Genomic DNA, 128,963 nt, shown 5'->3' with positions numbered 1-128,963 from the left:
TGTTAAAGGAAGTGAGAGGTGCTTCACACAGCAGTTTGATAAACTGTGCAAAGGGCCTTCCCTGCTACTTTAAACCTTGCCACAGGCGTGTTCAATGGAGGGAGGAGGTACTCCATACAATGGCTTGATAAACCACTGGTGTGAAGCGCCTCCCCTCTCTCCCTTAAACCTCACTGCAAGCAAGTTTAATAGAGGAGGAGCTTCACAGCCTGCCTGCTGTTTCTCATGCTGCAGCTGGCATGGCCGCCAATAGGCAACCACACAAACTGCAGAGCATGACAACACTTCCAACATTTCCATGTGTATAGCAATATATGACTTGGATGGGGATTATTTTTCAAAATTAAAAGCAACTTAAACTTTTAATTAATTAGTAGATAAATCTAAAGAGAGGCTAACAGTAACTAGGAGTGTTGTGAGGAAAAACAGGATAAAATGGGGCAAGGGAGAAGAACCTTGAGTTTCTTGGAGGAAAGGCTAAATATAAGCACAGTAAGCAAACAAGGCATACAAAGTGTGAGAGCACGACTCTCTTTTCCTTTTCCTGTTGCACAGGAAAGGACGTATTTTACACATTTCATTACAAAAAGAAAGAGAGCAATTGCCTTGGGTTTTTTGTTATTCCATACACTGGATAAAAATTATTAGCCCTTTTTTGTGCATGAGCACTTAGAAGCTATAGCAGTACCCTTAGACTCCTGTTACCACATGGAGAAAAAGAGTTCTCCCACAAAGGCACTACTGATAATGAATTGATGTTTCAAAATTATTACTTTTTGTCCCATTGCACTAAAAGATGAAGACAGTGCCAACCCAAGACATTTGCTTCCTGAAGAGATTTCCAAATGGCACCTCTAGTCGTGGACTGCTGGATGCAGAGGAGAGGTGGGAAGCACAAGCTGATGATGATGAGTGGTCAGAGGGAGAAGAGGTTTAGTGAGCAGGAAGAGGAGGGGGCAAAGAGGCAGTTGAGATGGGCTGCTGAGGAGTCCAGGTAGTCTCTCCCTCCTGCTGCGACCAACTCCTTCCCCCCCCCCCCAGTCTCCTAGAACAAGCAAGAAAATTGAAAAGAGTAGAGACTGGTTGTGTGCAGATGCAGTTTGCAACTGCTTGGAAAAGACTCTGGAGAGGAGGAGCCTTAGAGAGTGGTAGGAAGGTGGGGAACTTCAGTCCTCACAACCACCTCATTGGAGCAAGACCTGCGCGGAAGAATTGCTGGGATCACTAGTCCTGTTTTGGTTTGGTTTGTTTGAATAAAAAAAGTTAACTGCACTGACAGAGTGTGTTTTTTATTGCTGACCTACGCTTGACTCTGACTCCCGACACCTCCCCTGATAGGGTCAACACTTTAAGAAGTCCTGATACACCAGTTTGCCTTCACATATTCTACCCCACCTCCACCATGGAACCCCATTAAGAAATTTATGTACCCTACTGGATGGCAGGGCAAACATGGACAAAGATACACCAGGGACCAAAATGAGTTTTTCCTCCTGACTCTCAAAATAATAAAAAGGACATAGTGTGTGGAAACCCAACTTGCACCAACAACAAGCAAGAGGTAGTGGCTCAAACAATGGTTAAGCCTTTTTAGAACAGTGCTATACCATACAAAAATAGTTCAAAACCAACACTTTCACAAATCCCTCAGCACTCTTGCCTGAGTTAGAAAGATCAAGAAATGCACCCATCTTGCTGTACATGAAAGATAAGCACCCACTGAATCTCTGCAGATTTGGCTAACTGAGACATACACTGCCTGCCAGACCAGCAACTATGCAAGCAACAAAATGCATTGCTGCTTATTTCTCTCCCTTAAAAAGGAAGTAAGAATCCATTGCTGAGCATGCGAGTGTACTGGAGGACAGAAGGGGAACAAGAAGCCTGCTTTAACATTGCTGAGAAAAGCTCTGCAAAGAGATGAGAGCTGGGTGCAGGAAGAGCAATCTATAAATAGGTACAGGATAACCCAGCTAAGCTGCAAGTCTCAAATACCGTTCAGTAATACAGGACTACTTTCCAGGCCATGTGCTCCAGGAAATCTGCTTCATCTAGTCAAAAGCATAATGCACAGAAATTCCAGGTTTGAGAGTTACACTGTCCAGAGGTTTTCCAAACTTTGTTATAACAAGCTACGAAGTGTGCAAAAGTGTTGGAGATGATTAAATAAAAAATAGAGTCTCACTGGAGGAATCTCACTCTTGTGTCCAAGAGCAAGAAACAGGGGTCAAAAGAACTGAGCTGGGAGAAATTGTGAGGTCTACTTTGACTCACAACATGGTTTTACAGGCCCCAGAGAGAGACTAGAGAAGAAAAAGTGGTGGTGGTGGGAGAAACCACTTGCCTGCAGCACTGATACTGAAACACTATGCTTTTCTGGATCACTGATTTCTTCCCACATTCATATCCTGACCTTTCCCCAAGGACCTCAGGGCGGCAAAACCACAGATTTGCCCCCACTGATCCTCACAACCACACTGCAAGGTTGGCTAGGCTGAGAGACAGGGCCAAGATTACACAGCAAGTTTAAAACTGAACAAGTAGCAGTATCTGAGCCCAGTTCAAAACCAAAAATTAACCCACTGTTTGCTCAATCAAAACATACACCCAAGGTCATTTCACACATTACGCTGGAGAAAACCAAGATTTGCCATGGAACGTGAAGTCACAGCTAACCTCATTTCCCTGAGAAGTGTAGTATAGGACATGTTTGCCGTATTCACACTTTACACTTTTAGGGATGTGTGTAGACACACAAAGACTCATATATTCACCAGGGAAGTAAACTTCACACTTTAAACTTTAAATATTGCTTGCCTAACCCAGGACTAGAGCAGAATATGCCAGCCTTAATAATGGTAATTTATTACTGGCTTTTACTTCTAACAAATGACTCATAAATCTTGTTCATTAAGATTGTCACACACCTTCCATACTTTCAAATACACCTATACAGTGGACCCTCTGGATACGAATTAAATTCGTTCTGGGGGTCTGTCCACAACCCAAAAAGTCTGTAGGCAGAGACACCGCTTCTGCGCACGCACATGGCACAATTGAGTATACATTTCCAGGTTTGCCGCGTTCATAACCCGAAAGTTACGTATCCAGAGCGGTACGTACCTAGAGGGTCCACTGCATTGAGATTGCCCATAACTGATTCAATTGGTTAAGGCAAACAACCCTATTTACAATGCTTAGCTAGCAAAAGAAGAGTGACTGAATGCACCATTTACTGCCTTTAACTAAAAATAGTCTGGGCAGAAGACCAGAACTACACTAAGTGAAAATTTGTGTGGCTCCTGTGTTGGGCTCAGGAAAAACCAGGTCAAGCTCAGTCACGGGCCCACAGAGGTGGCCTTTCACAAGTCACAGAGCTGGCGAAGACCCTCAGTCGGGCCTGCCCTTTACATGCTCCCTCTCATAGAAAAGATCTCACCAATCTTTACCATGGTTAAAGATTGGCAGCTTTATTACCAGCTTTATAATCAGTGCTAACTGATATTTACACTTAATCAAGATATAAAACCAGGTTTTGAAGCTGGTTAAAAATTCCAGTAACAGCAAACCACAATCAGTGCTGTTGTTGTTTTTCAATCGTTCAGTCGTGTCTGACTCTTCGTGACCCCATGGACAAGAGCACGCCAGGCACGCCTATCTTTCACTGCCTCCCGCAGTTTGGCCAAACTCACGCCAGTTGCTTCGAGAACACTGTCCAACCATCTCATCCCCTGTTGTCCCCTTCTCCTTGTGCCCTCCATCTTTCCCAACATTAGGGTCTTTTCTAGGGAGTCTTCTCTTCTCATGAGGTGGCCAAAGTACTGGAGCCTCAACTTCAGGATCTGTCCTTCCAGTGAGCACTCAGGGCTGATACTCAGTGCTAGGTATTACTAAAAACAAGTTTTCTGGAAATTTTAACCATTGTGAAGGTTGAGGGAGGAGGCAGGGAGAAAAGGGTACATGTAATCCCACAGCCCAAGACCTTAGCCTTGTATAAGGAAAAGCCACATCATGTCTACACACAAACTCATTCTTTCAGCTCCCATTCCTCATCAATAAATAGGAAACAAGTCAACTTTATATTGAATAGAATACACACATAGATAAGAACTATAAAGTTCTTTGCACACTAAAGCAGCAATAATAACTGGCTTCCCCCATTGTTTCTGAAGTATAAAGAACCTGTACCTGCTTGAAAACAAAAGCCCAAGGCTGTGTGTGCATCCTGGTGATGTTTTAATCGCAATCTACCCTCTGCCAAAAGAAAACCAACAGGTAAAGTAATATAGGTTCTAAGTAATTATATGCCTGTCTCACTGCAGTTTGTGTGTTGATTTATTGTTTGCACAGGGCTGTGAAGATGAAAAACACCTAGAACAGTGCTGAGCATTATTCAAAGTATTGGGTTCAGTGGCTTGCAAAATTCATGGGGACCAGAGGGGAGGCCACACAAAGAAATGAAGTGGCAGAAATAAGATTTGCTAAATATTTAACAAGCGATAATGGGAACTGCAGAAAACATAACACATACACACATCTAAAGAATATCTCTGCATTAGGGTGTGGGGAGGACCAACCCTCCCCATATAACTAAATAAATCACTGCTTGAGTTAATCTAATTTGGGAGACCCAATGCTACAACAACAATGGAAAAAGACAAATAGGGGATTTAACTAATAGAAACAAATAGTTATGCACCTATTTTGCTTCCTTTTGTGGGTTTAACGCATAATTACTACGTTTCAAGTGTTAAAGTTAATTATGCCTGCAAGAGCGTTTCTAGAACAAATAAACTGATCTATTATGAAGCAATTTACTCCTTCCTATTCTCTGAACCATTTCCTCCCTCCCTTCCTTCCCCCACACAAGCACTTACAACAGATTAGGAGAAAGGAGACAGATAGGGAAGCTCTCCAGTCCCATCCGTGCAAGGGGCTCTTCTTATTTCCTAGACCCAAAAGAGCATCCACAAGAGGAAAGAGCATCCACAAGAGGAACACACTTGATTGCTGCCACTGAAGTCCCCTCTTCAGACCAAGGCGGAAGCAGCAGCCAGCCCTTTGGTCTCCGTTACCACACACTCATCACTGATTACAAATCAAAGCGGTAACAAGCAGGCAGTACAGCAGGTCTTATTCTGCTCTTCTCTACACCGGTACTGATTAAGAGCACCTGTGAGGTAAACAGATCACAGAGTTTTCTTATCCTGTAGCCTCCAAGACAAGATGTTCCCAAGTAAAGAGAGACGAGTGTGCCTTTCACAATGCATGCCAAGGGGGTGGGGCATCCCACTGGTCTAAAGCAGCTGTGTCCAGCCCCTAAACCCAATCACCCAGCTTTGTGGGGCAGTTGTTAGCCAAAGCTGGGAGTCTGTATTTGCAGAGGCAAAACCAATAGGATGAGCCAAGTAAATACTTTTTCCAATCCCTTACTGTCCAAGGGTACCCATCTTTTCTACCTTAGGGACCAGGCACCACAAGGACTTGCCCTGAGTGCGCCAATCGAAAACATAAGAGAATAAGAAAAATGTTGCTGGATCAGATCAGTGGCCACCCCGAAGCCTATGGGAAGCCTGCAAGTAGGATCTGAGTAAAACAGCACTCTCCCCTCCTGCAATTTCCAGCATCTGGTACTCAGAAGCATACTTCCTCAACATTGGAGGTAGAACATAGCCTTATCCTCTTTTAAAGCCATCCAAGTTACTGGCCATGACTGCATCTTGTGGGAGCAAGTTCAACCTTTAATTAAGAAGTACTTTCTTTTGTCCATCCTGAATCTTCCAACATTCTTTTTCACTGGATGACCACAAATACTAGAGTCATGAGAGAGGGAGAAAAAATTCCCTCTATCCAAGTTCTCCATGTCATACACAATTCTATACAGCTTTATAATGTCATATTTTACTCACCTTATCTTTAAAATAAAAGGCCCCAAATGCTGTAACCTTTCCTCACAGGGGAGATGCTCTACCCCCTTGATCATTTTGGCTCCCATTCTCTGAATTTTTCCCAACTCTACAATATCCTTTACAATATATGCTACACACTGTTCCAAGTGCAGCCGCATTGCTGTTTCAATTCCTGGAACAAATGTTAACTTTCTGTTTGCATGTGCAGAATGCCTTTCCTTCATTACTGACTGAGCAACAGCAGTCTGCCTCCACATATTTCAGAGAATACAGAGAAGGACCAAATCTCAGTGGTAGAGCACCTGCTTTACATGCAGAAGGTCCCAAGTCCAATCTCCCAAGCATCCCTAGTTGGAAAAATCAGGTAGCAGATGCTTTCAGTGGAGAGTCATGTCCAATCAAATGCAGAATTAATCTAACAGTTCCCAATATTCCCAAGGAACATGATTCCCAGAGCCAGGGGCGTCGCAGGGGGGGCAGGGGGGCGGGGGGCCCCGGGGCAGCGCCCCTGTTGGGGTGACACATCGGGGGCCAGCCCCGCCCACTGGGTTTTTTTTTTAAAAAAAAATTATAAAAAATTTTGGGGAAAAATTTTTTAGGTTATTTTCGGCACTGCCGGGGGGGAGCCGCAGAGGCGGCCAGCGAGGAGGGGTGTCACCCCCCCTCGCTGGCCGCCCCTGCGGCTCCGCCCCAGCAGCGCCGAAAATAGCCCCCCTTCCAGCGGCGCAGCTCGGCATGGAGGCAAGGGGCGGGCCAGCGAGGTGGCCCGTCCCTCTCCCTGCCCCGACTTGCGCTCCGCCAAGGGAGCCCGGGCAGCAGATTTGGGAGTCTTTGAAGCCCGCAAAGACTCCCGAATCCGCCGCCCAGCACCCCTTCTTGCAGCGGCTGCTCCCGCAGGCACGAGCAGCCGCGGCAAGAAGGGGTGCTGCCGCCGGGCGTAGGCTTCTTCAGGAGTCTTTGCAGCCCGCCAAAACTCCTGAATCCGCCGCCGGCACCCCCGGGGGCGGGGCGTCGCATGCGTCATGACGTCATGACACACGCACGCCCCGCCCCCCAGGGGTGTCTCTTGGCTTCCCGCCCCCGGCAGCCAAGGGGCTAAGAACGCCCCTGCCCAGAGCAAATGGCCTAGTTTCTTGGGTTTAATTTCCAGAACACACCAACAAACATTTTCACTAAGGCAGTCCATGAAAAGGCCCACTGTAATAGTCAGGTTTCAAGAAGAGGTGATGGTTGTTCTGTTCAAGCAAGCAAGAAAAGTTTGCAACATTTACCAAGGGACAGAAGTACCCTGAACTCATATGGGCACAGTCATTCATGCTCTGATAACATCCAGGTTAGGTTACTGCAATGTCCTGTTTGAGGACATAATTCATAAATGCTGGTTCCAGTTTATAAATCCCAAAACTGAAGGCCCATCTGATCCTGGATAAGTCTGTTGTGGAAGCCTTTGTGAAATGCCCCACCTTCTGAAATTACCGTAGGTGGGTGCTTACCGTGGACAGAGCCTTTTTGGTGGTGTCACCTCATCAATGGAACTCCCTCCTGACATCCATTCAACTACTGCCGACTTAAAGGCTTTTATGAGCTAGGTGAAAACATTTGTGTTTGCCCAGACACCTAATGGCTTCCAACCTGATTTACTATTTTAGCTGCACTGCTGTTTTTAAGTCTGTTTGTATTTACTGTTAATAATGTTCAGTTTTTACATGATAGTTTTATTTGTAATATATTGCCGATTACAACATTATTAAAGCAATATAATAATCTTGTAATCCACACAGTGATCCATGGTGAATGGTAGGGAGCATATTTTTTAGAAGATAAAGTTAACTGCAATTGCAGTAAGAATTTTTAGGTGATAGCCTGAAAGACCAGAGGAAGCTGAACTGGAGGACTTCAAAGCGCACATACCCTTAGATGCCCTGCCAATTGCTAGTACTGTAGCACTTAAGGATTCTCTGAGGAACTGGATACTATATTCTCAAGGGAGGCGTGATTGTCAATACTGCATCAACAAGACTTACATTTCACAAACATTCTGGAGGAGTGGCAATCATCTTCAACACAGACAGAATAACAAAAGTGAAGTGTTTTGTATTCAAAAGCTGATCAGCACCAAGATCAGTTGAGTTTAAACTTTTGTTTCAAACATAAAAAACAGCAAGATCTCAAGCACAGAGGAGGTAAATAAAAGGCTCCTGAAACTTCTGCAAGCACAAACTCACCACCCACAAGTTAACTAGAACTGTTACAAGTGACTGCAAAGAGACACTGCAAAAATAATTCCAGGGCAGTGTCCAAATCAGATTGGATCATGGACCTACAGCACATATGAAAATAAGAAAATAAGAAAGCACTCTCAGTTTCCTTGCTTGGAATGAGAACCACATGAATGACTCATCCTGCCTTCTCTTTAGAAAGTAGAGCAGGAGGTCTTGGCTTATGAATCCTGTATCCTGTACTTTGAGCTAGTGCTGAGACCTTGTTCCGATTTCTTGAATAAAGCTTTCAGATTTCCTCAAGCTACAGTGAGGGGGGGAAAGTATTTGATCCCCTGCTAAATTTGCCCGTTTGCCCTCTGACGAAGAAATGACCAGTCCATAATTTTAATGGTAGGTTTATTGTAGCTGTGAGAGACATAATAACAACAGGAAAAACCCCAGAAACCCAGAAGACAAAAAGAGCCTTGAGTGCAGGAAATCCCAGGTTCAGTCCGTGGTGACTAAGGAGAGGGTTAGGAGAAACTCCAGCCTAAAAACCCTGCTGCCAGTCAGAGTAGGTAATACTGAGCTCGGTGGACCAATGGTCTGACTCGGTATACAGCTGCTTCCTATATTTCTATTCCTATCTGAACCAACTTGCAATAAAACAAAAAAGGAAATTCTTATTAACACCTATAGAAAAACACTTTTGCTACCAATTTAGAAGCTGGAAGTTCATTCTGAGAGCTAAGCAAGCCGCCAGTGATTAAACAGAACCCAATACATAATTTCAACAACAACAAAATAAATAAATACTGTAGAAGCCTGTGCTCTACGAAGCCAATTAACATTATTCCAATGAGGGGCATCAGGGCACCTCATATTTTCCAGTTTATTAGCAAACTTTGCAGGGATTTTCTTATTTTAGTGTGCTGTTAACGAAAGTGTGTGTGGGCTGGCATGGTTTGGCTCATTAGCTACCCAGCAACAATTTAAGCAGCTCCCACACATGAACACACACATGCACAAAGAGGAGGAGGAGGAAATAAAACCATCCATGGCCATGCTATTTAGCAGGGGTTCCCCACCTGCAGCTCAAGGGTTACATTCAGCCCTTGGCCTAATTTCATGCAGGTGGAAGAAGCCTGGAGGAGAGGAGCAAGGGAGTAAAATAGAGGGAAGAGTCAAAACAGACGGACTGATGGTGAGGAAGAAGCTCTCTGCAAGTGACCAAACCACTGGCAAGAAAGGGGGGAAATGGTAGGGAGGAAAAGCTCTCAGCAAGTGTTCAGTCCATATTTCTGACAAGAGTGAACTGTCCCTTAAAAGGAGAGGGAGAGAGAAAAGAAGGTGTTGGAAAGAAAAAGTGGCAGCTTGCACACTTTTAGCTCTGGTCTGACTACCTGCCAGAATGCAGCATGCATTAGAAAATTGGTTCCCTACCCTACACAGCCTCTACAAGCATTTCATAAGCTAGAAATCTCAACTTCTAGAGTTCTTTGCTCCTGTCCCTTATGACATACCTTCACTGTTTCACCTGGTCTGCAAAAGAAATAGCCATAAAATCAGCTCCATAGCCATAAATGTTTCTTAAGTTGTTGAAACCAGATGCATTATATGATTGAAAGCTTTAATTTATGCAGTGGCGGTGTGATATTAAATGCTACGAAGGCTTGACAGGAGAAGTCTTGTTAAGAGAAATCTTCACACAAAAGAAAGCAACTTGGCCCTGTGTACTATGTTATTTGCAGTCTTTAAGATCCATCTCAGACTGCAACCCTTTACATACCTGCAAAGGAGTTGGTCCCACTGAAATGAACAGACATATACAGGATGGCACCATCAGAGTCCTACTTTGACCATATAACTCACATAGGTTCATGAGTTCATCAAAACCATAAATTATCTGAAGCCTAATGTCCAGGTGGCTTCCACTTCCACTGAACCATGATTGAGCCTTGCATTCAAATGCAGCAACGATCTGTGATCAAGCCAGCAACCCTGAACCACAAACCATGTTTGAAATAGGCTAGCAAGCCAGTATTTATGTGAGGTTGGTTGAATGTATAGTTTTATACAGTATCTGGACAGAGAAAATAAAGTTATGGCAGCTACTCCACTTTGTTCGTTTCTTCATATTGTTGTCAAACCGATAACCCTTAAGACAGGCAAGCCTACTCGGTTCCTTGATGCAGTTCAGTCTTGGTGCACTTCTCCTGCAGTAACAGCACAGCTCTCATCTGCTACAACTGGGTGCTGATTGGGTAAGCTACAGACCTCCCCATCTGAGGCTGTGCCAGTCTGTTCAGAGCAGCATTGTTGCTATTGCACATTCGCAGCCAAGAGATAAACATGACTAAGAGCCAGGCACAGTCTCCCTACAATATCTGCTGCACTGGGTTGCCCATGATTCAGCATTCAGGAACTCTGCACACTGCCAAAAGCAGCCAGGGCAAAAACACAAGTAACAAGCCAACAAACAATGAAGTCAAGTATCAGTGAATCTAACTCCAGATTTCGCCTTGCAATGTTAAGGGATATCTATGACTACTACACCTTGTTTTTTTTAAAACACAAGATACTGCATTAGGAAACCAGTTTTCCTCACTGTAGATATTTTACTTCTTTTGTGTATTTTATTACTTTTTAGCACTTTTTTTATTCTGGACTGTAATATAATTTGTTTTTGTTTTTAATAAAATAAAAAGGGAATACAATACAAATGAAAGGCAAACCTTCACTTGCAGCAAATACGGCTTCTCTCTAAAGGAGGCAACTTAGAGTTTCCACTTGTCACTGAGGTAGTAACACTGTCTCTGGGCTATACTGTTTCAGATTGCACATCCTCTGTACATAGAAAGCTACTGGTAGCATGCTATGGAGAAAGATTTGGCAGAATCCTTCCCCATGGCATGCTGGCTTTCTATTTGCAGGAGTATTTATGAATGCTGGAGCAATCAGTCATGCGACAACACACACCCCGTCCAGTCTAAAGTGATCCAGCCCAGACACAAGGTTACTATCACAGTGAGAACTATGCCTCAAATACAGACTAGACTAGAGAGACAGACCAGGGTCTAAATTCCAACTAGACCATGAAACTAAGTAGCCTTGGGCTGGCATCTGTTCCTCAAGATAGCCTATCTCAAGCAGTTGTTTGTGAGGTTAAAATGAAACTTCTGCTGCTTGAAGAAAGGGTGGACCAAAATGTGATAAATCATAAAAAGTGATACTTTGGACCATGACCCCAAGCCAGGGACAGAAAGGCGTTATTTCCTAGGACAAAGTATTGTACAAAACTGAGGTAAATATTTCATAGCTGAGGAGCTACAGATGAAACAGACTTGCAGAAATTCAAATCTGTTGTTTTTTCCCTTTCTCACTTAAATTCACCCACAAGAGTAAAGGTAAATTAAATCTAACTTGCTAAATTCAGTAATGCTATACTTTTTCCAAGTCTCCAGAATCCAATATGATCTATAATCAGAAATGCAAAAAATAAAATAAAATTCTAAGTCAATACTGTATGTGTTCCTGGTTCATCTCAGGTGAACTCGTGATCAGCATTCATAGTGCTAAAGTTTAGAGGGCAACACAATCATACATTAATAAGGAAGATAAGGAAAGCCAACACAGCAGTAAAAGGTGTGTCTTGTTCTAAAGCAGCACAGTGTTGCCCAAAAGTCTGTTTATGAAGTTATGTATGAGGAAATAGCTTGGGGCACCAGCTATACAAACAGGGAGTCTGAAAAGAAATAAACAGGCTTCTCATTCGCAACACGAGCCAGTTTATGGAAGAGTAATACACCAAATTCTCGGGGGGGGGGGGTGAACAAGGAACAGATACTAGTCTAGATGTAAAGCAGCAGTGGCTGCATCAACACATGCAGCAGAATGAGGTGAGACATGGTCAGCACCAATTCTGACTGAAAGTTTCTTTAATGCTGGCCTGTGTTCGTTTTGTTAAAAATATTTGCAAGTAAGAAGCTAACGCAGCAGGGAGAAAGATTCTAACCACCCCTTTGCACACTTTACTTGTTTTCTAGGCACAGGGTGTTTGTAATGTAGGAAAACATTCAGACAAGTCATTCCTGTAATTGCAGTCTTAAGTGGCGCAGCTCATCCTTCCACTTTATCCTGCTGCATGTCTACATGGGAATTTGTCATCATCTCTTTACATTTCCAACAATCACACACACACACACACACACACACACACCGACTGCAATTTAAATATCACATGTGGATATTTATTACACATATGTGCTGCTCTTCTGACGTGGCACATAAAAAAGGTATTTCGTATCCCACAACCATGGAACACTCACTCTTTAGAAATTCATTGAGCCCAATTAGTTTCAGAACCTGCTCAAGATATATTTTGGGGGAAATGTAAATAAATGAAAGACATGGGAGGCAAATATAATTCCCCCCCCAAGGAATCCTTCACATTCCTAGGGTTAGGGTACACATACACACATATGATCACCCAGCCTTACAGAGCCAAAATCCATTAACACCCTCACACAGCAGGTGATCTCATAAGATCAGGCATTATTCTTCCCCAGAAATTGTCTTTGGAAATCTCAAAACTACAAAAATGACAGTAGTTTGTCTTGTCTATTTGCCAAGATTTATATAAGCCATGCTGCCCATCATAATTACAGTGGTACCTCGGGTTACATACGCTTCAGGTTACATACTCCGCTAACCCAGAAATAACGCTTCAGGTTAAGAACTTTGCTTCAGGATAAGAACAGAAATCGTGCTCTGGCGGCGCAGCGGCAGCGGGAGGTCCCAGTAGCTAAAGTGGTGCTTCAGGTTAAGAACAGTTTCAGGTTAAGAACGGACCTCCGGAACAAATTAAGTACGTAACCAGAGGTACCACTGTATTGCAAAACTGCTCTATATCCTTAAAAAAGCACAAATGCTTTACTTTTACCTCAACATACCGTATGTATGAAGTAGGTAATGAATACAGTATCCCAATTTTACATAAACAGTACTGAGACTGAGAATAACTAATCAGGAATTGAACCCACTTCTTTCAGGACTATTTACTGGACCACACTGGTTCACAGCTCTGTTTATGTCCATATGTTGTAATGTATACAAAGCTATACTCTGTCCTAGACAGACGGATGCCGCCAACAACAACTTGTTTTACAATACACTTTATAAGGTAGTTAATATCATAAAGAAACCACATTTCTGATCCCAGTGCTTCAATATTGCTGTCATCTCCTAACTCAAATCATTCACTGTTATAATTTCCTACTTGCTGTCCTAGATTTCAGACGGTTGATATGAGAGGGCCGGTCTCAAGCTGGCACAGAGGTAAGGTTAACATTAGACAGAGGAAGGTGACAATTTAATTAAGAACTACCATATGCATACAAAATGGAACAGAAGGCTCCACCTACCACAAGCACACCATCTCTCACAAAAGCAGGAGAAGGCTTTTCATATTGGTAATTTCTCTCACACACAGAGAGAGAAATCCTAAGTACTATGGACTGAATACAACATAGAGGATTGTTATTTCATTAAGACTCAAACAGTGTACTACAAAAATAAAGACAATAGGGCAAAAAATCCCAAATACATCTCCCAAAACAACCAAGTGCAACTGGTTGAAATTCCACTGGTATTCCTTTTATTACATGGAGCTCAGGGCAGCATGCATGTTTCCCCCCTTCACTTTATTCTCACAACAACACAGTGCCGTAGATTAGGCTGAGAGAGCAAAAGTGACTGGCTTAAGGTGAGCTTCATCTTTGAGTGGTAAATAGAACCCAGCTCTCTCCAATCCTTGACTGGTACTCTAAACCACACCTCCTTCCAGGATAAGGGTCATATTCAAAGCAGGATCATATAAGGGCTATAAGAAGCTAATTACAGCCCATAAGGGTCATAGATAGCCACAGGTTTTTCTTGGTAAAGCAAGTTACTTTCCAACAAGTCACAACATGAAAACAGGATTGATAGTACAGTATGTAGAAGCCCAATCAGTGATAACAACATCAGAGACTGGTTAGTGAGCAAACTGTTACCACCAACAACAAGGAGCAGTGCTAGGTGTGAGCAGTAGAGAAAGTGAACAAGTCAATGACCACAAATCCTCCTGTGAGAGGGAAGATCGTCACCAGGAGGGGAACCAGTCAGTTCCATGGGAATTCATTTAGCAGTAGCACAAAATGTAAACAGGCTTTGCAACCATGGACCCAGCAACCAACTTCTCTCTTTCTATACTATATTTTCACACATCTTCATCCAAGACTGGATGCCAAGTTCCTACAGAAAACCACTTCTCCACAGGCATCAAACAAATAAAACCAGTTAGTGCCCATCATACTTGATTAGTTCCTGGTTCACTTGTGAATCAGATTCAGAAAGCTCTGGAAGACTGCTTGCTTCTGTGACAGCCAAGATGAGCAGATTAGAGGTGGATGGTTGCAGGATGAAGGACAAAGATCCCTAGCTTCCAACTAATGACTGGTGGCATAAAAACTCACTGCAATGGAAGACAAAGCTCATCCTAGCAAAACAACACTTGCTACTCTGAGAAGCAAAGGAAGCAGAAAATCCAAATTGTCCAGAACAGTACAAGATCAAAGTGAATGAGGTCAACTTCATCTCTACATCTCAAGCCACTGGGTTTTGTTGGGGGATGAGGTGGGGCAAAGGGGTCAAACCATTATGCTGTGGAAGACCCAAATTTGACTCTGAGTGGCATATACCACATCAGTCTATATCCAATTAGTCCCTCCACTACTCTTCTTTGTATCAGACCGCCCCTAAGTATTCCTCCCACAAGCTGGCAGGTAAAGCAGCAAATGGAACCTCAGATTCTTCCCTTTTATGGCCAGCCACTTAAAACTTATCCAACTCAATGATGCTTGCTCAGCTGGTTGACCCAAGGCTCTTATATGCTCCCATAGCAACACTCTGGTTCAGACAGCAGCACAGACAACACAGCTAAGGTCACCTAACAGCAAATTGTGGTGAAAGGCAAGCAGAACACAGCACACATATACAGGAGGTAGATATTGGAGAAAGTGAGAAATAATTCCACAAAACCACCCATTCTTTGGACTCTCCTATGAGAAGTCCAAGTTAATATGCATGGGCTTTGAATTCTGGCTGACTTTGATATTCTTTGGGGCAAAATTTAGCCTTACCTCCACTGTATCAATGTATGCTGTGGGCTATGGATTGAAGTCTGGTCCTAACTAGAAAGTAGTAAAGGACATTCCAGTTATGTTTTGAAAAGTTTTGGCTATTGCTGCTTACAGCAGGCTTGCCTTTAGTCATCAGCATTGTCCAAACTTCTGTATCTACTATGCGGTTCCTCCCACTACATCATCTACATATTTTCAATTAACCCAAGCCAACTAAGCTTGTTTTATTATGCCATCATTTTAAAATGGTTCAATAAAATGCATCCTCTTATCTTTTTTGCATGTCTCACTCTAGGTACACTAACAACCACAACCAAATTAAAGATCTGCTGCTTGGAGATACCCTAAATATGAACTTTTTGTCTTCTTGGATCTCTTTTTCAAAAGTCATCGTGTATATAAAATATGGGTGCAGAGTTGTGTAACCAATGCAATTAATGGCAACATCAGATTATATGCCATGAGACTCAGAAAGGTTCATGCAAAACACACAGTTATGTCTAAACCTTGATCTAGATATTATTCATGGAGTCAAAAGAGAAGAAAAGTACTAGAAATTCAAGGTGATACAAAACAGGCCTTCCTCTCATCCCAAATTTATTATTCAGATTCATTTTAAAAAAAAATTGTGACCAACCCTTACCTAGAAGTTCTTAGTAGGTACAGCCATTTTACAAGGATCATGGTCTCAAAGTAGCCCCAAGCTAACACAACTCAGAACAATCATCCACATAGCCAAACATATGTTTCCCTACAAGCAACTGCTGATGTTTTTCAGAGAGGAAAAAAAATTCATTTGAAAAGTTCATTAGTAACAATGAATGGATGCCAACTGCAAAATGGAAAGTTTGACCATTTCAAAATCTTTAGTTTTGTTTATTAAATAAAACAAACATTTGCAAGCAATTTGGCCTAACAGATACATGTTTGCATAACATTTTCATGAATGTGTGCACTCTTACGTACACACTCACCTAATGTATGCAGTACTGTATCTAGTTGAGATACCTGTATTGCAGGGGGTTGAACTAGATGGCCCTCAGGGGTCCCTTCCAACTCTACAATTCTATGACTCTATGACCATGCTAAACTAGACCACTCTACAGGGTGTCACAAAAATGTTCAATGTAAATTGATTTTTTTTGGATGCAAATTACCCAAATTTGCATAGGGGTTTCCCCCCTAGAAAACCCACATCCCTGGCAGCTTCCTACAGAATGACAACGATGTGTGGGTGTGGGTGCATTTGTGAGAGAAAGTGCCAAGGCCAGCAGGAAGAACAGCTGGCTCCTTTATCAATGAGCCACAGGGCTGCTAGTTCTTAGAACAGCCACTATGGCAGAATGCCTCATTTCATCTGAGGCATGCCTTCTGTCCCTTCCCAAGAGTTCAGGAGAACAATATATAGCAGGTGTGGGTTCTCCTTGTCACCACCACATTGTTCAATTTTCAGAAATGTCTTCTCAAAGATTGCAAAAGAACAGAACTACAGTCCTAGAATCCAGCAACTCCCAGTAGTTGAAGAATTGATATCAAGTGAGTGAGTGAGTGAGTGAGTGAGTGGTGAATGTGTAAATCCATTTTAGAAGAAAACCACATTTGTGGCTTTTCGAAGAATAATAGAACTGTAGAGTCAGAAGGGGCTCTGAGGGTCATTTAGTCAAATTCCTTGCAATGCAGGAATATTCTGCCCAATGTGGGGCTTAAACCCATGACCCCGAGATTAAGCAAGCATGTCACATTTAGTCCTCAGTTTCTGATGCACTGTTATAAATAAATAAATAAGAAGGGGGGGACAATTTAGACTAGATACAAGAGTTTAATTTTAATTTCCCAAACACTCTGTGTACAAGGTAGCCAATGCCAGCCAATGCTACCTTGTTCTTCTGGTGTGTACTGCTGTTATGATACAGAACTTCATTCTGTATTTCTAATCTGTTTAAAAGTACTTCCCAGAGGAAAGCAGTAAGCATTTTAAAGTCCAGTCACATGCAGCTGTAACGAAGCTACCCCCCCCCCCAAAAATAGTAGAATTAGCTTGCTTCTGCTTGCCAGAAACAAGTGTTTCCTTTATGGAAAGACTGCTACCCCATCTCCACTGCTAACAGCACACTTCCCACTCTTGACTCAGCAAGCTGCATCTAGCTACAGGTCTGTACTTGCTATCTGCTAGTAGTAAAGTGTTTTTTCAACCTGTATTTGCAAGTTGCAAAAGACACAAATGGACAAGAACTCAAAAGCCAGATTCCTATCAATGTTTGTTCAACTATTGTTTTAAAGATGGGAATGCAGAGAAATATAAGAGTGCAAGGGAACAAGTTACTCTCCCTTCCCCATGCCCTCTCTTGTCTTCTTTCAAATGAATAATACTTAGCACACTTACATAGGGATTGATATCTTAAAAGTGCTGTACTTACAGATCAGCTAGTTAATGTGTCACTTGGCAGAGTATTTATAAAGATTTACCTTCCTTGTAAACCTTATTTAATGGGGGCGGACAGATTTTTCAGCAGCAAGAGAATAGGGTGGAGAAGCCTGTTATCTTTTGGAGAGATAAGGCCTGGGCTAGCCTGGTAATTAGATGGGAGACTACAATAAGTCTGAGGCTTTAGCTGGAATGCTGCTCTCTGGACAAGGTGAGCCCTCAGGAAATGTGTTGTCTGAAAATTTGTATGGTGTGCTCTATAAGTGTTTGAATTATTAGATTATAAATTCACATTTCAAACATCAGATCAGCCCCAGGCAGTAGTCCCAGGTAAGCCACAATCTTTAAAGCTTCAGTTCTCCTTCTGCAATACTCTATAAAGATAATGTCACAGGGTTGTTGTAAAGCTTATTAGACTAAGAATAATTTGAAATATCCTGCACACACACAAATGAAAATGCAGAAAGAAGAACACAAAACCCTGAAAATGCCTGGCTGCCCATTGGAAGGAACCCATTAAACAGTCTGAAGGCAAATGATACAGCTACTTGGTGAAACTAAGCAAGCCTGAGTCTGGTTTGTGACTGGAAAGCTCATGCTTTTTAACTTAATTATTTTATGTTTTTAGTACTGTAAAGTGTGTGTGTGTGTGTGTGTGTGTGTGTGTGTGAGAGAGAGAGAGAGAGAGAGAGAGATCAACATATAGATATTCAAACAAACAAACAAATATTCAATAAAATGGATATTCAAACAAAAGATATAAATGAACTGAATAAAACATTAATAAAGTTAGGTATCCAGGGTAATTTATTACATTTGCACTCCTTTCCCAAATAATATCAGACTACCAAACTCATTTATTTATTTATTTAAGATTTATATACTGTCCCTCATCAAAAGATCTGAGGGCAGTTCACAAGGGGGAAAAACACAAGAGAAAAGCACAAATAGATAGTCAAAACAGAAGCAACAAAACAGAAAAAACCCCAAAACCAACACATTTAAAAGGCTATAGAATATTAATCCACCAAAGGCATGGCTAAAGAGGAATATTTTTGCCTGGCGCCTAAAAATATATAATGAAAGTGCCAGATGAACCTCCCTGGGGAGAGCATTCCATAAACGGAGAGTCACTGCAGGTAAGGCCCATTCTTGTGTTGTCACCCTGAGGACCTCACGTGGAGGCGGCACATGAAGAAGGGCCTCAAATGATATTCACAATGTCCAGGTCGGTTCCTATCAGGAGAGGTGGTCCTTGAGGTATTGCGGTCCTGAGCCATTTAAGGCTTTATTGGTCAAAACCAGCATTTTTAATTGGGCCCTGAAACTAATTGGCAGTCAGTGCAGTTGGGCCAGGATTGATGTAATATGCTCAAACTGTCTTGCCCCAGGGAGCAACCTGACCGCCGAATTCTGCACCAGCTGAAGATTCCGAACCATCTTCAGAAGCAGTCCTACGCATAATGTGTTACAGTAATATAACCAAGAGGTTACCAGAACATAGATAATGAAAGTTAGGCTAACCCTGTCCAGAAAGGGGCGCAGCTGTGTCACCAGCTGAAGTTGATGAAAGGAACACCATGCTGCTGAGGCTACCTGAGCCTCAAGGAGTACGCCCAAGCTACGTACCTGCTCCTTCAGAGGTAGTGTAATCCAATCAAGAGCAGGCAACCTCCCATCTATCTGGTCTAGGGAACCACCCACTAATAGTGTCTCAGTCTTATCTGGATTGAACTTCAGTTTTTTGGCTCTCATCCAGTCCATTACCTAGATAAGACAACCACCTGGCACATTCATTCAGGTCCTGGCAGATGTTGTTTTAAAGATGGGTAACATCAGGTGTCTTCAGAATATTCCTGGAACCACAACAGTGCTTTGTTTAAATACAAACTTACTTTGAACCAAATGTGAATGAAAGAAACATTGCTTTTATTGTCAGCAGTTATTTCTGAATAACACTAAGCTATGGCCTCAGATGCAGAACTGAATGCAGAAGGCTGTAGGCTCAATTTCTCACATCTCCAGTTAAAGAAAAGAGCTTTGCTGCTTTATAAGTAGAGCTGGACTAGATGGATCACTGGTCCATTTTTGTACAAAGCAGTTCCAGGCAGGCAAACATCCAGAACTAGGCTAAACAGTTGCAAAAAGAACAAACAAAATTATTTCCTTGAAATGGCTTCATAGCCACTTGGATACAAAAAAGAGCAATGTAATCTGAGGGTAGAATTTTTCAGGTTTCTGTTTTCAAAAAAACATCAACTATGAACATCTTCCACACGCATACCCTGCAGCAGCTTCCCAGATATGGAAAAGCCTCCTAGGCTTAAAGCCAAATACTAGCACTAAGAACCAGTTAACTGGGAAAGCCACAATCTCCCTTCTGCCAAATCAGAACAGCTTCCCAATCACCGAAGTTATGTTAGCTAGATTTAAAGCAGAAAGCATACACTGCCCCTGAGCCAGACATCAACTTGCCTGCCTTTCTAATTACATCAATATAAATGCATTATCTTTGCTGTCAAAGTTTGGCTTTCACTAAAATAGCAGCAGACTTCTGCAATGTAAAACTCAAAGGCGGGGATTGAAATCTAGAAATCCTTTCTTTAGGCCAATTGCAATCTGGATCCTACTCTGTTCCCCATAAGCCTCTTCAGTCTCACACTGATTTAGGAAGAAAAGCTTTTGTGTGTCTAACAGAACAATAGCAATAAGAGCAGCAATAATAATGCACAGCTACTCCTTTCCATTCTTTTCCTGTGTCAGGAAAGAGCACTTCAGCATTTGTTATTTCCCTTCATTGAACCTTCAATGAATGGGAAACTGGAGAAAGCAAGTCTACATCCTCTCTCCTTTTGTCTCCTTAAAGGTAGCCTAACCATCAAGCAAATGATAGTGAATGCAGGTAAAAACAAATATTCCTCTTAGAAGGGATTAACTACCCAGGAACCAGCCCCACTGTGAGGCTAGCATTGTTGTTGTTCAGTCGTTCAGTCGTGTCCGACTCTTCGTGACCCCATGGACCAGAGCACGCCAGGCACGCCTATCCTTCACTGCCTCCCGCAGTTTGGCCAAACTCATGTTAGTAGCTTCGAGAATACTGTCCAACCATCTCATCCTTTGTCGTCCCCTTCTCCTTGTGCCCTCCATCTTTCCCAACATCAGGGTCTTTTCCAGGGAGTCTTCTCTTCTCATGAGGTGGCCAAAGTACTGGAGCCTCAACTTCAGGATCTGTCCTTCTAGTGAGCACTCAGGGCCGATTTCCTTGAGAATGGATAGGTTTGATCTTCTTGCAGTCCATGGGACTCTCAAGAGTCTCCTCCAGCACCATAATTCAAAAGCATCAATTCTTCGGCGATCAGCCTTCTTGATGGTCCAGCTCTCACTTCCGTACATTACTACTGGGAAAACCATAGCTTTAACTATACGGACCTTTGTTGGCAAGGTGATGTCTTTGCTTTTTAAGATGCTGTCTAGGTTTGTCATTGCTTTTCTCCCAAGAAGCAGGCGTCTTCTAATTTCGTGACTGCTGTCACCATCTGCAGTGATCATGGAAACCCAAGAAAGCTAGCATACCAAGATATATTAGATATCCTTTTAAGCTAACCTGAAAACAGCAAGTCACAGGTTAGGGCAACACAGGAAAAGCTTATTGGGATCTCAATGAAAAGGACTGTTTTAAGGGCAACCAGGAACCCCAGCCTTGCTAACTAACTACAAGCAGGTCAGGCCAATTCACAGAGAGTTTTTACTATTCATTTGTATTCCACACTTCAATGAGGTGAGGTGATCTCTCCCTTTGAGGAAGGCAACCCTTAGCACTAGTACTTTATGACAATCAGTTTTAGCTTATAGATTTTTAACTGCTGCCTCCTGCATTGTTTTTGCTGCATTAACAGAACCAAAGTGACCTATCCAGGGTGCAAGCCTGGGCAGTGTGTATGGACCCCTGCTCCTTGGCCTCACTGATGTGGTCCAAATGAAATAAAAGCAATACATTTGACACCAGCTTGGGTGCGGGTGGCGCTGTGGTCTAAACCACAGATCCTAGGGCTTGCCGATCAGAAGGTCGGTGGTTCGAATCCCCGTGACAGGGTGAGCTCCCATTGCTCAGTCCCTGCTCCTGCCAACCTAGCAGTTCAAAAGCACGTCAAAGTGCAAGTAGATAAATAGGTACCGCTCCGGCGGGAAGGTAAACAGCGTTTCTGTGCGCTGCTCTGGTTTCGCCAGAAGTGGCTTAGTCATGCTGGCCACATGACCCGGAAGCTGTCTGCGGAAAAACGCCGGCTCCCTCGGCCAGTAAAGCAAGATGAGCACCGCAACCCAGAGTCGTCCGCGACTAGACCTAACAGTCAGGGGTCCCTTTACCTTTACCTGGCCAGAAGGAAGCATACCCTGGTCAATAACGCCATGGTACACCTGCAGCAGCACAACCTTCATCTGCCCCAGAGCTGCAACATATTCTTCCTTTCAGTGCCAGAACAAGAGTTCAAGCACATTATGGCATTTCCATACATAGAATTGTAGAGTTGGAAGGGACCACGAGGGTCATCTAGTACAACCCCCTGCAATGGAGGAATCTTTTTGCTCAACATGTGAGTCTTTCTTGCATTATGTAAGAATCTGATAAATTGGGAGAGAACTCAAAAAGAAACAAAATATTCAGTGCATCCAAAGTACAAATCACATTTATATAAGGAACTAATTTAACCTTAGATGTGAAAATGCCCTTTGAAGTCCATTGCCCAGGCTCTGAATCTACCCAAATGGCACAGTTGCTTGTTGTTCAATGTAAGCCATCTAAAAAGGAAGCTGGATGGAGAAGCTGGAGCTCTTTCCATCTCTAAAAGGTCCCTGACCACTTCAAGCCCAGCTTGCTTGCCTTTTTGTAACAAGTCAGTATTTTAATTTACTTCCAAATAAGCAAGCTTAGGATCAAAGCTCCACCGTGTAAATGGGGCTTATTCTGAAATTAGGCTGCATATTAGGCTGCAAATTAGGCTGTTGTTGTTATTTTATTTGTACCCCGCCCATCTGGCTAGGTCCCCCAAGCCACTCTGGGCAGTTTCCAACAAATATTAAAATACATTAAAATGTCACAGATTAAAAACTTCCCTAAACAGGGCTGCCTTCAGGTATTTTCTGAATGTCAAGTAGTTGCTTATCTCTTTGACCTCTGATGGGAGGACGTTCCACAGGACAGGTGACACTATCGAGAAGGCCCTCTGCCTGGTTCCCTGTAGCTTTGCTTCTCGCAGTGAGGGAACCGCCAGAAGGCCCTCAGCGTTGGATCTCAGTGTCCGGGCTGAACGATGGGGGTGGAGACGCTACTTCAGGTATACAGGACCGAGGCCGTTTAGGGCTTTAAAGGTCAGCACCAACACTTTGAATTGTGCTCGGAAATGTACTGGGAGCCAATGTAGATCTCTCAGGACTGGGGTTATGTGGTCCCACCCCCAGTCACCAGTCTAGCTGCCGCATTCTGGATTAATTGCAGTTTCCGGGTCACCTTCAAAGGTAGCCCCACGTAGAGTGCATTGCAGTAGTCTAAGCGGGAGATAACCAGAGCATGCACCACTCTGGCGAGACAGTCTGCGGGCAGGTAGGGTCTCAGCCTGCATACCAGATGGAGCTGGTAGACAGCCGCCCTGGATACAGAATTAACCTGCGCCTCCATGGACAGCTGTGAGTCCAAAATGACTCCCAGGCTGCGCACCTGGTCCTTTAGGGGCACAGTTACCCCATTCAGGACCAGGGAGTCCTCCACACCTGCCCGCCTCCTGTCCCCCAAAAACAGTACTTCTGGCTTGTCAGGATTCAACCTCAATCTGTTAACCGCCATCTATCCTCCAACTAAGCTTAGTACAAATGACACTTAAAGCTCAAACACAGCTTAGGCGCTAGATATGTTTCATGGGTCTATGAAATGTTTTTTTGCCAGTTCAGGATATGGTTCAGGATTACACCTTCTGTACTCCATATTTAAAAGAAAATACCAGGGAGTGGGAGAATAATAATAAAGAATGAATGAATCACAATGAGAACATTCCTCCTATATAATTCAACAAGAAATCAGGCTATGCTGGCGATTAAACCACTAGCCCAGAATTGGAGAGAAACAGGGTGGACTTTGTCCAAAGACAAAACAAGACAAAAAGAGATGAAGACCCTCATGCTTGCTTCCAACTCTACAATTCTATAGAAAAATAACCAGGTGTACTATGAATAAAAGTGTCAGAAAAGGAACCAAGACAGAATCAACAGATTTCAAGTCATTTTTAAAAAACAAAACAAAATTCTCACAAAGCAAAACCCATTATACAGTACTGTATATGCTACAACCAGAGGCACAAACAACAAATGCTAAAGGGCCAGGTTTTAAATTTCCAAAGCAAGAGAAATGGAGTTCAAAGAGGAAGAATGGTATTCCACTATAATGCCCAAGATGCAGCATTCACTGCACCCATAACTATGCTGACACTATGTGAGCACCAACACAAATCAGGATGGCACAACAACAACATATGGGCACCGCCTCGCTGCTGCAGGGCTCTTGTAATGTTTGTTTTTATTTAGAAGAGAACAGACACGTCAGACTAAACACTAGGTTCCATGGTATAGGTACATTCATTCATCACATTTGTATCCTGCACTTCGTCGTAAGAGCTCAGGGCAATTCACATATATTTATCCCTTTTTGCCCTAACAACAATTCTGTGAAATAAGCAAAGCTCAGAAACAGTGATTATGCTTAAGGAGACACAGTTGAGCATCGTCAAAGAGCAGTGATATGAACTCAAGAATTCCCGGTCAGCAGTTGAATGCTGCCCACTATGTAACTTTGGCTCAAGTTCACTAGAACTCATCTTGAACTATGTAATCACTGGTGCTTTTGGATTTCCACCCCACTACACACCATGTGCCATTTATGGCTACCTGCATATTTTCTTCATGACACAGACATTCACTGTTCCTTTTCATTACTGGAAAGCCCCAAAAAATGCATTTTGAGAAAACACGCGACTGCACAAACACAGTGCCTTAGTTTATACAGCACACTAAAGCAGCTTTGTATGTAGGGGTGCATAAATATTCAGTGAAATATATTGAAGGTTTACACTGATCACAACCTTGATCCCCCCCCCCCACAAAAAGGCTACCCAACAAACTTCTCATAATGCACCATTTCCACATATCTGAACAATATTCTGCAATACTAGCTGTAGGAACAACCAAGGTAAACCAGAATTTGTTTAAATACAGATTGTTGTCAGTCTTAGAAAATAGCCAGGCGTGTTTTGTGACTGGCGCGGATCCAATTGCGACTACGTGGAGATCTCTAGATACCTGGGGAAAGCAAAATGTCACTTAGAGAACAATCTGAAAGATTTTCCTTGAAGCTTGATTTTGTTTTATTCTGGATTGTTTTGTTAGATGTTTTAACCACTTTGAGATTCGTTCTTTAAAATACAAAGTGGTATAGAAATGAAAATAACAACAACAACAAACCCCACTAGGGAACAAACGGCGCCTAGGCACGCCATTGTGGCGACCGTAACCTAGGCCCAAGGTGCAATTTGGTGATTAGATAGTTTATATATCTGAGTTTCTAACATTGATTGTTGTACTGAGGTAGCATGTGAGAATACTAAAACTGACATTAGACATCAGCATATCACCCAACCACTAAAATTCAGGCATAAAAGAAAACAGGGCAGGGATAACCAGAAATACCAAGGCATTTCCACTGACTGGATTCCAAACCAGAAACCTAAACTTCATTCATTCAACCAGAGACATTGTCTCTTGTCCAGCACAAGGACAGGGGACCAAGAATCTTATATTGCACTTCTCGCTCTGCCACTGAGTGACTGTTCGACCTTAGACCAAAACACTACTTCAATCCAGTGCATCTGTTTCCCTGTCTTATTGGCGCCAGCAACACTTCCTTGCCTCAAAGCAGGATTTCTTCTGTTTGAGAAATGCACAGTTCTTCAGAAGAAACTATGATTAACACTGTTGTGGTACAACTAATAAAATTCATTAAAGAGTAGAGCAAGGATTCAGTGCAACCCTCAAAAGTGCCTGCCTTCTAATTTATAAGATGTTTTGAATACAAATATATACAGTCATCAACTCCAAAAGTCTTTAAAGGATAGGCATAAAAAACCAGATCACTGAGAACACTTTAACAAAGACATTCACAGACATCCTAGACAACCAAGTACATATTTAGATATGTTTGCATCTTACTGCTTCCAAGTGCTTTTTATTCCAAGGTTTATTTGGGTGATTAAAACATTTTGATTTCCCAATGTTCTAGGGGAACTTCTTTTTTAAAAAAATTAAAGATTGACATTCATTCATATTTTCTTAGAAAACCACACTCTACTCGGCATTACTCACATATATAATGCATAAGAAATTCTACAGGAACCACTTCCCCCTCTGACTTTTTGTCCATCGATCTCATGTTTTGTGCCCCAGTAACAGTACAGGAACTCCAACAAGGATAAGCTCAATGGGGAGTAGGGGGGAGAGAATAAAACTCATTTTCATTATTGTGACGCCACACAGCATTTTTTTAAAAACCCACCTACTATGTTTCAAACTGTTATCCAGGGGTTAGTGTTTGAGTCAAAGAGGGCAGCAAAGGGGTGGGGATCTCTCCAAAATATGATTAGTTCAAACAGGTTTTTTTATTTATATAAAAAATACACTGCTTAATATAAAAGTCTCTAAATTGTTTACTTGAAGATTAATAATAATGCAAGAACATTCAATAACATTTCCTAAAAACTAGATACAAGGTGCAACTGTATATCACTAATAACACTGAGTAGCCAAAGCCCAGCGCTAGTTAGGGCCCCCCTCACCATGCACCTCATCAGCCTCACTTCCCATGGCTGTCTAGAAAGATGGGCAGGAGGGCGAGAATGTCTCGCACCATCTCAAAACTTCCCAGGCACTTCACAAGCAACATACAGAAGACCTGGGAAAGCACATCCCTCACTTGATGAGGAATACCCAGAAAGGTTGGAAGCAGTGGGAGATATGATGCACACTGCATTGTAACAAAGAAGAACTGAGAACTAGGTGCACATCAGAATGGGACTAGGAAGGGGAACAGTCCCTTGAGAAGTTAATGCTTGCCCTCCAAGGCTCTGGGACAGTCTCTCAGATCAAACCCAAAAATGCTTCCTCAGACACCCTCAAAACAGTTTAGGAAGTCTATTGAGAGGCCCTTGACTCCTGGCCACAACCATCATCTCAAAAGTACCAGTAGTCCCTAACTATGGAACAACCTCCCAAGAGAAATTCTTCTGACCCAACCCTCTTAATAAGTTTTAATTTGATCAGACGGTTTTTAAAGATGTAACTCCCAATGTTATGTTTTTCATCTGTTGATCCTGAAATAGTTTTTACAATGTTTGTCTGCGCTTGTTCTTGTGGTTTTCATGATGACGTTTTAACTGCTATTTGTTTGCTTTTTATTGTTAGCATTCCATTTTAAAAGAAAAAGAAAAAACTCTATGATACCTATTCTCCACCTCAAATTTGATTTATTATTATTATTAAGAGGCAGGATATAAATATTAAAACAAGCCAAGCAAACAGAGAAGAGGCAGCAGCCTCTGGGCCAAAAGGGGTGTGTGCTCACATTCAGTCACGACCTCAGTGGTGGTGGTGTGCCCTCTGCTGTGAGCTATTTATTTATTTTCTTCCATTTATATCCTGTCTTTCTTCCATCGTGAAACCCAAGGCGGCATACATGTGGCTTCCGAGGCAGTCTACAATGCAGGAACTAAACAGACCCAGAACATTAGTTACATTATTTTTGTTTTGTATTTGAAATTCATATAGTGTTCTGCAACGTTAGGGCTCGTTTAAGCACCTTCGGCTTCCAAACTGGTGTTTTAACTTTGGGGGTGTGACAGGCTTTATCTTTGCTGTTACACATGTTGCTTTTCATTTCAAGGTGCATGCCTCACATTTGTTTTTTTATAATTACTGCATGCCAATTATGACAAAACATGATACATGATGGGGTGGTCCAGAAATACTGTTCAGCCAACAGAAATACGACAAAGCAGTTAATATCATTATATAGACTATGACATGGGAGAACAGGGTTCAAAAGCCGCCGCCCCCACCTCTGTCATGAAGCTTGGTGCATGACCTTGAGCCAGTCACCACCTCTCTGCCTTAGCCTACCTCACAGGGTTGTTGTGAAGATAAAATTGAGGGGGTGGGTAGGATAGAAACAAGCAGCCCACCTTCAGCTCCTTGACAAAAAGGTGGGGATATCAATGTAATAATAAAAATGAACAAAACCAACAGATACAGCTTACAACAAAATAAATAAATGAACCAAGAACTGAAGTGGGGCTGAGGGGGGAAAGCGGATATCCCTCTTAGGGAGATTATTATGGAGAAGGAATGAGGAAGCTTTTATTTTTATTTGTGTGTGTGTGTGTTTGACTATCTCTCGCCTCATTTTAAAAAAAAGAAAATAGGGAAGGGGCGCCTCACCTAGCCCACCACCACACGCCCCCCCTCCAGTGCGCGCACACGCCTCCCCCTCGCCGGGGGCGCGCCTTCCCTTCCCCCACATTCTCTGCCCCCCCCCAACTCACTCTCTCTCGCGCGCTCTTTGGCGTTCGTTCTCTCCCTCCCCCCCCCCCCCGGCGAGGATCGCGCGCTCAGAACTGACCGTTGCTGAGGGACGCCCTGGCGGCGGCGGCGGCGGCGGCAGCGGCTTCAACGACTGTTGGTTGGCTGGGCGGCAGGCTGACCGGTTTCCTTTCTCTCCCGTTCTCCTCAGCCCCGTCTCCGCACTACTCACCGCCACTACTACCACCTACCCCGCCTTGGGCAGCCGAGTAACTTTGACCCCCACCCTCCCGCCTCCCACCCCGCCCGGCTCTCTCCCGCCTCCTCAGGAAACCGTTTCCTTTTTCTCTTTCCTTTTTTTTTTTAAACCCCCCTTAGCCCCAAAGCGGAGGCAGCCAGCTATAACAATCCCCCCCCCCACGCTCCTCCTCCCAGAGTCCAGAAGCCGGCCCCTTACGCCGCTTCCGTAGCGTAGCGACTCACCGAGAAGCGAAGAGCCCGCCCTGCGGAAACAGCGCCGAAAGCCGTCGTGAATACCAAGGTGAGGGACTACAAGCCCCAGAGGGCCTGGCGGGAGGCGGGAAAACGGATGTGGTAGCCCTCGGTGGTGAGGGAGGCTCGCTTCTGGAGTTGTGGTCCTGCAAAGGAGGGAGGTTTTTATTTTTACCTCAGTCCATCAGGAAGGGGTTGAGAAAGAGCGCGTAGATGCTGATTAAAGGCGAAAGGGAAGCGAGCTGTTTTTGCGGTCGCGACGTTATAACTGGAGTGTTACCCAGGCCTGGAAAGGAAACATTGGGTTTTGACTACAACTCCCAGGATGCTCTTCGCCTCCCACCCAGCCTGGCAGCTGTGCGGCAGCGGCGGCTCACCTGGGGCTCAGCTGGTGGGCGGGGCTAAGCGTGATGCAAAGCTATGCGCTGCCCCAGGCAGCTCTCCCGTACCTTTTACGTGCGCTTTATGCGGTCTTCGGTAGCTGCAGCCGCCCACCGCCATCGGGAAATAAAAAGCACCCAAAAAGCTCATTGGAAAAAGCAGTCCCGGAACGACGACGCGCCAGTTGAAGGCGCTACTCGCACAGGCACGGACAACTTGTAAAAGCAGAACAATGGCAATAGGAATTGAGAACTAGGAACTGATTTTTCCCCATTCCAGCAGTACCTTTTTACATCCAAAGCTACGCACAACTAAGCAATAAATAATCAAGAGCCCACCCACGGTCAGAGGTGTAGTTTGTTTGTTTGCTTATTTATTTATTTAAAAGTACTTCTAAAGCACTTAACATTTTAAAATAATAATAATAATAAGGCTTCAACAGAGTCACCCTTGTTTCAATGACACTTTAACATACTAAAGCCAAGAACCTGAGGATTCAGCCCTGAGCACAAGTACTCCAGACTACATGATTTTGATGCAGGACCCAGTTGAAAAGTACATTTTGAAAATACAGTGACCTTGAAATCAAAGGAGTGCTCTCAGCTTCAGTTACCTGCAGTTTTCAATATCAAATGGAAAACACACAGTAGTTTCTTTTTCAGAAGTAAGTTAGCTGCCAACTTTAAATGCAAAAACCCCCCAGATATATATTGTCAATTTGTGTGTTAATGGACAGTATGCTGTAAGGAAGCTAGCTGTTATCTACTGGCCATTTTAAGTTTACCCATTAGCAATTTGGCTCTTAAAAGCTTTTCTCTGCCTATGGCAGTTCCAAGCAAGAACCTGGGCCTGCACAACTGAGGAAGTCAGCATAGATGTTTGTGAGGCATCTTCATTAGAAATGGGCTTACCCTCATTACCTATGGAGGTGTAAGGACTCTTATGTATGTGCAAATGGCGTACACTTTTGTACATAATCACAACAAGTATGCTCTTTTTGTTTGTTTGTTTGTTTGTTTGGTCAGTCGGTCAGTCAGTCATCCCGAGAAAAAAGCACTGGGCCCAGAAAGTAATAGTCAACGTTAAGATCTCACATTGAGAATTTGCGCATGAAACTTATGACAATGCAGTTCTAGAGTCTGTTCACCTCTGCTTACAGAACCAATCTCTATATTTCCATTTAGTCCCAAATACCTTTTGGCAGGAAATCCAAAGTATCCTGGTTGCTCTCCTATGCCTTCATCCCCCTACAAAACAGAACATTTAGAAGTTCTCCCTTCCTCCAGAACCTTAACATGCACTCCTTGAGTTTTCCTTGGAACTCACTGGATTGTTTCAACCTCAGTCACCCTCCTTTCCCTATCTCTCCTGCCCTTTATCTTTGCCTCCTCTCCATGTTCTTTATTTTCTCTGGTTTAAGGGAACATAAGCGTTATGTTCCCCCTTCAAGACACTTACCTTTTTCACAATTTAGGAGGGTTGAAACAGACTGCTTGTTTGGGAAACCATAGTATGTGTGGCTAAAGGGAATCTAAAAAGACTTACCGGTACCTACCCTACACAGCCTATGCTTGGGAACAAAAATGGCCCACAACTTGTTTTCATACAGGCAGGGCAGACTACCCAACCATAATTAATGCATAAGGGCCCTGAGAACCTTGGTAACCAATCTGATCTCTGAGCTTCCAGATCGCCATGAGCACTCGACAAAGTCTATATTTTTCTCACACCGTTTCCCCTTGTGGTATCCTGTCCTTTTAATGATACCTGGTTTCTCTTGTCCTTCCTTGTGCCTAGGCAGAGAGGTCACATCCCCCCTCCCTTAGATTGTAATAGACAAGCTGCTGAAAACTTGTGGTTTCACAAAGAAACTGAACTGCTATGGCAGTAATAAACACTTTGATAGCCACCATCTCCTTGCCATGGACACTTCCATTGCTAAATCCTTCATATGCCCAGTAGCTGGGCTATGTGCAATTCCTGGGATTGGCTGCTTGGAGCCCCTTGTCAGTCAGAGGCACGTGGGTAAAGAGCACTTAAAAATGGGACACCAACATCCCTTTGTCCCTCCTCAACCATCCAAGAAGATGCCAAGTTGCTCATGGCTATAAGTCTGCATGAGTAAAGTAATTGGGTAGGTGCATTTTATATGTTTCTTTTTTCAGCATGTTATTCTGCCTTTGTGCTTTTACTCTCGTAAGCCTAATTTTTAATAAACTCTCTTAAAATTGGCTGCTGGGGGCTTGGTGTATGTTTGAGCTCACCTCATTGTTCCCAAATCTCTGGTATTTGTGTCTAGGGAGAATATGAAGAAAGAAAGCTGTTCTGATGCTGATGCTACAATTGCTCCCTATGCATAAGTTCTCACACCCAGCACTTAAGCAAATAATAGATTACTTGTGTTTACCAGTATGTGTCAGAATAACACATAGGAGACATATCCCCCCATTTCTGTAAATTCTAGGGATTATACTAGCATAAAACATGAATTCCAAGTCTCAAGAAATACAGTCTTTTAAAAACCCTACTTTTATTTTTTTTAACCACACAAAGGTATATTGCATGAAAGCATAGTATACAATTATATAATCACATAACTTGATGGTTTCCTAAAGAGACAGGCTGTGTATTTTGCTCTGAGAATAAAAAGAGCTTAGAAGAACTATCAGCCAGGGAGTTCTGTGAAAAAACCTGCTTGCTACCTAAATTTCTCCTATATTTGTATTAGTTTGTGGTAGGTTTGTATGTAATATCTTGCACAAAGCTTCTAGCTGCTCACAGTTGTATCAGAAAGCCTCAATCTTGATCTGGGAATTTTATGTTTCCAGTACCTTTCTTGTTTTAATCTCCAAAGTAAGATTGTCAAGGTGGGCAAAAGTTCAATCTTGTTTACAATGACAGACCAACAATCAGGTAAAAGACCGTGAAAGGTTAAAAGAGGACAAAGGCATCTACTGGAATGATATCCTTGAAGCTGCATTCCAGAAAAGAACAGGCACAGGTTGAGTGCTCCAGCATCATTCATAGCCTTGAGCATCTGCTCTTGTCTCAAGGTCAGAGGAGAAGCTGGTGGCACTGGTACCTAATACAGTAGTTGTAGACATACCAGTAAGCTAGTCCTGTTTCCAGTTAAGGAGGTAGTGGAAAAGGCAATATCTGTAATCTTCCTCTCTCCCTCCCTCTCACTCTGCATTCTGCCTGACTTTCTGCCCTACCCCTTGTGGCCCAAACTTGGCCACTGGCATTTTAGGTTTGTTCCATTGTGTCTAGGCCTGCCAGATCCCTAGCAACCTCCCCTCTTCTTATTTAGCAACAGCAGTTTCTCCTGCCTCTTGTGTTTTTTTCTTCTGCCTCTTTATAACTAATCAGTGCATGTGGCACCTTGTCTGTATACGTATCGGCTGCTTATTTGTAATAAATATAAACTTATTCTTTTCACTCCAACTGTGGTCTACAGTTGATTTCCTGTGTCTAAAGCAACATTCCCTGTAGTGCACAGTAACTTCGATGGCAAGATCTTTGGAATCACACTTCCAGTGGTGGCACATGTATACATACATCTGAATGTGTGATTAGGGCCAAACCTTAACATGCAGCATTGATGCAACCCGTGAAGTGGTGGCAGTCATCAAGCATTCTAAATTGGGAAAAGCAGGATTTGCCTTATCAGTGCTCCTACTTGTTTCCATTTTCCAAATCAATAAAGGAAAGGGCATGTGGATGATTGGCAGGCACTTGGCATATTTTTTAATGATGTTAAAATGTTATTGAATGTCATTACAATGAATTCAACATCTATTTTTAACATATTAGATGCCTTGTATTAATTTTTTTTTACTAGCTTGCTTTAACTTACAAGTCTTCCCACCCTGCTGATGAATCCTTAGCCCTCACCACTTCCCAACATTATTATCTCTGCTGGTTAGCAACCTCAAACAAGGAACTGGAAAGACACTCAGCTAAGGCTTTAGATTGTTAATCACATTGATCAACCAGCTAAGCTAGCTCCAGCAGTTACCAAAAAGGCTTAGTTCACAGGTCTGTCGGAACAGGAAGAAGAAAAAGAAAAGCTGTTAGCTTCTTTCCTCTTTCCTCTTTCCTCTTCATCTATTACAGCAGTAGCATAAGAAAAGAAATATTGCAGGTACGATCAGTTTTCGACTTGTAGCCCCACCCTTCCTCCTGGTCACACTCATTTGGCACCATTGCCATTTCCTGCTTATGCCTCTCATTTAAATAAACAAGATACATTGCCATCATAAATAGCAAGGCAGGCCTGTGGCCCTCCAGAAGTTGTTCATTTCCCGTCAGCTCTAACCACCATAGACAATGGTCTGGGATGATGGATGTTGTAGCCATTCAACATCTGGAGGGCCAGAGATCCCCCATACCTTTAATAAAGTACATACCTCAGAGGATGTACACTAGCCTTCACCAACTTAGAAGTATCTCTGTCCAAGAGCAGCCACAGCTGGGGTACCAGCTGTAACTAGTAAAGGGCACACCTAACAAGTGATTCCATCTGAGCCTCAAGTGGAAAAGATAGATCCAGGAGATGGAATTGGGTTAGGAAAGGATGCAGTGTAAACTTAGAAGTGTGCTCTAAGTTCAAAAAGTCAGACATTTGAGAAGTGTTTCCATCCAGGGCAGATGGCACGTCTCTCCTGCAAACCTAAATTCTCTCTCTCTCTCTCTCTCTCTCTCTCTCTCTCTCTCTCTCTCTCTGTGTGTGTGTGTGTGTGTGTGTGTGTGTGTGTATATATATATATATATATATATACACACACACATATATTTTCCAAATCCCACATAACATCTCCTTATCTTATACAATATTTTGGCTATAAGCCTAGGACTTCCATCAGCTACGTCTAATGATTTTCAGTCTTCATCACTTAATCTTGCATTTCATTATTTTCACTATTACTTTTAATAATGTGTGTGTGTTTAAATTAAGCAGTAATTCAAACGCTCCTCACAACATGCTGAGAAAAGCAGCCAAGGCCTTTTTGACATCTTCATTTCATAGTTTATGGTGCTGGTACTTTCCCTACCTGACTGTTGCACAACTTTGTGCTTGCACTCTGTACCTTGCCGCCTTCGCTCACCGTCACTAGTGGTGGTTTCACAATGCAGCACTGGTTTCTTCACCTATCCCAGGGCAATCTTTCAGTGCTCTTTGACCCAGAGGTAATTAGATAATTATGACAATTAAACATTTGCACTGTGAATGTGGTTTAGGTGACAAGTGCAGTTAGAGGGTGGAAAAAAATTAGTGACCTTTAACCCAAGGTGTGCAGCACTTATCCTCAATTCTTTTTTCCAAGCTGGAGGGTGCTGTTGGGCTTAGCATCAAGTCTCTACATCAAAAGCCCACCTAAGGAAATGGCCACCTCAGCTTCAGAGTAACTGGAGTCCTGCAGTCTCAGCCAATTTTAATCAATAAGTGTTTTTTAATGCTAACCTTTCTATTTAATAAGGAAGAGAGTTCCCCCTGTGAATTTCATATAATATGATTTAGGGGCTGCATCCACTGCTAGTCCTACCCAGAGTAGATCCATTAAAAATAATGGTGATGGCTAACTTAGGTTATTAATTTCAGCAGGTGCACTCTGAGTAGAACCTCCTTGGATACAACACTCATTATTTATATAGTGCAATCCATGTGTATAGTGCAGGAAAATAGGTCTCTGCCTGGAGGAGCGTGCAATCTAAAATTTCTCACTCACACATATTTTGCTGCTCATTGGGGAAGAAACAGCAGTAGTTATGGTCAGAAAGCCACAGACACTTTTGAAGCAGCCAGTGTGAAAAATTTGGTCACACAAATTTCCAAATGTTGCAATGGCCAAAATATCTGCTTCAGGAGGAGGCACACTGGTTAGGCAGCTTTACAACAAACACTGTTACGTAAATATTATTCATGTGAACATTTAATTTTGACCACAGCACTGGAGTTTCCTTGACACACGCAGTACAAGGAAGCCTGATCCCTTTCCTTGAACTCTCAGTCATAAAGTTACAGAAACTCATTCATCATTGCCCTTCCTTAGTCATCCACATCCTCCTCAATTCGTACCTCCTGCTCTCAACCTAGAGAAGAACAGGAATGTGCAGCGATAAGACATGACGGTGCCAGCATCCTCTCTCTCCACAATTCCTGGCTCAGTCATGCATTGGTTCTATTTACTGTGCTTCCCATCTGGCCACTGCCCCAAAGAAACAAAACTTCAGGGAGCAGTTCTTACTGGGTCAGCTTCCTTCAGAAGAAGAAGTACCAAAACCTTGTAATATTTTTAAAGAACATCCTGTTTCTGTTCATTTAACTAAGCTGAGCACTAAGAAAAATAGACAAGCAAAGCTAGTCTTTAAAGTGGAGAGCAGGGGAGAAGAGGTGGTGTAAGGATAGTGGAGAAGGCATTATTGGTGAAGCTAACAGGTTTTGATTATGAGGGATACAAGAGGATGAGAAGATGGCTTTGCGATCAAATTGTGATTTCAAGGCCATCAGACATTTTTGTCCCATGCTGGGTTTGCAAAGCTGCTTTTGGCATGCATGGTACCAGGGTTCAAGTTGGGAATGTATCCAAACAGCCATGACTCAGCAGCTTACCTCGGGATGGGAGAGAAGTTCAATTCACTTTACATTTAAAGCAGAATCTGTCAAATTCACTTTCCAAAGCACAGCCATCCCTTAAAATTCATACATCTCTGAATTTTGTGATGCAATTCTCCAACCAAAGGAGGTTTACAAAAATCCATACCTTAGGGGAAAGTGTGCAGGCTCTTCTTATGTTCTTATTATAATGGAGCCTTTCTGATAATATGGAAGAAAATGTACAACTTTAGAAAAGAGTACTGGCCTCAGGTAGGATGCATTCAGGAAAAACAAGATACGGTGTTCAAACTCTTTGGAATAGCATTAGTTGGATTTCTACCCTGCCTTTGAATCAAAAATGATCCCCAAGAGCCCCTTACATAGAATAAGAACAGCTCTTCTGGATCAGGCAAAAGGCCTATCAAGTCCAACACCTTGTTTCTCATAGGAGCAAATCAAATGCTATTCAGTTATTGGAAACTCACAAGCAGGACATCCTCCACAAATTCTTCTAATCTTTTAAAGCTGTACAAGTTCATGGCTACCAACTCTTTCTTTAAGCACAGAGTTTAATGATGGGATTTGTAGCTGCATCATCTACCACCCCTCCATTTCATGGGGGGGGGGCTTTATCTACTTTCTCCACACCATGCATAATTTAATATCATGTCTCTCCTTCCTTTTCCCTCCCCAAGCTTAAAAAAGCCTCAAACATAGTAGCTTTTTCTTGTGGGGAAGTTGCTCCAGCCCACTAATTATTTGGGTAGTTCTTTTTTGCATCTTTTCCAGCCCTGCAATATCCTTTTTTGAGGTAAGGCTGCCAAGTATTCCACAGTGTGGTCACACCCCAGATTTGTATGAAGGTATTATGCTATTAGCAGCTTTATCTGAGATTCCTTTCCTAACTATCCTCTAAGGAATACGTCGTTTTCACAGGAGCTGCATATTAGGTCAAAGTTTCCATAAATCTTCCTTATTTTGAGTGTTCTGTTTAGTTGCCACAACAAAAACCTAAAAAAGAAATTTCCAATTAATCTATCTACAACAGTCTCAATATCTCATTCCTGTTTAGCCACTGCCAGCTCAGACCCTGTGTGTGCGTGTGTGTGTGTGTGTGTGTGTGTCCCCAGTATGCATCACCTTAGTGAGATAAAATGAAATTTGGGGCTTTTTCCATCTACTCAGGCACATAGACACTGCTTTGTGATCAATTTCCTCCTTTCACCAAAACCAGTCAATTCACTTTAGGTTCTTGTGGCCATTCTTACCCCATTCATCCCATTTCACTCTGGCAACTGAGTTATCTGTCTCTGTTTGCATACGCCTTAACTCCCACCCAGGTCTGTACAGTATACATCCTGTTATACATGACTCTTATACATACATGACTTATTAAATGCATGCATTTGCAATATAGATTCAATTATTTCATGCTGTTTACAGGCTCAGAACTCACATTGAGGTAGAGGTTAGCCTGAGCTTCTGTTCTGTGCCAAAATAAATAATATTTAAAATGGGTGTGTGCCACTGCCCCAGCATTGCTGCTGCTGTCAGTTAACCTTCCCTACACTTAATAACACATTCTATAACAGAACACTCTTTAGTTTGCTTAAGCAAAAAATAGCAGGTGGTGTTGAAAACAGGTCTCCCTTCACACCACATTGCTGGACCTCATCATTGTCCAGAATGTTTATCCATTTAATTTGAAACTTGCTACAATATAGTAACAACATTAACAGGTAGTGGAAGTACCCTTATGAAGAAGCTGCAGTAAAGAGTGAAAAATCAGATTAGAAATTCAGCTTTATATGGTATCGAACGCTGCTCACATTATTTAGATATCTTCAAATCCAAACATCAGTAAACCTATATATTCAAACTTGTGAATTTTGTAAGTTTAGATTTGTACATGAAACACAAGACTTGCTATTTTTTTTAGTCATAAATGACTCCAAAAGGGTATACCATATGTAGAGCTTTCCCCCTCAACCGGTATCACTTCATATATTCTGCAATAAAATATGTCAATTGTTTTTTAGTGTTTCAACATATTTCAACTTTTCAAAAATAAAAAGGGTTTCAAGAATACAAAATGGAGTAGCTTTACCTTCAGTATAGGAATCCATAGTCCAAATATCACAGAATATGACTTTATGGTAAAAGGCATGTTTCCAGTACCTGTACAGAGTATCTTATTTCTAACCATTGGGACAAACCATATATTTGCTGGGCAGGTGCTGCTTATGGTTTTGCTTACTTTGGATACAAATGCCCAGCAAACTATTTCATGGAGTGCTCATATCAGTTACATTGTGGGCACGAGCACTTAAATGAGCTTAAGCCTTTCCAATCCCTCACTTATTTTAAATGAATAATTTACTGAGGGGAGAAGAGGGAGACATGATTACTTCCAAAGACCAGAATTAAAAAGGCAGCCTCGCAGCTCACCACCTTGTCATAGATTCACCCTCCTGTCAGCCCTCATTCTCAAGGCAGCTTCTTACATCTCATTTTCTCATAAACACCAGGTTTGCAAGTCACAGGGGAAATGCAAGCCCTAATGAAGAGCTGTGGACAGCGCCAGAGCAACCTGGAAAACAGACAGGACTTGGGGGCGGGGACCAATGGAAGCCAAGAAATCCAGGTCGGAAAAGAAAAGTCAGCCAGGCGATCCTTGCAGAATCAGCCGTCTGACCAAATTAATATCATGGAAGTTTGCCAAAGGCTGAAGGGGAGACGGGAGGCCTAACCACTGCCTTCAGTGAGCAATCAGTAAAGGCTCCTGGTGTTCCACAAAGGAGGGTTGCCGTACAAACAGGTGGGACGGTGTTTTCATGCTGCTGACATAAGAGCTGAAGCTTCTAAGCTGATCCCCAAACTTTTGAAAATCAAGGTAAGAATGGCCTTCTTGCATCCGTCTTGGGAGGCAATAGAAGAATGTGCCTACGGGGATAAAGCCAAACCATTGGAGAGTTACAGTGCCTGCTGTGGCCATAGTGACCGCTATGGGAGAGACCTGTTTGTGGCAATTGGGGCAGATGAAGGCCTCTTGCTGTTCTGATGCATGTGTACCATGGCATTTATTCTTTCTGCACTCTTCCCAGCTGTCATCCCTCCCCTGGTCATGGTCTTGCTGTGTATATTAGACACAGGTGAACAGACAAGAACAGGACCTTGGACAGCTCTAAGGGGTCCTGCTAAGGCAGCTCTAGGCGATGTTGCCTCATTTGTTTATTAAAAAAAACCAAACACATTTGTTTATTCTCACCACATAGGTCTCAAAGCAGCTCACAACAAAGATACAATATGCAGCTCACAACAATAAATATACAATATGCAGAATTTAAAACAACCAAACCTGAAAAATTTAAAAAGTCAAGAATTTTAAATCTTTTTCTTTTTTAAAGTAAAACATCTGAGAAGGCCGCAAGAGGGCAAAGGACTCCTGAAATGTAAGTTTTGACCAGACATCTGAAACTCAGTAGGGCAGGTGCCTGTCTTCTTGTGGGAGGGAATTCCATAGGCCCACAACACTGAATGTGTGACTTTACTTGGGTATGAGTCATGCTTCTGGCCCATATGCAACTACTAATGGCGCTCAGGAATCGACCTGGGTTGTACAGAGTAAGACAGTCCTTAAATGACCCTAGGCCTAAGTTGTGCAGGGCTTTGCACACTAGTACCTTGAAACTGGCCCGCTTGCAGACAGGAAGTCAGTTCAGTTCTTTTAACATCAGCCTTATGCAGGCTGCCCATACCTGGAGTGTGGTGGGCTCCCTGGAGAAGCTTGTCTCTGTGTCTGAGTCAGAGGAAGGCAATAGGCTTGGTCTCAGCTGGAAGGGGCCCAAATAAGGTACTCCCAAGGAAATAGCTTAAACCTCATCTTATTCCTCTGCTTTACACATTGCAAGGAGCCAGGGTCATTGGTCATCAATCTCTTGTCCCATTCTGCAAGCGATGCTTAAGTAAATTATTTTACCTTCACTGTGAGAGCTTAAGAACATAACCAGAGCCCTGCTGGATCAGACCCGTGGCCCATCTAGTCCAGCATCCTGTTCTCACAGTGGCTAAGCAGATGCCCATGGCAGGCCCACAACCAGAACCCAAGTAACACACCACTCTCTGCTCCTGTGGTTTCTGGTATTAAGATTAAAATGTATTTATCTGCATAAGCCTTTGCAAGCTAGCATGAGGGAACTGCTGTTTTGTGGCTGCTACGAACTAAGCATTTTGTTTATATGTTTGTGAGATTTTACTGTAGATCATTTCGGGTGATAGTAAGTTGCCTCGAGGGTCTGTCTTGGCAGACAGGCAGAGTAGAAATGCTTTAAATAAATAAGAACTAAAACAGGGATAGGACAATGTTTCAAGGGCAACCATGACAGAGAGGTTTCTTTATTTAAAAGTGAAGTAGTTTGCTCCAGAGGGTCCAAAGAAACAGAAGAATAAGTCATTTTGGGAATTTGGAGAACCAACATGGTGTAGTGCTTAGTGTGTCAGACTAGGACCTGGCAGTCGTTAACAGTTGTCAACAGGTTTACCACACCTATCAGCCAATCACCCATTCCCACCACCCTTCTGAGTAATACCCCTCCCCACCCTCTCACTATATATAAAGGTCTGGTGACTTCTGTTTCAGTGTATCTGAAGAGGTGTGCATGCACAAGAAAGGTCATACCAAGAACAAACTTAGTTGGTCTCTAAGGTGCTACTGTACAATTTTTTTATTTTTTTAACAGGTGAAACTCAAAAAATTAGAATATAGTGGAAAGGTTAATTTCTTTCAGTAATTCAACTTAAAAGGTGAAACTAATATATGAGATAGACTCATGACATGCAAAGTGAGCTATGTCAAGCCTTTATTTGTTATAATTGCGATGATTATGGCGTACAGCTGACGAGAACCCCAAATTAACAATTTCAACTTTGGGGTTTTCATCATCTGCACGCCATAATCATCACAATTATAACAAGCAAAGGCTTGACATATCTCGCTTTGCATGTAATCATGAGTCTATCTCATATATTAAACTCCAGTAGCTAATGAAAACAATTGCCTACATAAACTGACTTTTCCACAATATTCTAATTTTTCGAGTTTCACCTGTATATATTTCTACTGCCTCAGACCAACATGGCTACCTACCTGAATCTAGGACCTGGGAAATCAGAGTTCAAATCTCCACACAGACATTAAGCTCACTATGTTACCTTGAGCCAGTCACTGCCTCTCAGCCTAACCTACCTCACAGGATTGCTGTGGGGATTAAATGAGAAGGAGGAGAACCATGTTGACCACCTTGAGCTCTTTGGATAAAGTGGGATATAAACAACAGACAAATAATAAGAGATTCACAGTCAATCTATATAAAATGCTCTGTTCTTAAAACTGTCACAACCAAATAAGGCCCAGGGAAAGGCTATGCAAATAGGAGTCGTCTCAGTTTTCAGGTGTCCAAGGTCACTATGGTTAGGTGAGCACGAGTTCTACTTTACAGAGGCTGTCCAGTTAAAGATGAAGAACCAAAAAAGGGGAGAACCAGGGAGGAAGAGGATTGAAGTTGCCCATCAGCCATGAGCACCTGGACAGCAGGTAAGGAGGCACACAGGTCACTTGCTGTTCGTCTTCTCCAGTATGGTAAGAAGCAGTCTCTTTCTGGATAATTAAATATAGTTATTATTTCTAAATGTGCATCTGAAACATAAAATAGGGCATGTTATGTTTGGCAATGCACAAGTGGACACTCTCCATCAAGTGCAAGGGGCAGATGAAGCCCAGTAGTGCCACTAAATGCACCACTTTGCTTTTTCCCATACAAGGGAATGAATGCCACACACTTTGATAAGGAAAATGAAAGGCTGTACTTGGAGACACTGGTAAGGTGCATGCAAAATTTACCTCCACCACCAACTCTTGCTGGCCCAGCACTCACTGTCAGCAACTCAACTGAGGAGTCCCACCCCCCATGCCTTCTCCCAGACATTCTGCAGTGAGCACCCAAATTCCAGCAGCTCTTTGATGCCATCTAGTGCCAGAACAAGAGAAGTGTCAAAACAAAATAAAAATTTCTTTCCAGTAGCACCTTAGAGACCAACTAAGTTTGTTCTTGGTATGAGCTTTCGTGTGCATGCACACTTCTTCAGATACACTGAAACAAAAGTCACCAACTGGAAAGAAATTTTTATTTTGTTTTGACTATGGCAGACCAACACGGCTACCCACCTGTAAGAGAAGTGTCATCAGCCTTGCATGATCAGGAGAGCATTGACTATGAGGTGTGATCCTTTTTAACACAAGTTTTCAAATCACTTCTTAGAACATATGTTAGGCCTCTATTAATACCTTAGGGAAGTGTGCCTGTTGTGTGAACATGCTCAGTACTGGAGAAACCATCAAATATCCCCACCAAATGTACAAAATTCTCTACATAAATAATTTGCTCATGTGTGTGTGTGTGTGTATCTCAACATCCTGGCTTGAATGCAGATGAATGTATCAGAATGAATCACCCCGTGTGGTGATGTTTTTTTTTTATATCACATACAAATGCACATGTGGCACTTCCAGGGCCATGTTTGACTAACAATGGCAGATAACCTCTGGTTAATATCCTGGGTGCATCTTCCTGGGGCCAAATTCTGCAAATGAAGACTCACCCACATAGCCTGATGCTCCCAGTCAATTCCCATTCCCATTACAGGTAGGCTGTGGCTCCTGCCTCTGCACCAGGAGTCCCCCCCCCTTATTATTTCCATATTTCCCTGGTGCATTGCAACACAAAAGAGAACAAAAACTGAGACAGAGAGAGACTGGTCTCCAGCAAAGAGACGGTAACAGCTTTTAATCAGACAAGAGTCAGTACACCCGTTAAGACAAATACTGTTCGCCTCTTTCTGGAAGTTCCTTCACATACCAGCAGGGAAGAACAGGTTTCCTCAGGAAATTAAAGCAGTGTGCAAGCCAGTGCTTCACTTTTGTTGGTTTTTTATTATAATTTTCCCCCTCCTGTGACTATTTACATTACAGTACCTCTTTGTGATCAACCGGGAGGGCTGGGAGAGGAGTGTGTGTGTGTGTGTGTGTGTGTGTGTGTGTGTTATCGTGGGCATAGATGCCCAAGTCAAGAAAGGCAGATCTGCTTATTTATAGATTTGTACATTATACATATGTGTGTGTGTGTGTGTGTGTGTGTGTGTGTGTGTGTACACAGATACATCTCTCTTTTTTTGAAGTATTAAAAAATTGATCAGCCATCAATCTATAAAAAATACCTAACTCTACAAGGTAGAAAAAGAAAAGCCTTCCTTCTCCAAGTATACACTGATTTACACCCAAGAGTCCACTGGAAATGTACAGTACGTGGATTCTTTCTCCAGATTTCAGGGGTGGTTGAGTGGGCACAGCAAGGGGATAAATGTGAAGGTGGGTGTTTGAGCTCAAAGAATCGCTGTCCAGGTGGAGAAGCAAACACTTCCACATTTTTTGTCCCTGTGTTCCTCACCCCCCCACTTGATCTAGCTAGAAATTATAGAGCATGAACCCACTGATTATAATACAAAAAAATAGTTCCACATAATCTGGCCATGGTGCCGCAATTCATCCTGGGAACCTGGTAAATGCAATTGAGCTCAATAGGAGCAAAACCCAGTGACCTTGGATTGGGACGCTCACTTTGGTGCATTTTTGAATTTTAAAAAAACAAACAGAATAGGATTGTTGCTTTCCCTGTACATCAGGGGTTGAGGACTCAAGCACTTTATGCTTTCCATGAGGAAGGAGATATGTCAGCTGTCACTGCCCACTTCTGCTCTCCATGAGAGCCAGATGCTTAGATGGCTCAGGCAAGTATGTGGGGTACCGCTACATACCTTGTGCCTAAATGTGTGTGCTTTAAGAGAGGGCAGGGAGATCTAAGAGAGAGAGGGAGATGGAGAGGGGGAGGGGGAGGGAGAGGGAAGGCACCCAGAAAAAGCTCAGAATTCTCAGCTCCATCCCAGAAACAAACCTTTGCTGGGAGTCCCAGGCACTGGCCAATCAGTGCCCCTTCCTAGGAGGTCCTGAATGTTTTCTATGTGCAAAGCAGCAGGATCCATCAACAATAGATTTACGCTCCACCTTCCCTGTTCCCTAGTTGTGCCATTAAAAAGAGAAACCCCCAAGCAAAACATGATTTAAAACCAACCCCCAGGGCCAGATTTTAAAATATATATATAGAAGAACACCTTAACCTTCTGGTTCTGTGGAGACAGCATACCTTTTAGGTATGAGAAAAACCAACCTTTTCCTATAAATTTGGGATGGGGAGGTGGGCAACATAAGTTTTTTCTTCCAATTGGGCTTAGAGAGAAGGAGAAGGGAAGAAAGGAGGATTAAGTTGCAACACATCCATCTCTCTCATCTTGTCCCAAGAGGTATGCAAAATGCAGCAAACAACCCAAAATCCTGCCAGCTTTAACCATTTTAGATTTGACTCTTGGTATGGATATAATGGCATAAGGTTCATTCTTGGTTAATGGAACATTCTGTGCAGCAAGACAAGACATGGTTATGTCAGCAGCTGAACAGCTTGCTTCTCTGTCCGAAGTATCTTATAAATCTCTTCTCTCCTCCTCCTCTCTCTCTCCCCTCCCCCCGCAAAAAAGTTTTTATGGGATAGAACAGTCATCATTCCTGTCTTAAAGTGACCAAACTGCTGTGAAAATAGAAGGATAAAATGAAGGTGAAGGGATGTGGCTGCTGCTGCTGCACATGAGGGGAAGAATAGCTCTGCCTCCAGTGCTGAAGTATCATCAGCTGAGCATTCCCCACCCCCTCCCAGTGCCTCCAGCAGACCAACCACATCACCTGGTGGGCAGCTGGCCTGCAGAATAGCCATCAGTTGTGACTAGGTCTTCAAGCAGAGGGTGTCAGTAGGCAATTTTTTTAAACTATAATGCCAGAAAGCCCCTTTCCCCACCTGCCAGAACCTGTTCACCTCCCTGCAACCTCTGATGGGAAACAAGCCAGCCATGTTTTTTTTAAGGCAGCTTGCCAAAGGAAGGGGGTCAGAGATCAGGGATCACACAAACTACAAGCAAACCCCCTCCCTCAAATATTTTGCTGGGTGCCACAGGGGGATGCTTCTGCAAGCTAGAGAGACTAAAACTTTCAGACCAGGTAAGGGCCCCTTTCTTCCTTTCCACTGGTTCAATGATAAAAGTCATCCACGTGTCTTGTGGCCTTGACCCCTCTTGGAGGGCGCCCACAGCTTCAAGATGGGAGATGCTGCAGAGTGCAATTGATGTGTTTTTTCAGGAAGGATTGGGTGGGCAAGGCAAGGCAAGGGAGGGAGGGAGGCAGTGGAGAACTTCTCTTCTTCATCTCCCCTGTGATGGCTGCTGTGGGGCAAGAGAGATTCGGACCTCTTTTCTCTCCCCTTTGCGTGTGCAGGGCAGGGTTGTAAGCTTACAGGAAGAGGGTTTCAAGTTGCAGCCCAGCACGGCAGGCTGCTGGTATGCATTTCCATTCCCCCACCCCTTACATGTTCAGCGCCTTCCATTTTTTCCCCTCTAGGCTTCCTTTTGCCCACCCCCACCCAACCCTCGTGAGTCATAAGGGCTCCAAAACCCACTGGAGTCAGCGCAGCCAGGCTCAATATCCGTCTCTCTCTCCCACAAGTCCACCAGGTTCCACCACCTAACCAATTTCATGACGTGAGGCTTCCTGCGCCCTCTTTGCAGAAGAGCCAAGACTTGCCAGCATCTCCTCAAGAGCAGCAAATTGCACTGCACCCAAGTGTCACTCAGGACCGCAGTTCTCAGCCTCCTACTTGACCTCCAGGATGGATGGGTTGGTTTCCATGATGGCCACAATGATCCGGTCAATGTAGTCCTGGAGCCGGAAATTGATCTCTTCTTGTTTCTGAATCGCCTCCATTAGCTGCAGAGGGGAGGGAGAAAAGGGAAACTTGTTACATGAAGGCTATTATTCTGAGTCGGCCAACTCTGGGCTGGAACAGCTTGTCCAAAGGAGCAGTACAATGATAAACTGCTGCACAGAGGGCTGTAGCGCAGTGGTACGGCATCTGCTTTGCATGCAGAAGGTCCTAATCCCCAGCATCTCCAGATAGGGCTGGGAGAGAATCCCACTTGAAACCCTGGAGAGCCGCTGCCAGTGAACGTAGACACTACTTGGCTAGATGGACTGAGTATAAGGCAGCTTCCTATGTTTCTGTGCAGAAAAAAACTCCCAAATACAAGAGCAGCAAACCATTACCAATAGTCCTTCCTAATGGAATCTCGGTGGAATCAATCCAGAGCTTGTTCTTGCACCTTCGATGGAACATACCAATCACAAAGTAACAGCTGCCCTGTTCCATCTCCCTTCATGCTTCTCACTGTTTCCTTCAGTGGATTTTAAAGCTGGATGACATTTGCAGTTGTGTGTTGTCTTAACTGACATCCCTTACAACTAAATATACAGAGTGAGGCCCACCTACAGCCCAATTTTACATAGTTATTAGGGAAAGATTTTGAAATGAATCCCAGGGTAAATGCTTTATGTACCACTCCAACACTGCCTCTTCCAGAGATAACTTACATGACTATTTACTGAACTGTTTTTTACTGATCAGCTTTCATATTTTCTGATTTAAGACCCCTCGGGGCAGCTTACAACTCTTAAAATGCATCAATAAAACCATATTCAGAGAGAGAAATAATAAAAGCACAAAAATGGCACAATCCCCACCCCCATATCATAGTGGGTTGTAAGTGGCAAGGAGAGTACTGCAGAAGGGTGGTCCACAAATTAAAATTTAAAGATTCTGGTCTAACTTCCATTTTCTCACTGGAATAAATACTTTTCAACTTCCTAAAGGCCAGAAACTTTTGTTTGTTTTTGAGGGGGGAAGAAATACAGTTTCTGTCTCATCAGGATTCATACCTGCCAAGTTCCATGTAGGCACAGCACTTCAGTGCAGCACCAACAGCAAAAACTCAGCATTATGAAGAACGCTGTTGCATTTGATTATTTGTTCCGAATTAAAACAGGAGTGGAGGGCTTGCATCTGGCAAACTGATTATTTACACTTGGATACCGGAAAAAGATTTAAGTCCTTAGTCTTAAAAAACCCAAAGTTTTGAAAGGTTTGAGTTCTGACTGCAAAATTTTACCACCACACTTTGGATTTCCATTTCATATGAATTTAATTTCACCTTTACTGCTGACAGGAAAGTGGTACCCAGAGTTTCCCGCAGACCCTCCCACAGTACCTCATCTCTGGAGACGGAGCTGATTTCTGCAGCCAGAGATTCAGAGAAGGAAGCAGAGAAGAGGTTCTTGGCGCCTTGAATACTGAGGTTTATGATCTGCCCATTCAGCTCGTCATTCTGTTCCTTCAAGTTCCGGTTATCCTGTTGGCAAAAAGAAACCCAAAATGTTGAGACTGTAATCACTACCAGCTCCTTCCACTATGAACAAATGTGTGAAGCTGCCTTACTGCAGAAGCCCACCATCTAGTTCAGAATTCTGACTGACAGTGTATGTGGTACACTTTCATGTAGCCTTTGCAAACCTCACATCCGTTCATGCTACAGATTGACAGCACACATAAATATCTTTCAAAGCTAAAACATATGTTCCATGAGTTCTATCTAATGCTCCCTTGTGCATTGCTTTGCTGGCGCGATGGGACTCTTTCTCTCCTCCCCTCGTGCGCCCCCAAATTCTGCTCTGGTGAGTCCCCCAACCTCCCAGAGCAGATTTTGAGGACATATGTGGTGCTGTAGAAGAGAGGACAGGAAGAGAACACTGCACTGAGCGCATGCAAGTCTGTTGCACTAGTGCACTGGATACGACTTCATAAACCTCAGCTGAATTAAAAATGATTATAAAATTAATTCAGATGCATGGTCATAATTTCCTGGCAGCTGTGACAAATAACGCCACCATATAAGTAATATAAAACTGGTTCTCCAACAACTGTGCCCACAACACCCTGATGTGTTTCATCCAGGTAATATAAAATAATGCTTGACAAAAAATATTCCCTCGAGTCTGCGGAATAAATAGCAAGCTATATCTTTAATGTAAATGCATTTAAAAATGCATTTTTGATCCTGCAGTGGGATGCCTTATAAAGAAGCTGACCATCTAGATATGCTCTGCAGATATGTGGATGACATTACTAGGCACCTACAATCTGTAAAAGATCTGTTAATTCGCAGAAGATCTAAGTTTAAGAATAATGTGCCCTGGAATGATTATTTTAGCATACCACTGGGAGAAGTGTTTATGATTAATGAGTGCGCAATCGTTCTCCTTAGCCAGCATACCAAATCCTAAGGGCACAATAGTGGTTTAAGAACCAAAGATACAACAGTTTAGTTATAAACTTGCCCATTTATTTTGACCTCTCTCCACCCAACATCTGACCTTTAGTTGTTTCAACCAGCACATTTTTTGAAGCATCCTCTTGCATTTAATTTGAACCAGTATCTCAAATGCAAGGCCAGTAGAGCTACACTGAGACCCACAATGCTCTCTCCTCCCAGTGCCCAATCCAGCTATAGCGAAAAGCAGGTCATGACTTTGCTACCAGTTGGAAGACCCCCACCCCCACTGGGCCAGTGAACACACAATCACAAGGAAGTCTGTAAGGGAAGCTCAAGTACCTGCTTGAGCCGCCTGATCTCTTGTTCCAGTTCTGTCTCCCGCGTCCGGCTGTTGTATTCCTGGAGGCCTATGCTGCTGCTCCTGCCCCTTCGCTGTTCTGCTTCCAGCTTGAAGAGCTGCAGGTGCTCCAGTTGTTTCCTGAGGTCCTCAATCAACTGCAAGGCAAGAGAGGCAAACTAGATTATTGGAGGACTATAGCCCAAGAGCACTAGCCCATACACACAAAGCGACTCATTATTGCAAGGAGGTAAATGGGCTGGTGCACTAGTCTTAAACAGAATCCTATGATCTACAACTAGTTCCACCAAAAACTGGAGATCAACAACCAAGGGCAGGACTGATAAGGACCAAGACTTTACAGCAGGGATGCGGAACCTGTGGCCCTCACTATGCTGCTGGGACTCTAATTCCTGCCAGCCCCAGCCAACACATGCTGATGTGAGTTGTAGCCCAAAACATCTAGAGGGCACCAGGTTGGCAAAGGATGGTTTAAGCAATGCATTTTGCTAAACAGAAGAGTGAAAAAAGACAAGGAAAAAGCCTGCTCTGGAGGGGATGGGGTGGGTTTTTATTTCTTTGATCTTGTTCTTATCATGTATTTTGTGCTTTTATGTCGTGAACCGCCTCAAGATCTGTGGATGAAGGACAGTATACAAATTTAATAATACAAATAAACTAGTCAGAAGAAGAGTGAGATATCTGGGGGTGGGGATGAGGCAGGATAGCAGGGAGTGCCCCATGGTGCAGTCCCCCTCTGGAAACCAGCAGACTCTGCTCACCTCCTGGGTAGATTCCTTGTCCTTTTGGAACTGGTGCCTCTCGTGGGTCAGCTTGTCTCCCAACTTCCTCTTGTTCTCCTGCTCCTCATTGAGCTGCATTGTGAGGTCTTCTATCTCATCCAGCAACTTCTGCTTCTCCTGAAAGAAAGCCAGGGAAATGAAACTGTGACCCTCCCAACACTCTCGCCTCTTCCAAGCACCTCTGAAGTCCAGCAAGACCCCATGCCTTCCTTCACTTGGAAAAGGGACACTGCAGAACTGATTGCTACCAATCTCAGTTACTATCCCTGTATCCCAAAATACACAACACTGGCATCCAATTCAGGGCTGTTTGAGCTGAAACACTGTCCACAAGCAGTTCATGATGCTGAGAGCAGACTTGAGGAGGAGCCCACAACCAGCCAAGTCAGAATTTGTGTTGGCAACTAAAAACACTGGCCTGCCACTAGAGGGCAGAATGGCAACAAGCAAGGAACATAAGAAACCTGCTTTAAAGGAGGAAAAGGGGTTAGAAAAGCACAAGTGATCCAGACAAGGTAACACGTGTGATTGGTTGGGTTTTATTATTATGGATGCTGCTTAAAACTCTCTCCTCATAGGGTCAGCAAAAGTGGGAGACTCCTTAACAACAACAATCAAAATAATTTATTATTTATACCCCGCCCATCTGGCTGGGTTTCCCCAGCCACCCTTGGCCAAACATGAATGTAATAGAGGGACTTAGGCATACCTTCCTCTCAGCTTCATCACCCCACCTGCTTCTGTAACATGAAGGTAACACTGGCCTACTTTACGAGATTGTTGTACGCTCTTGGTCTTCATTACCCTCATTGAAGATGTCTTATTAAGTGGAATAAAGTGACAATGCATGTTGCAAAAAAGCAACAAAAAACTACTTCAATTAAATTTCTAGCTAGGAGCAAAGAAGTTGCTGAGATGAGTTCTTACCACAACTATCAGCTTGTCTTTTTCAGCACTCTCTAAAACAGGGGTCCCCAAACTAAGGCCTGGGGGCCTGATGTGGCCCAATCACCTTCTAAATCCAGCCCGTGGACGATCCAGGAATCAGCATGTTTTTACATGAGTAGAATGTGTCCTTTTATTTAAAATGCATCTCTGGGTTATTTGTGGGGCATAGGAATTCGTTCATTTTCCCCCCTAAATATAGTCCGGCCTCCCAAAAGGTCTGAGGGACAGTGGACCGCCTCCTTGCTGAAAATGTTTGCTGACCCTTGCTCTAAAATGTTGACCAGATATGCTTTACATGATGGCATAGCCACTGGTTTTCAATATCTAACCAAAACAATTATTTGCTACCAGTAACAATTAGTAACTAGAAGCCTAACTGAAGGTAGCAACTCAATACCCTAAGTATTCAACAATGCAGCAAAAATAACCACTTCCAAAAAGCAGGACAAAAGTAGCCTCTTTGATTGAAAATCACAGAACAAACAAAAGTGTAGATTTTTAGACGAGGAACCTTACTTTTAAAAATGTGTATTCCAGAAACCATTACTCTCAAGTTAAAAGGACAAAAACTGAAAGTACATACTATTGGCTAACATTTGAAACAAGGTGTCATAATGTCTGGTTTTGAGACCACATATTGCCCTTTTTTATAAAATGACAGAATTCATATACAATACAGTAGTAATTTCCCAGGTATATACTTGGATACAAGCTTTACTTGTGAAGTTCTTGAAAAACTTTGGGAAATTACCAATTACCCATTACAAAATTCCCCTCTCCCCTTTCCTTTCCTTTTCTCATATCTGAAGGTGCTGAATACTTGTAGCCAGCATCCCAAAATAAAAGTCTCACTCACTTGCACTAAGTTTAGTATCTTGGATTACAGGTGACCCACCCCCTGCCGCCGCAAAAATTAAGCCAAAATCTCCTAATCACAGCCCCTCCAACCTAGCCTTCCACTTGATCATGTAAGAGAAAGTTGATGCAGTATCATCTTAGGATAACCGCTATAGCAAACACAGGAGATACATTGTACATTTCTATGCATATTTACTCCAAAGAAACCCCTGTTATATTCAGGGGGTTTACTACAAGGTAAGTGAACATAGGGATTGGAGTCTGAAAGTGACAGGTTTGAAGTTACAAGGCAGCCTAGGCTCACATTCAGAGAAATTTGACCTCAGGGGGAGACAATCAGAGATTTGCATCAGTGCATGACCTAAAGCAGGTGCAAAGCACCTCTGGCAAGAGCAAACTGAGCACAGCTTGCTCTGAAGGCAAGGATGCTGAGTCACCGTGGGATAATTAATGCTGTGTCACTGAAACATAGAGCCATATGCATTTTTCTTTACCAGTGAGTTCTGGTCCAGAGGACCTTTCCTTTTATTTTTAAGGCACACTGAGGAATATTACAGAAATCTCTGCTTGACAGAGGCACCTCACCTCCTCTAGCCTCTCAATATTGGCTCTCAGGCAAGGGACACAGGACCGAAGTTCGCCGTTCTCATCATCCAGCTGTTGTATCCTGCAGTTCACAGAAACAAGCATAAGCTTGGAAATGTATTGCCATCCCTGCAAACAGGAGGCCTCTCTGCCTGGCCCTTGTGACTCTCCCCAGGCCACACCCCTCACTGGCCTTGGCTGGCCTCATGTGCCCTTGAACCCTCATCTTGCTTCTCGCTTGCCTGGATGGAGAATAGAGGAGTGTGTGTGAGTGTAAATAACTGTACAAAGCCTAAAATTTACATCTGTTGCTCTGCCACCTTTAGCTCTGGTCCCAACCACCCCTGGCATTGTGAACCCCTGGAAGGCTGTCCAAAGGGTAATGTAGCCTCACCACCACCAACACGTGTTAACTATGTGTTGTATAAATAAAGGCTTCCTTTTTTATGTGCTGAATCTTCCACCAGTGAATGTAACTGGATAACCCCGAGTAAGGATGTGCCTAAGCAGAGTCTCCATGCATTTGCCAACCGTACCGGGCTTGGAGGTTCTCGATCTCAATGCTCTTCTCCCGCTCCATCTTGCTCAGCAGCTCCCGCTGTTTCCGGATTTCATCCATGAGGACCTCATCCGATTTCAGCTCCTGCTCTTTCAGCTGCTCCTCCAGGGCGTTCGCTCTGTGGAGATATAGAAAGGTTGTGGAGTTCAGTGGCTGACACTCCACAGGGCAACTCCCCCTGGAGCACAAGTGTTTAGGGGAAAAAGCATTTTGCACACAAATGAAGGAAAATAACATTTGGTATAGGGGTCATTTCACCATGCCAATTCAAACATGTAATTTTCTTATTATGTATACTTGTTTTAAAGTTGTCGGTTTTATTTATATTTTGACAAAATACTACTGTACATGAAATTTGTTTTTAATGTTCGCTCCTATCAATATTATTTGCTTACTATTTCAGGTAGTTCTTTGTAAATGCTTAGAAACATAGAAATTGTGCTTAAATAAATAGGAAGCATTCTATTTGAAATGGCACACATGCACACCACACCCAAATTACTGGGGCATGGAGGGGAAGCATGAGGCCCATAATGAAATCCACAAACTGCACACCCTATCCTCACAATATTAGCTGAATCATGTCCCCCACCCAATGATTTGAGCATTGGCCTAATTTTTGTTTAAACCAGGGGTCCCCTGCTTTATAAGTTGATCAACCTATATAGCTGTCATGGACCCTAACAGACCTTACCAAAATAGTGAACCACAATAACTAAATAAAAAAGAAAAATTATATTGAGTATAGAGGAAATAGAACACTGAGTTGACCTTGATGCTTTTATACACCCCAAACCAAAACCAGTTCTCTTTCTCATTGTCTCCACCAGCTAAATAACAGAGCATGATAAATTCTACTAACAATTGATAGGACAGTGTCATGTCTCAAGCCCTGTCATTCCACACAACTGTGTCGCATGACATTTCTGAACACACAGACAGGCTCGTCTGAAAGCTTGACACCTGTCATGCAAGCCAACCTCCCACCCACCCGCTTTTTACCTGTGCACCAGTTGTAGGTTTTCCTGCTTTAAGCGGCTGTGCTGCTCCCCATTTGCCACCGTGTCCTTTTCCAGCTCTGTCACTCTTTTCTCTAGGAAGATCACCTGCAGAAGGAGCAGTGAGAGTCAAGCATTAAAAGGCCTGTCCTTCCTGCTTCACCCATAGGGCATGAAAGCCAGTCTGGGGCCAGGGGTTTTGGTCCAGTTCAAGAGCAAGCAGCTCTAACCAGTTGTACACTTTGTTTCCTCCGCACTTCATGGTCCTTTGCTTAACGTCATATTATCATCCTTGGCTCCTTAGTCTGTAATACCCAAAGCCTCACCTTTTGGGAGAGATTTAAAAATAGAATGCTCCTTCTTGGTAATCCATTTGAGTCAATGCTCAGGGCTGCTGATTCAAAACCCTTAAGATGCTGGAAGCTCACATTTCCTAAGCCAGTGCTCCGCAGCAGCAGCAGCAGCTGAGAAAGTGGGGGGTGGCCTTCTTGTAATCATGGATAGGGAACCTGTGGCCTTTAATAAAGGATGGGTTAGAAATTATTCTAAACACATCAAAAGTAAAGCATCCCAGTGGCCATGCAGGCTGGGGATGGTGGGAGTTGGGAGCCCAAAATTGTCTGGAGCAGTACTGCAGCAGCATTACACCCTTATGGGAGGAGGGTGACTGCTGCCTCTCTGTATGAGCCACTGGTCTGTGTTAGTCTCCTCCTGATCAGGAGACACATACCCAGATCTTTAACAGAGAGACAGAAAGAGAGAGAAGAAAGCATTTGCTTCCACACACTCTAACACTAATGCTTTCCAGCTGTAAAACACACCCACCTTATCAGTGATGTCCTCTTCCAGGCATTCGATGTTGTTCCGGAAGGGTTCCTCCATGACATCCAGAGGGAGAGTTCCTGTCTGGTGAAGGTGCCTGTAACGAAGACAGACAAGGCCGACCCAAAGCAAGAAGACAATTAGAAGGACCATCATCACAGAGGAGAACACCGAACTAGCACAGTTGTGCATGGGTTAACATTTCCACCTTGCTCCTTTCCCTTCCTGCAGGGGATTCCATCATCAAGTGCAGTTCAGAAGCCCTGTCTGACTACCTGAGTTGGATTTCTCAATTTAAAAAACCCAAACACTTCTGTTTCACAGGCTACTGCCTGCCCACCCCAGCATCCCTCGATAGTCCTCTAAGCTGAGCAAGTTTGTCTGGCACCTTTGTGGGGTGGCAGAGAGAACAATAGCGTATTACCAGGTTCCCACACTTACACACCTTTTTCCCTTTTGCTCTTTGGAATATGGGATGATTAAGATCTGACTTTTCCCCACTTAATTTCTTTCTGATCTTCATGGCAGCGAGATAAAACACGTGCTCAAGAGCAATAAAGAACATGAAAGAGGCAGGACCGTGGCTCAACGCTGAAGCATATATACTTAGCAGGCTGGATGTCCCAGGATAAATTGCTGGAGTGGCCTGTTTGCATCTGGGAATCCTACATTCAAATCCTCATCCACTCTAAAGCCTATTAGACAGCCTTGGGCAAGCAACAGTCTACTCTACTTCACAGAAAGGGCTGTAGCTCAGGAGCACAGCACCTGCCTTGCATTCAGAAGTTTCCAGGCTGAATCCCCACATTTTCAGGTAGGGGACGGAAATTTCTCTGCCTAAAACCCTGGGGAGCCACTGCCAGTATGTATGTAGACCATACTCAGCTAGGTGGAAAGCATAAGGCAGCTTTCTATGTTCCATAAGAGGCAGGCTGGGAGGCAGAGAGCAAACTGGTAAAACAGGCCCTCTCATCACATTGAGACTCCTGCATTGCAGGGGGCTGGACTAAATGACACTCATGGTCCCTTCCAACTCTACAATGCTATGATTCTATGCCCCCACACCCATGGAAGCTGCTTACATTTTAACACTTCTCCCTGTGCGCCTCTGTTGTGGTCCAAAGGCCATCATTTTATGACACGACACCCAGGCCAGACATTTATCAGCTGTTAACTAGTAATGCACTTTATCACTGAAAGTGTTCAATATTCCACCCAAAGGACAAGGGGGAGGCAGGCTTTGGGTGTCCTCTTCCTTCCCCACCCGCCATGCAAAGCCTTAATACAGAAATTCATGCACCGAGACTGTGAATGCATTGTGGTGTTTGAAGGGTGGTTAATAATAGGTGGTTAATGATAGGTTATAGGTGGTTAATAAAAGTTACACTGCTGATGAACCAAAGGAAAGCATGAAAAAATATACAGGCAGCTTGGAAGCTATGGACCTCATTCCATATCTCCTTCCACAGCAGGAAAACCTGTCTCTTGAAAACAAGGCAGAGCCAGGAATACCGTCAGGTTTGGTAAAGAAATGCCACCCAAAAAGCCCTGCAAGAGGGCAAGCACAGCCTCCTCCCTGATGGCCCATTAAATTTGAGCCAGGTCATATAGCAGGGATAGCCAACCTAACCCAGAAGTTGCTGGACTACAGCTCCCATCATCCCTAACCACTAGTCCATGTTAGGTGGGGCTGATGAAAGTTGGGGCCCAGCAGCATTTATTTGGAGGATGCCATGTTAGTTACCTCTGGCTGTGGTGGCAGGAGGAGAATACAGCGGTGACTGGGCAATCAATATTGTCCCAACCAGTGTGCATGTCGGAAAGAAACTGATCCCACTGGCCAGCTAGCGCAAGAGGCTTGGTGAGCTGCATCCTGCCCCCCAATAAACGAGGAAAGTGAAGTAAAAACTCCAATCTCATTGGCACCTCTCATGGGTGTCACCTGGGGCAGGGGTGTGTGAGTAGTCCCTCCCATGTAGTTTTTAAATGCTCCATCTCTTCAGAGGTTCAGGTTGGGTATCAATGTAATAAATAGAATAGAATTTAAAAACAGATAGAGGAGTGTGTGTTTTTGTGTGTGCGTGTGTGTGTGTGTGTATCACCTACTTTGGGGGAGGCAGTTGCTGGTATTTTACCTTCTTAGATGTATCCACCTAAGTTTTAGTCAGAGTAGACCTATTGAAAATAAAGGAACTAAGTTCATCATGTCCATTAATTTCAGTGGGTTACTCTGATTAAAGCTAACCCCTTTTCCAAGACCCAAAATGGCAGCAAAAGCAACACCTAATCCAGTGAAGAACACCCACTCCTTGTGCAACTTTCATAGTTTAATCATGAGTCCTGAAGGGCAGACCAACAAATGGGTATCCACATGCTCTGGTTGAAGGAAGAGAGCGAGCGAGAGCAGGAAGAAGCCCTAAGAATGCCTTTTCTCACACTTTGTTCTTTTTGCAAGCAATGTGTAGAGGATAGTCATTAAGACAAAGTGTGTTCTGGTGGATGTCTGAGATGCTTTAACAGGAGATCCCCACATGGAGAAAGCAGTCTCCCAAGGTACGCTGGGCAGAAGCCTTACAGCTTTTACCCCTGAAACAAGGTAGCCTTCCAAATTTAAGTGCTAGACTGGTAACAAGGAGCAGCATGTCAGTGAGTAGGGTGGATGGAGGATAAGTCATGCAATCTGGCCCTCCCGTGCACCCAGCATAGAAACCAAACAGGCTACAGGGAGGAGAGAAGCCCCCTCCTCTGTGTGGAAATGCAGGTTTTGCTGTGTCCCCCTTCTCCACCAGCCCCCAGCAGACAAGTAAAAAAATGACAACCCCCAAGCTGCAAGACTCCTCAAATCCAAGAAAATATAAATAGAGCCTCCAGGAGTACTTCATCCATTCCCTCTGGGACAAGGAGAAAACATACCAAACAAAGACCACCCGCATGCACTTCTAGCATGCAACGGCAAAAGACGTAACTGCTCAGGAAATATTCTTTTTTTAAAAAACAAGGAAAGAAACTGTCCTCATGCAGTCACTGAAAAGAGAAGGTGGAAAGAGAAAGAGTGATCCCCAGCACACGTGGGGGGGGGGGGAACTCATGCAAGGAAGCCGTGGAGTGGGCTTCGAGAGCAAGCGCAGGGAGAGTAAAAGGAACATCAGAGCGTACCTGGCTACCTTCTTGCTTGAGAGCCTCTTATTTGGACTGTGGAATGAACAACAGGAAAACTAAGTCAGGAAAACTGACACCCAAGAGCAACAAGCGAAACAGGAAGCAAGCGAAGACAGAGCGGCAGGGGCATATCCTTTACAATTCACGGCACAAATGCACAACACAGCACACCCAGGCCATGCACTGCATGTCCCACCCCATCCCGCCCCAAATCTAAACCCAGCCAGAGGCAACATCTTTTCTGCACACGTTTTTAGCAGCACTGCAACATCGGAACGGAACAAAACGAGCCCTCTGTGGTGCTTGCAGGAGCATCCGCCGCTCCCCCCCCCCCGCGTCCGTTCACTGGCCAGTCCTGAAAACAGATCCCGAGGCTAAGAATAGAACTTGAGCGTGGTGGGACTTTTGGCTTCTGCTGGATTTAAACCCACCTGTTAGCCAAGCAGGCATCTGAACCCCCGCTAGCAAGGTGCAGGGAGTGCCAAGCAATGTACCTTAAACAGGCGCACCACAGAAAAGTTCTGTGGCACACAGAGGTGAAGCCAACTGCACACACCTGAAAAAGCCCCACTACAAACCAAGCCTGGATGTGCCTTGGCCGGCTTTCTAAGCAGGAGCTTCTGTCAGAGAAAGAGGAGAAGGGGCCAGAAGGATGACTGGAACCAGGACAAGAAGGTGGGAGAGGAGAACCCAAACCCAATACGTAGGGGGGCTGAGGGAACTCTTAAAGGTCACCCCTAGGAAAAAGGTTTCTAGCCCAAATCGCGGCATCACCTTTTCTAACCTCTAGAGGTGTGTATATCTGTTTCAGGGAATATGTTGTAACTGTTAAGATATATAACACTCAGAAGCAACAGCTTGCCCAAAATATTTTTACTCACTGAGGCAAAGGACAAGAGGGCACCTGTCCCCCATCTCCCACAATTCCAAGAGCAGAATCTGACCGGAGTCACATCTGCACCATACATTTAAAGCACTATGGTGCCACATTAACAGCCAGGGCTTCTCTCAGGGTTCACTGGGAAAGGTGAATTGATTGTTAAAGCACTTGGGGAACTGTAGCTCTGTGAGAGGAAGAGGGGGTCTCCTAACAACTCTCAGAACCCATAACAAATGACAATTCCCAGAATGCTTTGGGATAAGCCATGGCTGTTAACGTGGCAGCATAGTGCTTTAAATCAGTGTTTTTCAACCACTGTTCCGCGGCACACTAGTGTGCCGCGAGATGTTGCCTGGTGTGCCGTGGGAAAAATTGAAAAATTACTTTATATATAGTCAATATAGGCACAGAGTTAAATTTTTTAACATTTTTTAACATTTTCTAATGGTGGTGTGCCTCGTGATTTTTTTCATGAAACAAGTGTGCCTTTGCCCAAAAAAGGTTGAAAAACACTGCTTTAAATGTTTGGCACAGGTGTGGCCTGGACTGGGACTTTAATCTTGCTTCAACACTGGGAAAGGGATTGTGTCCTCCACCACACATGAAGGCAGCAGGCTAGTTTAGGGGGTGCATAACAAGTCTCTAGCACACACAGCTCTGACCTCCACCAGAGGAGAATGCCCAGGAGGCTCAGCAGGAATGGCTGAAGGTGCTGGCGCTGCCGCCACCGCCCACCTGCCAGCATCCACCACCTGAGGCGACTGCTTCACTTTGCCTAATGGTAGGGCTGGTCCTTAAGAGCAGAACATAATATATTCAAACACAGAGAGACCAATGGATTGACCTTTGTGATAAGTTTTTAAGCAGAAGCTGGGTAGCCGCCTATCAGACAAGCTGTAGGAGTGGGTTTCTTGCATCAACAGAGTGTTACTAAAAGGTATTGGAGGTTCTTTTCAATGCTGAGAGTCTATATATAGCACCCTTAATGTGTGCAATGCTGTACAGAGAAACATGCAAACAAAGGTCAGCCTCTTCTTGGCATTTACAATTCAAGTTCCAGTGGAGAGAAAGGGGAGGCATCTGCGTGTAAAAATGTCAACATGGATTTGAACCCACCACTTTAGCAGTAGGCATGTCATACAGGCACACGCAGCCAGCAGTAGCCACAGGTCTCTGTTGACAGCGGCACATGGCACCAATACATCCTTGCCATGTTCAGAGGTGGCTGGTGCCCACTTGAACTGGTAAGGCGGAAGACAGGGGGAGGGACCAACAGTAGGTAGAGCCAGAGCCAATGACAGTTACAGCCAGAACTAGAGTCAAAGCCAACTTTTGTCGCCCTCCTCCTCCCCTGCTGAGTGCGACATGGGGCAACCCGGAGCCTAAGGAGAAGGTAGCTGATTGGCTGTGCCATTCCTTGGACTGGCAATGTGTCAGAGAGAGGGGAGGTGGGGGCTGGCTGAGGGTAGGCTGAGGTTAGAGGGGCAGTGCTCCACTTGCCCTGATATACCAGCCTCCACTGTCACACCGTCTCTTCCCCACCTCCATGCCTTCCGATCATGTGAATTCCCCTTGTGAACATCCACCAGAAGGAGTTAGGGGTGTTGGACATGCAGCATAATATAATTGCTGGAAATATATGAAGCAAGAAAAGAGGGTTCTCGGAATACATGACATCTCCATTTGCAATGTTTGCAATGCTGTCATAAGCCTTTGATCTCACCACACCAATCTAATGCAATCATTTCCTTCAGGCTGGAAGGGGCTGTATCTGAGTGGCAGGACACCTGCTTTGCATGCAGAAGGTCACAGGTTCAACGCCCAGCATTTCCAAATAAGGACTGGGGAAGAGCCCTGCCTGAAAAACTACTGCCAGTCATTGTGTGGACAATACTCAAATGTAATGCGCACCTTTTTTGGCCAAATTATGTCATGAAAATTAGGGTGCGCGTTAGATTCGATGGCACATTAGATTCGTGTAAATGCAGTAGATTAATTGACAAGACTACAAACCTGCACACGTACTCAATTAAGCTTACTTGTTGAGTAGACCTGCATAGGATTGCACTGCTGCAAGGCCTCTCATGTTCTTCTTATTTGCTTCATCTCCTCCTCCCATCTGCCATACCCAACTCCATGCCTTCTGCCATGGCTTTTCCCAACACTTGCCAACATATGTGCTGACAGAGGCTGATGAGAGTTGCTATCCAAAGCAGGTGGAGGGGGCTAGATTGGTGACAGCTGCCTCATGGCTTGCAGCGATCGCTATGGTCTCCATTTACCAAGCCAGCCCAACATATTCATCTACAATTCTCAACCTGCTTTCTAAAACCTCCATCGCCTCGTCTTGCTTGAAGCCCCCCACCTCTTTCGCTAGCTGCTGCCATTCCCAACGCCCCGTTCTCCTTAGGCCAGCGTAGATCACAAAGGCACCAAGGAGGAATCCAGAAACGCCACATTTGCTTCATACACACACACACACACACACACACACACACAGATTAGTTCATGCAAATGAGATTAATTGCAGAGCAGAGAAAATGCAAAAAGGAGGATTCCCACTGGCAGTGCTCTTCCTGGTTTTGAAGGGCTAGAGACAGGGCGTTTTCAAATGCAGTGCTAACAAACACCTCCGTCTCCCAGCATCTTTTTTTAAGGGCAGTCAACTGAGTGCAAGTTGTGCAGACACTGATGTGCATTTTCAGCAGCCAGTGATCAAGACTGCTATTGAGAAACAGCCTTCCTCCCTGAACAGATACATACAGGCAGTGAAGAGGGCTTTGCATGCAGAAGGTCCCGGGTTCAATCTCTGGCATCTCCTGATAGGGCTGGGAGGGGCCCCTGCCTGAAATCCTGGACAGACCCAGACCATAACTGAGATAAAGGGGTCAACAGCCTGACTCAGTATAAGGCAACTTCCTATGGCTTGTCTCCAATGCCAAGTTCTACTTAAGAGCCGATTCACTGAAATTAATGGACAAAACTAACTCGGATCTATTGCAATGGGTCCACTCTTGAGTATGACTCAGGGGGCCAAAACCCTATGTTCCTATCTTATGCAAGAAAATGGTGGACTTGATATTACTAAGAGGATGGGGGTGAGGGTGGAGAAAACCACAACTGAATAATACATTTTGGCAGGCAAGCTGCTCCATCATCACACTTAGCTGTTTTAATTTTGTTCTTTTTGTAAATAAGCTCTGGGGTTTTATTTTATTACAGTCGAGTGGTGTATAAATAAATCTTGTGAAATAAACCAACCAACCAATTTGGCAAACCTCTAATGAAATAGGCCCGCCCTGCAGCATAAGCGCCCCAAATATCAAATGGTTTCAATAACAGAGGCCAAATATCACTTAAAGCTGCCTGGTAGGCAGACGGGCAGAGGCTAAATTCGAACTGGGGACTTCCTGATTCACAGTTCAGCCTTCGCCAATAGACAACAACAGTTCAAGGCCCTTCCTCTGTACGTACTACAGACGTGATTTGTTAAAAAATAAAGGAGGAAGGAAAAAAAGCGAGCACCTTTGCTTAGCAAACCATGCGAGTCCTACTTTCCCAACAACATATAAATCATGCAACTTTAAACAGAAGAGTGTCTCATGCCCCAAACGAGTTACCTATTCATTTCAAGATCATTTAGGCGAGCAGACAGGTCCTCGAGGCGGTTGATTTGTTTGTGGCACTGGGTACAGTAAAACTCAAACGCCTCGTCAGTGATAATGCTGTGCAGTTTCGCCGCAAGTGGGTTGGTGCTAGAAAAATCACAAGTGTGTCATTCTTGTAAAAAGAGGAGAACATTCAGGCACAGCCCCTCGATTCCACCTGTGGCTTCCAGAAGTTGAAAGAGAAGATGGATGCTCTCAAGCAGCCAATTTTGGAGGCAGGTGGTGTTTTGTAAAAGGAAGACATGGGCTAGTTAATGCCATTTCAAGGAGATAATGATTTGCCGCCTCTTTCCAACAAACTGCCACTTCACCCCACGAATCACTTGAAGATTTGCTGAGTCTTAGAAGACCACTTCATTATTTTTCTGCCTATTGCAGAAATTGTAATGCGCTGTGCATGATTTTTAATTGTATTACTACTGCTTCTTTTATTTCTTTTAATTTGAATTTCATTGTATTATAATTTGAATTCCATGAACTGGTGGACACTCATCCAGCACGCAAACGAAGACCCTACAGGACAAACTGCAGCATTCCCTAATATATGGTTGGATCCACATTTTCCTTCCTATGGATTTTAACAACTTTCAGTCTCTCCCCACACTTCAGTGCTTGTGCTCAGTTGGTATTTTTTTCCAATTAAAAAAGCATCAAGAAAAATACCATTATAAATCAATATTTAATGTGGTGCATGTGCCTTCTCTCATCTTCAACCACAAATCCATAGACAATATGCCGTGAGCCACCTAAATGAAGTTTGCAGACCACTGGTGGTCTGTGAACCGCAGTTTGGGAATACTTGCAATAGAGTGTCCCAACTGGTGCTCATCTGTCTTGCTAGAAGCCATTGCAAAGCTCATTATCAGAAGAGACAGATCCCACCCACACTATATAGGATACTGGATGGGTAACGTCAAACCCATGAGCCAAATACAGCCCTCCAGGCTATTCTGTGTGACCCTTGGAACTCTCCCCAAGCCAACGTAGTTGCATGTGATCTGTGGCAGCCATTTTTGGTACTGTGACAACTAAAAAAAAAAATTGCAGTAAGGATTTAAAATATGTTTGAGAGGCAGGTGGTTATACCTCCCCTCCACTGAAATAAACTTCTGGAAGCCACGCGGTTTAAATCAAAGATAAGGTTAATGGTGAAAACCACAAAGGAGAGGTTTAATTTAAACACACGCACACGCAAACACAAACATAGACACACAGAGGTGTGAGTTGGTGGAAACAAGGTTAAATTTACAAACACCTGGAAAGACAGTAAACGACTTGGCTCAGTTCCTACTGTTTTGCTGAGCAACTTACATCTCAAGAGGAGGCTGCAAGCATCTATTTGGGTGGAAAGAATCAACAAGCCAAGCAGCATCAGTTCTGGGGTTTGGAAGGCCCTGGGGAAAGACCCCCTCTTTGTGCCCCCTCAGTGAATGTGCATCCTTTACTGCAGCTGATCCAGGGGGCTCTTGTCAGAGGGACCCCTGCAGGAATATGTGGGTCTGTGGCAGATGCCCAAACATGCTGACCTATGGTGCCAGAACTGAAGCCATTGCAAACTACAGGAGCTTAACACTTCTTGGTGTGCCATCAAAAAGCTTTGGCACTGTATGCATAACAGCATCCTTATACCAAGCTACTGATTTCAGATGAAGTTGTTCTAAAATGTGCAACAAACTCCCACAATTGATCCCCTTCCTACCCCCAAAGAAGTCATTCACTCTTAAAAAAATAATAATTTTTGAACACTGCGGCCTAGCAGGAGCTAAAGTTTGCAAGGAGGAGGAAAAAAGCACAATGAAGAATCAAACCTAGAGAAGAACAAGCTCTGGTGCTGACTGATACAACACTTTTCATTTAGCTCCACACGATTTGGAGTGAAATGCTCCTTCCTTGAGAGCAGGAAAACTTGCAACTTGTTAAATGCAGAAACACTCTACTCTGGAAATCTGGACTCGACAACCACCTCTGCACAAGTTGCAAAGCAAATTGTTCCTCTCTCTGTAAATGCTACAGCTGTTGCTTTTGCTTAAGTAAGGGCAGCACTGTGGGGAAGACTGGGAGAAGAGAGCGAAACCAAACCGCAAATAGAAGACGCACTCTGTTCAGCACAGAGAGATGCTCAAGTCATTCTCAAGCTACACCACCATTGTGTTGCAGCATGGAGTGTGGCTGTTCAGGAGTCCACCTCTCCATTCCCTCCTCTCCCCCATCCCACAATAAACAAACATTCTGTGGTCGCTGAGCTTGGGGTGTTTTGCCACCCCTCCTGTATTTCCAGATTTTGTTTTGTTTTGTTTGTTTTTTGTATTTCCACTTGGGATTTAAATGAAGGGTTTTGTTTTTGTTTGTTTTTTAAAAAAAATACAAATTGCTGCAGAAATGAAGAGAACTGAATTGAAGGTTGGAAAAAATGAGAAGCAGAGAGAAGTCAACTGACAGATCCACCTATCCTTAAGTATAACAACCTCAGGAGGGCACCAGGAGGGCAGAGAGTAGAGGACATATTTGCATGCAGTCGACTTGCTTGCTGGGACAAGTTAGCAGCTTCTGAGAGGAGTAAGATGCATCTTCCTGTTCACATCTCCATAGGAAATCCCTGCTCCTGCTGGACCACTGACAACAGGAAGCCCTTCAACCCATTTGTGCAACTCTCCCTATTTTCTCCTGCTCGCTCAGCAGGACTAGCCAGCGCCAAGCATCCTGTCAACAACCACACAAGCTGTTAGCGTCCAGTAGCCAGAGCCCAGCTCAGCATCTTTCAGGGGCATCCCCTTTGGCAAACAGCCTTAGGACCAGACAGCCCCAGGTTCAATTCCAGGCATCTGTGAGCTAGACACTAGGAGAGACGCTTGCTTGAAATCCAGGAGAGCTGTTGCAAACCGGTGGTCTGATAAGGCAGCTTCCTCAGTTCCTATGACAAGCTGGCTCCTCCTGCTTGCCTCGTTTCCCAGCAGGTTCATTTGGCACCAATGTATGGTCAATCTGCACATGGCCTTACTTAGATCCCATCAAAGTCCTCGTTTCTTTGCATGGAGTGAAGATGTGTTTGCACCAAGCTATTGGGGTGATTTGTTAGCACACCTGGAAACCTGGACCCATTTGCATGCCAAGAGCACAGGGCATGATGACCTGTGTGCCGCAGGCACATGTAATCCAGGTAGAGAAACATCTGCACAGATATGGGAGAAATGCCCTAAAATGAAGGCCTCTCTATGGACTGCATGGGAAAGGCAGAAGAAAGGTGCTTTATTCTGCTCAGAAGGCATCAGAGAAGGTATGCGACACCCATCATCTTCCATAGCTATTTCGTGCAGCCAAAGAAAGTATCTCTCACACAAATCATTTTCTCCCTGCTGCTTAGAACACATTTATATGGATCTGCAGAGGGGAGAGAAGCAGGATTTATGGGCTTTTTGTCATAGCTCAGTGGTAGAGCATCTGCTTTCCATGCATAAGGTCGGGCTGGGAAGGACCCTTCTCTGAAACTCTGGAAATCTGCAGCGAGTCAGTGTAGACAATACCAAGCAAGATGGATCAATGGTCTGACTCAGTGCAAGGCACATTCCTATGTTTGCAAAGGCAGAGCACCTCTGCTTTTCGTGTGGATGCTGTCAGGTTAAATCTCCAGGTAGAACGGGGAAAGAGCTCTCTCAAAAATCCTGCAGAGCCAGTAAGTATAGACAAGATTGAGCCAGATGGACCAACGATCTAACTTGGGATGGTGCAGCTTGCTACGTAGCACAGTCATTTTCTTCATGCTGCCTGTGTGTTGTTGGCTCACAGCTATTCTCCTGCACATTCAGCACACAGAGGGGAGAAAACTGTGGCAAGGTGTGCCCTGACGGCTTCAGAGTATCAGGCTGGTAAACAAGCCAACTCGATACCAGCAAAAACCTGTTTGGTGGAAGTACCCAATAGCCAAGCTAACGCCGACTGGGTGGTGAGTGCTGAGAATGTGGAGACAGTGCGACCAGGCAGTGCTGGGAACGTGCTGAAACAACCAGACCTTCCCATTCGCCACCTGACCCACGTTTGATATGCTAGTGTGCCGCTGCTGAAAGTACACCCAAGTGCTTGTGGAGCTGTGATCTGGATGTATGTTCTGGAGCAATTTTTTTATTAGTCTTCAATTACAGTCTAATAATAGCCCCATTATAACAATACCAATTTATAATACAATTATTAATACCAATTGTTCAAATACCAAATTATATAATTTAGATGAAGTAGCTCCCTGCATGCTAGATTTGATGGATGGATTGATTGTTTGCATTATTTCTGCGTTCCAAAATCTTATTTATTTCAATTACATTCCGGTCATAATAATAATCCCTTATACAACAACTGCAGTATTAATAACTTCTATTCGTGTTGACACAGTAAATGATTTATAAAACTACAAGTGAGGAACTCAAGCTATATCCTTGTTCTTCCTGTGTGTGGCAATTATTCTGTCCGTGGTGTTTCTTCCTGTCCTCGTAAGATGTTATGTCTTTCTTTCCCCCGGTTGTTGTTGTTATCCATCATGCCTTGGATGGAGCTGGTATCCCATTGTTGATCCAGAAATTTATACCTCACTCTGTCCTGTGCTTCATTGTTTTGCAACTTTAACAACAGCTGCAAAAGTCACTCTGTCCCAATAAATAACCTGTAGTCACCATTTTTCCTCTCAGCCTGGGAAGAAGAGTGATCTGTCAAACTGTAGATGACTCAATAAAACCTTATCAGTTCCTTCGCAGTTCAGACTCCTTTCATCCTTCCTTTCAACTGAAGATATATGAGCAATTATACTTCCAATTAAATTAAATTCCAAGTCCTCTTAGCATTATTCAGTTCACTTCGTAAACAATAAAGAATGGGGAAGAATCAGCTCTAAGTTTCCATCATAAACCTTTTGCAAAATAGCGCTTCCCTCCCTTTTTGCTTTTTTTTACACACAGTTTCATTTGATGTTATATTCCGTATTTATAATCAAATTTCTTCCATCCTCACTTGTACAAATATAATTTAAAATAACATTCAGAGGAGGGTCGCCGAATCATAAATGTAGAGAAGAAAACTTTATTTAAAGAAACCGTAGGCTCCCCCCCCCCATCTTTTGCACCGAATGAAGTCTTATCTCAAGTTCAAACCTTAAAGTCCTTGCAGTTGGGTTTGCTCCGGAATTTGTGATCTCATCTCTTCTATCACGTGCCTGTACTTTAGTACAATTAAACTCTAACAGGAAAACCTCTGCTTCTTAATGGTGGCATTGAAGGGTTTTTGACAGGTGAAGTGCTTTCCATGCCGGAGCAAGAGCCAGGTACCGAGACGAACTGTGAGTGAAGCCCATTCCCTCCATCCCTGGGGGGAATTTGCAAGGATAATTACCCTCAATCATCCTTGTATTTCCTTCACCAACAATCTCCTGCTGTCGTGGGGCCTGCCTCCATTAAAGCAGAACAGAACTGGAAGCCGTGTGCTGGAGCAATCTCATGACTGTTCACCAATACTACTAACCGCAAGTCTCTAATAGATTTCCCTTTGGCCAATGGTTACTGCAGCCTTTGCCAACCTGTGCCCACCAGATACTGCTGGACTACAACTCCCATCAGCTTCAACTAGCATAGCATGTTGGCTAGGGCTGATGGGAGTTGTAGTCCAACTTTACTAAGGGCACCATATTGGGAAAGGTTGGTTTAGCGGCTGGCTCAAAGACATATAACCAGAGTTATAAGCAGCAGTTACTTTCGACACAGCAACCAGTGGTGATGGTGCTGAAGACAGGCTATGGAAGAAGTTTATAGACAGGCACCAGCAAGTTGAGAAATGTTCAAAATGCAGCAATATGAGACACAGGGTCTGGCCATTTTACCTGGGAGAGAGGAAGGATGAACTGCTGAAGCCACTTTCTCCGTTGCACAAGCTGTCTGAGAAGAGATCCACCTCATTCCCTTCCCCGTAGTCCTCAAAGTGCTCCTCCCCGCTAATTACGGTGACGATGGAGTGATTGTTAATGTCCGAGGTCAAAGGCAGGTCATGAGGGTGAGATCTGTTGGTGGAAAGGGAAGTCAGTATCTCAAGAGAAGGAACCAAGGCGTGAACCACACCCACCACTTCCAACAAATGATGACCACACCCCTGCAGAGAGCGGCATTGATGGAGCCATGTTCAAGACTGCTGCCTGCATTTTTCTGCTGCCACAGATCCACATTATTATTATTTATGACATTTATTAGTCATTATGTAATCATTTATGTATTATTACATTTATCATGTGGCTTCACCACAATGGCATTCGTGATCCAAATTTACAGTTATCTACTATATATTTTTGGGACGCGGGTGGCGCTGTGGGTTAAACCACAGAGCCTAGGGCTTGCTGATCAGAAGGTCGGTGGTTCGAATCCCCGTGACGGGGTGAGCTCCTGTTGCTTGGTCCCTGCTCCTGCCCACCTAGCAGTTTGAAAGCACAGAGTGCAAGTAGATAAATAGGTACCGCTCCGGCGGGAAGGTAAACGGCGTTTCTGTGCACTGCTCTGGTTCGCCATAAGCGGCTTTGTCATGCTGGCCACATGACCCGGAAGCTGTATGCCGGTTCCCTCGGCCTATAGAGCGAGATGAGTGCCACAACCCCAGTGTCGTCCGCGACTGGACCTAATAGTCAGGGGTCCCTTTACCTTTACTATATATTTTGTAAAGTTGTTAGTTCACTTGTTCACTACACATTTTGGCACCTCTTAAGATATCATAATTAAATTTTGCATGACGATCCCCGAGATCAAAGAACAGGTTTCTGTCAGTGTTTGGATATGGTTGCACATCATTTTGAATCAAGATGGCAGACTGAACTGATCAAAGCAACTGTGTTGATTTTATGCTTTCTTAGCAATGTCCGAGCAATGCCACGTACGGGGCTGCTAGTAGATAAATATTTTGGGCTGACTTGGTTAACAGGAGCAGCGGTGATTGCTGCAAGCTGCAAGGGAGCTTTTATGAACTTGGTGCCTTCCAGCTGCATTGGACTCATAGTCCCATCAGCCTCAGCCAGCAGAATATGAAATGGGAGAGCCAGGGGCCTGCATGGCACTCTTCTGCAGATGGCAGAATGGCATCTGGCTGGCTATTGTGGGAACAAGATGCTGGATTCAATGGACCTTTGGCCTGATGCAGCTGGGCTCTTACATTGGATGCAATCCTCCCCTCTTCCTTGTTTTAGTTTGGTGACCAAACCAATCACTGCTCTGTCCTGGAGAACACCACACAAGCTGTGCATTCAAGCTGGGCCAAGGCATGTGACACATGGCAGAGCTTGCATGCACACACCCAAGGCTGCAAATCTGCGCAGACCCAGCATTGCAGAAGGTGCTGTGAATGCCCAAGCACAACGCAAATACAGCTGGGCCAAGCAAAACGTGTGTCCTTTGTAGAAAGTGCATACAATAAGGCAGTGGCTGTATGGCAGGCAACCAATCTAAGAGGTAGTTGAATCAACAGCAAAATATTTTCAGCTGCACAGCCAACCCACATATTAAAGTGTTGTGGCATTTAGGACTGCATAATCCTATTAAGGGCCCAGGAACACACTTTTCAGCAGTGTAACTTGTCAAAGGCACAGACGCCAGGCTTATTTCACAGATACCAGCATTCCATAACAAAAAGCACACCATTTGTACATGGGTCCACAGCCTAGCGGACAGAGCCACAGATGCGAGTCCTCGTTTGCCATTGTAACCTAGCTGAGTAAGTCACTGGACAGGTCTTGGGATGTGGTCCTGCAGCCTCATTTCCCTGACTGGAAAATGGGCCTAAGGGGCCACCCACTTTGCAAGGTAAATGAGGTTGAATCTTTAGGTGAGCTGCAGGTCTTTCAGCACTGAAGAACTTTAAAGGCTTGGGAAGGCTCTTCAAATATAATTTCTAAGTCAGAGTAAGAAGTGGCTTAAAACAAAAGCACCAAACCCCGGCACCTCTGTGTGGATGAGAATTCGTGACACTGGTCCTTCCTTAATTCAAAAACAGGAAACCCAGAGTTATCAGCAATTCTAGAGATGCAAAAGTGTGTGTGTGTTTTGTGTTAACAAATGGAACAGTCGTGCTATCGTTCAGGAAACAGGAGGAGTAGTGAGGCTGTGTTCCTCACTGCTGATGAAAAATTCCCAGCAAGCAAAGGCAATACAGAGATTCAGGTTGCAGTACTCCAAATCACAGTACAGATGATGAAAAAGCTACAAGCATTGCCCAAGTATAATATACAATTATGTTACTTTTGGGATTTGCTCCATTGTGTTTTAAGGTTTGTGTGTATCTGTGGGGTCTGTGTGTGTAATTGCATGCTAGTGTTATGAAAAGATTACAAAATTCTGGGAAGCAATCTTCAAAAGAAATCAGTAAAATCGGTCATCTAAACTGGGCTCACAACTTAGGTTTAATTTTGATATTTGAGGAAGAGAGTAAAAATAAATACACTACACAAGGAACTAGTGACCTCTCCTCTGGCAGCAGAGGTACCACTCTGTTGGTGGTGTCACTTCCAGTTGCTGTCCAGCTGCTGTTCACCTGTGACAGGGCCCTTTCAGTGGTGGTTCCTCATCTGTGGTATGTTGTTGTTGTTGTTCAGTCGTTCAGTCGTGTCCGACTCTTCGTGACCCCATGGACCAGAGCACGCCAGGCACGCCTATCCCTCACTGCCTCTCGCAGTTTGGCCAAACTCATGTTAGTAGCTTCGAGAACACTGTCCAACCATCTCATCCTCTGTCGTCCCCTTCTCCTTGTGCCCTCCATCTTTCCCAACATCAGGGTCTTTTCTAGGGAGTCTTCTCTTCTCATGAGGTGGCCAAAGTACTGGAGCCTCAACTTCAGGATCTGTCCTTCTAGTGAGCACTCAGGGCTGATTTCTTTGAGAATGGATAGGTTTGATCTTCTTGCAGTCCATGGGACTCTCAAGAGTCTCCTCCAGCACCATAATTCAAAAGCATCAATTCTACGGCGATCAGCCTTCTTGATGGTCCAGCTCTCACTTCCGTACATTACTACTGGGAAAACCATAGCTTTAACTATGCGGACCTTTGTCGGCAAGGTGATGTCTTTGCTTTTTAAGATGCTGTCTAGGTTTGTCATTGCTTTTCTCCCAAGAAGCAGGCGTCTTCTAATTTCGTGACTGCTGTCACCATCTGCAGTGATCATGGAACCCAAGAAAGTGAAATCTCTCACTGCCTCCAGTTCTTCCCCTTCTATTTGCCAGGAGGTGATGGGACCAGTGGCCATGATCTTAGTTTTTTTGATGTTGAGCTTCAGACCATATTTTGCGCTCTCTTCTTTCACCCTCATTAAAAGGTTCTTTAATTCTTCCTCACTTTCTGCCATCAAGGTAGTATCATCAGCATATCTGAGGTTGTTGATATTTTTTCCGGCAATCTTAATTCCGGCTTGGGATTCATCCAGTCCAGCCTTTCGCATGATGAATTCTTCATATAAGTTAAATAAGCAGGGAGACAATATACAGCCTTGTCGTACTCCTTTCCCAATTTTGAACCAATCAGTTGTTCCATATCCAGTTCTAACTGTAGCTTCTTGTCCCACATAGAGATTTCTCAGGAGACAAATGAGGTGATCCGGCACTCCCATTTCTTTAAGAACTTGCCATAGTTTGCTGTGGTCGACACAGTCAAATGCTTTTGCATAGTCAATGAAGCAGAAGTAGATGTTTTTCTGGAACTCTCTAGCTTTCTCCATAATCCAGCGCATGTTTGCAATTTGGTCTCTGGTTCCTTTGCCCCTTCGAAATCCAGCTTGCACTTCTGGGAGTTCTCGGTCCACATACTGCTTGAGCCTGCCTTGTAGAATTTTAAGCATAACCTTGCTAGCGTGTGAAATGAGTGCAATTGTGCGGTAGTTGGAGCATTCTTTGGCACTGCCCTTCTTTGGGATTGGGATGTAGACTGATCTTCTCCAATCCTCTGGCCACTGCTGAGTTTTCCAAACTTGCTGGCATATTGAGTGTAGCACCTTAACAGCATCCTCTTTTAAAATTTTAAATAGTTCAGCTGGAATATCATCACTTCCACTGGCCTTGTTGTTAGCAAGGTTTTCTAAGGCCCATTTGACTTCACTCTCCAGTATGTCTGGCTCCAGGTCAGCAACCACATTACCTGGGGTGTATGAGACCTCCATATCTTTTTGGTATAATTCCTCTGTGTATTCTTGCCACCTCTTCTTGATGTCTTCTGCTTCTGTTAGGTCCTTTCCACTTTTGTCCTTAATTGTGGTAATCTTTGTACGAAATGTTCCTTTCATATCTCCAATTTTCTTGAACAGATCTCTGGTTTTTCCCATTCTGTTATTTTCCTCTATTTCTTTGCATTTTTCGTTTAGAAAGGCCCTCTTGTCTCTCCTTGCTATTCTTTGGAAATCTGCATTCAATTTCCTGTATCTTTCACTATCTCCCTCGCATTTTGCTTGCCTTCTCTCCACCGCTATTTTTAAGGCCTCATTGGACAGCCACTTTGCTTTCTTGCATTTCTTTTTCATTGGGATGGTTTTCATTGCTGCCTCCTGTATAATGTTACGAGCCTCCATCCACAGTTCTTCAGGCACTCTATCCACCAAATCTAAGTCCTTAAACCTGTTTTTCACTTCAACTGTGTATTCATAAGGAATTTGATTTAGATTGTATCTTACTGGCCCAGTGGTTTTTCCTACTTTCTTCAGTCTAAGCTGGAATTTTGCTATAAGAAGCTGATGATCAGAGCCACAGTCAGCTCCAGGTCTTGTTTTTGCTGAGTGTATAGAGCTTCTCCATCTTTGGCTGCAGAGAATATAATCAATCTGATTTCGATGTTGCCCATCTGGTGATGTCCATGTGTAGAGTCGTCTCTTGTGTTGTTGGAAAAGAGTGTTTGTGATGACCAGCTTGTTCTCCTGACAGAACTCTATTAGCCTTTGCCCTGCTTCATCTGTGGTATGCCCTCCCTCATTACTGACTTTCAGAAGAAACTTTAAAACATTCCTGTTGAGCTAGGCATTTTTGAAGGCTCAAAAATACTGGCCATGGAAAGGGAGAGGAATGTGTCCCCATTTTGGTAAAGATCCCTCACTCATTAAAAACAAGGGAAGTGCATGAGCAGAAGGCGGCAAGATGGGAGCCAAATCTCTGGACATCAACAAGGAGAAGATCTTCTGACCACCAGCAAAACAGAAATAAGGAAGAGGACATCAAGGTCCCGGTGCAGGAAGGAAATATTGGAAGAAAGTAGATATTAAAATCTAGTAAGCCCCAGGGAGGAAGGGAGGGAGGGGGGAGGGGAAGGAAGAGCGAGAAGTGGTCAATGCCAATCTTATGGGAGGCAAATCCCTGTCAAGGTCAAGGCAAGGCCAGTTATGCAAAAGGCCCAGTTTCTGCTTCTGTTCATATGTCATATCAGTCAAACGGCTCAAATATTCAGGGAACACATTCTAGGAGAGTTCAAATTTAGACCATATATATTTACTATATCCAATGTCATATTTCAGATCCTTGTCAACAAAATAAGGAACTGCCCATCTGGATGAACTATAGTTTGTAACATAGAAACAGGAGCATTTTTATCAACAGGTATAGCCATACTCTAGGAATGACCACTAGCATATTAGAAATAGATGGCACAGAGTGTCCATCAAGTTTTTGGTTGTTGTTGTTCTAAAAAAACAATTTAGTTTGTTCACACTAAAAGGGGGGGGGGCGACATTCCAAGGCAGCTCTAAAAAATTAAGACATACTATTAAAAAAAAATCTATTATTATTGTATGCTGCACTAACAATTGCCCTGGGCTCTCGTGAGAACCCCTCATAATAATCATTCTTGCCATTCTGATTGAGAGCAACATTCCTATAGATCTGTTAGGGTCATGTGGATGGCAGCAAAAATAAGTGTGGGCTGGAAAATGGAAATGTCAACCAATTACAGCTGAATGGGAATGGTTATTAAAATGTCTGGAGCTGGCAGAAATGGATAAACTGTGTTGCTCCATCCAAGGGAGAGAAGGCAAACGGTGGAATTGCCATGTGGTCGGGAGATGGACTTGCTTTGTTAAGCACTGGAATGCAAAATATGGAAATGAGAAAGGCTTGAAAGGAATCTTTTCCTGTAATGACTGATGATGGCAATGATAATAAATGAAAAACCACCACCCATTCTTTTTCCTTCTGGTCCTCATACCACTGGCTTCTTGCAGCAAATGGAGGGTGTGTGTGTGTGTGTGTGTGTGTGTGTATACAGTATGTGTGTCAGGGATAAAAAAAGCAACCTCCTCTTAGGACATACCATTGCTGGCTGGGCAATACAATGCCTACCCAGGAGCGTATGATGCTCTCTCTCTCTTTCTCTCTCTCTCTGTGTGTGTGTGTGTCTTTCTCTGCCTGCACTCAAATTTTAGCTTCAACATCTTTTCCACCCTAGCACATCTATTAATCCCACACATAACTCTTTATAAAACTTCCAAGAATGACATTTTCCACCTTGCATTGCAACGGTGATATTAATTTGCTGGCTGCCTGACCTTACATCTCCAGTGCTTGTAAAGAAGCCACTCAAAAGCTACACACACAGAACTGCCACAATCCTGGTCAAACACAGCAACTCCACTTTTAAAATGACAAATATCCCACCCACCCACCTCCAAAGAAAGGCATTTGTACCTACAGGCAGGAGAGTCCAATGCACTGAGCCATACTCCCAGGAGGCCGGGCAGGGCGAACGCAAGCTGGCATGCTTGCTAATTCTCTCCAGGAAAAAAAAGGCCCTTGGTGGCCTCGCAGCTCAGAAGCTGATTACGGACTGAGGGTTAGCAACCACTGAGCCCAGCTCATTTCAGCAAAGAAAGCGGCAGGAGGCTAATCCCAGTTCCCCCTCTTAATCTGCAGGGCCTCCAGCAGCAAAAACACTCTTTCAGCCCCGGATCACAATCAGAACCTTCTCCAGCTCCTTGTGGGCATATGGGAAGTCCTCCTTCACATGCTCCAAGTAGAAAGTGAACAGGGTTTTTTGGGGGGTGGGGAAAAGAAGCTTTGCCTAACTCTAAACTAGTGCAAAGGCACAGCTTAAATCCCAAATCAACTTAAAAAACAACAACACCCTGATACCCAAAATAGAAAACCTGAGGAGTCCTCCCTTCTCATGGATACATATGGTGGCTTATGCCCAACAGGGAACTAGTCGGACAGGGCTATAGTTAAGTCAGCCTCAGTCAGCTCCTGCCAGAGAACCTGGAGAATTACTGCCAGCCAAAGCTCCACCCAGGGCTTGTAGCTTGGTGGTAGAGCGCAGGTTTTGTAGGAAATCATCGGTACAATTCCTGACAGTGTAGACATTCCCGGCCCAAGTAGGCCAGTGGTCTGACTTCACAAAGAAGGTCCCCCCTCTACAAGCCTTATCAGGACAAATGATTGCTATGATCTAGTTGGATCACACTCTGGACACTTTTTAGAGAAGGTGTCAGGTGGATGTATGAATGCACTTTTTTCTTTCATTGAACAGGTCAAGTTAAAAAAGGGGGGAGGGTATCGGCATAACTGTATGATTGCCTTTTCAAAAACACACAAAATACCCCCAACCTCAGGGATGGAAATTAGCATGCACTTCCCCAAAACTTTGACTTTGCTCTGCACAAGACAAACCTTGCAGGTCAACACAGCAGGGTGCCAACTTGAATAAAATACTGGGGGGGGGGGGGAGGTTTAAGCTCCACCTCTCATAATCAATCACAGGACATGGTGCAGGCACACCATTTGAATGGCAATGCCCATCAACTGGGGGGGGGCTGTTTCCTTAAAATATTTTACTGGGGGGCCCAAAGACCCCTCGGCCCCTAGGAGCTGGCTCCTATGCAACACAGCTAGTTGCCAGTTTGATCCCCCATTCACCATTCTAGTCCTTTAGTCCTAACCCCACTGTCTTCGTTCCCCAGGAAAGAAGGGCAATTTCTTCCAGAAACTCACAGGCTGTCGTTTCCAGGCCTCGTTTTCACCTGTGCTTTAAAACCAGTGCCTGAGGCCATGCGCAGTTGGCCTGCCCTTAAAATTTACTTACTTATTGCATCTATATACCGTAGCACCTTTATCTTCCAAGGATGTTTCTCCTCCTCCCCATTTCATCCTCACAGCAACTCTGTAAGGTCGGTTAGTCTCAAAGATGGTGACTGGCCCAAGGTCACCAAATGAGCTTCATGGCTGAGAGGAGATATGAACCCTGCTCTCCCAGGTCCTCGTAGTTAGATTGGTGGGGACATGAGGCAAGGCCTGCTCAAGGACAGCCTCCACCAGACAGAACTCCCTCAGTTGCCATATTTAACATAGTGTTATACTGTTCATGCTATTTCTCTGTTGTGGCTCTCAAAACTCTTTTTATACTGCCTGAACTGTATACCAACATAGTGCCTTTTTATTTTTATTTTAGATTACTGTATTTTTATGGTTCATTTTCCGTTTGCCACCTTGGGCGGAGCTGATCTAGAAAAGACACCTGACACAACTGTTTAAATGAAATAAATGCAAATTCTGTAAACCAGGGACGAGAAGCGTATCAGCCTGCAGCCACTTGTGGGCCCACAACCAATGGCAAAAACAGACAGAATAATGGAAGTACTTCTTCACGCAGTATATATAAATGCATGGGAACTGGTTGCCACGAAGGTGTGATGATGGCAAGTGACTTAGATAGCTTTAGAAAGGGGATTAGACACACCCAGGGAGGATAAGCTATTAATGGCTACCAACAAGTTACGATGGCTGTGCTGCCTCCAGAATATCAGATGCTAAGAAGCAACGCCGGGAGACAACGGCCGGCTTCTGGTTAGCCACTGCAAGAAACAGATTGTTAAGCTTGATGGGCTGGTGATCAGATCCAGCAAGGCTCCCCTTGGCCCAGTTCACATGCCATGGTAAAACATTGTCCTGGCTCTCCGTGCCAGATGCGAAACTCACACACATCACCGTGGCTGGAAGTTTTAAAAGGTTTTCATGATCATTTAGCCAAGAACAAACACGGGTTTCAGCACTGCGGCTGGTTTGGCGCAAACCCAACCACAATCAGTGCAACGGATACAACTGCGAAGCCAGGGATAGCAGGTTGTTTCTTCCTAGCATTGGTTGAGAGAGAAACAGGTGTGATTGGCTCTCACACAGTAAATCGTGGTTTTATGGCTTACTGTGATGCATGAATGCAGCCCTTACATTTTGGGGAGGGGAGAAATGGCCACTTACCCCTTTGTTTTGTGCTCCCTAAGGGTGGTTTGCCAAAAAACTAAGCATCCAAATCTATGCTTTAAGTTCATGGAGAGGCTCCTGCTGTCCTACCCATCACAAAGATAAAGCACCTACCCATTCTCAGGCTCCTCGATGGGGTCCGTGAACTCCGAGTGCACAGTGGAATCAATCGCGCTATCCGTTTCTACTTCATCATGCATCTCGTGATGCACCAGCGTGCTGGTGTCTTCGTCCGTGAAAGTCTCACACTCGCTATAGGTGCTCTCTGAGCCCATGTACGCACTGTCTGTCACTTCATTTGCCTGTTGCAGAGAAGAGGAGAAAAAGCAATGTAAGAACAGAGAGAGAGAGAGAAAGAGATCTCATGACAACTCCAAATCACAACTATGTTTTCTTTCATCAGAAAGCCTTTTCTGGAAGAAGGGCTATATCTCAGTGGTAGAACAACTGCTTTGTATGCAGAAGGCTTCAGGTTTAATCCCTGGCATCTCCATGTGGGGTCAGGAGAGGCTCCTGCTGAAGCTCTGGAGAACTGCTGCCAGTCAGTGTTGTCAATACTGAGCTAGACAGACCAATGGACTGGCTCAGTATTGGGCAGCTTCCTATGTTCCTGGAGCGGGAACGAAAAGAGAGGGTGGAGTACTGAATGGAGTAGGCCATTTTGAGAAGGAGGGTCTTAACATACCTCCTTCACTGAAGGTACACACGCACTCTTTCTGTTGTATACTTCTTCATGAACTCGCCTATTACAGTGACCTCATCAGCACACAACACCAAGCCAAACTATGGCTTAGCACTGGTGCACAGGGGAAAATTTTTGGCCACTGTGCTCCTCCCCAACTACTGGGAGCGAAGCTATGGTTTGGCTCGACGTAAGTGATGGATGGCACCTGTTGGGACTGATAGGGTGGAAGTTAGGGAGCCCAACGGTAGGGGGAGCCAGAAGCATTGACAGGCAGAGCCAACTAGTTCTAGTTTTGTTCCCATCCTCTTCCTCTTTGCTGAGTTCTACCAGGGCAACCCTCATACTAAAGATGAAGGTGACAAATAGGGCCACCCCTTGGACTGGTTGTATATAAGACTACAGGCAGGTGGGGGCCAGCTGAGAATCAGGCCATCCTTTCCCTCCAACTCCTCAACCTCTGATTGGCTGGAGGTTCTTGTCAGTTGGGATTTAACTGTCAGTTGGGAGAAAAACTGACAGTTAAATCCCAACTGACAAGAACCTCCAGCCAATCAGAGTGTGCCATCACCCAGACCAATCAGAATGCATTGACGTTATCCAGGCCCCACTTAACATTCTCAAAGCAATCACCCATCTCCCTCTCCTCTCAGAACTTGGTCACTAAGCACCACTTCCAACCAGGCTTGTAACATCGTTAACAGTACAAGGCCTTGGGTTTTCGGAGTCACAGAATATCCCCCCCCCCAATTTAAACACAAACATAAACAGACATATGTATAGCCAGCCAGCCAGCCACCCCTACCATTTGTCTACTATGAACAAACCACGAGGTGTGACCAAGGTTTGTTCTTGGCTTACCACACATGGTTGTTTGGGTAAAAACAAACCACGAGTCTGGATTCAGACGTCAGAGTGTTAAACCAGATAAATGAAGCAAGTAACTGAAATATTTGCGATCTGTGTCCTATCAGGAATGGTCCCAGGGCAGGGTCCAGAGAACATGTGATGCGGCTAATCTACTCAGGCTAAGTAGATCTGATCTGGTCAGTGCCTGGGAGACACAGCCTGGGAACCCCCAATGTAACAGTGCCTTGAGTTCCACAGCAGAAGGACAGGTGGATAGACATGTACTAAATCTACTTTATATTTTGGAAGTTGTTTGTTCACTGCGTAGCTGGACACCTCTTCAGACATCTTATCCAAATTTTTTGCACAATGGGTTCTGAGATCAAGGAGCAGGTTTTCATCTATGTTGGATACAACTAGATGCCCATTTTAATCAAGATCACCAACGGAACATTTCAAAACTGCCCTGCTTTTATTGTTTCTTAGAATTCCTGAGCAACATTGGGTACAACGCTCTAGTAAATAAAAACAAAAGCCTTCAGAGTGTATTGTTTTTCAAGCCATTAAGGACAGACCCTTTCAACAAGCAACCAACAAATCCAGGTTACACATATCCATTTGTGTTACAACACCCCCTTTTTTTAAAGGCACTTATTTCTGCTGAACACAAGTCAGAATAATCTCTGGGAGAATGCCGCTTATTCCCTTCTACTCCAAAGAGAATGCAAAATCAGGCAAATTACTCCTGAAGGTCATCTTGACTCTTGACTATTAAATTTGCACACCAGGGGAAAACAAATAAATACACACCCATATCAAGTTCAGAGGAGCTTTTTCAAAAACACTGCAAAGTTCTGTATCAAGAAAGGTTAGTAAAGGAGACACCATGTGCTTAGCAGCAAGATTTTGCAAGCTTTTCATGCCACTCTCTTAAATGCCAAAGGCACACATGAGACAGGTAAACAGAGGATCACTATAGAATTGTATTTCTCTCTAGATTTTCAGCATATGATCCTGAAGCCTTGAGCTGAAGTGTGAAAACTGATCACAGTCCCCTTAACAGAGTAACATTAAACTATTTTGCTAAAGAACTGAAACCCTCTGCCAGCTTGCTTAACCATAGCCCCTGTCCCCACCAAAAGCCGGTTCAAAACCGATAGCTATTGTCAATGCTCCTGGGTTTGTTTGTTTTTTAATTTGTTACTCTTATATCATACCTTTCTTTCACAGAACTTATGGTAAAGGTTCTCCTCGTTTTTTCCTCATGACCACCCTGAGGGATAGGACAGGTTAGGCCAGGCTTCCTCAACCTCAGCCCTCCAGGTGTTTTGGCCTACAACTCCCATGATCCCTAGCTAACAGGACCAGTGGTCAGGGATGATGGGAATTGTAGTCCAAAACATCTGGAGGGCCGAAAGTTGGGGGTGCCTGCTCTAATCAATATTCATCCGTTTGCAACCCCACATTCAAGGGCAGCCCCACAGAGGGAGGAACGCAGTAGCTCAGCTTTCATTTGACGAAGGCATGGGTGACTGTTTCTTGGTCCCCTCCAATGGGCAGAAAAAAGGGGACTAAGTGGCTGAGGTTGGTGGGAGTTGTAGTCCAAATATCTGGAGGGCACCAGGTTGGCAAAAGCTAGTTTAAAGTCGCAGGTACACAACAGTGTTTGTGTGCATTGCACCACTGAGCGGCTTCCACTCCTCAATAGGCAAAGTAGAGAGCACATCTCCGAAGGAGTTATAAGTTTCAGCCGCTTGACAAACAGCACTGCTTTGTAGCAACAGCAGATATAGCCTTGCCTGGTCATTTCTGTTTCCTTCCCTTCAATTAAATATTAAACCCCCAGCCAAGATGCCAGGGAGACAGGCTCACATTCCTAACCTAGATATCCATTTACCAAAAAGCAAAGCCTCCAAAAAACTGCTGCTACAGCAAAAGAAAAAAAAAGTTAAACTGTCACCTGGGGGGGGGGATCCACCTCCCGGCCTGCACCTCGCCCCCATTTTACAGCCTCAGGAAGGGCAGCTGGTTTCCAGGGCAGCTGTTGAAAGACCTTTGCAGATTCCTCAGCTAAGGAAGTTTGTTTTTGTGTGTTACCAGCAGACCTGACCTCAGCACATTCTACAGATAAACCTTTTCTATGAATTGCCCATGCAACGTTGAACAAATACTCAATTTTAAAGGGGGGGGGGGGAGAGAGAGAGAGAGAGAAGTGGCAAACGGAATCTTGAAAACAAAAACACATATAAACAGTAAAAAATAAAATAAAGGTTCAGACCAAGTCTTTACATTTTGTGTTCAAGGTAATTATCAAATACAGTAGTAACTCTTGCATTCTCTGCAGAAACAACCTGCTAACACTATAGCAGAGGCTGAGGGTTTTACGCCCATTCTGTCAGCCAGTCTTTAATGTTTTCACCATGGGCTGAAATAAAAAAAAAAATAAGAAAATTGTCCAGTAGCACCTTAGTAGCATGCACACTTCTTCAGATATCTGTACCTGTGCGAGTTTCTTTGTGAGGTTGATAGGAAAAGGTATCTGAAGAAGTGTGCATGCACACAGAAGCTTATACCCAGAACAAACTTAGATGGTCTCTAAGGTGCTACTGGACAATTTCCTTTTTTTATTTATTTTGACTGCGTCAGACCCACAGCTGTCAACTTTCCCTTTTTTGCGGGAAATTCCCTTATTCCAGCGTCATTTCCCACTGCAAAAAAGGGAAGGTTGACAGCTATGGTCAGACCAACATGGCTACCTACCTGAATCTTCACCATAGGTTGTGAGGGAACAAACAACAACACACTGCAGTTACAAAAAGTTATATTCACAATCACTTAACGTATTTTTTATCGCATTGTGGACAAGCTTAAGAACAGCTATCAAGGGTGCCTGCCCCAGTTACACCACAGGTTCCATTCAATGCAATAGCTCAGGTCCAGTACCCTGGGCCTCTTATGTTTGCTCACAGACCCTAAAAAGAAGAAGCACTGTAGAGCCCCATCTTAGTCTAAGACCACCTGCTCTTCATGCAGAAGGTCCCATGTTCAATCTCTGGCATCTCTAGGTGGGGCTAAGAGAGGAACCATGCCTGAAACCTTAACAGCTGCAGGTCTGTGTGTAGACCAAGGGTGGCTATCCTGCAAGCCACATACGGATGCTTAAACAAGTGTTTGTAGCTCAGTGCTAGAGCAGAAGGCCCCAGGTTCGATCCCCACCATCTCCAGGTAGGACTGGGAATGTCCCCCGCCTGAAACCTCATGGAGCCACTGCCGGCCAGTGTTGACAATACTGAGCTAGATGAACCAGTGGTTTGGCTCAGTATAAGGCAGCTTCCTATGTTCTCTATAAGCCTGTTCTTTCCATACACACCCCAACCTTAACAGCACATGGAATTGTCTTCAGGGAACATCATTACCACTAGCTCTGATAAGATCTCCATCCTCCCCTAATGGAAAAAGGACCCCAGAGTCTCAGCCAAAGGATTGGTGGTAGCAAGGGAAAGAGTGGGGGAAGCAAATATAAAAAGGCAACTTTCTTGTGACGAGAATACTGGAAACATCTGCACTTAATGCTTGCAGAGTAATCAAACGAAGGAGGAGATTTCATATGCACACCTTCACCATGAGTTCCTGGGGTGGGGTACACCAATTAAAAAAAGTACAGTATTAAAAGCAGTGAAAAGAAAACTACAGCCAAGAGAATACGGTGGGTCCTATATAGGTAAAGAGAGAGATCAGATGTCATAGGTAAGAGGTACACAATGAAAACAACATAATGAAGGTGCCAGATGCGAGGAGGGGATCCCTCAGCTTAGGGGAGGCCACAGAGAATGCCCTCTCCCTGGCCGCTGCCACCTCAAACCTCTGAGGACTGACTGTAGCGCTGTAAGGTGCAAACTACTGCTGACCAAAACTTCAATAAAGAATGGGGGGAATTTATAATTTACTTGAGAGACCACTGTAAGCAGATGAAAACAATAGCAGGGTTGCAATAACACTTGTAATGTAGAAGGTTCTATGGATAAACTGGAGGGACATAAATTTGGATGATGAAATAATACGCAGTTGAAAAGGTTTATAATAGGACTCATGGAGGGGAAGGTGGAAAGTCTAGCGATTCAGAGCAATCTCTAAATATGCATATGTATTTTGCATTGTTATAACTCTACACCTGTAAAATAAAATAAAATTATTTTTAAAAACCCTGTGATTGCTGAACAGAATATTTTATGCAAGCACCTTCCTCTATTTCCCAAACTCCGCAGGATCCACAGTGCATTAATTCTGCAACCATTTGAAGAAATGATTTACATCAATTGCTTGTGCTGACCTCTCTGCTCCCCAGCCTCCCCACAGAACCGGTTTCCCTGTTGCTCAATAGATCCAAACCCTTTTCCTTCCTGGATGAGCTCAACGATACTAGGAGAGCACAAACCACCACAGAAGTACACCCTTCTTTTAAAACATGCACACACACACATACAAACTCACAGGTGGAGGACGCCACGTCTTAGCAGGCTCAGGGAGAACGCTGACTAGGTATGATGGCTCCCTACTGTTGCCGAAGTGTTATGGGCGGACAGATGGACAGGCAAGTACCCCTCCCAACACAGGCTGAACGGCCTCGAAACCCACCTGAGGGGCTGTGCTGGAGCATTCCAGAGAGGACCGGAATCCGGACCATGTTAGCACCTCCGATTGGCACCGTTTTTCCCTTTAAAGCTGGGGGGGTAATCTTTTACCTGAAGGCAGGCAAAGTTCCTACTCTGAAAGCGAAAGTCCAACTGGATACACTTACTTAGAAACACACACACCTCCTGGCTTTCTGCTGGGGGTGGGGAGGAGGCAAGAAGCGATCAGGAAGTACAAACTGGGCTGGTTTGAACAAACTGGCCTCAGCTCTCTCAACAGAGTTCCTTTTGTTCTTGAACTCCCCAGATAGCCTACAGGCTAATCTCTCTCTCCCCCCCCCCAGCCCACCCCCATTTCCCTGCCTGTGTTTCACTAGGAAGGCTCAATTCTTGCAACTAAATGCAGACCTCAGCCACCTTTGGACAAAGACAGCCAAGTTTTAAACTCGTGTCAAAGGAACACACCCCTTTCTAGCTCAGGAACATTTCTCTCTCCCTATACGAAAAGGGAGGGGGGGTGTCACCCAAAGAAACCGATTGCCAAGGGATTAGGGATAGAAAAATGGGAGGATTTCTATGCCATCGGGTGTAACTGTGGGATTCACTGCTGCAGGAAGTGATGGTGATGGCCATGTACAGACTTTGGTGGCTTTAAATAATTTGTAGATGATACAGGTCAAGAATAGGGAACCCCAGGCTTGGGGGCTTCTTCATCTGTCCCCCACCATTTCTCTCACCAGCCTTACTTCACACCCTCCTTGAGTATTTTTGCCTGGCTAGACTTTATCATTGAACTCTGATAGTGCTTCTTGCTTGCCTGGATCACAGAATCACAGAATTGTAGAGTTGGAAGGGAACCCAGGAGTCATCTAGTCCAACCCCCTGCAATGCAGGAATCTCAACTCAAGCATGTATGACAGATGGTCATCCAACCTCTGCTTCAAAAAGCTCCAAGGAAGGAGAGTCTCTTGAGGGAGTCTGTTCCACTGTCCAACAGCTCTTACTGTCAGAAAGTTCTTCCTCATATTTAGTTGGAATCTCCTTTCTTGTATCTTGAAGCCACTGGTTTGAGTCCTATCCCCCGGAGCAGAAGAAAACAAGCTTGCTCCTTCCATGCAACAGTCCTTAGATATTTTGAATATGGCTATCATATGTCTTCTCAATCTCCTCTTCTCCAGCCTAAACATACCCAGCTCCCTCAACCATTCCTCATAAGGCTTGGTTTCTAGACCCTCTTGATCATCTTGCTTGCCCTGGTCTGCGCACCTTCCAGCTTATCAATATCCTCCTTAAATTGTGGCGCCCAGAATGGAGGATAGAGGGATCTGTGTGGGTGTGTGCAGAAACGAGCCTACTGTACAAGGTAAAATTAGCATCCATGCCCCCACCCACTTTTGCCTCTGGCCCCACCACCACTGCCATGTGGCCCCCAGAAGGTTACTTTGAGGGAAATGCAGCCCTCTGGCTGAAAAAAGCTTTGCCACTCCTCTTTTAGGTCTATCTCCCAAAGCTAGACATGGTTGCTAAGCTGAGCCACCATATCCAGAGGCACTCTACCTCAGAGTAACAGATGCTGGGGATACAGAAGAGCTGTCAGAGTATCTGGTTAGCCATTACAGCCATATGTGATGGGGTTAATCGAGGACAGCCCCACCCCAGATATCTAGGGCGTAACCTTGTTTATCTAGAAGTAGTTGGTGATGCTACAGTAGGTCCAAGATTATGGGGCTGTGTGCAACTGCAGATTTCACACGTGATTCGGGGGAAAAGCACATGACGAATATAATTGCATGGTTGAACTAACTCTCTCTCTCTCTCCCTCTCTCTCTCTCCCCCCCCCTCCCCCCACAAAAATGTTTTCACAGAAAGTACACTGTGCCCAGAGGAAGCAATGTCCAAGCTTAAGGAGATAAAGGGATTCAGTCAACTTCAGCCACCTCACATCACTGAGCACACAGGAACATAGTCCTTAAGTAATCATTGGCAAAAAGCAACAAGTTGCGATTAGAAGGCAGCTCTCCTTCAGCCCCAGAATGAGCAGCGCTTCTCTAAATCAAGACGACAGGCAGACGAGCGAAGACTCCATATATCCAATGCAGTGCTGGGACTAGTTCATGAGACAAAAGCACTATGGTTGATGGAAAGTGTCGACAATGGTAGTGTCCACTATGGTAGTGGAAAGGCTCTGGTTCTGCCCAGGCATTGAAGAAACTAAAAAAATAAATGTGATTTTAAAATGATGATGTGATTTATGAGTTTTGGGGCTAGGTACACACACACACACACACACACACACAATGATGCAGGACCTCAGAGCATCTGATGGGAGCCATACATTGGCAAAAGTCTCCTCCTGCACCTCAAGAAATCTTGTTGTAACTGCCATGAAAAACTGGGTGAAGTCAAGCCAAAGTCCTGCCAAATGGGCAGACAGTATCTTCACATCAGCAGTTAGGACTTGCCATGCCAAAATCAGGCAAGTCACGTTTCGGCTGCCATCTGGATTCAAAATGGTGCCCAGCACCCCAACATCGACAAAGACTGCCACCTCGGGAACCCGTGTAGGTCCAAACCCACAGTGGACAGGCAAATGGACAGACGGACAAACCACTTTCCAAAAGTATAGCAGATTACTGAAGCATATCCACTACGGCTGGCCACGGTTCTGCTTTTATGGTGAAGAGTTCTGCATCAGATGCTCCATTGCTTTACACACCTCTCTGAGAGCCTGCGCTTGCACTAGTGGATAGCTGGACTTTGCTGTTTTCTTCTAGAACACTTTAATCCTGTTCCACGTACTTTTAACTGCTTCTTTTTTAATGGCTGACTTTCTAAGCATTTCCCTACCCTGTAGAAGCTGGGGACTGAACCTGGAACCCTCCTGCATACAAAAGCAGCTGTTCTGCCACTGTGCTGTGGATCTTCTTCATTTTAATTCATAAGCAAGGCTGGCTTACTAGACCACAGGTCTAGTAACCAACACTATCACTGTCATTAGTATTAGTTTATATACTGCTTAACAGCCAGCGAGACTTCTAAGCACTTTACAAGTCTTAAAGTACACTTGTGCACAAGCATAAACGACAGGTTGGATGAAGGGTGTTCATATTTAATGGAACAAAAGCAAGCTTTACAGGACTCCGGTGCTTTCCACTCATTATACACACATCCTTCACTTTCAATGATCTAATACAAGCTCTCAATAATACAATACAGCCTCTTTCAGTCTCTCCCAAGTCAGTCCAACACAATTACGCCACTTCTCATATTTCCACCACCACTCATTTCGTTCAGTCTTGGTTCAAGTTGTGTTTCTGACCACACCTCAAATGCCTGTCTTACAACTGTGTTGCACAAATAAAGGGGTTTTTGTTGTTGCTGCTATTTTGTTTTTGAATGCATTTTAAGATTATTACCCAAGTGTATTACATTGGTCGGTCAGCAGAGGGCAGCGTTGCCAACTCAGAGAGAGAAAGAGAGAGAGCGAGAGCAGGAAGGTTTGTTTATTTATTTTCATTTATTCTTTAATATGAGAAATGCGTGCTCTCTTATGGTTTTGGCAACTCGCTTTGGTGGTGGAGGGGAATAACAAATGATTTACGCCTGCCTAAAGGAACAAAATATAAAGACTCTTTTGTGGCACCTTGGCACTGCTTTATTGTTTGGAGATTAAATACAAAAGCATCTCCTGTAAGCATTCTGGCTGCTATGATATTGTGGACCTGAATTTGGATACTTTCGGAAAGACTGCACCACCAGACTGATGTTTTTGATTTCTTTTTCTTTTTATTTCACTTTACACTCTCCTTGTTCCCGTCAACGAAATGAAAAGGGGATTGTTCGTACTATTAAACAGTTATATAAAAATGTATTTTTTAAAAAATTAAAGGGGTTGGGGAGAGAATAAAAAGAAAGGGCCCTATCTCCCTGTGGCAACTGCCGACTCCCAAGGAGCAATAGCCATACTAAAGTTGCCTCACTGCCGCTAGGCCTCACTTCAACATTGTCTTTGGGCAGAAGCAGCTTCCAACCAAGCTCTGATCTTGTAACTGGAGAGTCTGAGGGACAGGAGAGAACCTCTGTTTGAACCTTCCTCAAGTGTCATTAGGAGAAAACAAAGCCAGATGGATTAGCTGCCCACTCACTCTGCCTGACCGTGGGGATGTATTTGCAGACGGCGCAAGATCTGAGTGGGGATGAAAGGGGGGGGGGAGTGGAGCCGTATGACCTGCATGCAGTTTTTAAATGCCTAAGGGCACGACCTCAGGGAAATAAATTGGGCTTGAAAAATGTAGTGTCACACTGCCCCCCCCCCCGCCCTGCCCCCATTTGCTGGTTGCACTGTCTTTTGAATGAAGTGGAAAGCTCACAACCACTATACCTTTGCAGCAACCCAGTGGCCACAGGCTTCAACATTCCTGCACCCTGATCTGCCCCAGGCAAATGACTAGCATGAAACGGAGCACTCGTGTCATCAAGAAAGGCCGACAGCCATATATTTCAATCCTCCTGCAAAGCTTTCTCAATGCATAACCAAAGGAAGAGGTGGGGGAAATCTGTGTTGGAGATAAGGTGAGGCAAGCTTGCATAAAAATTTGTACTTCCCCACTCTTTCATGCTTGCAATACTCACCCCTGAGCCTACAGACTACTAGAGGAAGGAGATTTAAGCAAATGCTACACCAAGAAATCAAGGTCACCAATTCCATTTATCAAGGAAAGTAAAATGGGCCATGCTAACTAATTTCAAGCAGTGGGTACCGGTATATAATTCTGGTCTCCATCCAGTCCTGCACACAGATGGATGCTTCTTTACAAAAGCAAGCATTCTTAAGAAAATAAATGTGGCAGGAGTGGAGGGCGGTGGGTGTGAGAGATCCCGTAAACGGTGGCGCATGGCACTGCCACCTTGCAAGGCTGCCAAGAAAGCCCTCACAGATTAAGAATACCACATTTCCTCATCAGTTGGTGAATTCTTATTTAAAGTCCTCACAACAATCCATCAGCATTTTAGGGCATTTCATTTTTGCAAAGCAATTTTCTGTAATATAATGCATTTTTTTAAAAAAAAACACGTTATTTTCACAAACATATGCACACTTTAGTATATGCATTGTTGCACAGATAACTTGGCTGGAGACCTGCACTGCAAAATTTGGAAAGGAGCAAATTTTGAAGGATAAAAGTATGAATTAGGAAGTTTGCCTTTAAACTGAATGGCATTTGTCCCCCATCCCTAGCTGAGACCCATGACCAAGCGGTGTGGCCTGGCTTAAGGTGGGTCGCCACAGCAGCACTCCCACCAGGTAACAAACTGACGAATTAAGCAATGGGGTCCCCAAATACATGTTTGGATTTAGGGCCAGTCTTCTGGAGACGGCTGCTGTAAAGACTCAAACCTTGTACATGCCTTAGTCACTAGGGGCAAGCAAAAGACTTAAGTGTTCAGACACTCACCTCAAATGTGACGAAGTCATCAAACTCATCAGGACAGGCGGATGGTGATTCATCATGGGCATATCCCATAGTGCAGAGCTGGCTGTCAGGAACTGCTGAAAGGGGGCGAGAACACACACACACACATTATTACAAATGAAAAAGCTGTTTTTTAAGATAAAAACAACAACATTCAGGGGTTGGAATGCTCCTCCAGTGAAGTCTCAAGCAGCAGGAAAAGCGTCAGGAGATGAATGCAAAGGACAAAGAGGTGGGTGCCCGCCAGGGGTGCCAGCTTGAATAAAATATTGGGGGGGGCAGGTAAGCCCTACCCTGCATAATCAATCACATGACGTGGCACACACAAACCATTTGAATGGGAATTCCCTTCAACTCAGGGGGGCGGCCCCTTCAATTATTTTAGGGGGGGGGGCAAAGGGACCTTGGCCCCTAGGCTTCTCTGGTGCCCGCTGTGCTTCTCTCCTTGCCTTCATTTCCACTTCCAGTGGGGGAAACCATGTTGCATCTCTATGTGAGGTGAGGTGCAATGTTCAATCCCTGCTGATACAGAGATGGAGCAGAATCGCCTCCCCCTGAGAGGCAGCATACCCGCTATTATGAGATAATGGCTTGAAAATATCGTTTGCTTCTCATCGGAGTAAAATAAATTTTATTTAATTGAAAATACGTAAAGGGTTGTATTAAACACTAGGCATACTCAGGAGTAGAAATTTGTTGGAGCCAATGCAAAAATAATATTCCAGCAAGAGATATAAACTGACTCAAATATTAAAAGAAAAAGACACGTACAGAATCTTGGCGCATCTGAAGCTGAAAAGGGGTTTTGCTTCTTGAATAAATGTTGCTTTAACACAGCATTCCTGAACTTAGTTGTGAAAAACACCTGAAGGGCACCCCAACACCTTCAACTCTCAAGATACCAAAATCCAAGAGATATTGATTAGGCACACAAATACAGAATTTACAATGCATGTTCCAAGAGGAGGTCAAAAAGGCCATTTAAGATCTTGGTCAGATTCCAAAAGCTGAGCTCAGGAAAATCTCTATAATTTCTTATTATTATTATTATTTGCAGATAAATTTAAATAAACAAACTTTAAGTCTTAAAATCTTGTGGCTATATGTTAAAAGCAACAAGTCACTGGTCAAATCTAAGATGCCCATACCCAGAAATCTAACACAGTTGGAAGTGTGGTGTGGTGATGTTTCGGCGATGCAAATTCAAATAGAATTTTGTATAGAAAATTAAAATTTTATGTCAAAAATAAGAAAATTGCAAAATTTCACAGTGTGGTCAAAGGAAAATGCATTTGTTAAATATGATTAACTTTGAAAAGGTAAGAAAATAGTTATAACGGTGGATTGAAAATATTAATAATCTACCATTAGAGTGGGCATAGAGAATGTTATCAGTTTGCTGCTACCACACTGACCCTGGCAGATAAAAACATAGGTAAACGCCGTTTCCATGCGCTCTGGCACTCGTCACGGTGTTCTGTTGCTCCAGAAGCGGTTTAGTCATGCTGGCTACATGACCCAGAAAGCTGTCAGCAGTATTTTGCTTGAGAATCTTCCCTCCCCCCCCCCAACCCCATGAAAACATTTTTCTACCTATACTTGGCACTTCCCTATCCCTGGGATTACAAATTCGTTCATGCAATAGTTTTTCCTCCACAAAAGCAACACAAGTGATGACCAGAGGGAGGAGAAGGTGCAAGAAGAGTGGAAGAAATTTAAAGACTATTTGAAAAAACGTGAAAAGATAAGAGATTTGAAGTGAAATCAGTTGATATAATAGGCGATAGTAATAAGATGTTAGTTTAAAATAGGATATAAATTGCTAGTATTGTAATTAAGGATATTTTTGGTTAAGATTAAGATTATAGATATAAGATGATACATAAGAAGTAAGATTAGTTGTTAAAGAAGAGTTTAAAGTTGTTACAAAGTTACTACAGTATATTTGAAATGAACGCAGAAGAGAGGATGTGAGGAAGTCCATTAAATAAGATTTGAATAAGTTTAGGAATTTAAGTGAAGTTTAATTTGTTTTTGTTTAGTGTTGTATTTTTGCATTTTTGTCTTTTTTGTATTGTTTTGTAGATGTTGTGTAGTATTTGTATTTTATGTTTTTATTTGGAAATTCAATAAATTCTTTATAAAAAAAAAAGCAACACAAGTGAAAAAGTTCCTAGAGGAAAAACCATTTTTACATTACAAGGTTACTCTTTGCCATGTTAGAAACATAGGAGGCTGTCAGACCCAATCTCAGTATTGCCTACACAGGCTTCCTCAACCTTGGCCCTCCAGATCATCCCTGACCACTGGTCCTGCTAGCTAGGGATCATGGAAGTCGTAGGCCAAAAACATCTGGAGGGCTGAGGTTGAGGAAGGTTGAGGTTGAGGAGCCTACACTGACTGGCAGCGGTTCTCCAGGGTTTCAGGCAGGGGGACATTCTCAGCCCTACCCTGAAGATGTCAAGGAGTGAAACTGGGTTCCCCCATCCCTGAGCTACAGTCCTTCCACTCTTCCTCTGCTGCAACACTGTCCCCTATAATATGAAAGCGGAAAAGGCTATTCTATCAGGATCAGTCCACTACAGCTGAAGTCTAGCACATGGCAGCCTGATAAATTAGATCTCTTAAACCAGGGTCTGCGGCTGCCAAGGGCAATACCGTAATTCATGCTGAGAAACGAGCTTGGGTCCCGTCTTCAGCCAGTAGCGCAGCCTGAGCAGCAAGGAGTATAGCTGGCTCATCGTTTCAACACACAAGCCGTGCTTCTCAAACGGCGGTTTTTACGGCTGCTGATTCTGCACATTGCAGCCGGTCTGGATTGCAACAATTCCCCTTTCGAGGCTTTGTAAATTTCTGCTGCTCTGAAATCACATCCAGGAGGACGCCATTACATCCTGGAAAACCGATCTTAAATACTTTTTATTAAAGATTTTCATCAACTACAGAAGAACATGCAGTGTCTCTCCCTTTTTTTGTTCAGATTATAAAGTCTTTTGGTTACATTCAATGTAAGTCAATATGGCATCCAGAGGTAAGGGGAGAGAGTAGAGGGGAGAGGGCGGGTGATAAATTTGCACTTTTTTTTTCATTTTCCCAAATCGGCGTCATTTGGGTAGGTTCTCTTTCTATATATTTGTTGGTTTACGTGGGCAGTGAGAGCAGGTTGAGGGGGGCCCAGGCATGGTTGTTTGCCTTTGACTGACCGCCATGAGATTCATTTGCATGTGTTGAAGGGAGGAATGGATTCTTGGGTCAAGTTAGCCTTATTGATCTGTATGCTGCTGGTAGATCCCTGCTATCATTATTGTCATTTTGAGCTGTGTATGTAATAAAGGGAAGCCATACCAGGGTGAAGGTGTCTCAGTGTCAGCTTCCCTGGTTTTTTTTCCTCCCCATGTCAGTTTCAACCTATCGGTTAGCTTTTTTAGTAAAACTGTTTCCCTATACAATTTGGTATCCAAGGTCCATGTTTACTCCTGAAAGGTCTCTCCAGTGTCCAGCTATGATGTTTCTGCCTGCTGAGAGTAGGTGGGTTATAAGCTCTTTCTACTGTGAGTGAGCATTACTGTCTGGGGAAATATTCAATAGGGTCAGTTCTGGGGTGGGTTCCAATACCTGCTTAGTTATTTTACATATTTCTTGTAGGACTGCTGTCCAAAAGGGTTGGATTCGGGAACAATCCCACCACATGTGGAGGTCCGTGCCCTGTAGAGGTGCAGCCTTTCCAGAATTTTGGTAAGGTTCCCGGATGTATTAGTACCAATTTCCTCAGTGTAAGATACCATCTATAGATAAGTTTCAAAGTGAGTTCCCTTATTTTGGCTGAGATGGATTTAAAGGGAGGTTTGGATTACATTCTAGTCCATTGGATAGAGTTTATCTCATAACCTATGTCGTGCTCCCATTGTTTTTTAATTGTGTTAAGGGGGTCTGCAGAGTTGTGGAGCAGCATTTTGTATATTGCAAATGGAAAAGTGATTTTAAATAGAGCGAGTTGCAGTTCCTCAACCCCCTTTTGAAATGGGTTGGGCATTTTTAAAATGAAATAATTTTGTTAGGAACAGCATATTCCCAGAGCATGCTACAGTTTGGAATATTACTCTGGTGCGAGACCCTAATTAGTAACTCTCCTCTGGCATAGCCAAGAGATACATTTAAAGGCAGGAGAAGACTTTGAGATCAGAAGGTTCTTTTACACAATCAGGTCTCTTGTTACCACAACTCTTTCTCTCACTTGACCAACCACAACATAGCTTGCAAACTATTATTTTTGTCCTGAGGTAAATTAACTGCCAAGTTCTCATTTACTGCAGCAAATCCAATAAAATAATGATGTCGTGCAGTGTTGAGTTTGCTGCAGTAAAAAACTCCCTAGACTTATTGCAGCAGATTTATATTGCGTCAGATGGTACCACTGGGTTAGAGAGGCAGTGTGGCGTAGTGGTTGGAGTTTGTACAAAGCACCTGATCTCCCTCATTCCAAAAAGGTGGGTACAGAATTGGAGAACGACAATAACTTCTTAAAGGATGTTGTGAACACTCTCACAAAAGGTTTTAAAAAAACAAACAAAACACACGTTATGATCGTCCCAAATTGATGACCATGTACAAAAAAGCACATAGTTCAGTTCAGTGCTTTGCATGGAGAAGAATTCAGGCCCAAGCTCAGGTATCTCCTGTTCAAAGGCTCAGGTAGCACAGGTGTGGGCTACCTATGGCTCTGGGAGCTGCAGTTTGTTAAAGGTCCTGAAAGTTTGTAGGTGAACCCCATGTTCCCCTCACAGAGCCATAGTTCCCAGACTTCCCTGGGAAGAGGGACTGATTGTTAAACCACTTTGAGAACTGTTCCTTTGCCCCACCAAAGGGAAAACATTTTCATCCTGAGGGCCCTATTCCCTTCTGGGTGATCTCCTGAGGACCACATGCCAATGACAGGTGGGGCCAGAGGCAAAAAGTGGGTGGAGCGGTTCAATCAAATTACACCTTTGTCCAATGGGCTGGTTTCTTCACAGTGTCCTCCATCCAGAAAAGGAAGAGACATTGTCAGTATTTATGGACACATTCCACCCAGACAAAAACACCCGGAAATAAGAAGAAGGGCCAATGCAGGTTATGGCCTGGAGAGAGGGGAGTGTGACCTGGGAAAAGTCCCAAGAAACAGACAGAGAGACCCCTGGAGCCTGAAGTTCCTCAACCCTACATTTATACTAAAGATCAGAGGTTTTCAACCTTTTTGACTCCAAGGCTCCCTTGCCTGCAGAGTTGGCCGCCTCTCACCCTTTTTCAAACACCCTCCCTTGTGGAGTGTTCCCTCAGCTTCCTCTCCTCTCCCCTCTCCTTGGGAGTCCTCTGAGCAGCCACAGGTGCCGCCCCTGGTCCCTGAGCTGCCCCCTCCCCACCCCAAAGAGAACTGCCCCCTCACACTGCCCCCCCACAGGGGCAGGGGAAGCACTCCCTGGCCAGCCCCAGAGGCACCATTTGCCTGGGGAGCACATAGCCAGGTCTACTGTTGCAGCAAACGGCCGTGCAAGCCTTGGGGAGGCAGAGATGGGAGAGGGCATCAGATGAGGAAGGGAAAGAAAGAAGAAGAGGCCAGTATTGCCCGTGGCACCCCTGGCCATCATTAAAGGCACCCCAGGGTGCCACGGCACACTGCTTGAAAACCACTGCTAAATAGATCTAAACTGGTTTCAACATATTATCTTCTCCCTATTTAACTTAGAGTGATGTTGGGGATTTGAGAGTTGGGGGGGGGGGAGAGAAGCAGATTGTGGCTAGGGATGTCTTGCAGAATGCGCTCTCAGCAAATACTACAATTCCCAAAATTCTCTAGGGTAAGCCTGGGCAGTACAAATGCTTTACTTTAAACGCATGCTACCCAGCTTCCCCCACATTAGCATCTTTTTTGAAATCCAACATCCCTCCTCTGTATATTCATTAGCGTCTCTAGGGTTAGGGTCTCAGAAAGGCTGCCAGGCCACCCCTCAAGCCCACCCACCCACCCAATCAAAGTGCCGTTGTGCAGTTGCAACAGAGAGACAGCAGGGAGCCTGGCTGCCCGCCAACCTCTTCACAGGTCCAGGATCAACGGCACAGAAAGGACAAGCTCAACATGGCTTGGAGTCGTCTACCCAACTCATTATTGCATCTCTCTTGGTGCAGGTCTTCCTCCTTCTCTCTCTCCCCCCCCCCAACCCCAAGCATATGGCACATTGTATACAGTTGATGTTGCTATGGTGACCTCACCCAACGGTCCCCGCCGACACAATAGGCTACATGAAAGCTTTTGAATCCCTGTTCAAATGAGCGTTAAAAAACCCACAAACCCTCGCTGCTCATTAGCAACACAAACCCACAAAGGACTCCCCATCTGCACATTACAAGCACATGTGCTGTCGAGCATGGTCAACGGGGACCTTGTAGCGCTGGTGCGCCCAGAAATACAATAGCTAAAGAGAGAGAGAGAGCATTGGTACAGAAACAGAGCACTTGGGATTTGCCATCCTGACTGCCGTGTCCCAACAAGATCCCCCAAAAGCCACGTGGGCACAGTTGGCAGCCCCAGATGCTTGCCTTCTTGCTGACAACCAGTCCAGGCCCCGGCTGCCCTCCTGCTCCTGCGTCTTAGCTGAGCGCAGCCCTAATGGTCAGCTTCCTCCTCTTTGGCCTCGGTTCTGCCCTTTCAGAACTGAGCAGGAGTGCGGGGACAAAACGAGAACTAGTTGGCTCTGCTTGTTGTTCCCTCTGGCTCCCCCTACTGTTGGGCTCCCGGCCTTCCACCCTATCGGTCCCTATGGGCACCACAGCCACACAGTCATCAGATCCCTCAGCTTTTAACCAGACACAAATCTCTCATTCGGCTTTGCTCATTGCAGTACAATGGAGCCAATATCCATTTTCCTCTAAGAGTTGCTGGAGTGAGATGGGTGCTTGCGCATGGGATATGACAACATATGTGAAATGAGCAAGGGCAGCAAAAAAGCAACAAACGTGCCGATCAGGACTGGAGCCATGTTTGCTTTTCCCCAGCTTCACATAGGCCCAACCTACAATAGAAGCTTTCAGGAGCATTAAGTCAGCTGGGAGAGCATTATGGCCTCGTGGCGCCTGGGAGACACGCCGCCGAGACCAGGGCGGCTGGAGCAGAATAGTTTCGATAGCCGAGGCAGGAAGATAGGCTATTGTGCCAACGGATTGTGGAGACAGGACCAGACTGGGGAAGCAAAGCCCTGGGGATGTCACAGCATTGCACCAAGTCTGCATCAATTGTTGCCATTCCATAAGATCCAGCAACCAGAGTCGGGGAAGGGGGAGATTCCATGGGCTCTGCTGTGACAGGCCAGCTCCATCAGGCCTCCTCCTCTCCCCTCAACGGTCACCTGGGGCCAGCCATTCCACCAGACTGCCTCTGTGGGAGAGACAGGAAGCAGGGCTCATTTCATCAGCTTTGCTGGCACCTCCACCCCCTCAGCTGTGCCAGCTGGGCATTATAGGAACAACTGTTTTGATTTTCCTCTTCCCCCCCCCTTGTCCCTCGTGTACTGTGTTCTTTTAGATGGTAAAGCCTGCGGGTAGGGACTGTCTCGTTCTGAATGTACGTAAACCGCTCTGGGAGTTTCTTTCACCGAGGAGCGGGGTACAAGTACTCTAAATAAAAAGGAAGGAAGGAAGATAAATTGTCACTTGGCTGCTTCTAGTTTTTTTTTTTTGGAGGAAAATTAAATAAAAAGCACTCAAAGCAATATGCTCCATACTGCCATTCTTTAGATCAGGGGTGGGAAGCCTCAGGCCTGGGGGGTCAAATGCAACCCTCATCTCTCTATCTGGCCCTCAGAACTCTCCCCAGGGCACACAAGCCCTCACTGGTCCTGCTTGGTCACCTGAGTTTTTGTGCCTGACTAAAGCGTGTCCTTGAACTGATAATGCCTTTTGCTAGTGTGGACGAAGGACAGAATGGGCTGAGGGTGTGGAAGCAGAATCTAGCCTACAGTACCGGGGGGGGGGGGAATACATCAGCTATTCTGCTGACCAGCACGTGGCCAGCGTTAGACATTAGCCAGGCAGCAGGCATGTTTTGCTACTGGTGTGGGTCCAATTGCAACCATTTGCAGATCTCTGGATGTCAGGTTGGTGACTGACATCTCCATCTGGCTAGCTCCTCCAGCTTTCTTAAGCATATAAGCAGAACAACTCATTTATTGCATTTAGACCCCACCTTTTTCTCCAAGGAGTGCATGGTTCGCCCTCTGCATCAGTTAAACCCCTACCATGACCCTGTGAGGTAGGTTAAGAGACTGTGTCTGGTCCAAGGTCACCCAATGAGCTTCATGACTAAGTGGGGATTTGAACCCTGATCTCCCAGGTCCTAGGTCCAACACGCTAACCACTACACCATACTAGCTTCCTAGAATACTTCTGCTATGGGGCAGCACTATAAATTAAGTAGGTAAATAAACAGGGTGAAAGCAAAATGTCCCTTAGAGAAGAATCTGAAATATTTCCCTTGAAGCCTGAATTTGTTTTATTCTGGGTTGTTCTATTGTAGTGATCGTAACCTAGGTTTAAGGTGCCATTAGGCAATTACATTATATATTTGAGTTTCTAATGCTGCATGTTAGGTATTCTGATAAATCGGTATCAAGCTATGTTACAGTGGATAACTGAGTCTAGTATTCTTCCTGTGCTGATGGCTTGGTGCTAGAACTGCCCAGTGAATACAGCAGAAGAGCAGAGTGAAAAAGAAGACAGACAGAAGCTTCGAGAAGGCCAGAGATTTTCCTGCAAATCCTTCATTCGGTTGGAGCCTCAAGGCTGTGATGTCAACGCAACGACCTCAATGCTGCACATCTGGGTAGCTTCCTGCCATCCCCATTTTGAGTTTGCAGTAGCAAAGGCAAACCGACATCACTGTTACAAACTTCCTTGCCGCTTCTCCTCTCGGAAAAAGTAGGTCAATGCATTGGATCATCTGCTCAAATGCTGCTAAAGCTAGTAGAGAAAGTGGAGGCTATGAAGACCGCCAGATCACTGGTGAAAATGAGGGAGGAGTCCATCTGAGTATATGCACAGGAGAGTCTACTTTCATAGCCAAGTCTTGGACTTGCCGATCTGAAGGTCAGTGGTTCGAATCCAAGCAAAGGGGTGAATTCCCATTGTTCTGTCCCAGCTTCTGCCAACCTAGCAGTTTGAAAGCACACCAGTGTGAGTAGATAAATAGGTACTGCTGTGGCGGGAAGGTAAATGCCATTTCCGTGCACTCTGGTTTCCGTCACGATGATCCATTGCGCCAGAAGCAGTTTAGTCCTGCTGGCCACATGACCTGTGGACAAACGCCGGCTCCCTTGGCCTGAATCAGGGTCCTTTACCTTTTGCTCATAATTTAGAGTCTTAAACAATCTGGATCTGATACTATTGTTTTAAAAAAAAAAACTAATTCCAGGTAGGGAGTTTACCCCCCACCCTACCCATCCATGTGACTGAACAACTTCCAATTTCCCTTCAGCTGAGAAAAAGTGAACTGCAATGCAGATATATCACAAGGGGGGGAAGAAAGTTAGCATTTGTGTCAGCAGACTAAGCAAGAAAGGCTAGGTATGAAAAAAAGATATTTTGTTTGTTGCCAACTGCATCGTGTACTTTCGGGTGTGACGTTAGTCAGCAAAACCTGCTTGCTTCACCAGTGGAAGCTTTAAGAATTGCTGTCGGGAGGAAGCCAACAACAGCTTTGTGTGGGGGCAGGAAACACATCATGCCTCAAGGCTGCCAAACTGCCAGGAACTGTGCTTCAAGTTCTCCCCTGTTTCAGTCTCATGGTTATGCCCAGCTGCTGCAGTGGAAGGCAAATGCTCCTGAATACCAGTTGCTGGAAACCACAGAAGGGGGTGGTGCTGTTGTGTGCTTGAATCCTCAGTCCTAGAGCATCTATCTGTCTTGCATGCAGAAGGGCCCACGTTCAAGCACTGGCATCTGTAGGTAGGGCTGGGAAAAGACCCTGTCCGATACCCTGGAGAGCCACTGCCACACAGTGTGGACAATTTTGAGCTAGACAGACCAATACTCTGAGAATCGGTATAAGGCATATTCCTATGTTCAGCACATTACTCCAGATGAGATGCCACCTTCACCTGCTGCCCCAGTACCAACACCTCGGGAGAAACTACCACTATTCTCAAACCAAGAGGCTCTGGGATCTCTTAATGTCTCTAGATGTCGACAGGAAGGAAGGAAGAACAGGGTTTGATGGACACTTCAAATTCAGTCACTATAAGAAAGCCCAAAATTATTCAACTCCAAAGACTTATAGTTAAGGAAGCCCTGAATTAAAAGGGCTTTGTTAGCGGCTACTTCTATCTAATCAGCGCAACGCCATGATACTGCAAGCAATGAATTATGGAAAGAAACCTGAAGCCATGTCTCCGAGAAAGCTGTTCTAGAGAGCATGGCACAAACACTCTTAAGACTTCCACTGCCCCCTCCCAAGCTGTATATTTTAAAGTTACATTTGTAGTGACAGCTTTATCCTGGGACAATTGCCCCTAGAGCGTTTGCAACTGAGCAGAGGTTGTTCCGATGTCAATTTTGGAAGATTCCAAAATTAGTGTTTCCTCTCACATGCCCATGGTTCTGTAGTACAGAACAGAATTTTCAGTCCTCCCGGCCACAGATACAAAGAGGACAGAGTGGCGTTTTTCAAAGCGGCAACCTTCGAACGCTCTATGCATCACAAGGGAATGTTTATCTTTTATTACTTTATAGAAAGCATCCATATGCTGCCAACTCTAATATCAAGGCCATGTAAGACACTTAAGTTTGACAGAACAGAAAATGCAGCTGAGAACAATACAAAATAGTCATTTAAATGGATTAATCAAAGAAGTTTAAGGATCTGCACAGGCCTCGCAGCGTGAAAAGGTCTTCAAGTAATGTCTGAAAGTCAACAGCAAAGATGCTTGCTGAAAAGAGTATTCACCTCAAAAAGGATATTGTAGAGTTGGGAAAGGTTCAGAACAGGCCTACCAGAATGACCAAGGAGTTAGAGAGATTCCCTTGTGAGGGAAGGTTGCAACATTTGGGACTTTCTAGCTGGGAGGAGAAAAAGTAAGTAAGAGGCGACAGGCTAGAAGCTTATGAAATTATACATGGCATGAATGAAGGGAGTGGATAGAGAAAAGATTTTATCCCTCTCTCATAACAGTAGAACTCGTGGAAATTCAGTGAAGCTGAATCTTGGATAATTCAGGACAGAATCATAGAATCATAGAGTTGGAAGAGACCACAAGGGCCATCCAGTCCAACCCCCTGCCAAGCAGGAAACACCATCAAAGCATTCCTGACAGATGGCTGTCAAGCCTCTGCTTAAAGACCTCCAAAGAAGGAGACTCCACCACACTCCTTGGCAGCAAATTCCACTGTCGGACAGCTCTTACTGTCAGGAAGTTCTTCTAATGTTTAGATGGAATTTTCTTTCTTGTAGTTTGAATCCATTGCTCCGTGTCCGCTTCTCTGGAGCAGCAGAAAACAACCTTTCTCCCTCCTCTATATGACATCCTTTTATATATTTGAACATGGCTATCAGATCACCCCTTAACCTTCTCTTCTCCAGGCTAAACATACCCAGCTCCCTAAGCCGTTCATCATAAGGCATCGTTTCCAGGCCTTTGACCATTTTGGTACAGATAAAAGTACTTCTTCATATAAGTTCATACTTAAAACTCTGGCACTTGTTCCCACGGGAGGCAGTGATGACCACCAACTCGGATGGCTTTAAAAGAGGATTGGACAGATTCGTGCAGGATAAGGCTATGAATGGCTACTAGTCATAGTGGAGGCTGTGCTCTGTGCCTTCACAGTCAGAGGCAGGATACCTCTGAATCCCAGTTGCTGGAAACCGCTGGAAGGGAGAGCACCCTTGTTCTCAGGCACTGCTTGCGGGTTTCCTGCACAGGCATCTGGTTAGCCATTGTGAGAACAGGATGCTTGTCTAGATGGGTCACTGGCCTGATCCAGCAGGGTCCTTTTACATTCTTAAAGCATGAGAGCAGCAACACGAAATGTCCAACTTCTCGTTGAGGCCAGTCAGGCTTCTGAGAACCAGGGGAGCTGCTAACAGTGCTTGAGGGTTTTGAATATTAATGCAAGAGCCATGAACCTGGAATTACCTTGAGACAAAAAGTAGTCAAGTCAACACTCAGAAACAGACTGGAAGCTGGCACATGTGACACAGCACTGGCCAGAGTCAGTTCATCTAGTCCTTTACTGTCTGCTCTGACTGGCAGCAGCCCTTCAGTGACAGATACAGCCCTTTCTCAATACTGCTGTCCAAACCCTTCTTTTAACCAGAGATGATTAGCCATCCAAATTGGTGACCACCACTGCTTATTGTGGAAGCGGATTCCATAATTTAGTGATGCACAGTGCCTTCCCTCCCTACTCCCTGTGTTACTCCTTAGTAAGCAATCAGAATGATAATGATCTACACAAACACACACACCCCTTATCTCTCATTTCTTTCAAAGGAGGACACTGACATTTCAAGGAAGAGGCATGACATACCCTGGGGGAGGGGAGGGGGGTACATCAACAATGTCAGGAAATGCCTCAATGCAAGGAAGGTTCAGGAAGCGCTAGGGATGCCTTCCTCCCAATCTCGGGACGGTATAATAAAAACCAACCTCCGTTCCTGATAGCTGAGATTCCTCGATAGAAGTCTTCAAAGCTGATCACTCCAAGCCCGGCTGGGTCCAAGAACTTGGTCAGGTCTTTCACCTGCAGGCGGAAGGGAGGGGGGAAATGAAAGCAAATCAATGATCCAGGTTTAAACAGCTAGACTAGACCCTAAGCTTGGGCTTTAGACCAGGTATAGGCAAACTCCGGCCGTCCAGATGTTTGGGACTACAATTCCCATCATCCCTAGCTAACAGGACCAGTGGTCAGGGATGATGGGAACTGTAGTCCCAAACATCTGGAGGGCCGCAGTTTGCCTATGCCTGCTTTAGGCAATACTTTCTTGGAGAACTGTCAAGAGAGAGCAGAACAGAATCTAACAGGGTTAAGGCGCATTTCGGTCGAACACTGAGGCCGCATCTGCACTATGCATTTAAAGCAGCACCGTACCACTTTAAGCTGTAAGCATCACCGAAATAATTCATGCAAGGTGTTTTGAACATTCACCTGCTAGAAATTTTGAAACGAGGGGACTTATTTTTAGTAAGCTGTTGCAATAATCATGTCCCTTTAAAAGGCCTTTTATATTTGGTACCAGCTGTGTTTTTTTTTGAGGACAATACGCAGCCCGACATGGTGTCCCAATTAAGAGGATTCTACATTTAGAAGCTCAACAAAACAATGCCTGTAATAGAAAATTTTTATAACCACGTAGCAATTAGTGGGAAGTGGCGGAAATCAGGTTAGCAGGCGCCGGGGTTCTGGCAACGTAACTGGGAGGCAGAAAGGGGGTATTCAGAATCAAGCAATATCAGAGGGAGAGATGAGGAAGCAGGGATTCTCCACTGGCTCAGCTTAGAGACCAGCAACTTTGAGCTCCTTGTGCCTTTCAATAGTTTGCATTCTGGGAATTCTGCAACTAGGAACAAGCGCTAGTGTTTGCTTTTGATTTTCCTCCCTTCTCCCTCCCAATCACTTTTCCTTGTGTGTTGTGGTCCTTGGGTTATGTTCAACATTAGCCATACCTAGTGTAGACTCAATGAAATTAAACTAGGTCTTTTCATTTCAATTGGTTTACTCCAAGTAGAACTAATCTGGATGCAACCCTTTGACTGTTTATCTAGGGCCAGGAGCTATTACTGATACATCTGCAAGCTGCTCTGAGAATCTCCCCCCTCCCAATATAAAAATACTTTGAATAAACGAGTTTAGAAATATTCTAATCTGGTGCAGAAGTCAGGTTAAGCATCCTACTCATAGACCAACTGAAATTAAGAGGCTTATATTAGTCAGGTTCATTAAATTCAGTTGGCCTGCTCTGACTAGGGCTTGTGTTGGATTATGTGGCTTTTACGGGGGGGGGGGGGAGAACCTTGGCGGTTGCCTTTATCAGGGATGGGGACTCTTTTCCAGACAGAGGGCCACATAATATTTTCTGGGCATCACCCCAGGGCCGCATGCCAGTGCTGGAGCAGAAGCCAACTTGGGCAGAGCATCTTCCATCCAAGCAACCAAGGATTGTCCAAGTTCAAGGGCCCATTTCCACCAGGCAAAAACACTCAAGGAAGATGTGAAGCAAGACCAGCGAGGACTGTGGCCTGGGAAGAGTCCTGAGAAGCAGACAGAGATCTGGAGGGCTACAACTGAAGTTCCCCACCTCTAGTCTAGATTAATAGCATCAGCTCCCACCCACCCCCTGCTGCCGCCGCCCCCAAATGTTTTTTAGTTGTTTGGGGAGTGAAAGTCTCCCACCAAGGCACTCACACAGAGTGACTCATTTCAACCCTCACAAAAGCCATCAGTCGCCACTTCCTTTCTGTACCGTTCATGGCATGTGGAAATTACAGCATCTACAGGTAACATCAACCCTTGAGCCCATCAGCAGCATGGGAAAGTAAAAAGATGCATGCAGACTTCTGCCGTTCTTGCATTCCTCTGCGGAAAGTTTTGCTTTCAGCACACAACAAACAGGAAGCCGATCAGAAGTTTCGAGAAAAGGGCACTGCAGAACTACACACTGCCACGTTAATTTGGAACCGATGTGGGGGTTTTTTAGGGAAGGGAGAAGTTGCTTACGGTGGTGTTCACCTCTTGACACCACCTCAGCATTTCTCTTGGTGAACTTTCATCTCATGAAGTACTGAAGTTGCCTTATGAACTGGGCCCTCAAACTTAGTCAGGTGTCCGATTTACTCTCCCCAAAATATCAGAAGGAAAGGACAAGAGACAGGAAACACGCATCCCTTTGTCTGCTCCATCAAATGCATGTTCTACCTAATGAAAACCATGTGCAGAGAAGCAAAGGAAAAGCCCGATTCAAGCCATTCTGTGCCAGATTTTAAACGAGATTTTATTGATATAATGCACTTAGGCACTCAAAGAGCAGGCCAACTAAAAGCTTAATATCTTGCAGGTACACTAAATGGCACCCATATGGCACAGCGCAACCTATAATCGGATATCGTGAAGCTTATACGGGCTTCATACTAAACAGCCGTTTTCTCTTAGGAGGATAATTCTCTTCCCTGGCATCGATGGCCTAAGACAGCAAGCACCACGTGGAGGCAAAAAGGCACACTATAAGCAACAGGCAGGCAAGAGCACCTTCAGAAGCCCCTTATCAGGCAGGTGGAGCCAGCTCTAGCATTAGGTAGACATGATGCTCAAGCCCCCTCTTCCTTAATTTCCCAAGCTGCCAGCTGTCCAAGTCAGGAAGCAAGGCAGCCAGGCAGGCTCCCCAAGCCAGTATCGCCTCTCTCATAAACCTATAAAGAGCCCTGCCGGATCAGGCCAAAGGAGGCCCATCTAGTCCTGCATCTCATTCTCGCTGTGGACAACCAGGTGCCCTTGGGAACCCTGAATGCAGGGCTTGACCCCAACAGCAATGGGCGTATTCCAATACTGGCAATCAGAGGCGTACTGCCTCCAACAATGGATGAAGCCATCGTGGTAAACTGTAGGTGTAGCCCATGGACCACAGCTCCCATTCACCCCTGACCACTGGCCATGCTGAGTGACTGGAGCTGATGGGAACGGGAGGTAACTGGGGTGCAGCAACACCCGAAGAGCACTGCACTAGCTCTCTCTGAATTGGAACAATGGCATGGGGGCGGGGAGCCACAGAAGTATTGCACGCAGGGAACCCTGAGCCCCATCCAGACTGCTGTTTTATTGCAGGTGTATACAGCAACATGCTGCTGCTGACACAAAGCACTGTTTGAAGTGGATTTATCATCGACACATCAGCCCGCTTTATCAGTTGCTCTGCATTAGCCCCATTCAACATTTTCTAAGACATCAAGGTGGATTCTCACTAATTTGCATCCATAGCAGATGGTCTAAGCACTAAGCTATGGCCCTTCCCCAAAACTAATCTCTACAACGCTAATAATGCAAAACGTTACAGTTCCTGGAGGTGTTCCCTGGAAGGAGCCACAACCCACAGGTAAGGTGCCAAATCACCAACAGCTCAGGTTGTCAGGTTTGCTAACCCAGCTCAGAAGCCCGGTTTGCTTTCCCGTTGTTAACCAGTCTAACTGGGGGATTAAACGTCTGTTAATATGCAACCCGGCATTTTGCCAGGAGCAGGTTTCCGTTCTATTGCAATTATAGCCAATCAATCAATCATTTAAAAAATCCCCTCCAGAGACCCTATCCAATCACAGCAGTGGCTAATTATAAAGGGAGCAAAGGCAGGTTCTCTATCCAAGTTAAAACAAAGCTTATCCAATTATCTGTTGGGTCAGATTGAGTATACTGATATGGATTCTTTAAAAAAAAATATTTTCGATAGCAATCAATCTGTTTGTTTCATTGAAGCTGTGCCTTGGTGTTTAATCCACTGTGGCGTAGCGGTGTGAGTGCTAGACTAGGGCCTGGGAAGCCAGGATTCAATCCCACACTCAGTCAGGAAGCTAATTGGGTGACTTTAGGTTAGTTCAGGCTGTCTCTCAGCCCAACCTACTTCCCAAGGCTGTTTAAGAGGATAAAATGGGGGAGGGGGGAAGCATGGATTCCACCCTGGAAGTCCTTGGACCAAAGATGGGTTAACACCAAAAAAGGAAGTATCTTTCCAGGGAAGTGGCTATGCAGGTAAAGTTTATTGTGTCGTTCAAAAGGGTTGTTTTAACTTCTATCAAACTTGGGAGTGAGCTATAACATTAACGCTACAATCCCATGTATGCTTATGACGGAGTTAAGTCTCATAAACCCAGCCGCACATACCTCCGAGCCATCCCGCTTTGGAGGGGGCAACGAGTTATCCCTTCCAGAATAAAATCATCAGCTGACATCGCCTTAAGCTCTTCATAGCGTAAGCATGGCTTCCTAAGGGCTAGGATGGGGACCAGTTTGCAAAGCCATGGGTCAGCTTCGGGAGATGCAAACCACAGAAAAGTGCACCTAAGCACACAGAGCTATAAGCTTAGCATGGAGTTGGAGAACCTGTGGCCCTCCAGATGTGGATGGACTACGACTGCTGAAAATGGGAGTCCAGCAGCATCTGGAGCGACTTCATGAGCTTAGCATTTAGAGACTGTGTAATACAGAGACACACACACTCTCTCTGTGTGTTAGGCGCCTGGGACACACATACACACGCATTCCTTAGACAGAAGGTTATGCATAGGGTGCCAGGAAGCACATTCCTTGCCTCTAGGTGAAATGTTTCCATTATGATATTGTTCTGTACTGAAGCAACGAAGAAGGATTCCAGATCCCCGCACGGGCGCCAGTTAAAATGAACTGAGAAAAGTGTGCATCGCAGAGAGGAAGTTGGCAGAAGAAACCCAAACCAGAAAAGAAAAACAAGAGGTGCAATTGAGAACAGGAGCCCTGTATGTAATGCACGTATTGCCCCTCCCTAAATCAAGGGTTTCACCATATGGATTTGGCTGGGCACGGGGGGGGGGGGCAAGGATACTGTTTCTGTCAAGAGCCCAAGCTTTTCAAACAGGAAGGAATGGGTGGGATCTGAGCCAAAGCACACACACAGGTCTGTATAGAAAGGGGCCGACACCCTCCAGCAAGACAGTAGACCTACTGTATACAAGCCTTCACCAACCTGGCACCCTCCAGATGTTTTGCGCTACATATCCCATCAGCCCAAGCCTGCACATTGGGCCAAGGCTTGTGTCTCCCTTCTTTTAGCCATCATGCTGGACCACAGCCCCCCCATCCTCAAAGAGCTTCAAGCAAGATTGGGTGAAAGGCCAGGCCAACAAAAAAGACATCTAGAGCTGTCTCCCCATTATTGTCAGGGTCCTCAACAATGAAAGGCTGAAAGACTTAGAGAGACACCCCCCCCTCCCAAAGCAGCATGGATTTGTTTCCTTTTCCTGTATTCCACATAGGTCTTTTAAGATCACTTGTAGGGATGAACACACCTCCTGTCACAGTTGAGAAAAGTTCTCCAAAGCTCATGCTTGCAATCATAAGGACTAGAAGCTTGGTTTTCAATTATTCTGAAAAATCATCAGGATCCTGTTGCCAACACCAAATCCTTTGGCTTTTTTCAGACCCAGAGAAGACACAAAGTGCTATAGATTGGCATTATGTGCCAAGTGGACCACTGTTTTGATTCAGTACTGGTTGAAGTTACAGCACATAAGCAGAGACAAGGCTCCCCCCCCCAAAAAAAATGCCATTTGAAGCAAATTTCTAATTCTTCATCTAATATATGTGATGCCTTTATAATTAAGTGTGAACTAATTTCTGATGCCCTTAATGCTGCTACTCTTATATCTGCAAAACGCTGCATTCAAAAGTGAAAAACGTATACCTTTAAATTATTTTCGTTACCGTCATGTCTGAACCATGGTATGTCAGCGCTCACGTAATGCTAACCACGTTTAAACAGACTTGTCCACAAAGTGTGATTTCACATGCTGGTTGGCCATCCTAACCATGGTTTAAGCATTCGAAAATGGGAGACTTGTTCTTGCTCAACCAGGGGTGGGACACGACAACCATGCTTAAAATGTTTCATCTTCATAGGTGCATCATACCAAAATAAGCAACCTTTGATGTACAAGGTATTGTTCAAATTTTACTCTATTTATAATTGCTTGCAGAAGAACTCGGGACAAGGGAGATCTCCTCTGAATAATTTGTAACAGGACCGCAGAAGAGGAAACCAGTTCTTTCTTCTTGACAAGCATTGGCTTTCAGGCACACCAAGTGTTTGCCCTCCACAGGAATATTTACTTCTGGCAAAACCAACGGAGCTGAAGTCTGATACAATCTACAGAGAACAATTCCTGCACTGTGGCTCCCGTTACAGGGGCAGTCCAGAAAGGATCTCATTCTCACTGAGAATTCCTTTATCAAGCTTCCTTTACAGAAACCACTGAAATATTTCACCCTGGCCAGGCAGATGGAGAGGAAGGGCGGGGGAAGCCCATCAAAATATTTATTGAAGTTCGGGTCTTAAAAATTACACCAAGAGGGGAAGTAAAAAAAGAAAAGTAAAAAAGAAAAGAAATATTCCCGATTCCTTAACCGCAAAGCTGCAATGCCAAAACAAGGAGCTCCGAATGAATGGGTGTGTCCAAACAGTAAATGCATTAATCTTCCTGTGTTCAGAAAATTGAACATGGTTCAACCTTGAATCACAGCACTATCTATCTATATCTATCTACACACACACTAGTTTTATATAAAGGAGATAAATCAGACAAACAAACAAACAAACAAACCACCTACAATGGGAAGTTCTCGGCAGCACTTTCAGGCAGGAAGATGTGCACCCCTTAACTCTTTATGCATCTGAATACTCACTAGAGATGGGTGTCTGTCAATTCAGTTTCTTCAAGTTGCAGATTTTTTCGAACTTAAGATCAGTTTGCCATATTTCCATATCAGTCTACGATTCTCCCCCCACCGCAAGTCCTCACTAAAATATATAAGAATTTTAGTGCTAATTTCTCCAACATACACTTTTTTTTGTCTGCAATTTCCCCCAGTATAATGCAGTTTTCTATGTTATTGTGTATTTTAATGCATACTTCTGCAGTTTGTGTAGTTTTGTACAGAATACATGGCTGGAGAGCCACATTGCAAAATTCGGAGAAATGCGAATCTCAAAGGACAGCTGAGCTTCCGTTCACATATTGTTTTAGAAAGTGCGAATAAGGTAGATCCGCCTCTCAGTGCGAACTGAATCCAATTTCTCTTCCACCCGCTATTACTCATGCATGAATATATGAACTGGTGCCTTTAAAAGGAACTGTGTTTGAAAAGATGGAAGACAAGCTCTGCCTGTGCTTTATCTGAGGGCTCGTCTGCCCAAGAAATCGCCGTGTGATGCCACAGGAGTGTTTGCCATATGTTGCAGACTTCAACTCCTGACAGCCCCAAGCCAGAGTGGGTCCATAGTCAGGGAGAATGGGAGTTGAAGTCCAGCAACATTTGGAAGGTGCCATGTTGGCTACCCCTATGGAGCAATGGGAGAGATCTCTTGCCTACCTCACAGGGTTGTTGAGAGGATAAAATGGGAAGGGGGATAGAACCACATATAGCACCGTCAGCCCCCTGAAATGAAAAAGCGAGATATAAATACAGTATCAGCTGTGGTTCCTGACCTGCCAATTTAAGATTAACAGGGGAGTGAGTTGCCTTTGACAGTAATGGGGAAGGGCTTTAATTTAGCGGTCGAGCCTCTTCCTTGCTTGCAGAATGTCCCAAGTTCAATCCCCAAGCAAGACCCACGGCCTGAAACCCTGGAGAGCTGCTGCTGGCCAGTATAGACCAGCGTTCCCCGAACTTGGGTCTCCGGCTGTTGTTGGACTACAACTCCCATCATCTCCGACCGCTGGTTCTGCTAGCCAGGGATGATGGGAGTTGTAGTCCAACAACAGTTGGAGACCCAAGTTTGGGAAACTCTGGTGTGGACAATGCTGTGCTAGATGGACCTATGGGTCTAGCTTTTTATAACTCAGTTTAGATAAAGGTAAAGGGACCCCTGACCATCAGGTCCAGTCGTGTCCGACTCTGGGGTTGCGGCGCTCATCTCGCTCTATAGGCCGAGGGAGCCGGCGTTTGTCCGCAGACAGCTTCCGGGTCATGTGGCCAGCATGACTAAGCCGCTTCTGGCGAACCAGAGCAGCGCACGGAAACACCGTTTACCTTCCTGCTGGCACTTTGACGTGCTTTCGAACTGCTAGGTGGGCAGGAGCTGGGACCGAGATACGGGAGGTCACCCCGTGGCAGGGATTCGAACTGCCGACCTTCTGATCAGCAAGCCCTAGGCTCTGTGGTTTAACCCACAGCGCCACCTGGGTCCCTATAACTCAGTTTACTTGACGCTAACTGTTCTTGAACATTTTGGGACATTGCTGAAAGCCCTCCGTTTTTCCCCTCCATTCCTATTTCCTTGGAAGTCTCGGCTTTTTTTAAAGTTTGCAAGCCCGAGGCAGAGACTGCGTATTCTCATGTAGTGCCTACAAATTTTAAGCAATTTAACCGTGTTAAGCTTGCTACGTGAACAGCATTCTGGTGCATAAAATCCTTTCACGTACTCAAAAATAATGATAATCTCAATCCCTCTGGGCATAAGGGGGAAAGGAGAAGTTGTTAACTTATTCCACACTGTGGGTTAACATTGCAAATCTGTATTAGCTGGCACTGCTTTCCACCCAAGGCCCACATAAATTGCTGCACAACACTATACTGTATACCCCTGGATATCTGCACTGCTATGCAAAGCCAATGGAGAACTACAGTTCTCAGTTTCCTATTAATCTTTTTTGACCCATGTCATGTTATGACCGTGGGGGCAGGCATAGTGACTATGATGAAGCTATGAATCAGTAAGTCCCAGGTTCAAATCTCGCCTCTGCCACAAGCTCACCAGCCACTGGCTCTCAACCTCAGCCTGCCCCCATCTGCAATAAGGGAGATTCTTTAATTGGCTCATCTTGCATATTTTAATTGTGAATGCTTATTTTAGTTTCTTTAGTTTAGCTTATATATATGTTTCTTTTGTAAGAAAATGTATTTTTATTGCTTGATTTTAATTACCTGCGGGTGTCTTTTTAAATACCCATTTGTTGGAAAACTGCCCAGGGAATACTTATTAATGGGTGGCCATATACATTTAATTTAAAATTTCCCAGATAATCGAGGGTGGTGAAGGAGGGAGATCCAGTCTTTATAGCTAAAGGGGCAGAATAAGGGAAGAGAATTCTCTGTGCTCCCAGCCCTTCAGGAATCTTTTGTTACAGTCTGACTCACTGGGAGAAAGTACGTGAAGAGGCAGAAGTCACAACTGCACCATACATGTCACTGTCATGGAGGCCCCCAAAGAATCATGGGAAGTGTTATTTGAAGGGTACTGGGATTTCTTCTCAGACCCCCTCCTCTTCTCCCAAACCTACAGTTCAAGTGTTTTAACTATCAATCCCTCTTCTCAGAGAACTCTGGAAACCATAGCTCTATGAGGGGAATCAGGGGTCTCCTAATAGCTCTCAGCGCCCTTAGCAAGCTACAGTTCCCATGATTCTTTGGGGGAAGTCATGGCTGTTTGAAGTGGCATATTACTGCTTTAAATGTCTGGTGTGGGGAGCACATAGGAAGGGAGAGGTGGTCCGTTCTCTTCAGCCATTTGCTCCTTTTGTGGTGAAAAGTATACCTTACCAGCACTCACTCACTCTCTCTCTCTCTCTCTCTCTCTCTCACACACACACACACAGACACACAGGATAGAGACTTCAATGTTTATTACATTCTGTCCCACCTTGTCCTCCAAGGGTGGAGCCTGACTGCCACCCTATGAGGTAGTTTAAGCCAGAGGATACCAACAAGGTGCCCTCCAAATGCCATAGACTATAACTCCCATCAGTCCCACCCAGCCAGCATAGCCAAGGGTCAGGCATGGTGGGAGCTGAAATTCACAACACCTGAAGGACAACACGTCAGCTACTTCCTGGTTTAGGCCAGGCAGCGGCCTAGCAAACATGGCTGCTCCATCATATGGAGTCTGGCCCCAACAGAAAATCCAAGTTGCTCATACCATCAATACAGACAGATTCACATAGGGTATAATTCCCCACTGCTCCCTCAACACAGTTCCAGTTAACATCCATGGGGCTTGTGCAGACAAATCTCCTGTGGTGTGGGTCACAAGATCTCCCCTTGGCACAGCCTTTCCCTAGATGCTGTCGGACTACAACTCCCTTAATCCTCAGCCAGGATGGTCAATGGCCACAGATGATGGGATCTGTAGTCCAGCCTCATCCAAAGACTCAAGAGACTCCAAAGTCCAGGGAAGACATTTCACGGAGGGGCCAGCCATTCAGAAAACAAATTAGAGAGGCTTGCAGCTTTCTTTCAAGCAAACTGTTTCAAGGCCACCAACACCATTAAGAAAATTCATTTTTTTGTTCTGCGTAGCACTGATCTGCGAATAAAGAACAGCAGGCAGACACACACACTTTGGCATAGTTGACGGAAGTATATATATATATATTTTAAAACGCCATTCTCCAGGACTGTATTTTGAAGCTGTGGGAACAAGTCTTTCTAGCGTAACATATACACTAGCAAGCTACCAAATTATTCCAGGCCCACAAAGGGCGGCCAGGGTGTGTGGTATGCACCCCTTTCACATCCCATATTATGACTATGCAGTATTACAACACACTTGGCAAGAGATCTCCAATGAGTCAGAAGCTGGTCACAGCACATTTGCCCTCCTCTCATGATCAATCTTTGCCTCATTACTACAGCATTACAGAAGTTTACCAAATTTAAATAATCATCAAGAAAAGGGCATTTAAAAAAACAACAACAACTCCAAAGCAATGGAAACCAGGTCAACAAGTTCTCTTCTTCACCCCAGGCAATATCCCCCTGCCCTCCCCAAACTGCTGCACCTGTCACAAAAACTGAAGAGAAAGGAATTATAGGGACAGAAAATACACGGGAGAACTGGCCAAACCAGCTCCTATTCCAGATCCTGGCAGCAATGCCTGCTTGAGCCCCGAGAATTCCCAACTGAGATCTTTGCCCAAACTCAGCCACCCTCACAGAGGGAAATGCTCAGCATGCATGGGCCCTAATGGGAAGCAGGGTGGGAATGTTCCATTCATCACCAGCAAGGTTGGACAAGTCCTCACCTGCTGTCTTAAACTATTGCCAGATTATTTTTTATTATTTTATGAGTCACCAACTTGAGCCTGTAGCTATCGCCAGGTTAAGAAACGACTCACACCAGGAGCAGCAAGGCAGCACCTTCTCTTTGCATTCAGCATGTTCACACCAAGCATTCAAAGCACTATGATACCATTTTTAGAGGTCATGGCATCCCCCAAAAGAATTCTGGGAGCTGTAATTTGTTAAGAGTGCCGAAAGTTGTTAGGAGACCCTCTATTCCCCTTTAAGAGCTACAATTTATGGAGTTCCCTGTTGACTGATTGTTACCATTGCTCTGGGAATGATAGCTCTGGGAGGGATCGGGGTGTCCTAATGCTTCTGAGCATGCTCAAACTACAGCTCCCAGAATTCTTCAGGGGAAAGTGGACTGTTTAAAGGGGAACGAGTGCTTTAAATCTATGGTGTATCCCAATTGGCCCCAGTCAAGAGTTGGTCTCACCTGTGGTGGAAGGATCTCATTAGTTATTTGCATTTCACATGCACTGCCAAAACAAACTTGCAGCACCTGATCTTTGAGGCATCCCTTTGGGAGAGGAAGTTGAGGACAAGACTTCCAAACACTTCTCCTTGCCCTTCTGCCTACACACTTGATTGATCCCAACCCAGGAAACTCTGCTTACAAGACCTTTTTTAAAAAAAAAATGCTTGAAGATGGTGCTACAAGACGACTGCTCTCGAAACAGATTCTCTATTTTAATTTGTCAGATTTCTTACCCACCCTTCATCGCAAGGTCCCAGGCGGGGGGCGGGGGGTGTTCACAGCAACAAGATATAACAAATTAAACAGTTGCAAACATAGAAGTGTAACAACAACAACAACAACAAAAGCAGACCTTCCTCCATATAAAAGGAAGGGGGAACATCCCATTTATAAAAAACAATACAAATGTTTCAAATCGTTTTTTAAAAAATCATTCCAATACAGATGCAGACCGAGATAAAGATCTCCACTTAAAAGACTTGTGGAAGAGGGAAGTCTGCAGCAGCCACCTAAAAGACAACAGAGACAGTGCCTGCCTAATATTTAACAGATGGGAATTCCAGAGGGTAGGTGCCACAAGCTAAATACCTAAACATACCAGTCCACCTTTCACTTCTTAGGCTCTGGGAGAAGAGAGGCATTTTTGCCATTGGGGGATGGAGAGAGAAATTCTTCAAAGATAATAATTTAGCACAGTGAGCTTGAAAGCAGCCCAGTTTTTATATAAAGAAAAGAAGGATCAAAACTCTCCCTCCCACCACCCCAGATATATTTCCCCAGCCCCACCACGTCCTGCCTTTTGCACATCCATTGCTCATTTTTTTTCAAGGGTGGTAGTGGAGAAACAAGTCCCAACATAATTGGGCTGAGCTTTAGTAAACACTGCTTGCAGAATTTAAATTTACAAGTAAGGGGCCAAATCAGAATGTGGGGTGGGGAGTGGGGATACACCACCACCACCAAATGAGCTAGGAACCCAGCAAAGTCTGCAAGAATCACTGTGCAAAGGCAGCCAGTAGGTCTGGTTATGTAAGTCTCAGGGCCTCGCCAGAAAAACCAACCACCTTTGATTGCTGAGCTTCCTGTCGGCCATAGAGCACCTTTTCCCTCCCCTCCGAAACTGAACACAGACACACACCAGCGAAGCCAAACAAGCAGAACTGAACATAAAAATCAGAGATAAGAGCGGAGTCAACATATGCGGAATGTGGTTTGACATTAACAAAACAAAGCAGCCTGGATTTCAGAGGGGCAAACCTGCAATTTTTTTCTGCACTGCAACCGTTTCAAACGTCATCCTTGTCACCTCAATACACAACACCAGCATTTCTCAACGCTGTTTAAACATAAATAAGCCATGCTGGACTGGATGAATCCCAAACAGGAATTAAGATTGCCGGAAGAAATATCAACAACCTCAGATATGCTGATGACACAACCTTGATGGCAGAAAGTGAGGAGGAACTAAAGAACCTTTTAATGAGGGTGAAAGAGGAGAGCGCAATATATGGTCTGAAGCTCAACATCAAAAATACTAAGATCATGGCCACTGGTCCCATCACCTCCTGGCAAACAAAAGGGGAAGAAATGGAGGCAGTGAGAGATTTTACTTTGTTGGGCTCCATGATCACTGCAGATGGTGACAGCAGTTACGAAATTAAAAGATGCCTGCTTCTTGGGAGAAAAGCAATGACAAACCTAGACAGCATCTTAAAAAGCAGAGACATCACCTTGCCGACAAAGGTCCCTATAGTTAAAGCTATGGTTTCCCCAGTAGTAATGTATGGAAGTGAGAGCTGGACCATCAAGAAGGCTGATCGCCGAAGAATTGATGCTTCTGAATTATGGTGCTGGAGGAGACTCTTGAGAGTCCCATGGACTGCTAAAAGATCAAACCTATCCATCCTTAAAGAAATCAGCCCTGAGTTCTCACTGGAAGGACAGATCCTGAAGTTGAGGCTCCAGTACTTTGGCCACCTCATGAGAAGAGAAGACTCCCTAGAAAAGACCCTGATGTTGGGAAAGATGGAGGGCACAAGGAGAAGGGGACGACAGAGAATGAGATGGTTGGACAGTGTTTTCGAAGCGACTAGCATGAGTTTGGTCAAACTGCGGGAGGCAGTGAAAGATAGGTGTGCCTGGCGTGCTCTGGTCCATGGGGTCACGAAGAGTCAGACACGACTGAATGACAACAACAAGCCATGCACCCCTCGTGAACCTATATATTGTCAACTGCTGCACTGTGCTTATGGCAGGGATGAGGTACTGGTGGCTCTGTAGATGCTCCTGGACTCCAACTCCCATCAGTCCCAACCAGCACAGCTGACAGCAAATGGTCAGGGTGATGGGAAGCCTCTGATTCCAGCAAGGGCTGGAGGGCCACAAGTTCCCCACCCTTGGCTTCTGGGGAAAGCCACTGGCAAACCTCAGCGACGGCACAGGCAGGCAATGGCCACATTCACAGCATACATTTAAAGCACCAAAAGATCACTTAAAAAATACATGGCTTCCCTCAAAGAGCTACAATTTCAAGAGTGGTGTAATTCCTCTTTGAAGGGAACTCTGGGAATTGTAGCTCTGGAAGGGAAATAGAGGTCAGCACCCTTAACAAACTACAACTCCCAGAATTCTTTGTGGAGACTGTTTGAAGTGGTAGTGTAGTGCTTCAAATGTATGGTGCAAACATGACCACAGAGTAGCAGCATAACATTGTGCACTGATGAGAGAGGGTCAGTATGAACTAGTATATTTTTCTTCTTAAATAATGGGTTGTTTCCCACACGCTGTCAAAAAGGTGGAGGCAGAGTTTAATTTCCCCTCTCAAGAGAACTCCCAACATCCTTTGCAACTTTGCAAAGTTGTCCCACCATGCATGTTCTGCAATGCACCTCATTGGTGATTGGTGTCCCTCAAAAAAAAAAAAAAAAAAAAAACCAGCAACACCGTGGCTGCCCTGTTGAAGCTGGCCATGGAAACAGGTCATCTTTGTTAAAGAATAGAGCACAAAACTGAACTGGCAAGTTTTTAGTTATTTGCTGCCCTTTCAAGAAAAGGCTTTCATTGCCTGGAACCAATAGCTGGGATAATACAATGCTGCTGTTGACTTTACCAGAGGGGGACGGGCGGGACACAATGGGGGAAGGGCAGGAAATCATTTCGTGCTTCTATACACATGCCCTGGACCAAAAGTCTGGACAGACTACTGTTCTGGCTGAAATGACAACCGCAAATATGAACAGCCTCAAATCAATTTTTCCTCTTCCTGGAACTATGCAGCAAGCTCTGTTTTCAACAAGTTATTTCCTCCACCAACTACTTTGTTCCAAAATGAGACATTCCTCCGAGTTCTCACTTGTACCTTGAGATAGGCGTGTATCACAAGTGAAATGCCTTTCCTCGGATGGTTAAGTGTCAGGAAGAGATTGATGGGCATTGCAAAGGTCTGATTCTTTTTCCGTTTTCTGCCAAAGAAGCAGGAAGCTGTGAGCATTACTCCCTTTCCCCTCTCCCCCAAACATAACCTAATAGTGAAAAGTTAAGAAAGCTCAGGTTTCTGCAAAAGGGTACACATTTTCAGAGGGCTGCTTTGATTTATCCTGCTACCCCTTGGCAAAGGACAAAAGGATGGGGTGCTGTCTATGTGGGGTAGCTGATTAGGACCGGTGAGACCCAGGCACAAATCCTCACTCAGTTCACTGTGTGCCTTGGGCTTCTCACTCAAGACATAAATTACAGGGTTGTTGTGAGGGTAACAGCAGAAGGTGCAGAACTCTATACAGCCACCAGGAGCAGCTTAGAAGCAGAAGGGATAGGGAAAGAAGTGTTGCAGGATGAGGCAGGGCAATATTTCTGACCGCCCACGACCACATGTGCCAGTGGGTGGTGACCAGGGGCCACTTGCCAACGAGCATTGGAGCAGGTAGTGGGAATTGCCTGGGCTCACGGGCACCAATCTCCCCATTGCAATCATACTCCTCCCAGCCCAGGGACTGAATACACACCATACATTTGAAGCACATTGAAAGAACATGCCCATCCAAACAAAAAATACTGGAAACTGTAATTTGCCCCCGCTGAGCTACAATTCCCAGCACCCTTAAACTACAGTTCCCAGGATTCTTTGAGGGAGACCGTGATTTACATCTGCAGTGTGTAAGCAGTCCTAGTGACCTTCCCTGTGCACCTTCCTCCTCATTGCAATGGTGCTCCCAAGACTGTGAAAAGCATGGGAGCAGAAAAATTTGGATAAGACACAGGGTGGCCTGGGTGTCCCCCTATGGACCACACAAATTTTTATATGTGTGTGTGTGTACCAGTTATAATGCAATTTATAATTCACAAATAGCAACCACAGAAAAGAATCAGGAGCTGGTGCTGACTATGGGAGACCTGCCCTCTTCAAGACATCCCTTCCTCATAAAGTGTTTCCAGGTTTTCAAAGAACTTGTGTCCCAACAGTGGAACATACATACAAATCATGTGCTCTTTTTTCTCATGTGGTGCCTTCAAACCTCCTTCCAAAGCCACGAGCACTGCAAGGCTTTTCATTGCCATTTAAAAAGAATGTCATGTGTTAGTTCCAGAGCGCAAGCCATGGTGTGTGCCCTTAACTGCATGGGCAGCAGCATGCTGGAAATCTGCCGGAAGAATGACTTACTGCACTCCAGAGGAGAGAGGCATACAGGTAACTAACCCACAGCTCCTGCCACAGTAGGAGTGAGACAGCTGGCCCTCCAAGTGGCTGGACCACCCCATGGCAGCCTCAGATCAGAAGGTACAGAGTTCTGCATCGGCAGCTTTGATGGCCAGGCCTGATGCTGGCTCTCAGCCCCATAAATCCTTTCAGCCAAACTAGAGTCTGGGAGGATCCTGCTCTTCCCTCTTGCACCACAGAAGAAAAACCGCAATATTCAGAAGAAAAGGGAGGAGGGTGGAATCTACATCCTTGTTAGGCCTGCCAGCTTCTTTTCTCCTACATTATTATCACTAAGGCAGAGTTCTTGGCAGAAGTTACCTGGAACAGAGACCTCAGAGAGTTGCTCGGAAGCCAAAAGGGCTTTGGTCAAACAGCTCATTTAGAGCAAGACAGGGAACTCCTGGGCCTTCCTTTTTCGCTAGCCGCTGAAGGAGGAGCCCATTACATTCCAAAATCTCTCCAGACATGTTGTGAACAGAAGGAGCTGCCTTCTACTAAGTCAGACCATTGGTCCATCTAGCTCAAGATTGGCTTCACTGACCGGAAACAGTTCTCCGGGGTGTCAGAACAATAATTTTTCCAATTCCTATTTGCAGATGACGGGGATTGAACCTGGGTGCAAAGCAGATGCTCTACCACTGAGCTATGGCCCTTCTACAAGAGCAGAAAGCCTTTTTCAGCTCAAGGGCCACATTCCCTTCTGGGAACCTTTTGGAGGCCACATGCCAAAGATGGCAGGGCCTGCAGAAAAAGTGGGCAGAGCAACAAATAGGAATACAATATGCTACTTTCAGTGCATGCTCCTTCTGTCCTCCAGCCAGGCAAGCAAGAGGCATTATGGGAGTTTAAGGACACACGGCAGTCAGACAGGAACATTCAAGGAGGGTTCAAAGCAGCTCCGGTGAGGGGCATGGCTTGGGGAAGATTTCCAAGGGCCAGATAGGGAGATTGGAGGGGCCTGCATACTCTAGACCAGGGGTGTCCAACAAGATCGATTGCGATCTACCGGTCGATCAACAACTTTGGCTGATCCTTCCCAAAAAAAGCTCAACAACTCTGGTCAATCTGATCACCGCCAGTTTATTTATACTGGGAGTAGATCGCAGTCTCTTGGAAGTTGGACACCCCTGCTCTAGATGTGGCCTAGGTTAGAACAGGGGTGACTAGGGAGCCTCCCAAAAGCCAAATAGAGAGACTTGGAGAGGCCAAAGTTCCCCACCCCTACTCAGATGGGCAGCAGCGAGAACATTCAGCAAAAACTAAATGGAGTAAGAAAACAGCCCAGTGAAGATTGAACATGCTCAGCAGCCACAGAACACAGACGAATATATTGGGGGGGGGGGTGTACGAAATGAAATGGAGTTCCCTGAAAGAAGGTTCACCAGCTGGCAACATGAGCAGAAGGATTTCTTGTTTCCACAGTACTTCCAATTGTATTCCATATTTTAGGTTAACTTTAAAATGAAAATCTAGCGCACTCTTAAGGATGCATCTGTTCAGTTCAATACAGCTTTTCGATGTGCAGCCCTAAGTGCCGCACATCCAGGCAACCACCACTGTGAGATAAAAGGCAAACTGGAATTTATTATCATTATTATTATTATTATTATTATTATTATTATTATTATTCCCTCCATCTGACTGGGTTACCCCAGGCACTCTGGGTATTAAATTACAAATTACTGGTAAAACACAGTAAGATATCCATACAAAAAGCTGAAGGGTGTAATATTTTTTAAAGGCCTTCCTGGGATATTTTAATACTAGATATGTACCCCATCCCACCCCCACAACCGGCTGGGCCTTGTGTTTGTATATTTTACTCTGCTGCCTTATTTTATAGTACAGTATTGGTCTTTGATTTTGTGAACTGCCTTGTCATCCTCTCCATGAGTGGTGGAACAGAAAGGGTTTTTAATACATGCAACATAGTTGAATTAAACTCAGGGTGAAGGAACGGGTCAGAGATAATAGCTTTGCAAGTGACCAGGGCAAAGCAGCGACTGATTGGAAGCTGCTGGTTTGATACATGAATATTTGAACACTCTCTTTTTCAAGGCAGAACAGAAAGCCCCCATGGAAAACGATATACAGTGGGGAAGAATAGGATGAAATTTAAGGAGAAATTGAAGAGCAGCATCCATATATATATATATATATATATATATATATATATATATATTAAAAATCACCAGGTAGGATTTAAAGTTAGGATTAAAACCTGAGACTGCAGAGAACTGTTCTTTCCTGCCTACTGTATTTGCAAGCTAATAAATTGCTGTCTGTCTCAGAGGATCATAACAGAGGAGAGAAAAACATTTTTCCAGATGTAAGAACATAGGGAGAGCTCTGCTGGATCAGGCCAATGGGGCATTTAGTCTCAGCCTAACCTACCTCACACGGTTGTTCTGCAATGATTGAAAGATGATTCCAGACCACTGATAGGTGGGGGAAGTCATGTCCCACTATCAAAGTTGATCTGCAAGGGTTGGTGGAGGGATAAAAAGCTCTGGCTTGATGAGCCAAAAGTGTTCCCCACCCCTAACCCAGTTGAAGCGTCTGAACAGCTCTAAGGCAGCTGCTTATACTCCTATCCAGCTGGAGAAAGTGGAGGGTAGGGGAACAGAAATGTGCTTCAATCCTTCCAACCATGCTCAGATATCTGAAGTGAAGGCAGGCAATGGTTCAAGCAAGATGGTGGTTCTGGGCTCCAAAAGAACAGAGTTTGGAACAAGCTTGAGGCTAAATGCTCTGCCCCCCACACACTGTTTTTGACATGAAAATCCATGATTCACAGAGGTGCCTGAACCAGTAAACTCTAGCTTGGTTTAAGCCCGGTTCAGATAGAACAAGCAACTCTGGCTTAATAGAAAACCAGGATCTTCGGGACGGAGCCAGCATTCAATGCGAGGAGGTGATGGGAGAGTGATCTTAGCTAGGAACACTGGAAGTGGCCTTATACAGAGTCAGACCACTGGTCTGTTTAGTCTAGTATTGTCTACACCAGGGGTAGTAGGCAACCTAAGGCCCGTGGGCCAAAAGCAGCCCAATCGACTTCTCAATCCGGCCCACGGACGGTCCAGGAATCAGTGTGTTTTCACATGAGTAGAATGTGTATTTTTATTTAAAATGCATATCTGGGTTATTTTGGGGGCATAGGAATTCATTCATTTCCCCCCCAAAAAAATATAGTCTGGCCCACCACATAGTCTGAGGAGCAGTGCACCGGCCCACAGCTGAAAAAGGTTGCTGACCCCTGGTCTACACTAACTGGCAGAAACTCTCCAGGTTTTCAGCCCTACCTGGAGATGCCAAGGATTGAACCTGCAGCCTTCTGCATGCATAGCATATGCTCTGCCACTAAGCTATGTCCCATCCCAAACCAGGCCAACAGCAGAAGCAACCTTCTAAAGATGATGGAGGAGACCTTTCCATTGACTGGAGTGGTTTGACAATACCCAGTAGTTCATGCCCAATATCATTTTGGAGGTTCAACTAGGGGACTAACATTTCCAAAGCAAAACAAAAAAGTGTTAACACTACCTAGACTATGCCTTTCTTGTCAGGATTCCTCCAAGTCTGCCGATGGCTCCCTCCAGTGTGTAGGTGCTGCCGTTTTGGCTACAGAAAGCAATGGCAGTCACAGCCTAAGCATCAGAATTACACAATTGTTGCAATGACGTCCAAGATCACGTTGGCACACTACTTTGAAGAGCCTCAAATGCACACTATGGGAGCCCCAAGGGCGATTAATTGCAATTAAGGTAACTTCGAAGATCAGTTTAAAAAAAAAAAATGCAAACCTGTGAGATAAGCACGACAACCTGTAATGAGAATTACCGGTAAATCCATGTGAAGGAATGACATCTCAGCCAACTGTTTAGGCTGAATAGCTCCCATATGGTGTGTGTAATAGAGCTATATATACACCCACACAAGCCTTGATGTAGAACGCCTTTGACATCTTGCCTTCGAGACACCGCTGGATTACTCTCATTTTTATTATGCCACATTACTCCACTCAGACATCCTCTCTTAGAACTCCCATTTCCAACATCCTCTAAGCAAACGGATAGGTAAGGTGTCTAATTTGGATTTTATTTTTATTTTATTTTTTAAAAAAGAGACCAATTACAGCATCTTCACCGAGAATAAAGTAGGCTACCTGCAACTGCACATCTCAGAGTTACACCCAGGCACACACCCTACAGAATAATGATTTGTAGCACAGTTTCAGGCTAGCATCATGCAAACACGTGCCAGAACTCCTTCTGCTCTTTGGAATCACTGTTTACCCTTCACTATTCACCCCCACCCACCCAATTTTTGATTGCGTCACATAGAAAATCGCAGGTTTCACCTGCAGCAAAGTGATAGTCTGAAAGCTAAAGTCATGCCAGTATCAATGCAAACAGAAAGCAAATTTCTCAAACCTAGTAACATTTGTTTTAATGGGCATCTAGGGGGAAGATGGGGAATTGGGGGGGGGGGGACACCAGGCATGCACTTCATGTTTCTCAGGTGTCTCCAGGTGTGCACAATTTGGCATCGCAAAGCTGATGCTCTGCTTAACATTTTTGCTCCCATCTGCAGTGGAGGCTGGTCCATTAGGGGGATTGGGGCATTGCCCCCCACCAATTTCAGGCAGCCCCACCTGTCTGCCTTCTTACTTACAGCCAGTCATTGGGGTTGCTCCTGCCTGTCATTGGCTCTGGCGCCACCTGCTGTTGGTCTCCCTGCCTCCTGCCCTACCAGCCCCAGGGGGCACCAATCGCCACTTCCACCTGTAATTTATGCAGGAACAGTTTGTCCCCGGAGAACTAACAAAAAAGTCAGGCATATAGTCAGAAATGTTAGCACAGCATGACTTTTTATTCCCACCTTTCCTACAAGGAGGTCAAGGTGGCATAGGCAGTTCTGGCCTCACCTTACAAAAACGTATTTTATCTTCATAATAACCCTGTGAGGTAGGACGGGCCAAGAGGCTAGCCTGAGGACACTCGAGATTCTTTGGTAAGGAGGCATCTGAAACTAGACCTCTCCTCAGCCTGACCCTCAAACCACTGCACAACACTGCCCCGCTATATCTATGAGGTGGAATCCTTGGTCAGTGGAGCGGAGCAGCAGAAACTGAACTAGAAGCAGCCACAAATTCATGTAGACCCAAGCAGCTTATTTCTTTTCTCATTTCCCCCCCCTCATTTTTTAAAAAGCACATAGGTTTGAGAAATTGCTTGCACATTTATTCTGCTTACATTTCCTCAAGGGTGAGAAACCTCCAGAAGACAGCTGAAAATTCAAATGAAAGGCATTGGACACACAAACCAGTCCTATTTCTGATGCAGGCATTTTAAAATGAAAGGTAGAGAGAGGTCCTAGACCAGAAGTGGGGGAAATCTCCAGATGTTGTTGGACTACAACTCCCATCGCTGCTGATCTTTGGCCATGCTGGATGGAGCTGATAATGGGAGTTGTAGTCCAACAACATCTGGACTACATCCCCCAATGTTGTTTTTCCAGCAACTGGGCTCCCTTCCAGTTTGTTAGAGAAAGCCAAGATGGTATCTTCCATGTTTTGGACTTCAACTCCAATAAGCTCTTGCAAACACTGACAAGGGTCAGGGATGATGGCAGTTGTAGTCCATCAGTTGGAGGGTACCATGTAGGCTAGCCCTGTGTTAAGAGTATGGGAGGAAAACTGACGGAGGGGGTTGCAAGGGACAGCTGGGTAGGTGGGGAAAACAGGAAGCACCCCTTCCAACCTGCAAAGTCTCCTTACAAGTGCCCCCCCCCTCTTAATGGCGGGATTTGTTCTACCTCCACTGTTAGAGGCATTCTGCCTCTGGATACCAGTTGCCAGGAATCTCAGGAGGGCAGAGTGCTCTTGCACTCACATCCAGCTTGCAGGCTTCATGAAGGCATCCTGTTGGCCGCTATGAGAACAAGATGCTGGACTAGATGGGCCATTGGCCTGATCCAGCAGGCTTGTCTTATGTCCATACTGTTGAGGTAAAAATAGGGCGAGATGCCCAGTGTTGCTTTTATTGCATCAGGCTTGGGTTAGAAACCAGGTGCACTGCAGGTGTGCACAGGCCTGGTTCTCATGACATACTAAGCCAACCTTTGGCGACAGCTCAGCATGGTGCAACAGGACCAAGCCCAAAGGCTGCAAGCCATGATTTAGGGCAGAGCAAATATATATACTAGGTGCTCATGTGAAAGAGCCATGCCACACTCTTCACTGGCATGTAGCAGGGCACAGTAATCAAGCACGTTAAGTAGCCAACAGGACTTGGAAAGAAACTCGAGGCACTTCCAGACAGTCACTGTTTTCGGGTGGCGCTCAATAGCATATTGACCAATTCAGGTAGCCAATTTACAGTTGATCTTTGTGGAAGCAGGTCTTGGACAACAAACCTGCTTCCACAAAGGACTGGACTTTTTTGCAACAAGCAAAGCAACAACAAAAAATGCACTGGGAAGTGTCAGATAACACTCGCTTTCATGCAACGCTATCTTAACCTCCCGGAAAACAGATCAGAATGAATGCTCATTGAATAGCCAATGTTGACTAATCTCACTGCAAACCAATAAGGAGGAATGCTCAAAAACCTGGTCTTCTGCACGTGTCCTCAGAAGCATTCAAATATGATGGGCAGTTGGGAGCAACAAAAAGACATTTGGTACAACACCATCCTATCATCCCAAAACCGCAATGGACGTGCAAATCAATGTCACTGCAAGATCGTAAGAAGGTAATCCCTCCCCTTAACACATACAGGATGGGGGAAGAGTGGAGACGTCTTTAACACAGCAACAAAACATGACCAAGCATTGCCAGCAAAGTTGCTTATTGCAGCCAGCGAGTCGTCCAGATTCATCATCGCTACCAGGCAGCACCACGCTCAAACATGCACAAAAGCCATGGAGAATTCATGCCACAACTGCACTTTGAAAGGGCAAAATTAAAGTCCTAATTTGAAAAGAAGTGTGTGCACTTTCAAGCAGTCTACAATAAGCATAGTCTAGTAGTATGTCCCTTAAGACTAGGTGGCACTCAAGACAACCAACATTTCACCCCAGGTTAAGCCTAGTAGGTAAAAACTTAATTTGAAAATTGGAGTCCTTGGAGAATACAGGAAATAAAGTAGAAAGGTTGCAAGGACTCAGGTTGCAAGGACTCAAAGTGAAGACACACTCGGTACACTTTGACCATAAAACTAAGAAACGATAGCTGAAGAAGAATAAACGAAACAGGGCCTTGTCCTGGAGTTAACAATCGTTGTAACTGGAATTTGTTTTATACTTTCAACAACAAAAATAGAGAAAACCATTGTTTATTGCCATCCTGGCCTGAGTCTTTGCAACCTTTCTACTTTATTCCTAGTAGGTTAAAAACAGCAGACCCTCCCAGCCAATTAAAGTTAAGTTGGCACACCTATGGCGAATCTGAACTAAGCAAGAAGCAGGCTAGATATACGCAACATTTGCCCCTCACATTACCTCCAGTTGGAAGACTGACAGCACAAACCAAACCACATCTACTCAGAAGTAACCCCTACTGAATTCAATGGGGCTTACTCCCACATAAACAGGGTTAGGATTGCAGACTTATGTAAAGAAGGCTACAAAGGCAAAATTTTCCCAATCCCCTCCTTTCGTGGTTCTCTGTATTGTTCAAGATGAGAGCTCCTATGGTAGCAAACACACACCAAGCACAAAAGTAGGTATCAGATTCGATCAGATTCCATCATACCACTTAAAAGTAGGTGGGATCACAGTTACACACACAGGTGATGGTCACAGCAGATGAAGAAATTAAAAGCTTCCAGAGCCTTTGGCCTCATTTCTATATACAAAAAATAAAAATCAAGCCACAGTTGGGTTTTTTTCATGGCCTGCCCTTGTCATTTCTTCCTACAAGTCAAAACAGCCATGTGTGAATGCTTTCCCCATCCAAACACAGAGTGGAAAATGCCTTGTTTATATGGTAGAGCAGGCATAGGCAAACTCTGCCCTCCAGATGTTTTGGGACTACAACTCCCATGATCCCTAGCTAACAGGACCAGTGGTCAGGGATGATGGGAATTGTAGTCCCAAAACATCTGGAGGTCCGAGTATGCCTACGCCTGCAATAGAGAGTTGGCTAGGCCTCACCTTCTCAGTGGCCTAAAACTGACAAGCTCAGAAGAAAGCCTTGTTACTGGTATACACTGGGCCCAAAGCTGCAGTCTTCTTACCCGTACTAAGTCAGGGCTGGTCCTGCCATCAGGCATCATGAGACAGCCTCCCCAGGCAACCAATTTAGGACACCATGAAAGGCTAAGTCATTAGTTATTTGTTTTCGTTATCATAAGTCAATTATCATTGTATATTTACTCCCAGGGAGAGGCACTTGTGAGACTTTGTCTCAGGTGTCAATGTAACTCGGCTGCACTTGAGTACTAAGTTCCACTTGATGTAAGGTGGTTGTGCAGGAAAATATCTTACAAGGCTTGACTTGAATGTAAGCCTCACTGGCCTCTCTGGGGCTTACTTCTGAGTAAACATGAATAGGCTTGGGCTGTGAAATGAGAGTGCCATTAAGAGCATTCAATGGAACTGCTCAATACAACTGCTCTTCCTCAATTCAACACTGGAAGCATCCACGAAAACCTCTCTCATAGAACCAAAGTTATGTGTTGGCTTGGCTACAGAATAGAATAAGATTTATATCAGATACGCATATTAAAAAGCTCAGGGTAATTCACTATACACAAGAGAAGCCATCAACCCTCAACAAAATTAGCCTTAAAAAAGAAAAAGAAAACCCTATTACCTGCTCTGCTCCATAAACTGTAGCAAACTGGACAAACTCCTCTATCCGGACAAATCCATCACCATCACGGTCCAGGGCATCAAAGACAGCTCGGAGCCGGGGAGCATCATCTGGAGAACTTGGAGAGTCATCCTCTATGTGTTCAGTGTGCCCAAATTCAAGGTGTGGGCTGAGATTATTGGGAGAGTGGAAAGCAGGAAAGAGGTCCACTCCCGTGCCAATTTGGGGAGCAAGAGCCAAATCCAAAGGCCGCAGCAAAGGGCTCTGCGGGCACTTCTGAGAGTCACAGCTATCCATATCTTTAGTCCAAGGGGTGCTTGCGAGGCCTCTGTCTAAGGGGCCTTCCTCCTCCTCCTCCACCTCCTCCTCCTCTTGAGAAGGCTCACCAGCCAAGATCAAGGGTTCCCCACCTTCCACAGGCTCCTGGGGTTGTAGAAAGGGTTTTCCTTCACTCCACTCCTCTACAACCGGTTGTAAATCCTGAGGAACTGGAGACTCAGCCTGGCTAAAGGAGCAGGAGACCAACTGCTCCTCTTCCCTCAACGCTGTGCTTTCCTCCAAGGCCAACCCATCACGGACAGGAACAAGCCTCAAATCCAAACCCTCCCCAGGGCTATCCGGATTACTGTTATCGCCCACACCTGAACCGGTTTCTCCGTCGCTGATTGGCTCCTGGGCCTCCCGGTCCACCTCCTCCGGCTCCTTCTCCACGCGGTACAAAAATTCAAGGGGGCCGTCGGGGAACAAGGCTTGGCGGCGCTCCATCTCACCGAGCTTCATCCCGTTCAGGACCCGCTCCAGGGCCAAAGGCTTTTTTATGTCCCCTGTTCCGGGCAAGATCAAGGCGGTGTTTCCCGCGGTTGTTTCCCGGGAAAGCAGCACGAGTTCGGGGCTGGGCAAAGCCGGTCCTCTCTTCTGCTCCAGGAGGAGGTATTTCCCATTCTGGAGGGGCCCCAGCGTCAGCAGCGTCTCTCGATCCGGTTTGGTCCCTGGATCGGAAAGAGTCATTAGCAAATCCGGATCCATTTTCATCAGAGAGAAACTGAAGGGGGGGAGGGGAGAGGAGAGCGGGTTGCTTTTTCTTGTTTCCTTTTAAATAGAAAAGGGGGAATGCGAGGAGGAGGGGTGGGGAGAAAAATGCAATAAAGGCCGCTCCGCTTCTCCTTAGCAACCGCCGCCCCGCTACTGGAAAAAAACCCGATCTCCGGTTATGGTGCCGTTTTGGACGCCTCGGAGGAATCGCTACTGCCGCCGCCGCCTCTCCTGCAAACCGGAGCCGCGCTCCTATGCCATCGCCTCGCGTCCATCACCTCCACACCCTTCGCATCTCTCCCCTTCCAGAAGGAAAAAGCAGCCCGCAGGCACACGCACACAACACCTCTACTCCGGAGGAAAAGAGAAGAGTTGATCTATTAGATCACGTGAAAAAAAAATATCGATTTCAAGGAATAGTAAAATGAGGTGGTTGCAATCCAGGCAACGGCAGCGCGCGCACTCGCAGAACAACCCCCCCCCCCCCCAAAAAAAAAAGATTCAATGGAAGGAGCAAAGGGAGTGGGAGGAAAATCGGCAGCGCCCCCACAAGAAGGAGGGGAGAGGAAAAACAAGCCAGGCAGCTTTTGCAAAAGGAGGCCCCGGTTCAAGCCGGCATCCAGAAGGGCGCAGAGAAAGCGCGACTCACTCCGGGGGCACAGGAGGAGAAATCAGGTGTCCCCCTCTTTTTTCCCGTCTCTCCTTCGCCTCCTCCTCACTCGCCTACCCGACGGGTCTGTATCCTGGCAGCGCTGCTCTCCCCTTGCGGCAAGAGGTGCATGGCAGGCGGCGACCGTCTCGCTCCTCCTCTCTGCGAGCAAAGCCGGCTGGTGGCGAAGGAGGGCGGGCGGCTTGGCTTTTCGTCTGCCCCGGCGCCTCTGAATCAGGCTCCTCCCGGCCGGGGGGGGGGGGAGAGAGGAGGAGGCCGGCTTTGTGTGCGTCTCTCTCCGGATCAGGCTCCACCCGTTGCTTGCCTGGCCGGAGGGGAGATGGCAAGAGGGGACGGAGACTTGTGTGTGGAGAGCAAGGAGACAAGGTGTTTTTTAAAAAACAAAACAAAAAACCGGGCCCAATCTGGGGATTACTCAGAGAGTGGGGAGCACTAGCCTTCCAGCTGTGCGTGCAGGAGATGCCACTGAATGAATCTATTGTATTTATTGACTGCATTTACAAACATCCTCCCAAACAGCCTTCAGCGTTCGCATTCGCCACTTAAAACAGCTTTTAACCTTCTGCTTGACCTGTTTGTTTGTTAATTCTGTTCCCGTAATTCTGTTCTGTAAGCCTCCTTAGCACAAGTGTAGAAAACCTCTAAAGCAAAACGGGCCAAAGATGGCACGGGATACAGGAGCCCACCTTCCTAACTTTCTGCCAACTACAGGTGGGTAGCCGTGTTGGTCTGCCATAGTCAAAACAAAATCAAAAATTCTTTCCAGTAGCACCTTAGAGACCAACTGAGTTTGTTCTTGGTATGAGCTTTCGTGTGCATGCACACTTCTTCAGATACCAAGAAGTGTGCATGCACACGAAAGCTCA

The 128,963-nt window shown here is 44.8% G+C and overlaps 1 protein-coding gene and 1 long non-coding RNA gene across 5 annotated transcripts; one reads left to right on the top strand and one right to left on the bottom strand.

Annotated features, from left to right (window-relative positions):
- The first annotated feature begins 28,457 nt into the window (after positions 1 to 28,457).
- LOC117057026 lies at positions 28,458 to 47,114 on the top strand. The gene is made up of 4 exons (XR_004427781.1): positions 28,458 to 28,868; positions 38,327 to 38,442; positions 41,297 to 41,391; positions 47,010 to 47,114. It is a non-coding gene; the product is annotated as an uncharacterized LOC117057026 (long non-coding RNA).
- Positions 45,357 to 127,504, bottom strand: RAB11FIP3 (RAB11 family interacting protein 3). Of its 4 annotated transcripts, none has more exons than XM_033167761.1 (15): positions 126,396 to 127,504; positions 101,258 to 101,351; positions 88,569 to 88,663; positions 77,065 to 77,252; positions 67,585 to 67,761; positions 61,683 to 61,817; positions 57,180 to 57,215; positions 54,027 to 54,120; positions 53,206 to 53,309; positions 52,181 to 52,321; positions 51,645 to 51,726; positions 49,233 to 49,370; positions 48,453 to 48,608; positions 47,052 to 47,192; positions 45,357 to 45,717 (listed from the first exon to the last, which is right to left on the bottom strand). In XM_033167761.1, the coding sequence occupies exons 1-15, from the start codon at positions 127,425 to 127,427 to the stop codon at positions 45,604 to 45,606; spliced, it is 2,727 nt and encodes a 908-aa protein (XP_033023652.1). In that variant the 5' UTR covers positions 127,428 to 127,504; the 3' UTR covers positions 45,357 to 45,603. The 4 variants fall into 4 exon arrangements, with proteins under 4 accessions (XP_033023652.1, XP_033023654.1, XP_033023653.1 ...); XM_033167763.1 differs by having other exon boundaries at positions 88,569 to 88,660; XM_033167762.1 differs by lacking the exon at positions 61,683 to 61,817.
- Between the last annotated feature and the right edge of the window lie 1,459 nt (positions 127,505 to 128,963).

The sequence above is a fragment of the Lacerta agilis genome, chromosome 13 (assembly GCF_009819535.1).
Source record: "Lacerta agilis isolate rLacAgi1 chromosome 13, rLacAgi1.pri, whole genome shotgun sequence".
Lineage (NCBI taxonomy): Eukaryota > Metazoa > Chordata > Lepidosauria > Squamata > Lacertidae > Lacerta > Lacerta agilis.
This window is presented reverse-complemented; position numbering and strand designations above follow the sequence as displayed.

Excerpts from the sequence above, each read along its gene's own strand:
- RAB11FIP3 (XM_033167761.1), bottom strand. The coding sequence starts at position 127,427 with ATGAAAATGGATCCGGATTTGCTAATGACTCTTTCCGATCCAGGGACC. Across the intron at positions 51,727-52,180 it reads ATCGAGAACCTCCAAGCCCG|GATACAACAGCTGGATGATG; the intron begins GTACGGTTGGCA and ends TGTGAACTGCAG. Across the intron at positions 47,193-48,452 it reads AGATCAGGCGGCTCAAGCAG|GATAACCGGAACTTGAAGGA; the intron begins GTACTTGAGCTT and ends TTTTGCCAACAG.